This window comes from Saccoglossus kowalevskii, chromosome 9, assembly GCF_978046115.1.
Source record: "Saccoglossus kowalevskii chromosome 9, keSacKowa6.1, whole genome shotgun sequence".
Taxonomy (NCBI): Eukaryota; Metazoa; Hemichordata; class Enteropneusta; family Harrimaniidae; genus Saccoglossus; species Saccoglossus kowalevskii.
The window spans coordinates 9,747,434-9,891,612 of record NC_140649.1 but is presented as its reverse complement, the minus strand read 5'-3'; the positions used below and the strand labels follow the sequence as shown (position 1 = coordinate 9,891,612).

The 144,179-nt window shown below is 35.4% G+C and overlaps 5 protein-coding genes across 6 annotated transcripts in view; 2 read left to right on the top strand and 3 right to left on the bottom strand.

Annotated features, from left to right (window-relative positions):
- Positions 1–1,859, bottom strand: part of LOC102808819 (F-box only protein 4-like) — a 7,213-nt gene extending 5,354 nt beyond the window's left edge. Inside the window, exons 1-2 of the mRNA XM_006812203.3 lie at positions 1,450–1,859; positions 483–694 (exon numbers count right to left, since the gene is read on the bottom strand). Of these exons, the coding sequence (XP_006812266.3) occupies positions 483–694; positions 1,450–1,695 (458 nt within the window). The 5' untranslated portion in view covers positions 1,696–1,859. The remainder of the gene's footprint in view (positions 1–482; positions 695–1,449) is intronic.
- A 26-nt stretch (positions 1,860–1,885) lies between these two features.
- On the top strand, positions 1,886–4,703 carry LOC100378054 (large ribosomal subunit protein eL37A-like). Of its 2 annotated transcripts, none has more exons than XM_002731307.4 (4): positions 1,886–1,996; positions 2,454–2,586; positions 2,971–3,055; positions 4,533–4,703. In XM_002731307.4, the coding sequence occupies exons 1-4, from the start codon at positions 1,994–1,996 to the stop codon at positions 4,618–4,620; spliced, it is 309 nt and encodes a 102-aa protein (XP_002731353.1). In that variant the 5' UTR covers positions 1,886–1,993; the 3' UTR covers positions 4,621–4,703. The 2 variants fall into 2 exon arrangements, with proteins under 2 accessions (XP_002731353.1, XP_077868802.1); XM_078012676.2 differs by having other exon boundaries at positions 1,957–2,047.
- Positions 4,704–7,339: 2,636 nt separating this feature from the next.
- LOC100378504 (armadillo repeat-containing protein 7-like) lies at positions 7,340–14,178 on the bottom strand. Its single transcript, XM_002731310.3, has 7 exons — positions 13,913–14,178; positions 13,029–13,127; positions 12,053–12,121; positions 11,895–11,961; positions 10,883–10,953; positions 8,929–9,020; positions 7,340–8,501 (listed from the first exon to the last, which is right to left on the bottom strand). Exons 1-7 carry the CDS (start codon positions 14,112–14,114, stop codon positions 8,412–8,414), a joined length of 690 nt encoding a protein of 229 aa, XP_002731356.2. The 5' UTR covers positions 14,115–14,178; the 3' UTR covers positions 7,340–8,411.
- Positions 14,179–14,414: 236 nt separating this feature from the next.
- Positions 14,415–56,931, top strand: Prkaa2 (5'-AMP-activated protein kinase catalytic subunit alpha-2). Its single transcript, NM_001168029.1, is given in 16 exon segments — positions 14,415–14,507; positions 19,503–19,644; positions 20,646–20,739; positions 36,123–36,267; positions 38,080–38,167; positions 45,336–45,405; positions 45,646–45,694; positions 46,637–46,745; positions 47,387–47,489; positions 49,016–49,130; positions 49,632–49,720; positions 50,260–50,317; positions 51,714–51,880; positions 52,201–52,266; positions 52,808–52,934; positions 53,738–56,931. Coding segments are annotated over 16 exon segments (1,638 nt in total). The 5' UTR covers positions 14,415–14,419; the 3' UTR covers positions 53,866–56,931.
- Positions 56,932–70,393: 13,462 nt separating this feature from the next.
- LOC102808936 (neuronal acetylcholine receptor subunit alpha-10-like) lies at positions 70,394–121,696 on the bottom strand. The gene is made up of 7 exons (XM_085503910.1): positions 121,646–121,696; positions 120,820–121,011; positions 101,573–101,617; positions 85,748–85,857; positions 85,332–85,534; positions 71,813–72,139; positions 70,394–71,010 (listed from the first exon to the last, which is right to left on the bottom strand). Exons 1-7 carry the CDS (start codon positions 121,694–121,696, stop codon positions 70,394–70,396), a joined length of 1,545 nt encoding a protein of 514 aa, XP_085360036.1.
- Between the last annotated feature and the right edge of the window lie 22,483 nt (positions 121,697–144,179).

The window sequence follows — 144,179 nt, the reverse complement described above, 5'->3', positions numbered from 1 at the left end:
AGTATCCAACAATAGTATTGAAAACATATTGCATCTTTAATGAGTAGCACTACACACATGCGGTACAAAACGATCGTTGAAAAAAACAGTACAATATAAATTGATACGAGTATAGTGCCTTCCAATTACAACCAAGTGTCTGATATTGTAAAACCTCAGTTAATTTGAATAGCACACCACCATGGCCAGGTTCATAGCAGTGTGAACTACACACATACAAAACAACCGTTTAGAAAGACAGTACAAAATGTTCAATAATAAATGAGACTCATTGGTATAAGTTCATAGACAAAAAATTACATTAATTAATGGTACTAAGGTTACATAAGGAAATTGGTTGAAGTATGAGAAAATGTTGCCTTTTTGGGTAAACAATTGCATTTTGACATGCGACTGCTATTTAGAATTTCGGGAGAAATATGATTTGATATATTGCAGTGAAGTTGAAAAATAAAGACATATTTTTACATGTATATACGTACATTTGTTTAAATGTAAGGTCAGAGTTGACTTCTGTATAAGTGATTGGATTTGAGCGGTTTCCTATTATACTCCATTTCACCATATCTCGTTCAAGAAATGATTTCCATAGCAACTCGTCTTCTGATAATGCATGCCAATATTTGCACGTCGTTGATAATCGGACTAAATCATGCGAACTCAAGAGAGAAAATATGTATAGTTGTATATAGACCTGCAGAAATAATAATAATAGGTAGAAATATTAATGTTGAGTACAGATGTTGAATCAGTATGTGGTGATGTGAGAAATATGTAGACCAGTCTACTTATTATGAGAATGCTTGTGGAATGGAGGCTTAGATTCAACTGTGAGCCTTTCTTGCATAAGGAAGTTATTGTAGTAATTCCTTGAAAAATTACTGGAAATGAGGAAAAGTCTAAACATAGATTATAATACAGTATTAAAGGGTGGTAGTCATGACGCCACGCATGCGCGAGATATATGGGTCTCATATAAACAAAGATAGTGACTTTGACTGTAGCACAGATCCACAAGTACAATATGAGACGTTACCACGCTTTAATTAGGTATTTTTTAGGTGATTGGAATGTATGGAAAGAGTCACCGGTGGTAATTAGTGCAAGTCGCGCCCAGGTCAAACCTCGTACTTCCATTAGAACAGCGCATTAGACTGGGGGAAAATCAATGTTATCAACATAATTGTCGCACATGCGCAACGCGACGACCACCGCCCTTTAAACTAAATATCATCGTCTACATTTGGACATTTTGTTACGTCAAAGACGTTACAGAAATGAATAAAACAAAACAATTAAACTGTTGAAATGTTACATTTTCAGTAGTTTCGTTGTAAATTGAATCTGCCGTTTGACCCCTGGAAAAGCATCCCGAACATGGTATCAGAGTAAACTTTTGAAAAAATGTTGCACCCCTGTGCCAATATACAATCGTGAATCCTCACTCACCGGAATATGTTGAAATCCGGCTGTGCCATCACCATCGTCAGCGATTTGGAGGGCTTCACAGTCAATGCACCTCTCAATATCTTCAAATTCACTTGATGCATTTTTCGACGTTGTCATCGAGTTGTACAAGTACTGAATGTAGTTCCAGGAAGAACTTACAGCCGAAGCGAAATCAAAAGAACCGCCTGACTGATCTCTCTTTTCCAGAGCAGTCTTGATATTATCGATGTTTAGCTCGCCAACCATTTTAGTTTGCACCAATTATGTGTTATGACTTCTTTACTCGACCATCAACTGATTCGAAATAACAAGAAAAGCCCCTGCCGAACCATGTTATCGTGTCTTCCTCCAGCGTGGAGGTTCCAACGTGGACTTTCTATAATTAGAAACATGTTGTCATAACACACACTTCCGCATTGCTGTGACTCTCGCAAAGTAACGCGAGACTTTCGTTTTGACTTTCATGAAATATCGCGAGACTTTTGTATGACCTCTTTGAATCGAGAACACGAACTGACCTCTTGATTTTCAAAGCTGGGACAAGATGGTAGGTTGGAAATAAAATTAAAATAAATCCACGACATCCGCGAAAACAATGGTGATAACACAAAATATTTCTGTGCTCGTACTTAGTTTAGTTAACCATTTATAATATCCCGACACTATTTTTACCGTTTAACGATATTTTGAGCGTTTTGGAACCCTTTCAATAAAAAGGGTTGCGTTATTTTGTTGGCAACATGTCTGCCTCCATGTCCGACGATCCGTAAGCTAGCGTTGACATGTGTAATATTGAAGTGGGATTTTGAGCTGATGGCTAATCATTAAAAACGCGTATTAAATTGTTGCGAATCGTACAAAATAATAGACACGCACACGCGTATAACATGCCACTTTTTGATTCAATATTTCTTATTTATATTGTTTTAGATGCTTGTAAAATCGCCATGTTACACTCGCTGTGCCATGATTTTAAGCTAATGTATTTTTTTTCTTGATGATAGACGAAGGGAACGTCCAGCTTTGGTAAGCGCCACAACAAGACGCACACAGAGTGTCGTCGTTGTGGGCGAAAGTATCACATCCAAAAGAAAACATGTTCATCCTGTGGATATCCCAGCAAAAGAATTAGGCATTGTAAGTATATTATCATCTCAATTTGTGCGTTCAATTTCCTGGTGAAAAAACAAGGTGCAATTCAGTTTTAACGTTATGCACGATGACAAAAAAAAAAAAACTTGGGCGTGAAGACCATGCATTTTAATACCTTGAAGTCAACTTTCATTGCAAATTTTACCATGAAAACCAAGATATTCTCATTTTTGTCCAGTCTTAAGACGTATTTATATAATTTCTATTTGTAAATATGTAACCAGCTGATGATAGGACTAGATAGCATTAACCAAATATGTGAGGAAGGGGCATTTATGGATAGCTTTGACATAGAGCAGCTGGTTGGAATGATAATAAATACAGCAAGTCAAGGCGTATTTTCAGTTGACATTTTTATATTGCTTACAGATAACTGGAGCATCAAAGCCAAAAGGAGGAAGACTACAGGAACTGGACGTATGCGTCACTTGAAAGTAGTCCATAGACGATTCAGGTGGGTGATTCTGAATGTGATGTTTTTTTTCATGCATTTGTAGTTTGTAGGTGTACTTAAAGGGCACCTTCCAGTTAAGATTAATTTCACAACAAATTTACTTTCTGGATTAAAATAACAATGGATAACAAAAGATAGATTAACACTGTAAACAACATAAACAATAGTGTCCCATGATTCTTTGGTGCAATCCATGGGATTGAGCAGTTCCCCTTTAACTAGGTATATTGACTAAGCATAGTCTGGTTACCTTGGGTTCTTCGGCCTTCTCCATACTAGTCCGGAAATGTTCGTCTTGATTTAGCGCGTAGAGTTTGTTATCCAGATGTTGATTGGTTTATAAATGTATGGCAGTGCTAGTCTGTATATGGTAATTTCAACTATGGATGACAGATCTGCACATGGCTATATCAACTGATAGTCGGCAGATACACGAAAGTGTGACCATCTTCTATCTCACGTTGGAATTTACATGGGTAAGGAGCATTTCAAGGCAACATTTCCAAACTAGTATGGAGAGAACTGAAAAACCAATAAAATAATAAGGTAACAAGGCAAAAATTGTTTTATTATAATCAGATAGATCTCCAATAGAAGGCCACATAAACTAATTCTCTTCATAGAGTTTTCAAACTCTAATGATAATGTGGATTGCCTTACTTTTTGTTCAGTACAGGTCAGAGTAAACTACTTAAAAATGTACTTGCTACACAAATCTTATTCCTTGTGTAATTATTGTCAGGGGTGTTTTGCAAACTGAAATATCAAAATTGCCACTTACTGAATTAGAAATCAAGTGTGGTGAAAACTTGAATCTGTATACACCCATCTAGGGACCAGTGAATGTATAGTAATCACCTGTTCCATGATCATGATCAGGTGAAATCATTCATTTTGCAATAAATTATATTCCAAAAGTCACCAGCCTAATTTTCTATAAATGGTTGTATTTTAGTGAATAGTTGCCATTTTGAGAGTATTACACTTTTACCATAAGTTCCCATGGCAGAGATATTACGCCATATTTTAAATTGACATAGGCTGAAATCATTATTGGTACTTTATGTTCTAAATTATTCTGGCATTCAGCCCATTAGATAAGTGAAAAAAAATAGCATTTTTTTGCTTTTGAAATTGTTATATAACTGATTCAGAATTTTTGATCCAGTGAAATGTTTTTGAAGAAAAACTGTCTGAAAGCATTCAGTAATGGGCCTTTTGGAAATATTTTTATAGAAATTCATCTTAAAGCAATTTTTCATAAAAAAGTAAATAGTAGTCATCAGAATTTTCAATAATGAAACAGTCTTACAACTACATTTTTTCGCAATTTGTTCGCTAACAAAATTCTAATATGACCTTGTTTTCATAGGAACCAATGGTAAGACTAAAAATAAATTGCAGTTTAGCCAACTATCTTAATTTCCAACCTTGCCCAGCCTTAACATTTCACATTTTTTTCCCTTTATTTTTTCAGAAATGGATTCCGTGAAGGCACAACTCCAAAACCTCGTCAACGAGGTGCAGCAGCTCCAGCAGCTTCTACAGCCGTTGCAAAGACATAAATCAAAATATTTGACATTGTAAATTCCAACTGTTATTGTCTTTGTGCTGATTTGAGATATAAATAAAACAGGGGTTGCACATACATGTGTACATGGTGTTTTATTTGTTCTGTTATAAATGAAATATGTTGCTGTGAGGGATTAGAACCATGAGCTTTCATTTCAGTATACTAAATTGCACCAACCAGTCAACACCATTTGCAATAGAGCTGCAAACCTTTAAACTGTTTTATTGTTGGTATACTTGCTCTTAAATGCATTTCCAATAAGAAGCACAAATCTACATGAAATATAGTTTATTTTGAGCAATTGTTTGTTGGTATACCTGAGCCAGCAAGATAGTGTTTCATGTCAGAATTCAGAAAAATCTTCAACTGAAATATCGATTAGAAGTGGATTTTTAGACGAATCGATGTTAACATGCAGCCACTTTGTCAAAATTATCATACACAGATTAGAATTTCCAACTATCTAATTTCTTGGAACAAATATAATAGACTTGATATGTACCAAATACTGTATCAGCGCGAGTGTACTTGTTTCAATACCAGTTCCCTTCCAACGTACAGATTTACATTTATCCCAGGGAATGATTTTCTTAGATGACATACCAACATAATACGATACTGACACTTTATGAATAACCTGTAGTTAAACTTTTTAGCTCCGCTGTCATAGTGGAGATGTTCGTATAGGTGATTGTCACTGAATTGCATTTTTGACTTCTTGAAAATTACCAGTTCAATTGCTTTGATACTTTAAGAATGTTCGTGCAGTCAATTAAACGTCACATTATGCATGTTTGTGCGCATAACAATTACTGCGTTACGGCAACAGTTGTTTGCGATGTTCATACCCATTTACGACTTTTTGTTGGTAACTAACAATGGCGTCCAGGAATGACAGTAGTTTGTAGTTATTTTTAAACTCTATTAGGCTTGAAAAGATTAATAAGTGTATTGTATGAGTTTAAAAACAAGTGGGATCTAAATATCAACTTAAATAAAACTAAAATTGTAGTATACAGAAATGGGGGATATCAGTAAATATGAAAAGTGGTACTTCAAGGACAAGCAAATTAGTACTGTTGGTTCATACCTGGGATTGGTAATGTCATGTAAATGCTCTTAATATTACCACAGAAAATGTAGCTACAAAAGGAAAAAAGAAATTGATTGCCATCAAAAGATACCTAAGCAATATTTTAAAACAGACTTGTATTTTAAGATTGTTGACACCTTAATTCAACATGTACTTACATATGGGTCTGAAATCTGGGGATATGGTCAATATCAACATTTAGAAAGTGTACGTACATCTTATTGTGGGCAATACCTCGGTGTAGGTAAAAATGCTCCAACTTGTACAGTATTAGGGGATTGTGGGAGGCTACCCTCATTTTGTTACCATGTTAAGCGGTGTATGGTTTGTTAAAAATCACTAGCATAGATGTGAACATATTACCCCGAAAAGTTTACCGAATGCTACTTTCACTGGACGACAAAGGTCATGGGCCACAGAAATTAAAGAATTGCTATTTAAATACGGATTTGGTTTAATCAAGGGGTGGGGGATTCTGGTATGTTCTTGTACAAATTTTGTGAACTGGTCAAAGATACTGGAATTACAGATTGGTATATAGACGTTTGTTCTGGAGAAAAAAAACGCAGTATTATAGGCAATACAAAACAAAATTTGAGATTGAAAACTATGTGTCATTGCAACAATCAAAATTGCGCAGAGCAATAGCAAAATTAGGATGTGCGTGCCATCCCTTAAAAATAAAGAGGCAGACATAATATCCCTAGGGAGGGCCGTATTTGTCATTTGTGCCTGCAAGAAATTGACAGGGATTGAAATAGAATTTTTTCCCCTGCATGCACAGTGTGCATGTTAAATTTGAAATTTACCTGCACCAACTTGTTGTGAAATGCACCACTTTTAAAGTTTAAATAAAATTGACGGGTTCTCGATTGATGCGATCACGAAAGAATTTGCTTTTTTTTAGTTGTCTTACAATGTTGGTTGAACTTAATTTAGGCTTAGTGAATATAATGAGAAATTGTTGTGTTAATTTCTACATGCACAGTGTGCACATTAAATTTTGAGTTTACTTACACTAGCTAATAATCTATGTGCATAGTGCACCAGAGTATTTCGATCCCTGATTGATGATGAATATCATTTTTTACTAAAACGCACTGCATGGGACACAATCAGGTATCCCCAAAATTTGAATACTTTATTACAATTATTAAGCTCTTCTAACAGCCAAATCAGTATAACTCGAGTGTTTTTTATGTATGTATGTAAAGTTTGTATGTACCAGTATATAAATATTAAGATCCCCATCATATTATATAGTGGTTGTATTATCTATATTTTCATACACATTTTGTAATATAAATTTATTTCTTGTCAATAATTAATTTGTATGATTGTAATGGGCCGGAGGCCATTATACAATTAATAAAATTATTATTATTACAAGCAGTGCCTGTGAAAGTGGCAATGTCAGCTGGAGAAACTGTAGTAGAGCGCCCTCAAGTGGTGGGTGCGAGAGAGCAAAGCATCTTAGTCGAGATTGTATCTAGATGTCCCCATACATAGTTCAAAAACAAGCACAGTGACCTTGGCAACATTTTTATTATTTTTAGTAACTACTTGATATAACCTATGTTATATTAAATTCCTGTTAAAATGACATTAGTTGAATATATTTTTTTTAACCCAAATGAATATTTTATTATCCGGAAACTGAAGGTCTATACATAGATAAATGTGTCAATAAAACAAGTAGCAGTGATTTTTTTAAATAAAATTTGTCGGTGTTCATTCTTAAATATTTTTTAAAATTTAAAATGAGACATTATATATCTATAAGCATATTTTGAGTAAAAAATGTGTAAATCAGTTTTTATTTCTGGCCATTGTTGAATATTTAGTATGGTGATCCCCATTTTTTTTCCATTTTTTAATTACTGTAATAAAAAGGAATATAAAAAATGATATTTCATAAAAATAACATTACTTTGATTTTTTCATAACCAGCATCCTTGGGTGGACCTCAGATTTCCTTCATTTTTGGAAAAATATTTTTATCATCTTTGGTAAAAAATCTCATTTTCTAATTTTTCTTGGACATATTTTATCAATACTTAGTTACATTAAACAAAACAAAAAATCTGTTGCCTGTAACTCGAAGTTCGATTAACTATTATAGTTACGTTCCACAAAAACAAAAATGTATGTTGCTCGTAACTTGAAGTTCTGTTAACTGTTAGTTAAAAATAGAGCTTAGGCATGGTTTCTAAAATACGAGCATGGGCATTTTTGTAACTATGTTTTCATAACTAACAATTCAGTATCTTGAGAGTAACCAGTAGAATGGCACTCTGGAATTGTAGCTAGAAGGAAGTGGAATCAAATGGGGAAATTACCATATATCTACATGTAAATTCATATAGGCATTTGCCCAAGGTCACTGTGCCAAAAGAATCTGTCCATAAACCATACTAAACTCCATGGTGAACATACAGATTGAGCTCCTCAAATCTGTTGCCATGTGAACCAACAAAAATGATTCATGATATTATATGGAACAATATACCGGTAGTATGGAACAATTGTGACCAATTGGCTGCATTTCACAGTTTTTTGGCATACATGTAATTAGGCAACATGGCTGCTTTTAACTCAATCAATACTTATAACTTGGTCATAAGCAGCTAGCTCAAAGCAGCAGATGCTTGATGAAACATGTTTGAATTTCACGGTTTTTGTCTCGAGTGTCACCTAGTTGCTGGCTGTGATGGTAGAGGGATTCCTAGTGCACTGGATTCTTCATCTGCCAATTGTATCTGATCTGAAGTGCAATAATCCTACAAAAAAAAAAAAAAAAACAGTATTAAAGTGTACATTGTAATATTTAACACATTTCCTGCTGAAGATCCCCAATATAGATGGTATATGTAAAGGAGTATTGTAAAACCATTTAATTTCAATATTTTGATGTTTTTGATTAGATTTAATCGCTTTCATATTAAATAACCTGTGACCTATCAGAAATATAAACCTGTGCCTTCTGACTATCAGTAATATGAACCTGTGACCTCTTACCTATCAGGAATACGAACGGCTGACCTATCAGGAATATGAACCTGTGATCTACAACATTGGAATATTGTCACTGTCAGCTGAACACCAGACTGCTCAATGTCAGTTTGTCTATGTTGAGTAAACACTGTCACCAGATTTGTTTGAAGAGGAGAGAGTATTTATGTTTGTGACGTCTTATGATGCACCTACCTGTAAAAATATAACTGCCAAGTTACTTATTCTTGAATTGCCAGACTGCGATAATCTCTGCATACATTGAATTACTGGAACAGTTAGAATATCTTTTGAATAAAAACAAAACAAACCAAATCAAGTGTGCTGGGAGTAATGGTGGCATATTGAAAACTAATTCAAAATTTAAGATTAGCCTTTTAAACAAGAAGCTTGGCGACTAATATTGGTCTGCTTTGAAATGCACAACATGAAAATAATTTTATCCACAGTAAATTTATACTAAATTTGATTGGACATCTGTGGTTTTCAGTCTAATTTATTCTAGAGCATATGTACCACAAGTTAAATTTAGAAACTGGTTAACAATCAATAGGCATGGTTTTCAAGATTGAATTAATCACATCAAAAATCTAATTATTATGCAAATTTGGTAATTATTATCAACTTATTTCAACCCAAAACTAAGTAGGTTGTCACATTGTCTCAGAGCATTTATATACCAAGCTTCATTGAAATAAGATGTCCTTGAGATCTCAGTAGAGAAGCTGAAAATTACCTAATTATTATAATAAGTAGGTAATTAATATACAGTGATTTTAACTCAAAATAGGTCTGTGCATTGTCGTGTCCTCGAAAATTGATTTATCAATTAATTATTTAGCAAGTTATGTAATTAATATGCACAGAATTGTACCCAAAACTAATCAGGTCTGCTTATTTTCTTCAAATATCTGTGAAAAAGACGCACAGGGTTACTGCAAGGACATTGTGTGCTTTGCATATGGGAGTCAAAATGAAAAGATGTTTCATTAATAAGAAAGCTAGTAGGGAACAAACCAAGACTTTTAGCGGTGAGCTGACAGATGTCTTTAATCTTTTCAATTTACTATACAATTGCTTTAGATGATGATGAATTGTTGATGTGCTCAATTTGTGCAAATATCAGGAAATAAACATTAAACAAACACAAGAAATTTCTGAGTTTTGATAATTTTGTATCTAATAGTTTAAATTCCATAAAGATTTTGATGCATATTCTAGTATATCATTACGGTAAATATTTTACATATTGTAATAGTCACTGAAGCTTTAGGAATGATCTCCAAGTGCAACTTAATGTATTAATGTAAACGTTTCTCAGCTGAAGGAGTGTGTTGGTGTTATTGTTAAAGTGATTAAGTACTGCAAGCTACACATATGATTTATAGTCTATTTTATATCTCTTTTTATGACCTGTGTTTATATCTGTATGTAGATTAGTACACCATGGGTGTTACAGTGAAACACCACAGCTATGAGTCGTGATAGGTAAAAGAGACGTGCATTGAACATCTGTCGAATAAATTAAACAATTTGATTTTAAAATTGAAGTTTTTTGTTTTTTATAATTCAGTGTTGATCTTACAGAGGAATATAGTGTTGAGATATCTTTACATCAAAATTAACCAACATCAAATGCGTATAGCACATTATGTATTGAGCTTGGAAATTCACAAACAAATACTTCTGAGTTTGTATGAAGCTATGACTATTGTTTATCCTGTTCAATTTCACGCAAACAACTATGTAGTTCAAACCAAGGGTAGTCCATAGATAACGCAACTTTCATTACCATGCATGATGACATGTAATATAAACAATTCAAATATTCATATTTCCGTTCATTGCCAATCAAGTTGACTTGGGCATTCAAATGGTCAAACCACAGGTGTATAAAACAAAAGATGGTAACCAGATTTCAGTATTGTCACAATGATGTTTCTCATCCGGTCAAGTGCTAATCTTAAAGTTGATGAGAAGGCATGTTTTATAAATAGACATGCAAGGTTTATTCAAGTGTAAATCCAAACTCTTAGTGATTTGTCCTTTTGAGGTAAACAACATGACAAAAACAACTTAAGTTTATCCACAATCCCTCTATCGTAAATGAACTGTTGTTTATCAGATAATTATATTTTAGTCACCATACCTGCTTTTGTTGATGGAGTGATTAACCACATTAGGGTGGTGACAGCGGATATGATAATCTCTGCACTTGAACTGACAGGAAAAAGTGAAACACCATTAGATTCTCCTGTAGCATATCTGTGACAATGTCATCATAGTACATCACATAATAATTTGTTTATTGAAGGATGGATAGTGAAGGTGTTTTTATTCAACTGATGATAAAAGTTTTTAAATTTGATACAAATGTGACACTTGCATAGATACCCTAGGCAAATTGACAAATGGTCAAAACACACCTAGGCACATTGATAAATGGTCAAAACACACCTAGGCACATGGACAAATGGTCAAAACACACCTAGGCACATTGACAAATGGTCAAAACACACCTAGGCACATGGACAAATGGTCAAAACACACCTAGGCACATGGACAAATGGTCAAAACACACCTAGGCACATTGACAAATGGTCAAAACACACCTAGGCACATGGACAAATGGTCAAAACACACCTAGGCACATTGACAAATGGTCAAAACACACCTAGGCACATTGACAAATGGTCAAAACACACCTAGGCACATTGACAAATGGTCAAAACACACCTAGGCACATTGACAAATGGTCAAAACACACCAAGGCACATTGACAAATGGTCAAAACACACCTAGGCACATTGACAATTGGTCAAAACACACCTAGGCACATGGACAAATGGTCAAAACACACCTAGGCACATTGACAAATGGTCAAAACACACCTAGGCACATGGACAAATGGTCAAAACACACCTAGGCACATTGATAAATGGTCAAAACACACCTAGGTACATGGACAAATGGTCAAAACACACCTAGGCACATGGACAAATGGTCAAAACACACCTAGGCACATGGACAAATAATCAAAACACACCTAGGCACATTGAAAAATGGTCAAAACACACCTAGGCACATCGACAAATGGTCAAAACACATCTAGACAAATATCTAATCTAATTATTGTTAGGACGTTATTAAATATTAGTTACCGTGACAATGAGTCAATAATAAGCTTCACACCATTGTTAGCGATAATATATTCTTTATTCTGTTTATCTGTACAAAAAATAAAAATAAAACGTGAATAAATAATACAAATTTCTGTAGAAAAGACTGGGTACAACTCATCAATTGTGGGTCAACTTACCTAAAACTAAATTACACAAGCCGCCTATAGAAAACTCCACAAATGATTCTTTTGGTTCTTCAAGCATATCTGTAATTAATCAAAACATGAGGAAATTCATTTAGGTTTCATCTGTGTCACACGCAACGTAATATTACCGTGATTGGTATAGTACAGGTGTGATGGTTCAAATACCAAAATGGCAACAGTAACAGAAAGACTTCCCTGGCGGCGATGATAAAATACGAACACGGAGCCAACAGATGAGGTTTCAACTGGTACTGGTATTATTATACTCTGCAAACATCAAGTACAATAACACGGTAAAACTCCACTACTCCAATAACTGGATACTTAAACTCCAATACAATTCAACGAGATCTCCGATCTGATCTCAGTGCTGAACAACTCCCCTATATATACCCACATCAGCATACATAATGAGTCTGAAATTTACTATAAATTTCTAGAATGTTCCATTACCTTCTATTGCCTCCTACAGTGTTCTATTACCTATTCAACCAGTTTCTAAAAAAAATCTAGAATATTTCACCCAGACACAGTACGGTTCTAGAACATTCTCAGTGACACGGAAGTGGTAAATAAGTCGTATGCAACAATCTGTCTATCTGAACATGCTTCAGTGGTTTCCCAGAAAAAGCATTATTTGCATAACACTAGAATATGTTAATCACTATTGTATTTATTGTTCACATACTTGAGCTCTTTTGTCTCTATAAATCCGAAATTATTGAGTATGTGATGCATGCATGAATAGCTCAAGGTATTTCAAAATTTGATGTCCAGATATTTTTCTCTAAGCTTTTTGTATACCACGTATTTGTTATTGTTAGATATGGGACAATGCGAAAACCCATAAAAGTAGCTCAATTCAGGACACCATGTTACGTAGCATGCAGCATACTGTTCCATTGCAGACTTTCCAGGAGCTCAGCTCATAATACATGTAATATAGCAAAATCTGTTAAAAACTTACCGAGAAATAAATCGATAACATTGAGTTGCCGTATGTAATCATAATTAATCGGATCATATGCAAAGTTTGCCAAGTTGGCAAGGACTTGTTCTTTATCATCTAAAGAAAAGAATGGAATGGAATAGGCATGATCACTTGGGTAAAGTTTCATAGTTTGGGGGAACTGGACTCGATAAGTGGTCTGGGGGACTGGACTCAAGAAGTGGTCTGGGGGAACTGAACTCAATAAGTGGTCTGGGAGAACTGGACTCGATTAGTGGTCTGGGGTAACTGGACTACCTGTAGATAAGCGGTCGGAGGGAACTGGACTCGATTAGTGGTCCGGGGTAACTGGACTCAATAAGCGGTCTACCGAAACTGGACTACCGGTAGATATGCAGTCTGGGGTGAACTGGACTAGATAAGTGGTCTGGGGGAGCTGGACTCGATCAGTGATGTCGGGGAACTGGGCTTGATTAGCCGTCAGGGAACAGGACTCAATTACCGGTAGTTGTTACACTATTTTTTACCTTCCTTCCATAACTTATTATTATATAACGGGTATTCCAATTTACGTGCGATTGTTGTATTTATGGGCAATAAATTTAAGACTAAAGTTTTGAGGAACCAATCCTGTTTCTCTAGTTAAGATCACTGTGGCAAAAAAGAGAGATGGTCGGATAAGAAGGATTAAAAGGCGGCAGTCGTCGTGCCGCGTCCTGTTCGATATGGGACTCATAGCGACGTATACAACGCGTGTAAAATACATTGTTTATTTACATGAAATTCGAACACGCGCTGCGCGACGACCACCGCGCTTTAACCATGGAGGTATTATAGTACTTAAACACAATCCTATCCTACTTCTATATGCTTTTAAAACACAAAAACAACATAATTGTCACCTTCATTTTTCGACTTCTGAAATTCGATGACGAGTTGTTGTAAAAACTGAAACCGACCTACACCGTGTGACCCTGTCCTTTTCTCTAAATGTTCCCGTGAAGCATACATCACACAGAACGACGGCGGATTGCGCCAACGTGCAACATGCGATAAAATACGTGTGTTGTGTACGTTATGTCTTACTTCCGTTACGAGTGACATAGATACGTAATTTCAAGTTTTGGATTCTAGCGCCATCTGGTGATCGGAATCCGTCATTTTCGTGGATTGTCGACAACTTCAACTACCTAAGTAGTAACATTTGTAGTTTGGATTTATCCACAGATGCGCGTTGGTCGCTCGTATTTCAGTGCCGTATACAGGTAATGCAGAGAATAGAAAGTGCTCCCGTGGGTGAGACCACGGTTGAGGACCACCCCAAAAAATTTTCCGAAGGTCTCCGAAGATTTCCGAATGTGAATCTGCGGGAGGAATCCCTCGATGCGAATTTCCAGTTCCCCAGCAAAATGGCGACCACGGAAGTACCTCGAGTAAAGATAGGACATTACATTCTCGGGGAGACGCTTGGAGTTGGCACATTTGGAAAAGTGAAAAGTAAGTCCACTTATTGTTTATTATTCTGTGAATACTCGGAATTTTACAACGTAATTCTCTCAGATATTAATGATATTGGTCTTAGAAATGTCACTTGTATGTATGTCGCAGTACTCCGAGGTCAATCACCCAGTGACCCCTATGTTGTTTTGTGACAATCTGTCTACCTACACAGTCCAAAGTAACAATTTAGATCACTTATCACATTACACCCTTCATATAGCGATACATGAGAAATGACAAAAGTACACGCACCAATCACGATTGCCTTGGGTTACGGGCTATTTCGTCACCTGACCTTTAAACTTCATTACAGGAACGCGTGATTGATCCCTGAACCAATCACTTCGGCAAACGATGATGACTTGCACAAGATTGTTAAAAAAATAATTATGAACTAATATCTCAGATAATAAACCTGATTGCATCTTTGTTTATATTATACAACCAGCTCAGTGCATATTAACATTGGTAACTAGTGATGATGTCTCTGACCATAGAGGTGCACGTTTAGAGCATCTAGTTTATTTGTACCCCTGGCCACCGTCCCTCATCACCGGTGTTGAGGGACGGTGCCCTGGCTGACATCTCGACCCAAAATTGTCTCCACCTAAGTCACCTTGACCCAAATTGGACAACCTGACCCAAATATTCTGGACACCTCAACCTCCTCCTCGTTCAACGTAAATGCCCAAGATGAAGATTGTTTTTTGTCCTAAAAATATTTAATGGAAGTTTATTGTTAGATTAATTTAGATACAATCAGAAATTCAAAATTATGCAACTGAGAGCTTTGTTGATCCATACATAAGCTTGTACTGACACAGGTTCAAACAGTTATCCAATCAAAATACATGAATTCATGCATCGGATCACGTATGGCATCCATATATTAGCAATGAACTTTCAACCTTTCAATTAACAAAATGGTGTCAATGTCATTCAAGCTGAGAGTGAAACTTTATTATCAATAAACAATAGACAGATTTGTTGTTTATACTTCAAGAACAATAGTATCCCAAGATTCCATAGTGCAATCCCGGGAATTGAATAGCTGTGCTTAATATTTTTAAGTTAATTTTTTTCTTTGTAGCTTAAATTACGCTGTAATATACACTATTTATCACATGCTCATGGTGCAATCATGTCTGTCTTAATATTTAGCTGAAATTTTGCTACTACCGTACTCGACCGCGTTAGCGCCCAGGGGCTCAACTCAGAAAATCACAATTTTTTAGGGGTGGGTCCTTACCCGAGCACCCCCCTCGTAAAAGAAATCTAATCAAAATTTTGATTCATCAAGTGACAGATTACGTCTTTGAGGGAAAATCAAACTACGAAATTAGTTGCGTCGTCATTGATTTTCACAATGAAGAAACAGAAATGATCACAAAAAATATGCACATTTTATTATAATATTAATTATGTACCACCAGAATTTATGAAATTAAAAACATTTGAGTCTGTTGGAACACAGTCAAAGTCAAATTGTTGCATTTTGAAGGGGTGGGCGTTTTATCGAATGTGATCCCAAATATAAAAATTGCACAACTCTGGGGGGTAGGCGCTTGCCTGGGCATGGGCGCTAACGCGGTCGAGTACGGTAATATGGTATGAAAACGAAAAATAAACATTGTACGACAGTAGCTTTTTTGTTATAGCCAGACTGGGTGACTACAATTATTACAACTCATATAATAAGATGCTGACTAAAACAAAACAAAAATATCGCTTTGAAGGGTACTATTTCTGCCTTTTACCAAAAACCATTCAGCAGCCATTTAAATACAAACACATGTTCACCAACATGCTTAGTTGCCAAGCCTTATTAGTATTCATTAGCATATACTGTAAAACATGTTGAAAAGCGGCATGCAATTTTAGCGAATTGTGGTAAAATGACATAATAGCAAAATGTTGATTTAGCCAATCTCTCTTGTCATTGCTGATTTCTTTGTTTGGCGGCCATTTTGAACTGATAATTAAGTCATTAGCGACATCTTGAATTAGCGAATCAGTTCTCTCGCTAAATTTGCGAAAAAGACATGCTCGCGAAAAAGACACGTTTTACAGTAAGTTGTAATTGTAGTTTAGTAAAAATTAAAATTTTTCACTCTTACAAATTTGACACTTGTAGTTGGTCATGTTATAAATAAGGTTATCAACTGATATCACTTATTTAGAGCTAGAGTTATTAATTTACTTGGTGTCATGGGTTGTATTTTTCACTCGCCTTCGGTTCATGGATAATACTAGTAGTACATTCTCTTTCAGTTCATGGAAAGTAAATGCTTTATTGAAACATATACTTAACCTGAGGAACTTACTTACTAACCCATGACGTCTCTCTTATCAATCAGCTCTATGAACAAGTGATCCATGTATTAGGTGACAACCTGTAGTATTCCCTGGAATGTGCATTAGTTCTGTGTGATTTTTTACTTACTCAACTCCCTTCAGATACCATTAGACACAGTCATAGCAAGGCACTTTTTCAAAATCAGGACAATTCACCAGATTGGAACATGAATGTACATGTAGGTCTTGATCAGGAGACAATTACTTGATACAAAGACATTTTTTAATAACCAAATAAAGCATAATTTATGATGACTGCACATTCACAACAGCCCAATAGTAAACTGTACATTAATTTTTTATATTTGAAAAAATCCTTTTTTTTTTTTTTGCATACAGGGAAACAGTCTGATTGGGAGAAATTTTCTCCTGATATTTTAACCTAATTTGTTCACAACTATTATTTGGAGGTTTATGAAAAGCACTATACTGGATACTAATTTGGAGAATGTCTTCTTATTTAGAGATTATCTCTATTTGTGGGTAACCACATAACATTTAACATTTAGGACCTATGTTTTTTAAAGGTGAAGCCTAAGATGAAGTTTTTTACTGTCAACTCAAGTACTACATTTGCCCTATTAGAAGCGCTACATCTCTAACTAGGACTAGTAGGTAGAACATATCAACCAAAACTACATTTGATTTATACATGCATACTGTATCATAAAATTATGTCTCATTTTGACCATAGCCTCTGTAATGACCCATGTAATGTACATGATGAATGCGTTTCAATGTGAAGAGATGAAACGTGTTGATGCACATTTGTTTTCTTGTTTGTTCACAACAATGTGCATTGTTTACCACTGGCAGTAGACCTGTACCCATTGTCCTTTAAAAAGTCTTTGAATTTTACAGATCAGGAATAGACTTTAAGGATTTACAGTACAATTGAATACAAATACAAAACAGAGTACAGACAACCCAGACAATAGAGATGATTCTGCAACCAGATGACTAGACATGTACTGTAGAATACTTTATTTTCGCTTGGAATTTATTTTCGCTATTTTCGCTGAAGGGATGATTCCGTGAAAATAAAATCCAGCGAATATATTTTTTTTTCCTATATTTCACATTAAACTCATCAAAAATCAGTGAAAATAAATTCCATACAAAATGCCCAAAAAGTCTTTTCAGCAAAAATTAATTCCAGCGAAAATAAAGTATTCCACAGTATTTGGCCTTTGAGCACCATAATTTTTCGTGTCAAAATATGATGCTATTTTGCATGTTTTTAAGTATTTTTCTATATTTTTTTGGAAATTTTTTTAACCAAATGGATATAATTTCCAAATGGCTTCAAGTCTTGATTACAATTTTTGGAAAAAATTTATGTAGATTTAAAATTTGTGGATGGTGACAAAAAATTACTTTGGTGCTCAATAGGTGAGTGCCGCATTAGTCACCAAATGTGTGTGAGCATTTTAGTCATGACATGCCCTCTTGGTCATAATCGAAAAAAAAAAAATTCAGAAAGCTCTTTGTAGTGTGTTGAGAAATGGAGGCCTGGATCACTATGTAAATACTCCTTATCAGTAGACTAAACCTATATTCTGTTCATATGTTGAAGTTGTTTATTTTTAGTCCCCGTTCGGACGCAGTTATGTTTTGACCTCTGTGCGTGTGTCCGGACCTGTATCTTAGAAATGTCTGGACCAATCAAAATCAAACTTCACACATACATCATACATGATATTATACATATGCACGTCAATTTGTTTCACAATCTGATTCAAGATGGCCGAATGGCGGCCATTTTTGTGCTAAAAAATCCTAAAAATCAAGCATTTCTCGGCCGTTTACAGATGGATTTTGTTCAAACTTGGTATATACATTAGACATTATGGGACCTTGATGCAAATAATTTTGTTTTTCAGATAAGATTAAAAATGGCCGACTGGTGGCCATTTTGTTTTAATGAATGTGGTTCTCGTGCCATATCTCTGACTTGCTTTTACTAATTATGTTCGAATTTTAAATACATCATGTCATAGATAGACAGATATATTGGTTTGACGATCCTATTCAAAATGGCCAAATGGTGGCCATTTTTGTGCTAAAAAATCATCAAATATCAAGCATTTATGGATGGATTTCGTTCAAACTTGGTACATATATTAATCATTACAGGTTCCTGGTGCACATCATTTATTTTTCAGATTGGATTCAAAATGGCTGTCTGGTGGCCATTTTGTTTTAATGAATGGGCTTCTAGACCCATATCTCCGACTTGTTTTGACTGATTATATTCAAATTTTAAATATTCATTATACATCATATCATATATAAACATGTATTCAAAATGGCTGATTTTGAATGCTGTTCCAGAGCAATATCTCTCAATATGAACACATACTTTTTTGACGATCAGATACAAATGTCAATAATTTTAATGTTAAAAAATCATATTCCTGACATGGTTATATTCTAGCTATATTACTATAAACAAAACTATATATCTTAAATTTTATAACTAACGAGGACTGTGCCATGCATGGCTTGTTATTTAGATAACTGAACCTTTGTAGACGTTAAATCATATGATGCTTTGCTATGCAGACAATATAATTCTCTTGTGCCTCATATCCCAATTCCATCAATTAGTTTATTTACTGCTTTTTTTTTTGACAGTTGGTGAGCACCAGATTACTGGACATAAAGTGGCTGTCAAGATACTGAACCGACAGAAAATTAAAAGTTTAGATGTTGTTGGAAAAATTAGGAGAGAAATTCAAAACCTGAAGTTATTCAGGCACCCTCACATAATCAAATTGTAAGTACTGCCTGGTTGAATCAATGAGATTATTACCCCTGTATTACAGGAATTGTATATCTAGATTTACGTGTGTTTTTAAAAGGAGCACCTGTTTGTCAGTCTGTGTTTATGTGTGTGTCTGTGTGTCTGTGTCTGTGTGTCTGTGTCTGTGGTAGTGTGTTTGGGTAATTAGCCATTTTAATCCATATCACATGTACCATATGCACATCATTTTATTTGCCAGTTGCGATGTCGTCAGTTTGTCTATTTATTTAAAAAAAAATCTTTTAATAAGGCACTGAACATATAATTATATTTTGAAATCACTGGATTGTTGGTAAAAAATTAACATTATATTTTTTTGATGGTTCAATTATTATAATTATATTTTGACATTATTGAATTGTTGATAAAAAAATAATAATTATATTTTTTTGAATGGTTGATTTATTAGACTGTGTTTTAGTCATGATTGTGAAATGTGTGTCAATAGAAGTAATTTTAAAACATGAAAACAGAACAATAGAAAGACTATGAGTTTATAGTTTCTTTCCTTGTCGATAACAAATATGGTGCTTTTATAAGTGATTTTCCGTTCAACTACGATATCTCACGTATTGCGCGAAAGACATGCTGGTCATATGTATGCCACAAAAATCGAAAGATTTGATTTTGAAATCGAAATTGTTTCAGAGCTCAAAGGCGAAAAGCTGATCTTTGAAAGAAATATTGCGTTTAGATACCCTCACTTCATCGAAATTGACCATCATCAAATGTATACAGCACATTATTAAGCGTGTAAATATTCCCCAAAATACGTTCGCATTTGTCGAATCCCACGCAATGTTTGACACCTCTACGATGCTATGACCTGTGTTTGTCCTGTTTTTACGTTCGATTTCACGCATAACGCAGAATCTCACAGTGAACAGAAAATGGTCTATTGAATAAAGGGAAATGATGACATATAACTGAAATTAGATGGTTCAACTAATAGCGTATGACTATTGTTTTTCCAGATACCAAGTTATCAGTACACCTACTGATATATTTATGGTGATGGAGTATGTGTCTGGAGGGGAACTCTTTGACTATATTGTGAAACATGGAAAGGTAAGAATAATTGATGATGCCGATAAAATGAAGGTATACAGATGAAGATTTCATGAGAACCGAAGAAGAGTCTAATGAATAAGCCATTTTTTGAACCTGAGATCCTGTGTTATGCTTGAAATCGGACATAATAACAGGACAAACAAAAGTCATAGTAGCATCAAAAGTATTTTTTGTGTATTTACATGTGTAATAATGTGCTATACACTTTTGATGATGTTCAATTTCTATGAAGTAATGGTATCTCAATTCTATGTTCTTATCTGAATGATAGGTATTTTGACATTGAACTATAAAAAAACAACAAAGAAATTCAAGTTCAAAATCCAATCATTTGATTTTTTGTGGCAGATACAGGTAGCACATACTGAAAATCATTTATAGCAAAATACTCACAAAATCACCCGACAAACATTCATAACTGTCAAATGTTCAACAATTTTTTTCACAAATAAAACCAGCCTATAAGTAGCCAATAAGAAATAATGTTCATTTGGTCAAAAATTATCGACAAATTATCAAAAAAATGGACAATACGTGAAACACAAATTTGGTGGGATATGGCATTCTCATACAACTTGAGTCTGAAGTGTTGTATGCTTCTGATTTGTCTCGGTACTCAATTCATTTCACGGTTGTCTAGGCGACAGTCTCTATATTATCGATTACAACATCGTAGTACTAGTAAAGTAGCTCTGATTTTCTTACGTAACACTTAAGATTAAGCCACACTGAATAATTTCTTTGTTTGATGTTAGTGCAAGGATTGAAATTCATGAAAGCCATGAAAGTAAACGCCTCAATGCTGTACCTGACTGCCTTGGTGCCCTTAAATTTTCACTCTACAATTTCATGTTTTATCTCAAAAATGGGTGTCTCACAAAGTGTACAAATTTATACTTATAATTTGTTTCCACCCTATTTCTATGTAACTTTAATAGTAAGATGATTGGTTTGTTGCCATACCTGCACCTGATCGCTTTTTATGAAGTCACATAGGACATTATTAACTCACTACACCTTATATTTGTTGCGTTAGAAACCGTATTGTATGTCACAGATCTTGAATTCAATTTGCAAGTATCTCCCAGCATAGTCTGCTAAATTTGAATATTTTAAACTATTATGAATAAGTTTGTTTTATAAAACTGCCTCTTTTCTTGGCTCAGCTACTAAAATTGATGTTAAACATGGAATTTATTTAGTCATGTCTTCACTTGATGTCTCAGCTGTTGCTTAGTGAAGCATGCAGCATTGTGGCTCTTAGTATGTTGAGTAACTATTCTGTGTATTTACTGGCAACAGAACTGCTATATAATAGACAACTTCAAACAAGTATCTTGATTCATAGTCAACACAGGCAACAGGTTTTGTAGTTTATTTTCCATTTATGTTGATTGGTTGATTACGGTAGCTTACTTTTGTTTCCTTAAAACTGTCCATTCAAGTATATTACAACAAAAATATAAAATTTGTGCAGTTATTCACACCGATATAATTTTCCATTCAGTTTATGTACAATGCCCCATGGGGGAAACCCCCCCCCCCCCAAATGGTTGTGTAATAGATAGCCAAATTTATATTTTGCACTACTGAGGATGTTACTGTACATATATGCAATGCATTATGGGAGAGACATTTCCAATGTATCTAACGGAAATCTATTATCATAATGGAAACTGTCAAAATTATGTTTTTATTTTTAAACAATAATGGGATCAATATCTATATGACGTTTTCATCTCTTGTCATTGATTGACCAAGGAATAATAAAACATTTATTTTTATTACTGCAGGCTATCAACGTAAATGTCTTAAAAATTGAAAACATACATGTAAAGTAGATAAAATCAATACAATATAGTAATAATGTTATATGGATATGTCAGCTAATCTCCCTTTCCGTAATTTGAAAACATAAAAGATGAACTTAGATTTATCAACATTGTACTATCGTGACTAGCTAAAAGAATTTATACAAATTAAGGACGAGGCAATATATTAATTCTAAGCTCAGTAATAATTGTTCTCGATTGCGTTGAGATTACATAGAGTACACTTAATCTCAACATAAAAAGTCAATATTGATCATTCTCCATGGCATTTTAAACCCTTGTATCTCAAAATATCCGTGACCCCAATTTTTGTTATAATTTTCTGTACAATAATGGCATGAATCCATGATAAAAAAAGTATGACGAATAATCTTCAATTCAGCCTGAACCTTCTTAACCTGTTCAGTGCAAAAGTCAACTTTCATATCTTTTTACAAATTGAGACCTGCATAATTTTTTTCATATTTTTTCGAAAAGACCTGTAGCCAGAAATTATCAACAAAATTACCCAAAAATACCTAAAAATAAAAAAAAAAATAAAAATAAAAATGTTGGTATCCAAAGAGTTAAAATTCAAAAAACTCAAGTATTGGCGTTGATTTTCCTTAGTATCAAGCTGTCTGAGACAATTATGTATTTTAAAACCGTAGATGAATTAATGAATTTAAAATAAAGAGTGAAATTTTCAGGAACTTTACTATGTATCATATTCTACTGTAATTACTAAGCATGTCATTGGCCGCCGTGCAATATCACTTGTGACTGGCTTAATATATTTTTAGTCCCCGTTCGGACGAAGTCAGGAAAACGGGGACTTATAATTCAGTCTCCGTGTGTCCGTCCGTCCGTCCGTTCGTCCGTCCGTCCGTCCGTCCGGAGTCATATCTCAGAATCCCTTGGACCGATTCCGTTTATTCTTTGCATGTGCCCAGTACTTTATGTGGGACATATGCACATGTAGTGGTTTAGCGATTCGATTCAAAATGGCCGACTGGCAGCCATCTTGTTTTTTGAAAATGTTGTATTTTGGACATGCTTTGTCAGTTTTCATTCAAATTTAGTACATAGATTATACATGTTAGGATACATGTCCCTGACCGTCCGTGAGTTCCTGAGTCTGTCCGTCCGACCGTCCGTCTGTCCGTGCGTGCGTCAGTCTATCCAACGTCATATTTCAGAATCCTGTGGACCGATTCCGTTCATTCTTTGCATGTACCTAGTACCTTATGTGGGACATATTCACATGCAGTGGTTTAGCGATTCGATTCAAAATGGCCGACTGGCAGCCATCTTGTTTTTTGAAAATGTTGTATTTTGGACATGCTTTGTCAGTTGTCATTCAAACTTGGTACATAGATTATACATGTTAGGATACATGTCCGTGATGATTTATTTTGCAATTGGATCAAAGATGGTTGACTGGCAGGTATCTTGGACGTGCTCTGTCAGTTTTCATTCAAATTTGGCACATACATGTACTTTATACATGTTAGGATGCATGTCCATGACAATTTGTTTCAAAATCTGGTCAAGGATGGCCGATTGACAGCCATCTGACTTTTTGGCCTTACTACTATATTTCCACAATTTATGTACCATTTTCATTCGTATTTGGCACATACATCATACATATCAGTGTGCTTCATAATCAGATCCAAGATGGCTGAATAACGGCTGTTTTTATTTTGGCCATATTACTATGACAAGAAACACGTGTTTTGGTGTAAATAAACAATCTGTTGTATACGCCACTTGGAACTCAAGTTTCAAGGACACACTCGCGACAACCCCTCCGCTTTAATATGACGAGCACAAAGAGAACTTAACGTGGACTGTGTCATTTTCAATGACTTGTTTAAAATAAACACTCAAGTAATTTTTACTATGAAGATGGGGTATGGTAAGCCGCTTCCGATAATCAGGACTTGAGACCGTGATTGTGAAGTGCTAACATTACCGGTAGTGGCTGTCATGGGATTAAATTTAAACCTGTGGTTTTGTCTGCTGTTGTATTTCTCCACTATTATTCTGACATGCTCTATTATTACCGGTAGTGCTTGCACAAATTTGAGTAGCCAAAGGGTGAAAATAAGTCAAATTGTAAAGATCCTTTATGTGTACTGTAAAACCATTTATTTTCACTGACTTTAAATTTCATTATTTTGATGTTAATTTCACAAATTTGTCAAGGAAACAATGAGTTTTATTGTTATTTTACATGTTCATGTAGATATAATTTAGCAGATTTTACTTATCAGCGAAATTAAAACCCAGTGAAAAATTAGTGCGTCAACAGTACCTAGTGATGCAGTCTAATAAAATCATAGATTTTGATGATTGATTATTTTGGATAATCTAAGGAGTCTTAATGGGAAATATGAATTAATATTTCTTAAATGGTGAAAATGATTATTTACTCGCTGACAATAGATATGAATAATGGTAGTAAAACTGTTCTGTTGTCGTGACTATCGTATAAATTGTGTTTTATGTCTGTTAAAACTACTGAAAAACAGATATTTACTAAGTTTCCTTGTGCTCAGCTTGATGTTGCCGACTTGCCGTGCATGGTATGGTTCAATTTGTGGTTAGATAGGCTTGTCATGCAATCATATATCATAGCAGCTCCTGACTGACTGTAATACATTTCATGCTGGGATGCAGACCTTCGATATTCTTCCCGATTTGCCGTGATTGGTTTCCAAAATTACCATATTTGTTCTATTAGTAACACATATGCTCATATAAATGACTAGGTATGTTTACAGTTGCAATAAGTAGAGTAATATTTTAATGATGCAACAAATAGAAAAATGTTGTTATATGTGCATTTCTAGTGGAGATGTGCTTCTAATAGAGCACATACATGTATGTGAAAACCTGTTTTGATTTGTCGTGCAGATTTTGTAGTCCCATATTACCAGTACTATTTTTTAAGACAAAATACTTTTCGTCAAATACAGTGTTTAAATTGTGTCATAAAATTTATCATGAATGTGCCTAGAACACCTCCCACTGACACTGAATCCTTCCGACTTGGTGGCATACTTCTTGAGTTACCATGCATCTATAAGTTGCTGTGCATCCAGACACAGCTTGCTTCACCATGGCCATTTACAATAATGTTGTTAATGCATGGTATGTGAAGGCTATGGCAGGAGTTGTCATGGATTGTTCTACATATAACTATTGTGTTGAAGTATTATCCATCTTTCAGATGTGGGTCATAATTCTGATGTTACCGGTATTTGCAACCTGAGATTGTAAGTCTCATGTTGTGAGCAGCCATGAACTAATTGCCTAACACATCACTTTCTGAGGTTGATATATATATATATATATCGTTATAGCTATGGGTGAAAGATTTTAGCAGGCAGTGTGTTAATACAGGGGTCAAAATTGAAGCCGGTCATCCCATCCCAGACTTGTAAATTTTAGTTGGGACCACGGGTTAATGTAGAAATTGCCTGTTCATGGAAAGAAATGAATAAATATATAGAGTTTTAACTAACTGTCCAAATGGGGGAAGTTCCACGTTTTTTATCTCCAAAAAAATTTCAGATTCTTAACAAACATGATCTTCAATTTTTAATTTCAACCCCTGCCTAATGTTTTGTGAATTGGATCTTGTCTTGTTTTGTTATTGAAATTTCGTAGGATGCAAACATTTTGCGTGATCTTGTATATTAGTGATTTGGAGAATATCTATTGTTTTAATTGTATTTATTATCTGTCTGTGGCGGGGTAGGGGTGGATTCAGCTAAACTAGAAAAGTGAAAAATATGATCATTACAAATTCTTGATATTTTGCTAAGAAAAAGGTTCAGTTGAACAAATTACAAAAAATGTTGATTTCCATGGATACAATTAATTTGTTATCTTCCCAAAGACCTATTTGGCGGCCATCTTGAATTGAAAACTAGCTCATCATTTGCTGAAAGCCTCCACTGATGAACAGAATGAATGGGTAAAAGAATAGCGTCAATAAACGATGTCGTAGTCAAAATACATGCAATCTGTTTCATAATTCATAAACGTGTTCGGGTACGTGCAAGTTTTTTTCTTAAGACATCCAAGTAGCGAGTCACAGTGAGTAATTTAGCAAAATTTAGAAAAATTCCTCTATCAGAATTGTGTTATGATGAAATGAATCAGGGTTTAGGAACTACTATGTAAAGTGCATTGTGGGAAATACATTTGTAAATATGCCAGCATCTGCCATTGACATCTGTGCCTTAGAAAACTGATTTTTTTTTTTAATATGTACGTGTCTGAGCTCAAGTTTGTTAATCAAAAAAGTCCTAGTGTCTGGGCCTGATAAAATGCAGGAGACTGACTGACGGTTGCTATTATTTGTTATGAATTGCATAAGCTTTAGTAGATATGTTAACTGTATCAAATTATGAAATGAATGGACTCGTTTGACCACATTCGAATACGTTGGAAACATTGATATTTCAGTCAAGATGATTATAGCCTGCATATGTTTATATGACTGCAGAATTCGCTATTAAACAAAATTATTAAAAAGAAATGTTTACAGTATTTCTATATTTGTGGTTTAACCTCTTGATCAATAATGTCTACTTTGTTCTGTTACTTTTGACAAATCAAACTCCCGTAATTATTCTAGATTTTCAAAAGAAAATTTGATCACCACTTGTGAAAAAGAATTGGTGTCACTTAGGTCCAAAATTATTAAAAAAAAATGTAGAAATTGATGCATCAACTTTTATTTGGTGGAAAAAATTATGGCAGGCAAAGGATTCTTGATGAAATACATCATGTGAGAACACTGTTTATCTTTACTTGAAATACATTATTGTGTTTAATTTAAACAGTGACCAATTACTTGATCTTAACGTTTCAACCACAGACAGCTTGGTCTTAAATTAACTTACAAATGTGTACATATTGAATCGTTTTCTAGATCAACCAATCAATTTGTCTTATTAACCATGCTAATGAATTTATTATATAAACCAAAAATCACATTTGAATACTGTATCATTAAAATATTACATATTCTGACTGCAGAAAAATATGTGTAATTTACATAAGTGTATGTACTACATTGTTCTAATAGTGCAAATACGATATTGTTTTTTTTTTTTTTTTTTTTTTTTTTTTTGCAATTTGTCTCATTGGTAATTCATTTTTATATATATCTTTAGAAATCTGCATATGTACGTTTAACGATGCAATTTTCTTGTTCACTGAATTTTATCTTGTGATCAGATAACCGTTACAAGTTAGTGATGGTTTTATGTCTTATGGTGATTCATTTTTATATGCCGGTATACATGTATATAATAAAGTATTATGGCAGAGTAATTATCAAAACAATTAATTTATGTCACCTTATTGTCAGTGTTACGTTATACTGCAGCAATATGTTGCATAGCTGGCATAGATGACTTAGATAGAGGTCATTCCATCAGTTGCATTGTCTTCTGATACTAGTACCATGACAGTTCAATCAAACGTGTTCCTTCTTCAAGTTGTTTTTCAAACATTTTTAATTCAAGAGTATTTAAAGTTTGTCAGATATATAATGTAAAAATCAATAATAATGGGATTATGAAATATTATTCTGTGAATGGAATTACATATATGTATGTAATTATGCTAACATGAGATAAAAAAAAGTGTTTCTGATAACTGTACTTACCTATATTTTTGGTAAAACCCGATTTTCATTTCATACAAATTAGCTATATTTATATTAAATTGGTTATTCAAATTTAATAGTCATGTACTACCTACAAAAATGTTTTTGTTATGTAATTCTTTTGATGTAGTGAATGACCAGAACATACCTCTAAAGAAATTCACTATAATAAATGACATACTGCAATTCATAGTCATTCTTTCTTAAACTTAAAGTTTGTAATAAATGCGTAATTGTGATAGAAATAATATTTAAAAAGGTAGGTAAGTGAATGAAAGAATTAATTTTTCTTATTAAAATAAAATAAGTGGTTCTTTTTCATAATTGAATAAAGGGAGTATACGTGCGTTTATAAAAGCACATGTACACAAAGTTTTTTTTTCACTGCCCTAAGGGGTGTCCTTATGAAGGGGGCCCAGAATATTATACAGGCTGAATTGATATTAAAACATGTACATTGAGAAAACTGTATATAGCATATGGGTGAACTTGAATGTCTGAAATAGTATGAGCATTGTGTTTCTTGATTCAAACAGTGTTATTGTTATCAGCACTATTGTTAAATGACAACAATCGTAAGCATCAGCACTATTGTTAAATGACGACGATCATAAGCATTGTTTACGCTACATGTACATCAGTGCCAATGAGTATCATTGTTAGCTGCAACATGACTGTCGTCATTTACGAATTCGAACCCAATATTGTGTATATATACACTATGCATTTTGGTAGTCAATGTTTATCAAAACAACTTTGTAATAAAATGGTACATCTCTGCATATACAGGTTATGTAATTAGTATGTTTGGACCTACATATATATGTACTGACGAGTTTTGAGTTATGGTGCCTTAAGTTAGTTTCTAAGGTAATGGAGGAACTTAAAACTAGTCTATTAAAATTCACTATTAATTACTAATGCTGCTATTAGTTTTTACACAGTTACATGTATTTCTTTAGTAACCATAGTTTTTGGTACAAATCTGTGAATATTAATTAAATGTAATGAACTATTTAATTGTTTTGTTTAGGATATATTATTTATGAAATATGATGCACTAATGTTATAAGACATTCAAATATGCAATTAATCATTGGTAAAATTCTTTGCATATAAATAGGCTTATTAAAGCATCAAGTAACTGAGTGTTGGGCTGTTATTTTAATATCATTAACTTGAAATTAGTATATGGTGGTAAATCACATAGATACATTCAACGTACATTTCTTTTTTAGCTCTCCATATATCTGATTGAATTGGGACTTGACATCACGGTTCAAACAGGTTCATGTTTTACACCCGTGGTTTTACACACCATGCCGTTCTATCAAAAGAGCATGAGTACCGGTACTAAAAACTTTTGTATATCAAGAACAGATTCTATTTTTGACTCCCATGTGCGAAGCACAAAATGGGAGTCTTTGCAGTTAGTGTGTCTGTATGTGTGTGTGTATGTGTGTATGTGTGTATGTGTGTATGTGTGTCCGACTGTTCCACTGCTATCTCAAGAACCATACATCGGTTTTTGATGAAACTTGGTGCATAGATGCTCTGGGCCAATGCGCAGATTTGATTAGGTTTTGGTAAAAATCCATGCTCGTTAATTACCTAATTTGCATGATAATTAGCTAATTTTTAGCTGTTCTATGACTGTTCCACTGATATCTAAAGAACCACTCATTGGATTTTGATGAAACTTGGTACATAGATGCTCTGAACATATGCGCAGATTTGATTAATTTTTGGTAAAAATCCGTGCATATTAATTACCTAATTTGCATGATAATTAGCTATTTTTTAGTGGTTCCATGACTGTTCCACTGATATCTAAACAACCACTCATTGGATTTTGATGAAACTTGGTACATAGATGCTCTGAACTGATGCTAGGTTTTGATTAGTTTTTGGTAATAATCCGTGGATACTAATTACCTAATTTGCATAATGATTAGTCAATTTTCGGTTTTTCCACTGATATCTCAAGTACTAATCATCACATTTCAATGAAACTTGGTACATAGATGTCATACGACACTGCACAGACCTGATAGTTTTTATGGTAATATCAGTACATATTAATTACCTAATTTGCATAATTAATTAATTTTCAGCATTTGATATAAGTAGTTAGCATTACATTTCAATGAAACTTGGTACTTACATACTCAAGGACTATGCAGAGATTGATTGTTTTCGATAAATATTTGTGCATATTAATCACCTAATTTGCATAATTAGTTAATTTTCAGCTTTTCCACAGGTATCTCAAGTACTAATCATCGCATTTCAATGAAACTTGGTACATAGATCCTTTAGGACTATGCAGAGACCTGATTAGTTTTAGGGTAAATAATTGTGCATATTAATTACCTAATTTGCATAATTAATTTTCAGCTTTTCTACTGATATCTAAAGTACTAATCATCACATTTCAATGAATCTAGAATTATGCAGACCCAATTAGTTTCCGGTAAATATTTGTGCATATTAATCACCTAATTTGCATAATTAACCAACTTTCACACTGATATCTCAGGTACTATACATCACATATCAATGAATGTACATGGATGCTGTAGGACAATAGACAGACCTGAATAATTGTGGGTTAAAATCTGTACATATTAATTACCTAATTTGCATAATTAACCAATTTTAAGCTTTCACACTGATATCTAAAGTACCGTAAAAACTCCAAAATTTCGACCGGTTTTAAATAATTGGTGTTCGATATGTGACGTGTTTTTATAGTCAAAATTAAGGTGCATTTTCGGACGGTCGAATTTTTCAGAATAGAAATCAGCAAATGAAAAAATGGGGATGATAGACAGTGTGCTTCATTAGTTTTTAAAAAATGCAATGTCCGTCAATTGACGTAAACTTCCTCATGTTTCACGGTAAAAGCAAAGGTCGTGGCCGAGTTGTAACTCAAAATCTAAACAAAGTCATCAATCAGTGAGTATTATGACAAGCAAAACAAAACATCAAGACGCGGAGAAGAGGTCAGCACAAAACTAATAGGTCAAAAGACAAAGCTGTCTCGCACTACCTAGAAAAACTTGCGAATGTTCGAAGTACAGGTACCCATTGGACAAAAGATGCATGGAAGTTTAGCAAACTATCTCCCCGACCCAGTGCAATGTATCCGGTTAGAATCAAAGCTCACGTGTCCCTTATTTGAGGGACCAAATTCTGCCGTAAATTCGCCCTTGGATTAAAAAATAAAATGGGATTTAAGAAAATAAAATGGGACTTTTAAGGTGTATTTTGGCGTCATTTTTCGGACATTTCAATCAATCCTGCCGGCTAAAATAGAGTCTAAGTTTTACCGTAGTCATTGACGTTTGTCTATTCAAGAGTACACGTGTATGATTTTTATCGTGACTAGCGTGAGCGGGTAAGCTTCCTTTCGAGAATGAGCTGTTATCACTGTGAACAATGTTAAATTATTCTTCAGATGACCAGTTTATTTTTTAAAAACAACTAATTTTTTTATTTAAAAAAAATCATGCCGTTTTCGCATCAAAATCCAAGCCAAAATATCGTACTACAACACCAATCTCTTCCGCATTGCGTTCAATAACATTAACATATTTAAATAAGCTATGGTAATTTGAACACGTTGGCATCATCCAGCTTTTTGATTGGTTAATTAGCGATTTGACCTATTTGACCTAAGAGAACATGGCGGATATCCTCCAGCATCAAACGTTTATACGAGACCGGAATCATTCGCTTACGATGAAACTAAGTTGACTTTTATTTGTATTTCATAACCATTCAACAAATTTATTTTGTGTACATTATTATAATCACTACTGAGTACAGTAATAATCAACAATTCAGAAACGCAGCATGCCGAGATTTTTGTGTTCGTTTTTATTTCAAACTTCGTTTATTTAGAATATATTTTCGTTACCAATAAAATAAAAATCTCTCAGTCAATCAGAAACCCGGATTCATGCCTTCGAGGAAGGTCCCGTTTGAACGCTCACATCGTGTTTTTTTTTCGTTTGGGGGAAAACTAAAACTGGTCGCAATTTTCGAATAAGAATGAGTCGGCAATTTTTAGTGGAGTCGAAAATTTGTAGGTAAATAAAACACAGAAACCGGCAAATAAATAGGCGTTCGAATTTTTAGAGGGGTCGAAATTTTGGAGTTTTCACGGTACTAATTATTCCATTTCAATGAAACTTAGTATAAAGATGCTCTAGGACAATGTACAAACCTAATTAGTTTGGGGTAAAAATCTGTTCATATTAATTCCCTAATAAGCATAATAATTCATAATTTTTTGGTTCTAATCACATTTCAATTAAACTTGGAGACATAGATTTTCTGTTACATTGCGCAAGACCTCATTAGTTTTACACTCAAATCTGGTCATATTAATTTTCTGATTTGCATAATTAGTTTTCAGCAAAGTAATTTCGAATTATATTTAATGTGTCTCCAATACTCTCAGCACATGGGAGTTCTTTCTAAGCTTTCTTTGATTTTTTTTAGTATTGACAAATTTGTAATAGTGCATACGTTTTGAACCGATCTAAATATTTTCTGTGTTACACAATTTCACTGTGCCTTGAGGAGGCGCACCTATTACAACCACTACTATTGTGTGCACTGGGTGTGTCGAGTGCACCATTGTGGCGTGTTTTTTTTTTTTTTAAATGTGATTTTTTTTAGGTGCATTGTACTGTATGTGTCTTCAAAATATATTTTATATTCTCACCATTATCACATTCCCATGGTACATACATGTATCATTCCCAGTTAGTGAGTTTTATTGTGAAATATTACTAACTTATGTTTCAAGCACGTGTACAGCTTGAAAAAACAAAACAAAAAAAACTGATGATGTAGCAACATAAAGATGCTTATGAATATGCAAATAGTTGTGTCAATAAATATTGTCGAATATAAATATTAGACTCCCACAAATGTCATCAGCTTCTGTGTGCTCGAACACTACATGGAGAAAACCAAATCGTTAGACAGTACCAATTTTATCGCTGCAATATGAGAACTTCAGATGGTGCAATGAAAGTTTATTGAAATAACAGCTATAACATGTTCCTGTAGTTTCGTGATACGTTTTTGTATTTACCTGGTATGTGCTGTGTAATGCCATTGAATTCTTAATCATACACATCAATTCAGATTACAGCATGTACTAAACGATGCAGTGTTCATCCCTCAGGGTCTTTGCATCATGGTTGTTTGTGAAATTATTGATATGCTAATTAGTCAACCTTCAAAATTAGCCGTCATACTGGGTCGAATGCATACATACTGGTTTGCTGTGAATCTAATAGAACAAATAGCTGGAAAGTAGCACAACTGTTGCAATTCCGAATGAAAGCTTATAACTGCTGTGTTACACATACTTGTGTACTTACATTCCATATCACAAGTATCATGCATATTTCTTAAGAACACTGGTTAATATTCATCTAAGCGTGTTGCTGTTGTTGTGCATGTTTGTTTGCTTACTTCAATATGATCACCAGCACACGCATGTATCTACATGTAACGCTGGATATGATCATTACATATCACCTCGCGTACAGACTGTAATTTAGTTGTGAAAGGTGTTTCCCCTTATCATGTATGTCCTGGTACTGGTAACTTAACTATTACTGTACAGTGACAATGGTTTGAAGCGCTCTACAATTGGATACGTATTGACAAAGTGAACATGACACAAAGACATTTTGTGGCTACTTGTTTAATTGATTATACGTAAATATGCGTAGGTAATGCCGCTAGCCATCTCTCAACCGTCTCCCCATTTGTCAGTTTCCTTGGCAACTGCAGTGTGTTTCCATGGTAATAAAGTGTTCTACAGCCTCTTGCTTTACTAAGTTCATCTCCTGCGGAGTTTTTGTGAACACAAGATGTTTTCAGGACTGTGCCCTGTGCTGATTTACATAACCTTCACTTCTTGACTGCTTGAGGTCTGCATTTTCAGCCTGAAACAGTTTATTTAAATGAGTTGATGTAATTTCTTCCTCTTTCTAATTCTCTCTCTCCCCTGCTTGAAACCACATCCAATCCTCCTCTGAGATTATGATGACATTGTTGACTCACCTTGACGCGATCTACAGACGTTCATGCATAATAATTTGATTATTCGTTTGTTAGCCGCAATTCACCATATTTTGAATCTTTGCGTTTTATCTCTCAATTCTACTGAATAAATACAAATAAAACTGATGGTAATATGAGAATACTGCCAAGTTCGTTCAAAAGTATTTTGACAATCGTATCGACCAACAATTCAATGCTATCCCATACCGCTCTGCCTCAGTGCATACTTTCCCGTAAATTCTTGTGATAATCTGATTGCTATTCATCTTGTTTCGTGCTTGTAGTTATATTTTAATGACAGATTATAGCCGAAAATGACAATAAAAAATGTTGTGCTGTGCAATCATTTATGTTTAGTGACAGATTCTATTTCCGTCACCTGCTATGGTGCTTTTGCATCTGATGTAAACAAACGGAAGTAGTCCATGAGTGTGTCGTCGTCGTCCGTGTCCGTGTCAATGTTTTATATTTTCGACTTCTTCTTGAAAACTACAAGCCTGAATGCTCTGATACTTGGTGTGTATGTACCTAGGGTAGACCCCTCTTAGATTTGTTCATTTCATGATGATATCTTCAATTCTCTAATTTTGGTGAATATTTTTGTCATTTTTGGTAAAAAGTGATATTTTTGACTTTTATATCGTTAAAAACTGCAAGTCCAATTGCTTTGATATTACATATATAGATACTACATGTGGACCTTTCTCGGATTAGTTAATTTTGTGATGATATCCTCAATTCTCTAATTTTGGTGAATATTTTTGTCATTTTTGGTAAAAAGTGATATTTTTGACTTATCGTTAAAAACTGCAAGTCCAATTGCTTTGATATTACACATATAGATGCTACATGTGGACCTTTCTCAGATTAGTTAATTTTGTGATGATATCCTCAATTCTCTAATTTTGGTGAATATTTTTGTAATTTTTGGTAAAAAGTGATATTTTTGACTTCTTGTTGAAAACAGCAAGTCCGATTGCTATACATACTATACATATTGTTCATTTTCTAATGATATCTTCAGTTCTTTAATTGAAATGTGTTTACAGTGAACCGAAAATGTTCACATACTGTTGACTACTGTATAAAAAATAGGTGATTTTCCGTTCAACTGCGAGATCTTGCGAGATGCATGAAAGACGCGCGTCGAACGTCTGCTGCAAAAATCGAACAATTTGATTTTGAACTTGAATTTCTTTATTTCGTAGCTCACATCGACCGGCCAATCTTCGACAAAGGAATATTGCTTTCGAATACCCTCACTTAATCGAAATTGCCTATCATCAAATGTGTACAGCAAATTATTAAGCATGGAAATGCCCCCAAAATATTTTCGCGTTTGTCGAATCCCACGTGATGTTTGACGCCACTACGGCGCTATGACCTTTGTTTGTCCTGTTTTTACGTTTGATTTCACGCATAGCACGTGATTCTCGCAGTGAACGGAAAATGGTCTATTGTCACTGCTATCTGCGCTTTCCACCTCAAACCAGTTTTATAGTACAGTATGAGATGTAAAACAGTGACTGTCATTCATGGTTATTATGCAAAAATCAAAAATCCACTAAAACTAAACTCAGTGAAAATTTCTTCTTTCACAATACCATAGTAACAAACGACTGTTTTCGGTCAGTGCTCACACTGACAAATGTGCATCACGTTTATTTGTCAAAAAATAGACATGCAAGTTATAAAAAAAACCTATGATGAATATTGCTGAGAAGTTGTATTAATATCATTTTTAATTCTGTTCTGTTTTTTTTTTCTTTTATTTGTACCGTTAGTTAAAAGAACACGAAGCACGCAGATTCTTCCAGCAAATTATATCTGGTGTAGACTATTGCCATAGGCATATGATTGTACACAGAGATTTAAAACCAGAAAATCTATTGTTAGATTTTAACATGCATGTCAAGATAGCTGATTTTGGTAAGTTTGGTGTACCCTGGTATGATTGTACTTTATGCTGTAGTAAAATACTTCATTTCAAACATTTTGGCTGAAGTTTATTTTTCGCTGATTTTTGATGAGTTATATGTAAAATGTAGTAGTCCAGAGTTTTAAATCCGGTTTGGTCCCCGAAGACGAGGGTGGCCGGATTCACCTTAAACTAGTGGCAATCGCTCTTACCCCCTCCCTCCACTTTGCACGATTTAAAGCATCCCTCATCCTCATCCCAACCTTCCCACTCTCCTCCTCCACTTGCATCTTCCACGTCTTCTTTGGCCTTCCCCTTTTCCTTGGACCACTCACTTCTAAATCAAGGGCCCTTCTTAATACATGCCCATCCTCCCTCCTCAGCACATGCCCATACCAACGTACCCCATTTGCCTTCGCCAACCGATCTACCGCTTCCTTCAAACCCAACATCTGCATCAAGTCCTCAGTTAACTTTCTGTCCATCAACTTCACCCCACACATCACTCTCACCATCGCTCTCTCCGTCCTCCTTAAAATACCCAGCTCATTTTCACTCAAACACCATGTCTTGCTCCCATACAGCAATGCTGATCTCACACAACTCTTATAAACTATTCCTTTCATCTCCAAGGGAAATCTCTTCCCATATACATGTGTAGTAGCTCTCCACATTCCCTAAACTTCACCCAAGCAAACCTTGCTCTAGCTGTAAAATATAGGAAAAAAAGTATTTTTGGTAGATTTTATTTCCACTGATTTATTCCTTGAGCAAAAATGGTGAATACTTGCTCCCTGTCCCAAGGTTTTCGCAATTAAAATCCGATAGCAAGATTTTTTTGGGGCCTTACCAATATAGCTTTTTAGCTCCACTGTCGACCTTGTCAAGCAGAGCTTATCATATGAGTGATTGTCCGTCATCCATTGTCGCCTGCATAAAAAGTGATATTTTCGACTTCTTGTTAAGAACCGCAGGTCCGATTGCTTTGATACTATTCAGATAGGTACCTCAAGTAAACCTCTCTCAGATTTGTTCATTTCGTGATGATGTATTCAAAATTATCTAATTTAAATGATTATTTTTGTCATTTTTGGTTAAAAGTGATATTTTCGAATTCTTGTTGAAAACAGAAAGTCCAATTGCTTTGATACTATGCATATAGGTACCTCAGGTAAACCTCTCTCAGATTTGTTCATTTCGTGATGATATCTTCAATTATCTAATTTTAATGATGATTTTTGTCATTTTTGGTAAAAAGTGATATTTTTGAATTCTTGTTGAAAACAGAAAGTCCAATTGCTTTGATACTATACATAGTGTTCGTTTTCTAATGATATCCTTCAGTTCTTTAATTGAAATGTGTTTTGCTAACAGCAGAACTATCTCAGCCAACAGGCGGCTTGTTTCAGAATGGTAAATTCTATTCTATTGTATTACACGTACGCTGGAATAACAGCATAAAACTAACAAAAGTTTTGCAAAATTCAAATTGTCTTGTAATTTTGGAAAAGAGAAATAGACTATACATGAAAAACTGTAGATTCATTTATTTCCTTTTCAGAGTACTGTACATGTACCACCTGTTCGTATGTTTGTATTTTTTTTGTAGCATATTCCACACACCCGTCAACATAAGAATAGCACAGTGGAAGCACTTGAAAAACTCAAATTATCTGCTGTTATCTGATTCCAATAAATTATTGATAAACTGTCAGTCAAGTTCGGTGGGATAAATACGCCATGAATAATTGAGCGGGCTTGATAGTTGACACACTACATGTGTATGTCAACTTTTATATATTTTGCTTTGTTTCTGTTTTTAGGTTTGTCTAATATGATGACTGATGGTGAATTCCTTCGGACCAGCTGTGGCTCTCCCAATTATGCTGCTCCGGAAGTTATCTCTGGAAAGTAAGTATTGATATTAAATTTGTTTCTACAACAAATTTTTGTATTTTTCATTTTTTTTGAAAAGCAGACTATAAACAGGACTATTTTGTGAATTTGTGATGAAAAGAGGGAACTGGTGGTGAAATGCATTGTCATTACCTCTGTGTGTTATCAATTGCATTGGTAATAATGTTTTCATATCACAGATGTCTTGTCTTGTCTTGTGTGAAATCTATATTGTTACTGTTGTGGAAATTGTGTTGACGTCATTTTATCTAAGGAGTTTGAATATCGTCATATCATGAATGAATATTACATGGCTGTTCTATACACCTATACTCAGAGCAAGTAATAAACAAGTGTAGCATTTTGGTCAGACCCATTACCTGTCAGCCCCAGCTGTTTCCGTGATGGTTAAAAAGTCTTTGATGTGATGCCTACGTGATGTACACCACACCGGTATAATACATTGTTTGTTTCATGGAAGTTGAATGACTGTCTCGCTCTGGGGGAAGGGGTAAAGTAGTAAAATAGTCAGTAAAATTCATTTTAATTATATCAGACTGCGATTTCAATGCCAGCTGGTTTTCATGAAATTTCAACTCACAAAGTCTCCGTTCAGAGGTATACATATGCACATCAATTTATTTCATGATCTGATTTAAAGATTAAAGATTTATGGATGGATGGATTTTGTTCATAGATATACAGATATATTGGTTTGACTATCTGATTCAAAATGGCCAAATGGTGGCCATTTTTGTTCTAAAAAATCATCAAAAATCAAGCATTTCTGGCATTCCAGAATTGGAGCCTGGTCGTTTATAGATGGATTTTGTTCAAACATGGTACATACATAAGACATTATGGGTCCCTGATTCACCTATTTTAATTTTTTCAAATCGAATTCAAAATGCCTGACTGGCGGCCATTTTGTTTTAATGACTGCAGTTCTAGAGCCATATCTCGGACATTATTTCACTGATTATGTTCAAATTTTATATATTCATTATACATCATGTATGTATTTAAAATTGTCGACCAGTGGCCCTTTTGTTTTAATTAATGTTCCAGAGCAATATCTCTCAATTCGGGCAAGTACTCGTTTGACGATCAGATACAATATGACTGAATGTCAATCATTTTAATGTTAAGAAATCATCATAATTATGCATCAGCTTCTGGATCCATATCTCTGACATATTTATGATCGAACTATATTACTATGAACAAAATTATGTATCTTGAGTTTGATAACTAACGGGACTATGCCGTGCATGACTTGTTCTGGTATTAAATTAAAGTGCCTGTGCAATGCCCACCCACACGCTTCCCATTTCAGATCTGTGCCCCACTAAAATGGGCAATTATTGATTTTTTGGCTGAAAATGATTACTCGTATCCAAGTAAGTTTGAGATATTTCCCGTGTAGCCACGCCCACCTATCCTGAAACGATTGACTGTTCCCGGATTTCCGACTCTCGCCAAAAGTGCGCAACCAAATGCAAAAATATGAGAGGAAGCCGTACTTTTATATCACTGTGTCATTCAACGTACAACTGTACTTTTAAACGATATACATTTTTTAATCGGCGTTTCTTTTGTCTATTTTATTTTATTTTTGAGAGAGCAAATTTTTCGAAGTTGTTTTCACAACAAACATTTATGATGGTTAAACGTTGTGTTGTGGGCGGTTGCAGTAATGCGTATAGTCATAGTGTAATCCGAAGGTGCGAAATCGGTGGACGAAAGCCGTGAAAATAACGAGAAAAGGTTGGGGTGGACTTCCTCCTAACAGCGTCATATGCAGTGTCCACTTCACCTCAGATTCTTTTTTTTTTGAAAAACTGTCCTTGTTCATGACAAAACAACTAGGTTTTAATGAGAAACGCTGACAATACAAAACATTTTCGAAAAAATAGATTCCGGACCAGCCCATGATCACTGAGACGGATTTCAGAAGGGAGAGATACAAATGTACGTCGAGTATGTGTTTCAAATGATTTAATTTTTTTACGATCTCGATTATCACTTTATAGAGACCACCCGTGTTATGTAAAAGGTAGCAGTAATTTTGATAATGACACGAAAACGAAGCGTCGGACAATCAGGAAATTACGCAGCCCTCAGGCTGTTTTCATTTTCACAAGCTAAAAGTGTCTGAATTGTTCGGTTATTGGTGTTGAATGTCAAATTCACATGTTTGTTGCCTTTACTTGCAGCTTGATCAGCGTAATAATTTCCGGAATAAGAATCCGGGCTTGAGCTGTCAATGTATTTTTTTAATATGATGTCATAATCATGAAAATCACGCTAAATCCACTCTGAATTTGTCTGTATGTGAGTCGCTCTCAATTATTTTTGTTATCCAATTAAACGCCGCCATTCACGCACTTGTCCCCCTCATGACCCGACGCGTTCACCCATTACAACGCGGCAGTCATTTATTTAGTAACTGTGTTTTGTCGTTTTTTTAAAATTATTTCTTTATTTTATAAATCAATAGTGTCTATTAACCTGCTAAATAACAAGACGATTCAGCCGTCAAATTTGATTTTGTCCAATGCCGGAGTCCAGCGACAGTGTACAAACCTGCTCCGGTGACGGGTGACGACCACGGTGACTAGCTACACCAGACCGGACATATTTCGCATCTGACTCAACCCCATGCAACAAACTTGATACTATGTGTTCATTATGGTCCATTCTTCCTCTACGAACAAGTACATAAGTGGCAATTTAGTCAAAGACGAGAAAACAGCACAAGAAATTTGCCTTATTTACACGTATCGGCAATGCAAGCTGCCCAGCGACTTCCCCTTCTGACGTCACAAGGGGAATTTCTGTATGCAAATGAGAAGCTAATGAGGAGCCTCATTTTAAAATACACAAAAATAAAGTTTCCGTAGACTGAGTTTAAAACACATTTTTTCACTTAAAAAATAATTATTTATGCTTACAAACATAAAAATTATATAATATTTATGTATCAATGGATAATTTTAGGCGTGAAAATAGCAGCCATTTCACAGGCACTTTAAATCAAACAGTTTGGAAAACAACTATGCCATCTATCCAACGTTTTTAAAATGGATATAATTACGTTTGTGTGTGCCTACGCTAATTGTGGTGTCAAACCTCTAATTTATGTGTTGCCTGGCAACCATTGTCGTAAGATATCTCGCTCGCAGATATTCCCCTAATTGGTGACATAGTTAGACAGCAGTAATCATGGTAATCTCAAAAGCATACACTCACTAGTAATATACATAATTGTTAGTCATGTGCACATTGCTTGATTCGAGAATGTAACTCTCTTGAAATTTTTACGGAAGAAATGATGCAAGTTTATTTTGCGAAAGGTGGCTAATGTTGGAATACAAATGATATCGTTTTGCCAAAGGTAAAAATGATGTACAACTTTAGCCAAGAGTCACTGAAAGTAAAAGACTGATAGATTGATCTGTTAATGGTAGGAATCTTTGAGATATGATCGCAATCTTAATGTACACACACTGGAAAGTATAGAACTACTGTTGATAAGTGATCCATCAATGATGCATATTTAAGTCCTGTACTAGACATTCTTAGTGATAAACAGTTTGTGTGTATTTTGTGTGTGTCCTATGACATAAAGTGTCAGTGACTTAAGAACAAATTTGTCCTCACGAAAGCATAAAATCTTGAAATCTACCCCTGGTAGCAATGAATATTAAATGGTTTTTCTATTAATTAACAACCTCATTTTTGGACAAAAAAATGATACAATTTTATTCATTAAACTATTATGTTATTTGTACTTAATTATAGGTGCATTCACTGCAAAATTACCGGGTCTAAAATTTTCACATATCTTAAGCACTTTTAAACGATTTTATTTGATAAAATTTTAAAATAGCCATAATATAATTTGATATAACAAATTACCATTTTTATATCTATACAGTATATTATGATATACCAGTGAGAGCCTAGCTACTTTCATCTGCTTCCATGCCGAACTATGCTCTATGATCAGTAAACTCTGTTGTTGTTTGGAGGTGGATTATTGAAACATTGCCTCCAGATATAGAATACGTGACTTAAAACATGTCCCAGTTGACTGAGAGGTGAAACCATACTACATTATTGTCTATGATTTTGGAGTTCCTCCATTCCGTTAATTGATCATTGCCTGGGTATTTTCAATCAGTCAGTCAGTAGATAAGCCCTAAGGCAGAACATTTCATCCTGTTGCATTGTTATTCTACAATGTAAGTGATAAAGCTGATGTAATATACATGTACATAGAATGATTCATTTAATGTATTTTGAAAGTTGCACGGTCAGTTGATATTCAACTGAGCATTGTGAATATGATGTAGCCATAAGGTATAGTACATGTAGGCACACTATGAAATTGGTAATATATGTATATAATGTACATGTCGTATTCAAACAACATTTCAGGGAACAAGGCAATTTTAGCCAGGTTAAGTGGATTTTACACTCAATGATATAAATGTGTTGGTACTTTTGTCTGGATACCTACGTCTATATTGGAACCCTGTCAGAATCCTGCCCCACTGTAGTGATGTAGATTGAATCCAGTGCCCAGTCATAACATCCGATTGTACATTCATCATGACAAGCTTACAACTATTTTCATTTCACGAGAGTCAATAGAACTTACAATATGGTGAATCAAATTTTAACCGGCTATTCTCTATGAGTAACTGATAATCAGAATAATTATCCATGGCAATGCACTGCAATGACATCTTGTGTTGGAGTCCTGGTGATACACATACAAAGGGCCTTACAAATTGCAATCATTTTAACATGCAAATTACTGTTAAATTGACAATTTGAATTTTATATATTATTCAACAGTTTTTTCTCAAAATATAAGTGTACAGTAAATAAAAAAAGTATCCCCCGATACGGACCCCCCAAAATATAAGTGTACAGTGAATACAAAAAAGTATCCCCCGATACGCACCCCCCAAAATATAAGTGGACAGTGAATACAAAAAAGTATTTCCCGATACGCACCCCCCAAATTAAGTGCACAGTGAATAAAAAAAAGTATCTCTCGATACGCATTTTTCACCTCCCAAAAAATATAAGTGGACAGTGAATAAAAAAAAAAATATCCCCCAGTACACCTCTCCCAAAAAATATGAGTGAACATTGAATACAAAAAATGTATCCCTGGTATACATAATTCATGAATGCTAAAATAGTTAACTGTAAAGTAATATTGCAAGAGTTATATTCCTCTGTTAATTACTGATGATATTACTGGAATTTTGATATTATGAACCATACTGTGACTCTGTGTGCAAGATTAAAATAGCATTTATATTATCATCTATAATTGTTACACACGGTGTAATTATTCAAAATGTCAATAGCAAAATGTTATTTATGAATAAATGAAATATGTAATATTAAATCCAGTTGAATCAATAAATGACTGTCTGTCAACTACAAATTACAGTGTAGGATGTTGACACTTCTAGCTTGGCTCTCCTGAACATTAGTGATTAGAGTACCTATGCATTTACATGCACCTCTAAGTGGTCTGAATTGGAAGAGTGGTAATGAGCTCTCATGGGTCTTGATTTCTGTTAGTGTATCAAGTTTGTAAAATACATTACATGTATGAAACACTCCTGTGACGTCAATGGGTGTAAGTGAAACCGTTGACGTCGTTGATAATGTTTTAAATTTGTGGTTCTTCAATAAAAGATTACCTGATTTACTTCATCTTAAATGACTAACAACTTCACAACCAGACAAAGCATGTCATTTTGACATCACAGACACACTTTGTCATGCAATGAATTGTTGTTGGATGTTATTTTGACATCACAGACACACTTTGTCATGCAATGAATTGTTGTTGGATGTCATTTTGACATTATAAACACACTTTGTCATGTGATGATGCGAGTATTTGCATCAGCAAAATCTTAACACATCAACCATTAATGTTGCTATTTGTATTTTAATAACGCAATTAAAGTATGCCCTCTATGGCAATAAATTGAGTTGCATATATTTGCTCTTAGAAGCACTTATAAACGCAAATTGCATTAGTTGTACACTGAATTATTAGAATAGTAAATAAAAACTTAAAAAATAATTATTCAGTCATTCCCACGCAATAATAAGAGAAAAAGAAACTTGTTTTTTTTTTGTTTTTTTTTTATCTTCAGTTAATAAATAATTTTGAATTCATAACTGAATCTCAAATTAGATCAAAATTCCTTGGCAACAGTTTGCACATGGCAACAAGTGTTTTATCATTGACTTCACGTATTGATTAATTTTGCACTTTAGCTAATGATCCTATAATTGTGTCTGGTTTTTGTACAAATTTATATTAATATTAAGTTATAATATAAAAATACTAAATCTTGGTTTCCACTATGTATAAAATAGTTCTAGCTGTGGCTGATAATACTGTACAATGTTTTTCTCAGCAGTGTGTCCTCTATCGATAATATTGGCAATCGTTGTCCTAAGTAACACTTCTAAATAACTAGACCTTTTAAGCAATGGATTTTTATCTTAGCATAGAACAGGGCTGATTTTTATTGGGATCCCAAGTTAAAATAGAATCCTCCAAAATCATGTTGAACCAGTTAATTAACTGCCTAGGACAGGAAAACAAAACAAAAACAAAACTGTTTTAGGTGACTTGAGGCACAGACGCTTATTTTGTTTAGAAATTGTGAATCCCGTTTTATCAAATTACAGATGGAAGTAAATGAGCTCTACTGTGGATTTAAAATAGCATCCTAATTATACGGTACATATTCATGACACTCATGAATATTATACTTCAGAAAAACTGTTAAATTATTATATAGAGAATATTTCTAGCAGCAAAAATTAAGATATTTTATTGTCACCGTGCTACTATCATTCTATGTAGGGCAAGGGGAAAACATCTGTCATCGATATTTTTTGGAAAATTAACATATTCATTTTAAAAATATGACAGTCAGTCACTGACCAATGCAAAATCTAGGTGAGTATTTCTAGACTTGTGGTGATGACCCCATGAAACAATAGGGAGGTAACCATGTTGGGTCAAATGTCATGCACATTGTTTGTTTTTGATGTCTACTGTATGATGACTTGTGTTTTTATTTTGATTGCTGTATGTCATGGATGAATGTTTTTCCATTTTTTCTAGACTATATGCAGGACCTGAAGTGGATGTATGGAGTTGTGGTGTCATTTTATATGCATTACTTTGTGGAACTGTAAGTAAAATGTTCCTTAAGCTTTTGGCCTAATGAGATACTTTTGGTCAATGCAGGCCCTTCAAAATTCAAGTTCGTGATTCCATACGAAATGTGTTTAAAACACAAAATGACATGCGGTCTAGGAAAATGTTGATTGCAAAAGCATGGCTTGACGTAGCAATAGTCATTCCATGTCTGAAACAGTTTGCAGGAAGTGAATACATTAGTTTATTTTGCATGTTTTTCTGCCTTCTGTAGCTGCCGTTTGATGATGAGCATGTACCAACCCTGTTTAGAAAAATCAAAGGTATGAACAATTTCAAAAAATATGTGTGTGAATATCTGTTTTTATGTCACTGTATAACTCCACATTTGCTTTATTAGTAGTGTGTAATCTTATGTATTAAAACGCTCTAGGTATGTGTATGGTAAAAATGGGTTATCCTGTGCACAATAAATACATTTTTGGTTTATGTTCATGATCTAACAACGCAATTACGATGGTTGTAAATTATCATTGACAATATTGTCACAGTTTAAAAATGCAATGAACTTCCAATTTTCTTGTTCTTCATTTTGATTGAGCAGTACAATATTGGCAGTGTTAAAGTATTGTCTGTATTGCTTGCAGTGAGTCGTGCTAGTATTAGTGTGTGTTATTGTTATTAGTGCTCCAGATGAGCCTTGTTCACACATGCTGACAAACATAGGGCTACATTGTAGATCACTTAAATATAAATAAATAAATATATGTGGACTAAACCTGTGTTCTGTTCATATATTGCAGTGGGATATATAACTTAGCTTTCAAGTCATATTCATCCACTATTGGGTAGCCGCAAGAGGCATTGTTTTAACCTGAGCACTTTGTTCACACGTCTCATTTCAGGGTTAAACATTAAACTATATGGGATCGATCTTGACGGGTACAATTATATTTTACAAATCTGATTCCTTACGAGTGGCCATTTCGCATTTTAAAAAAGGGGTCTCTGACATGCCTCTTTAAATGTTACTTTCTAGAAAAAAATATTGTAAATTATGCTGAACCTAAATATCATTGCCCTCACAGACTAAACTTGCCTGGATTGACATCGGGCTAATCGCTTGTTCACACATGTTTTTCAACAGTAGGTTAAAATCTCTCAAGGTTGAAGCAAAGAACTGTAGTGTCTTTGGTTGACGCCAGCGTTTTGCTACATGTGTGTACACTGTGTAAGTAACCAGATGCTGTTTCTTTATTTCTTAGCTGGAGTGTTTACAATTCCTGACCACATTGCCAAATCATCAGTGGTCACATTACTCACTCACATGCTACAAGTGGATCCATTAAAAAGAGCAACAGTAAAAGATATCAGGTAACCATATGTCCACATTGTAATCACTCCTTGGCCCTGGAAAGAGCAAAATCACAAATCGTTTCGTCCTTTTTTGGTGGTGGTGGTGATGGCTGGAATTAATTTTCGCTGAGTAGATCTTTTGGATGTTTTTTTTTTATGGAATTTATTTTCACTGATTTTTGACGAGATGAATGTAAAATACCGGAAAAAACTGAATCGTTCCTTCAGCGAGAATAGCAAAAATTAATTCTGAGCGAAACTAGAGTATTTTACAGTAGAATGCATATTTAAAACATCCCTAGTAAATCATTATCAGTCTGCTGAGACAATAATAGATGTCTTGATTGTATACCCTAATACTGATTGCTTGAAAAAGTTTGATTATGTTGTATAGTTATGGTGCTGTTACTTTTCCATCTAAGCAGTAAATTACTGTAGTGGTGATGGGCCATGCTTAGAAATTGTGCATTAGATGATCTTTAAACAGACCTGGTATTTGTAAACATTCATCAATTGTATGAGCAGGTCTTTATTGCTTCCTAAAACCAAGGGTGTTATGAAAATGGCTGACTGGCAGCCATAATGCTGGAATGTAACCTTCTTTATCTGGGTTGACCAATCATCTGTTAGCAATCCTAATGCAAGTATGTATGTTTCAGGGAGCATGCGTGGTTCAGTAAGGACTTGTCAGCTTACTTGTTTCCTCTAGACGACTATGATGATTCATTTATTGATGGTGATGCAATCAAAGAAGTTTGTGAAGTAAGTCAATACATCAACTTCCAACCAACCCTGCTGCTACTTCTCACCATATCATTCCCTTTCTAACAAACCCCCTTTCCTGTCACCATGTCTTCCTTCTTCCAACCAACTTCCCTCTTCGTCTCAGCATGTCTGCGATTTTTTCTCTCAATCATCTCAGTACTAGTACCCTTCCCTCTTTCTCTCACTGCATGTTCAACTACCAGATCTTTTTCTACCAAGCTACAGTGCAGTCCGTTCTTATCTCAATGTTTAGCTGCAATGTAGATTCAAGCTTGCTAAAAGCTATCTTCATTCGCTATCAAAACTGACATATATCCAAATTGAGTAACATGCCTTATATCTCTAACATGGGCAAATACCACAAAACATAAATCATTAATGACAATGATACACTTTAAAATTTATAACTTCCTATGAAAGGATAATGCCAGGTGAAGTTAACTTATGGCCGGGTTATACTACATGTATATCTATTAGTTTTCTATTCACCAATAATCACTGTTCTCCTAGAATCTTACACATTTTTCTCACCACATATTAACCTACCGAGATGTCTTCTCTCTGTGCCTCTGTTTTCATTCAACAATCTTTTTTTTTCCCTAGCAACTCTAATGTCTCATACATGTATGTACCAGTACATCCATACCCACATCAACCTCTCTTTACTGTCTTGATAAACCAGTTCCTGGCCTGAACAGTGTACTTATGATAACATTGCTAATAATTTGGTCAGTTACCATAGATACTTTACCATAGATGATGGCCTGTGTTACTGGTTTGCCTAATTAATGCTTAAATCGATGATCAACCTGTCTGTCAGCTATGTTATCATAGCAACTCAATTGTAATTATACAGTTCACTTGTGAACTGATAATGTTCCTATTATATAAGTTCTTACCTTCTCCAAAGACTATTCCTAAGTCCCTTCATATCAGCTATACATCCAGTCCCAATCCAGTCCCAATCCAGTCCCAATCTAATCCAGTCCCAATCCAGTCCAGTCCCAATCCAGTCCAGTCCCAATCCAGTCCCAATCCAATCCAGTCCAATCCAATCCAATCCAATCCAGTCCAATCCAATCGAATCCAGTTCCAATCCAGTCTGAATTCACTCTAATCCAATCCAATCCAATCCAGTCAAATTCAATCCAATTTTACATATATCATCTCTCCTAATTTGATTACAATCTGATGTACATAGAAGTTCCAATTTCTTTTTAAATCCAGTCACTGATGTACATTGTCTCATGATGGGATTAGTCAACCAATTAAACTGTTTACTAGAAAAGTGCACTCTGAAAAGAACCTAATGCAATTTGCATTGTCATATGTAGTTAGAGGCAGTGTACATTGACGAATATAAAATTAAAAGCAAACACAGGTTCTACCTATTTAAACTTGATTGCCTCTCTATTACTCTCTCTCTATTACTGTCGCTAATTATAACCGCTATTGATATTCATTAACTCATCATGGCCAACTCAGTCGAAACATACAACAATGACTGTATGTCCATATTTCAGAAATTTAACACAAGAGAATCTGAAGTACAAAGTGCAATATTGGCCGGAGACCCACATGATCAACTCAGGATTGCATATCATCTTATCATAGATAATAGGAGGATTATGGATGAAGGTGAGTTCAATGACCTCCCAAGATGAGTCATATTGTCATGTGCAGTCACTGTCCTCAACCGTACATATTTGCTCTGGACTATTTTTTTTAATATTAGCAAATGCACTTACGTAAATGGCTGGGGTGTGTTTACAAACAAATTTGGGTTAATGTGCTCTTCTAGTAGAAGAAATACTGTACTGTACTGTACACATATACTGTACTATGTACAAATACACTACTCTCAAATACTGTATTGTAAACAGATGTGGCACTGTAAATACACAAAACACTCAAATTATAAAACTATGAGCACTTCTAGTTGAGAAAATTAAGTAGTATGCAAATTAGGGCTCTAATTGTGTTGTATATTCTGCATATATTTGTCATTCTTTAATTGTTATTTTTGACGAGGCCAGAGATATTCTGTTTGTCTATAATGAATAGTGTTTCATACAAAAGGGTGAGAGTATTTGAAAGTTGTTAATTTGTACATTCATGTTCATTCTGATTCTTTCACAGCTGTTAGAGGTCAAATCAAAGACTTTTATCTGGCGTCAAGTCCACCAAGTGAACAACCTGTTTTCTTCACTACAGAGAAGGTCAATAAGGTAAAGTACATTTAGAATCCACAAGATTATATCACGCCAAATCCAGCAAAATCAATATTTGTACCATCCGAGAATGCCTGTACTGATCATTTTCAATTGCATTCATTTTTCAATTAGATTCAATATGCCTGCCTACAAGCCATTTTATCCAAAAAAGTTGCTAAGCCTGATCTAAGTTAATACTTTTTCTCCAAACATGGTACATACATTAAACTATATGGGATCAATCTTGGAGGATACAATTATTTTTTACAAATCTGATGCAAAATGGCTTACAAGTGGCCATTTATTTTTATTAAAATGCTGTCTCAAACATGCCTCTTTAAATGATACTTTCTAAGAAAAAATTATTCTTGAAGCAGTTCTGTACATGAATAATGTGTGTAAATTTCCATTACTCACACTAGGAGTCATGTGACTTATTCCCCCAGATGTTGCTGTTTTGCAGACAACATTGTTACAAATTAACAATTACCATCCCCATGTGAAGATATTTTATCATATCAATCTCGTCTAAATTCTGAATATTTCCATTTCAGAGTCCTCCAGCTAATACACCTTTGAAACCCCACCCTGAAAGAATGGATAGAATGCAGCGTAAGTCAAAAGTTTTAAATAAATACAAGTCTTTGAGTATTTTCGGGGGTAGAGCTATGTCTCAGAACTTTCTACGTTGCTAAGATGTATAGCACTGTACTATGTACTTCTATGGGCTCTGCTTGAGATGCTAAAACAGCTAAAGTCACACAAATTCAACAATGAAGTAATCCTGGGCAACCAAGTTTATATGTGTTGTACATATACACTTGTTACACTGTTCAGAACCTGTTTTCGCCTCCTGTTTTTTCTCCATGATGTTTGCCAGGCAGTGAAAATGCCCGGATGTCCACCCCTGAGAATAGGTCGTCAGTATTTGTTTACATTTTACGTGCATGACTGGTTGGCAGGACCGGTCATTAGCACCCTATGATAAAACAAAGGCATTAAATATATGTTATTAAATATACATGTTTTGTACGATTTGCTGTTAATAAAACAACATATTGGAAATGTTGTCATAACAGATTAGAAGCTGGTGCTCATCAGTAAGCGACATTTATCATTATACATTCCTATGTTTGTTGCCAAATGATGTTACAGTGTAAGGGCAATAATAGACCGGTTTCAGGTTGCTTGTAGCTATGTTACTTAGTATGCACCTGTTTCACCAGTAGTGAACTTTTAAAGGTTATGTGGACGCACAAAATACAGATTCATTATGTACTGTTCAAAACTGAAACTGGTATTATTGTAAAATATCTTTCTAAAATTGCTCACTCTTGCTGACATGAAATGAATCAACATCAATCACCACCGCCCCACCCCATCTTGCAGGCATGGTTACTATGCAACAAGAAAACTTGTAACTTCGCTATACTCATGTCAATGAAAAAAAAATGATGCAAATTGTTACAAATAATCACTGTTGTGGAATTCTTGACTTGTTGGTATGAAGGGAATGGTGTTGCACAGTGTGAACAATATTTCTGCCGCAGTGATGTACGTGTATGTATGCAATGTAGGGAATGATTGTTAAAGTGAGGGGTTAATGTATCAATTTTTACTTCTTCTTTCCCCTGTGAATGAAAGTTTGCCTGTGCAAAATAAATGAAACCAACAGTACAATTTTTCAACACAGTAAATTGAAATCACATTCCAACATCCTCTAACCAACCAAGAAATTAAGTTTGCTGTATGCAAGTTTTGATTACTGTAGAATACTGTATTTTCGCTTGGTATTCATTTTCGCTAAAGGGATGATTCAGTGAAAATTAAATCCAGTGAATATACTTTTTTTCGTATGTTTTACACTCATCTCGCCGAAAATCAGTGAAAATACAAAACACCCAAAATGTCTTTTCAGCTAGAATTAATTCCAGCTAAAATAAAGTATTTTACTGTATCAACTGCCCCTTAGATCTCCTAATTTTCATGTGCTAATTGGTTTCAACAGCAACCAACATAAAGCAGGGATCGGCCAGTCCTCGGTTAGATGCCAGGATGCACAATAGATTTACCACTCCAGTCAAGAGATCTAAATGGCATCTAGGAATCCGGTCTCAAAGTAAACCACATGACATTATGGGGGAAGTGTACAGAGCAATGAAGTCATTAGGCTACGTAAGTAATGTCATGACATCATAGTACTTACTGTGCAGGTGCAAATTCAATGCTGAGAATTTTAAAATTATTTTTTTCAATAAATGTACCGGTAAGCAGTTGTCATTGAATTTCAAACACCTTTCAACATGGCAGAAATTGAGGTATAATATTGGAAATGAAATAAATTTCTACTGTATTGAACTTGATTCATGTAGAATGAAATATTAACACATTTGATTTGCCTCGTCTGCTGCCGTTTGTGTGTTGTCAACGCAATGCAGTAAGAGTAATCGTCATATGTAGCATGTTTCTCAATATCGTGTGTGATTATTTTCTAGGAATGGAAAGTTATCAATCCCTTTCATTTACGAGTCAGAAGGCTAAATTCTGTAACTGGAAAAATGGTATGTACACTTTTATGTCGGTATACTGTAAAATGACTAATTTTCACTGGGTTTACATTTCACTGATATACCATTTCAGGCATATTCAGTGGGTTTTAAATTCACGGTTTCGTCATTTAGATAATGTGTTCTATGCTAAATTTTACATATTCACTGGGTTTTAATTTGGCGCATTATCGAGTCAGCGGAATAAGCTAAATTAAAACCCAGTGAATAATTACCCCTTTTACAGTATTCTATTCTATTCACGTTGTAGTGAAATCTTGTATATTTCCAAAGTAGTGCTTGTACGTTGTCTACTACATGGATGAATGGTTTTGTTTGTATGTATTGTGAAACCCATTGTTTATATCAAATGAGCCTGTTGTCACTCTGTAAACAAATAATTTGCATAGGTGATGACTTCACTTTGAAAAAAGTATGTTAGTCATGTGTGTGGAAGAGAGCCTACTGCTAAAATAAAGTCATGTGACCGTGTATTAGCCAATCAGTACCTGTAATGCAGATGATGTGTTGTAATTGTCTTTATTGTTTGTTGTAGGTAAAGATGAGTCTTCAGTTATATCAAGTAGATCATAAAAGTTATCTTCTAGATTTTAAAAGTCTTAGTAATCCACAAGATTCAGGATCTATGACACCAACAACCTCATCGTCAGAACCGAGTCTAGGTAGGTGTCGTAATGTTGCACTTTTGAATCGTAACAACAACAAGATATTTTTCAGCAAAACTAATTAAAAGCACATTCTCATGTACTTGAGACTAGACCATTTCTAGGGCCATATTCTGCTGATTATTTAAGCAACTTGATAGGAAATGCACTTCATTAATGTTTGATTAAAATCAGTGAGAATAATTTACATTATAAGTTTAAACTTTTTAACTTGTATCTCAAGAATCACAATAGTTTCAATTGAACTTAGTACATACTTAATTTTTGGTTGGCAGTTTATAAAGCACAGACACTGATATGCCAGCTGACTGGCCTGTTGCACTTTAAGTTCCGCCCTATAAATGAAAAGCGGTCAATTTACACCTACATAAACCATTTTCTCACATAAAATAACATTAGGGGTTGAGTTGAAATTGTGCATGTCAATAACCAAATTTGCATAAATTGGACAATTTTCTGATATTTCAATAACCAGTCATCAGATTTTAATTAAATTGAACTTGGTTCATAGGTGCTCTACAAGATAAACCACAGTCTGCAAACCACAGATTGGCAATCAAAGTGGTTCCTTTTATTTTTATATTTCTAGAGTTTACTGTTAGTATTATATACTTCAGTGCTGTGAATCAGTTTGCTTTCACATTGTGAATCAGAGCAGAATTATTATATCCGCCAACAGGCTTTTTGTTTATGTAGATTAGACTTGTTTGATTATTCCCTACTTTATTTCATTTTATATGCCTTCAATACTCTTTGCACATGAGTTTTTGCTAATTTTTCTCTGATTTTTATTTTATCAGCGGATGATTCGTTGATGGATGTTGATATCCCCCCATCGCCAGGTGGACTGACATCAGTATCAGGAGTTCACCATACATTGGAATTTTTTGAAATGTGTGCCAGTCTTATTACCACACTTGCTAGATAGAACTGTATTTTAATTTATTTATTATACTGTTTACAAAATAGATTATTTTAGCCGCTGTTCAATTTGTTTTGAAACAAAGTCATGGTGCACTTGTTTGTTTCATAATACATACAATGTGCTTTTCTCACAAAAAAAATCTTCATAAAAATTTTACTTGAAAATTGACATAATTTTACATTTGGAATTGCAAATACACTATAGCTGTTTTTCATTTGTTTATTCACTAATTATGTTCCATTGATATGCTCATATTAATTAGCTAATTTACATACCACTTTCAGTACGTTTTTATCATTTCTTTAGCTTGTTATTTTAGCTAACGTCGCTACCTAGTATGTTCACAAATTCAAAATGTAGGTGATTTGTCCCAAGGCTGTTTTGAATTGGCCAATGGAAATTCTAGAATTTTCGATGTTGTAATCTGTAACCTAGTTAATGTGATTAAAGTACAAACAATTCAGAATTTGCAACAAATTGATTACTAATGTAATTAGGCTATGCAAACTCAGGATGACAAATTGATTAGGTGAAATCTCCCCAATAGATGAACGTCTGTTCACAGCAAGGTCTTGCGTAATACGTGGACTAGACATCTGCCGAGAAAAAAAGCAAGTAAGTTTATTTTGAACTTGGAATATTGAAATTTCCTTACTTCATTATCAAATGAGTATAGCACATTAATAATCATGGGAAAACCAATCATATACTTTTGCAATAGTCAAATCCCATGGGATAGTCACTACAACGCTATGACCTTTGTTTGTCCTGTTTTTGTGTTTGATTTCACACATAACGCAAGATCTTGCAGTGAGCGGGAAAAGTTGTCTATCACGATAGCTGTAGTATGAATTAGTTAAATCGTGGTCACTTGATAGTTACGGCACATAAAGCACTCATAGTCGTAGTTTATATGCTACGACAGTCACATGACCATTATTTAACTGTGGATACGGTACATTGTATACCCTGAAAATAAATTGACAATTTAGCAAATTGATACATTAAGGTAAACTCACCTACGGTAGATCTAAAGTAAAATATTTACATTAACCATGTGTATATTAATTTGCCAATTAGTGTTCAATTGATAATAATGCATTCTGTACACAGTTTAGATCCAAGACTGACATGTGGTACTTATATTAATACTTAAAACTGCTGAAAAAATGGGAAAAAAAAAATATTTCCATTTAATTTTTTGTACAGTATTATGATTCTTATGTGTATTGTTCATAGTGTTTATAGAGTTGTATATTAGCGGCCTATTATGGGATAGGTATAAGATAATAGCCATATTGCATTGTGGGATAGCTATCCGATAATTGGGATTGCATTGTGGGATATCTCATCAGATAGTGTTTAGTAAATTGCATTCTGGGATAGCTGTATTATAAATAGACATGAGCGGAGCAACCGTTCATTGTACATATTGTAGTCGCGTGCACCAACATTTGCATATTGCAGATCAATTGTTTTAATTTGTTTGGATGACTCGCAATGTAAGTTTTAAGTTACGAAAAAAATTGTACTAATGCCACTAAGACGTGAAATACATGATTAAATGTGATACATGTTATACTGCTAAATAGAATTGTGTAACGCAGCTGTAATATTGGTTTTTACATTGTTTTAAAACATAGAGTAGATCTAGATATAAAAAGAAAACTGATGAACTATTACTAGCGATAGTTTGGTATGTTGTTATATTATGGTGGTTACTCGTTATTTGATTGCTTGTGATCAAGTTATGCCGTATTTACTATTATTATACATCTGTCACCGTAACGCCATAGGTTACAGCGTGCCATTATTTTGTGGTATTTTACGGGGTATTTTCATCCTATCATATTAGGAAATGCAAATTCCAAATATTGAATTATTACGCGCGTAAGCATCCTCTAATAATAAAAACAAACATGGCTGCCACCAGAATTTAACCGGACTCCATACAAAGAAGTTCGCTGATTATGTTCTAAACTTTTTAGATTTCGGCATTCCCATGATATATCCTTGGTAGGAAAAAATGTATAATAATAAGGTTATTACGAAGTTACCTCAAAGTATGCACTCAGACAGTACGCTGTCGCAGTGATCTCGCTGCGTGTCGGTCGATACTGCCGCTTTACTGTCTTCGTGCATATTTTGAGGTATCTTCGTAATAACCTCATACTATTTCTTTCAATTACACTGTACTTGTGATGGTGATACTACAAGTTTAACTCATTTATATAATCAGTTGAATATTTGCATTAAATATTCCATTATGGATAATAAATATGAATCAGTTTATCTCTATGTAAGTGTCATCTTATCTTTAAGTTTTATAATATGCATTTATACTATGAGTTGTCCTGAACTGTTTCATATGTAGTTTCCACGATGAACTGAAACAGAACTTGGTCTCTAGTTTCAAACTGTGTATTTGGACAATTAACCGTAATAGTTTTGATTTGCTAACCTGTGTATGATTTTCTTTAATGCTGTTAACATGCCGTGATGCACAGAATGCTTATTGTACGTTTATGTACATGCTTCTTGGAAATCTGACTTGTATTTGCAGAATGTGGTACACGCAAAATTATGAAATCATAGTGTGGTACACACTAAAGCATGACATCATAGTGTGGTACACACTGAAGCATGACATCATAGTGTGGAGCACTTAAAAATCATGATGTCATATTGTGGTACACACAAAAGCATGACATCACACATATAGTTGACATTAAACCTTTGCACACAAAGGCATAGCGTAATGGTGGTACTTACCAAATGTTGCTGTAATCTATAAGGTTTGAGTATTTGTGGCAGGATTGCCCAATCAACATGAGGTCATGACTTTGTGTGTACTATTTAGTGAGGTCATGTCTTTGTGTGTACTATTTAGTGAGATCATGTTCACGTGTGTACTATTTAATGAGGTCATAGCTGGAGTTTATGCATACTTGCCATTGAAGTATAAAGCTGATTTATGTGATTTTACCTTCACTGATTTTGCATTTATTTAATAATTTCTAACGTATTGTTTCAGTATTTTAGCAAATAAAAACTATTTTTTATTGTTAATACTCCAGTGTTTGTGTATGGTTAAACTATCGTGATATGCAGCAGGAACACTGTCTATTTGCAGCTGTGTTTATACCACTGATGCAGTGTCTGTAAAATACCACTGAAATAAGTGGTAGATCAATGCTTCATTATTTTATGGGAGAAATCAGGTACTATTATTTTGTGTTCCATTGTCTGTTTGACCATCTGGATGTCCGAAGCCATTTCTCAGACATGCTTTGATAGACTTTAAAACTTAACACAGAGACCATGTATGATGACTTACATAGGTACATGTTTTCATTATCATTTGATCAATTATGGCTGACTGGTGCCCATTTTGGTCATCAAGGTTGCAAAATTCTGATACCTAAACCAGGCCGTTCCTCTAAAGAACAGGTTGATTTCATTCAAACTTTGTGTCTTGATCACACATATTGGGTTACAGGTGCACGTCATGTTTTTTTTTTGAGTATCGAACAAAAATGTTCAACTGGTCTATTTCTTATGATTAGGGTCAGATTGCAACCCATATTGTAAGTATCGGTAAAATAACTGAATCTATGATATTTATTGGTACATGAATGACTGTGGTTATACTAGTGTTCATGGGTGTATTGAGCCTCGTTTTCGTCTAATTATTATGAGATGTATGGGGGTCATGCCAACGTTTTCTGTTCAGTTTGGGGGTGCTCATTCAGTGAATTTACGATAGTGTTTAACCTGAGCTCTCATATTCATCAAGTTACTATGAAATATCTCTCATAAAAGTGGAGAGGCTACATACTCTGAAAATGCATGTATTGAAGGCGTTCAGAGCTGCTTAAATGCTCGTTTTTGCCAAATTATTGTAAAACATAACAATTTGCTGAATAGAACATTTATTTTACTAAGTCTAAGCATATTTTACTTAATATATGCAACACGGTAAGTATTGTTACCAATATTTGATGCAAACTCTAAGTACAGCTTAATAACAAATGATAATCATGGTTTTAGTGAAAAGCCTACAAATACACACCTTAGTTATTTACGACCATAAGGGTTCTCCCAAATCTGTTTAATCGATATCAAAGCCATTCAAACCGCCTTTGTATGTTATTATCAACGTGTTGTGTTGTTTTACATTGCATCGTAGTAAGGTCACTATGTTCCCAGATCAATTCTCATCCTACTTTACAACACACTTATTCTCCCACACTTAATGTACTGTATTGAAATCTAGGGAAACACATACCCAACACTTCTTGAACCAGTTCTGCTCTTACAAAAAAAAGTTGTGCGCCTTATCACCTTCTCGCACTTTAAAGAACATTCTGCTCCTCTTTTTATTCAATTACGCATACTTGATATTCACAAACTTTGTAAATTACAAACCTGCCTATTTATCTTCGACCTTAAACACAACAGATATGCACATAGCCTCAATAAGTATGTTAATGATTACCCACATTGCTATCCACAAGTTCAGTGTCTAGCGGTAACTTGTCAATTCCTGTTGCTCAACTTACAGTTTCACAACATAATTTTAAATTTGCTGCAGTAAAACACTGGAATTCACTTCCAGACTCCCTCAAAAACATCAACAACAGAAACAAATTTAAATATGAAATGAAACAGTATTTGCTTTGTTAAATTCCTCGATTACCTCCCATTTCTCTGCATTTTTTTTCTTTTCTTCTGCATATACATTCGTTGTACCAGTAGCTCGTTTATATTATTATTACACATTTTTATATCTAAACCATATAGATTACCTTTTACTTTTCGTTATGTAAATAGTAATTTTCCTTTACTAGTAAATTGTAAATTTCTACTTGACAGTCTGGGGCATGGACTGGACTAGTCCATAAGGACTATTTCCATGGTCCACACCATAATTACTACTATTGTATTTTGTTTAAAAGTTCTGTAATAATGGTCATTCTGGTGAAATAAATAAATAAAAATAAAAATATATGGACTCATAGCGACGTATACAACGCGTGTAAAATACATTGTTTATTTACATGAAATTTGAACACGCGCTGCGCGACGACCACCGCGCTTTATAACCTTGTTTTTGTCAAATCATCTTTAAAAATAACCAGTAAGGAATGAGGTATCTTGAAAGTTCCAGGGCGTAGTGGCGAATCTAAGGTAAATTGTAGCAAAGACGAAAGCAAATAATGAAACACTTAAATGAATTTCAAACTACATTATATGTACTGTATTATATGTAATTTTACACAGTATTGCTGTAATTGCCTAAAATGTCAAAATAAATGAAAGAGAGAATTCAAGACAAGAGAGGGAGGGAGAGAGAGAGGGAGGGAGGGAGGGAGAGGGAGGGAGGGAGAGAGAGAGAGAGTGTGTGTGAGAGAGTGTGAGAGAGAGAGAGTGTGTGTGAGAGAGTGAGAGAGAGAGAGTGAGAGAGAGTGTGAGTGAGTGAGAGAGAGAGAGTGAGAGAGAGTGAGTTTGAAAATGTAGATTCTCAGGAGGCAACAGTACTGTTAACTTCTCTCTCCACTAGACACCAACTATTTCCAACTTTGGCAATTCAACATCTGTTCATTGTCATATGCTATGTCAACTCTGATTAGCTGTATGCTTTACATGCATTCCAATAACTATAACTATTAGAGTTGATTTGCAGAAAAAGCAGCGCCTGCAACATGATAGTTATTCCTAGGTTGTTTTTTTACTTTTCAAATAATACAATAGTCACATAATGAATATAATAACGCAGTTCATATTTGTCTCAGTAAATCATTAATTTTTGACAGACACCTGTACAAAATACTTGGGCGAAAGCCAGCTAAGATTTTCTGTTATCTTGCATGTTTTACGAAATTATTTACGTCTAAATGCAGCGTTTTTTCTGAGATGGGGCATTTGTTTTTATACTAAATTTTCTAAATTACTTTGAATAAAGCTGGAAATTATGTCCCTTAAAATAAATAAACAAATTGGGCACCAATGTTTTTGTAAGATATTTACATTTGGTAGACTGCTTTCCCACTGCTGTTTCAATTCTAAAACTTGTTTTAATTCAAAATTAATTATGACAATGCATATTCATATTGAAACAAACTATGATAAAGGAAATAATATTATACAACAAAGGGCAAGGTAACCAGAGTTCAACTATGTTGTTGCAATGCAACCACTTCCTCTCACCCACCCATAACTGTATCTGATGACAAATCCCTGGTAAGTACGTGGTCTGTTACAGCATTAGAGGTATCTCATAACCATTCTTCAAAACCAGACTTTCCTACTGTGGCATAGTCTCTTAGAAACTGGTATTCCCAAATCTAGAAATTTGAAAATTTATTTATTTATTATAAAGCTTACAAACCTGTTTTCCAGAGAACAAGCACCGGAAAATCGTTTATTGTTGTCGTTTTGGGCATTGCCTGGAAGAGACCTAAATAACCAACATTTGCAATTCTCTGGGAAATTCTGGCTCTCCCGAATCCAGCTATTTCTTGTGAAGAGATGTCAATTGAAATGTACAAACTGTGATCAGTGCTGTAGTAGACATTGCAGACAAATACATCAATCGACATCATTACTAGTATTAGATGAGTGATCCGCAGTTCACGATTTGTTGTAATTGTAACTGGAAATATTCTGATTGGTATTTTGAAATCATCCATCAGTATACATCAATATTGAGATTTTAACGTCACTTTTTTGTTTTTAAAATGTATAAATAACCTTTCAGTGACCCGTGTAAGTATCGGAAGTATCATGAGAAATTTTATTCCGACCAATATACCCTTGAAGTCGAAGGCCTCTCTAAAGATTAAAGTTAGTCATGCAAATATCAAAATTCACAATGCAATGAAATATATGGAAATTATATTTTGATTTGGTGATTTGATACCACGCCTTTCTGTCAAGTGCGAGCTAGCCTCAGTGCTCCAGCATTTTTGCCAGACCATCTCAATCCGCGCTCTTTTGAATATATATACATACATATATACATTTTGTTTGCGAGTCTGGTGGCGTAATTTTCATCTAGAACACGACACTTCCAGACGTTAAAGTTCAAGTACGTAGTCCATTGCAAAATCTAGCACCACATCTCTGTTTTTTTATTTCATATTTGTGTTCGTCATCCACGGTGTCTCTCTAACAAATCATACTTCTGTTCATTTGTGGTAGATGGAATTTAAATCCACAATGGCCATCATGGCTGATTTAGTGCTAATCAAATATGAGTGGACGAGGAGAGGGGAAAATGAACACACAGGTTGGTATTCTCTCAATGGTGTAAGGATGATGTTCTGTTAAGATCCACGTGTTCACAGGTGCCATAAGACAGGGCTTTTTGACGCAACAGTCACCCGGTGAACACATCCTCATCATGATGTATGTTTATTTCACAGCTATATGGTTGACTATGGTTTACTCTGAGATAATGCCACGTAGAATAAGTTTCCTGTGACACATGCATGGCGAAAGGGTTTATTTTTAGTGTGATTATTTAGGCAGAGTGTTTGCTATTTGGGGGGGGGGCTGATTTTAAGAAATAGTTTGAAATACGAAAAATCGAAATGGTGTGTGATACTTTCCTAGATTGGGTAAAGTGCGCCCTCACTCACATGTTACGGTGTCTTTCATCTCATGGTCTTTTATTCATTGTGTCAACACAGGTGGCGATATCGGTTGGTTTGCGGCGATCTGCGTGTCAATGTCTTTTATTGGAATGTTGTTCATCACCATGGAGGGCGCAAAGTTGCAAGCCAACTAGGTGTGTCCTAAACGTCTCAAAATATGTATATCCATGTTTACGACAGTGATTTCAATCCGTCATTGTTATAACTTGACATTTAGTATATTTCATTGCGTAGACTATTTTTCACAAAATATGTCCCAGAACTCTGTTTCTCTAACGCGCGCCCTCTAGCGGTGAAGTGTAAGGTACGTCTGTGGCTGTCCATCTACAAAACCAAAATAAAATTAGCTGCTGACGTAGAAAGTAAGTAAATAAAACCGAATAAAAAGCATGGTAAATACTATGTCAAATCAAAGTAATCATGTACTGCGTGCGTGACTTGAACCGACGCTCACGTACACCACCCAATCTCAGGCTCCTAGCTTCACGTCACAGCACGTCTTCCCCTAGTCTTCCTCACAAAAATGCTACTGGTCATATAATGAAATAATCGATTACGCTTAAGTGTTTTAATAATAACAAGTAGGGGTAGTTTTCAAACTATGATACATGAAAGTATAATATCCAAACCAGGCTTATGTGCACTGTCCAACGCAACGTCATTGACATAAACTTAGCATAATCGTCCTCATTTTATATATGTTGAAAACAAGTATTAATTCCCAATATACACTATTTTAACTATATTCATTAACTCTCACTGCAGTTTATAAACATAGGAAAATATGGCCACGTATTTGACCATTACTTCATATAGGTTGAGTGTGGATGAAGTCTCACTGTTAGATCATATCCTATGTAGCATGTACCCCAACAAAGACAGCACGATTGCTCCACGATTGGGATTCGAGAATGAAGACATGAAGACGGCTCTGTGAATAATAGCGGGTTTGTGCACCACGATTGGCTTGTGGATCGTGCGGGTGCGGGCTGGAGCCCACGTAGGGGGGGGGCTACAGATCTATGTGGGCAAGTTGATCCACGTGATCTGTAGAACTATGCGGAAATGTACGATCCATATGGACTTGTTGCTCTATGTTCGCCTTTTAAACCACGTGAACCTCATGCTATTAGATCCAAGAAGGGCCAGTTGAACCGATGCGAAACTATTAGATTCGTGCGGGAGTGCTGAATTCATTCATTCAAGCATGCGGTTCCATGTCAGACTGTTGGATCATTTCGTGAGTGAGTGGACTGTTTGAAGGACATTTAGAACTTTCGCACAAATTAAATCAAATAAAAACAAATCCATATTTGCCAGCATGCGGAATGATTAATAACTCCACATAGGCTATCTCCGTGATCTAAGGGACGAAGTCAAAAGATCGATGTCGGATAAAATACTTAATTCCTTTAGTTTTTTTTCCAAACCCCCCTACCCCCCACTGAAACTTAATTGATAAATATTGGTCATGGCGTCAGACTGCATTCACCATTAAATACAAATTGATAATCGGACAGTAGTATTGCATAGCAGTTGGTTGTCGGGAGGGTGTACAAAGATTTTACAAATGCACCTCATTTGACGCACAGATTTACACTCGAACCAAACCATTTTTCTTTTTTTTTTCTTTTTTTTCTTTTTTCGGTTATTTCTGTCCATGATTGGATAGAAAAAAAACGAAGTACAAATACTCCAAGATTTTTTTGACTTCATTAAAAAATAAAATCGTTTTTGTAGGATGAAAACTTTTTGAGGTCAAAACCCCCCACCCCCAAACTAAAGGAAATAAGTTTTTTATTCGACATCGATCTGTTGACGTCGTCCCTAATCTAACAATAAATCTATACAATTAGAGTCATTTCTTAATCGACCTATTTCTAAAACTCAGATTTCACAAATAATTCAAGTCAAGTATTCTGTCAGTTACTAGAAACAATTCATCCCGTGCAACACACACATTTGAGATATTAGTTGTTTTTACCATGACAACCGAAATTACCGCTATTACAGTGCTACATAAGCATTATATTTATGGAAATATAGTGTAGTAACCGCGCCAATAAAAAACAAAAAAAAAATCACTCATAAGTGCCCACGAACCTGCATCTATACCTTAAACGTGGAAATATTTTATATATTTTTTCCATTTATCAGTAGGCTTTTATCTAAAGATCAAATACGTATTATTAATTTAAACAACGATAGGCTGTTCCATTGTTTGAAATATTAAAATGGTGATGTCATGTTTCGTCGTTGCATACTGATCATTGGCTTAGGGGATTATATGGTAGCACATGGTATATGTGACAGTCCGTCTCAACCTGGAGAGCGTGTTATGGAGAAAGATGTAATTTCTCTTTATAATGAATATGTTGACAATTGTCTACATGTCTGTGAAGTGTGTGTGGAATGTTGCTTAGTCTAAAATGAAACGACGCACAAGAATTCTATTTTTGGTGACAATCTCTTCGATAATGATAACACTGCTAACTATTTTAAAACATCGTAATGGTGATAGTGCGTCGACGGGACCTGTGTCGTTGCGATACTACAAGCCGACCCGAATGGATGTTGATGGTAGACAGCCAGACCATCAAGGAATTGGGACAACGGACGTATCGGTGGCACAACACGGCTATATGCCAGATGAGTTCCATGAAATCATGGTCAATGAAACAGCACGTTTGGGCCGTCTAAACCGACTGTTCGAGGAAATCGTAGGATTAAAGGGAAAGTCGAACTTGAAGCGAGTGAATGAAATGTCGCTGTCTTCCTCAGATTTTATAGAAGGTGTAACGGAAACGAAACATCAGATTTGGAATTTTACTGGTAATATACATCTAGATTCGAGATCGTGGTTTTTAGGGGAATTGGAACCCCGCGAGTACCCCGTAGTTCCAAATATCGTACATTTTACATGGGTCAACTGCAATAATTTAACATTCGAATTTTACAATTTGATTGCCCTCCTCGGAGTGTACCGGATTATGAAGCCCGATAGAATGCTTTTTCACACGGACTGCAACCCAGCGCCACCGGGAGAATGGTGGAAAGAGGCGTCACTGATACCGATCATAGAGATCATCCATCACCAAACACCAACACATATATTCGGTAAACCAATCATCTACCCTAACCACGCGTCTGACGTGCTACGGCTACAGATGTTATTAAAATACGGTGGCGCCTACTTTGATCTGGATATATTTCTATTCAAGCCACCTGAAATGATGCGTTACTATGACTACGTTGTAAATCGAGCAGGGCGAGGTCGGCTTAGCAACGGTATCATCTTCTCGTCAAAGAAATCCGCTTTCTTGCAACTGTACTACGAGTCCTATAAAGATTTCGACACCACGTGTTTCTCGTGTTCGACTATCGAAAACCACCACAGACTAGCGTTCGAACACAGAGAACTCGTTCACATCGAGTTATTTACATTCAACAAAAAGACGGATGGAGTTCAGTATTTCCAGGATTGTCATCTAAGCCAAATGAACTGGTCAATTGACCGTTATGCTTTGCATTATGTCCACAAGAGCCGATATTTGGACATATTGGGCGAATCGCTGCAACCGACTAGGACGAACATTAAAACCGCTGCAAGCACAGGGTGGTCCATCGCTCGCTATTTATATTATGGTTCAAAAACTATATTGACAGAGGGCGAAGACGCGACACCATGGTACAACCAATCACAGGGAATTATGACATAACATGGAACACATGTTGCGGTGCTTATTCCAAAGCTCGATATGGTTTCCGCAATGCAATACGCAACTTGTTACACACGTCATCACCAGTGGCAACCAATCATAATCAGCTGTGTAGTAATTAAATAAACGCTGCTCGAACCGATACGATATACACGTTCTGAGAGTAGCGGAAATAAGAGCGCCGCCAGTGTTCGGAGTGTCCTGTTTGTATTGCCGTGAACGCCATATCTACGAGTACCCACAATAATTTGTTCCCTGCATGCAACACCTTGCTGCATTTTTTGCCCCCACACGTCGTGAATGAATAAACTTAGTACCAATCAGACTGACCAATCTAAGAGTCTCTTTACATCTCTCACGTCTGGTACATGTACATAGATTCATTTCAATCCATTACACTTCAGTTAAAAACTAACTTATATTTTTCAACCCGCGACAATCGTATGATACACTGCTTAAAGGAGGCACGTGACTAATTAACTTCGAATTATTATACCATTAAGATCGGTGCCGAAAAGCTCGTTATCTTCACAAATAATGAATTTATGATGCATTATTGTGTGGGTGGAATATCGAGATATCGAGATGAATTGTCAAACTCACAAACTTAAAATGTATTCTAAAACTGATTTCAATTCAACCAAATCTTTTTAGTAGACAAGATAGATGCATTTTTTTTTTCAACTGTGACATGGAAAACAATAAAATACAAATAAGAAAGAACAAATAAGTAGAAATCAGATACACTCACCTGTCATTACGTTTCCTACAGTTAGACAGCTTGCAGCCCAAAACAGTAAAAAATCTAAAAAAACAACAACTTCAAAACAATCTTCCCAGTAAAATTAATGGAAACTCCAACGATATAACCATAAACGTTGCTTGGAAACAGGAGAGGGAAACAGCTGATTTAAACATAGGGCTCTATGTAAAAGATCTGTGTTTCCCCACGAACGCCCTCTACAGTTCAATTTTCTATCCTACAATCCTTTGCAAAATCCAATATGGAGTTAACACATTTCTTCCCTGTAGGTCTCATGCCACTAATCAATTTAAATGCCTTGCAAGAACCAATGAAATTTTTTAAATATTTTTTTCTCAGGTGCTCCCTGTTTGAGGGCGTAATCACCTGGGTCAAAGGTGAGACCAACATGTGGTCTTTTGTTTACTACTAAGCGGCTGTGTACCTGTGGGTTTATTCTGTGTATAATTGGATGTTCTAATCTTGGTGTTTTTCCAGTGATTTCTCTAGGTGCAATCCAAATAACGTAGGTGTGTCTTGTATACCTGAGATTTGCAAGAGTTTGAGCTGGCCAACAAGTTAGTTTTTTTCATATGGTTGATTACTGGCATGTTGATTTCCCATTTTTGAGCCATGCTTTCAACTTTGTTCATCATTTTCATATAGCAATCTCGTCATATGTTAACATTGTCGTCTATGGAAATTCAATTAGTGGTATGAGCCCTGTACTGCAATTTCCATAATATGTGGGTCATTTCCGGTTTATATACAATTAGAATATGTAGATGAAGCTGAAACCGCTCGACCAATCAGATGCCACGTTATTGGGCACGAGGGTTCACAGCCGCCCAACGATATCAGATGATAATATGTTAGCGCTTCATACGTACCTTTTCGCAATGCCCGCGCTGTGTGGCGACTGCGAAATATTAAAATACATTTGAAAATCGGCGTGGCCTTGACATGTTAATATTATCGTTATAAGCAGAAATAAATACAATATATGAATATATAAGCAGCAAGTCATTGTTTTATTCACGATGTAATGTCGGCGTGTTTCCATGCTACAACACAGGTACATTATACATGGTTTTACAAAACGGGACATTGCTAGATCAAATATAAAAAAAAATCACTTCCATAATGACAATGTACTTTCACATATAATAAAGTTGTACAAAATAAAAAAAAGTATTGAATTGTGTAATCAAAGCGTATTTTTTTATTTTTTATTTTTGATCGTTTTGTTCGTATATGGTACAAACATTTGAAACATATTCATGTTCGAATTTTCCGATAAACTGGAGAACAATTCCAAAGTGCCAAAATGTATTCACAATTCTCGGTCTTTAGAAGTCATCATCTTTAGAAGTCCAGTGACATCTCGCTAGATCGAGGTGTATTGTTCCCGACTTCAATATCGCGAAATGGGAATGAATTTTTGGTAATCAATAAAATCAAATTTTTATGAGGTTACTCAAATTCAAAGACGCGAGATCTAAATGTTTTTCCGGGTAAACGAGATTAATCTTGCGAGAATCACTTTTTTTAAAAAAACAAAGCGGTTTTAATTGTATTTACTAGTTTTAGCATTTTTAATCACAGACTGAGTAAATAAAGAAATACAACACGATATTATATTACTGGAAAATCCTATGATAAGAAATAGCATTTGTCAAATTTGAAATTCAAGAATTCCGAGTCCGACAATTATCAGTAATCACAATACTACAATAAATGTATAAATAATGGATCTATACAACGGGATTCCAATATTGCATTGTTAATTTCCTTTTTTTTAAAGTTTATATCACAAATAAACATAGATAACTTGATATATTAGTTTTGCATATAAATATTACAATTATATGATGGCTCAGACATGGCGTAGTGCCAAAGAGTTGATATATTGCTATATAGAGCTACCAAAACTATCTTTGGTTTTAAGCAGATATTCCAAAAATAAATTTTCCATTTCGAAAGATTGCTTGACTATTGCCAGAAATGACTCCTAACGATTATATCAAAACAAATTAAATAGATATAAATACGGATGAGATGAGATATTGAGTTCAAATTTGCGAATCTCTGTTTGTTTGTTTTTCTAAATATACAAAATTGAATCTGAACCTGAAAAAAAAAAAAAACACTGAACATATGATACCAAAACCAGGGTATGCAAACATCTGAAGATACCAAAATCCAACATCGATCTCGAATCTGAGAATACCAAATCCCGAGAATTCCTGAAAGACGATGTGCACTGTACACATGTGAGACCTCTAATACTAATAAAACGGTCGTATATTGCGAATTTCACTCAGCAATCGAGATGATACCTTACCGGAGATTGCGTAAGCGCGAGTAAACCAAAACCAAACATATGCAACCTAAGCATGCCTGCACCCGAAAATACCCGAGTATGCCCGATCCTGAGTAAACCCAGATTCTACCATGTCCAAATCAGAGCATTAATATAATAGAATATACCACAAGTAGTTGGACACCAGATCACGCCTATACCCACACGGACCTAAACTTCAAACCCAAACTAGACCACGCTCAAGCCCGCGTATATCCACTGCCGTGCATGCCCACACCCGAACATTTCCACTGCCGAGCTGACCCGAACATGCCTACAACCCGTATACCCGTACCCGTGAACATACCTACAACTGAGCAACCCCAGACATACCCCACAAGAACCATTACTGCATGCAAAGAAATCCCATATAAGTCGTCCACCGTATGTTTCAAATGAAACGAAATTTGATTTACCGCTAGTTCATTTATGAAATTTTTGACGCGTTTATAACAATTGCCGACAACATAACATGCAATATACGATTCCCGTAGGTCGCGCCCTCTTGTGACAGTGTGCTTCTGTGACGTCGAAATGACATAGATGGGTGAAAAAAAAAATCATTCAAAATAGGCCACTGTGTGGTAGTTCGTCATTTAGAAATGATCACAGATTAATCACCGACGCCCTCAGCGGCCTTCAGTGTCACCTACTTACGTCATAGAAGCGATTCGCCTATTGAGGGCGCGAATTAATGCGAAGGTATACTGTAAGAACATATACTAATCTACGAAGCACATTATCACGAAAAAAAACAAAAACAGTAGGGTCTATATAAAAGCGAGAATAGGGTGGGTAGAATATCCAAAAACAGACATATTCACAATTTACATTATTTCGAAAAAAAATGTTTTTCTTTTTTTCAATATTCATGGTTGTTAAAATTAGTTGTGACCCAGGATAACATGTTGTCCAATTTATTGTCCTGGGTAACAAGTATATTCCAGTCATAACCCGGGGTAATATATATGTCCAGGTTATGACCACGGTAACAAGTGTGTCCAATTTGTGGTCCTTGGTAACAAATGTGCTCCTGTTAGCCGGGGTAACATATCTGTCCAGGTTGTAATTGTTGTCCAGATTAGGACCCTTAGTAATAACTATGTCCAGGCTATGATCCAAGGGCGTAACAAATGTACTCTTATCATAAACCTAATCTTAGAAAGTCTGTTCAGCTCTGAACGCAGACTTTAATAATGAGTCATCTTCATGTTTTTGGTGTGATTCTCGACTGACGTGTCCCTCGCAGTCGAACCTTACAATATGATGTATTTTCAAGACCGCTTATGCTATCCCATAACCTCATGAAAATGTCGATTCATTTAGTAATAGTGTACGTGATGGTTGCATTGCATTCCTAATGGTCTACAGTGTTCTCTGTTGCTTTACCCGAAATGCGAAATAATTGAAATGTTCAAAAGAAATATAAAATGCCCATGATATAATGAAACAACAAATACATAGATCTACCGGTGTTGTAGCTGCAGTTAATATGGCTTGTTTTGACAGCAGTCCGCACTCTCAGTAAGTACGTCAATGCACCTTTTTCCATATATCGCGCCCTCTAGCGTCGAAATGTACAGAATTCTGACACCGCAGTTTTTGATTTTCGGGTTGCCCGTCAATAAAACAATTTGTGACGAAAACATCACTATATTATGAAAACCCGAAAAATGACAAAATGCAATTCGCGTTACGTCATGTTATTAACGTCACATAAGCATCTGACCACTAGAGGGCGCGACTGACAGGAAAGTTGTCCAATCCCGGTCTTGTCATACTAGATTAATATATGCTCCCATATCCTATACAATTAATTGCTAGGTTATATTCGCCACTGTGCCAAAAGTTTAAAGTAAGCTATATAGATGTGAACTTGAAGCAGGTCTTGCGACTACAGTACTGGTTGGCGTGAGCCTATACATGATACACAGGACGGGAATGACAGTACACTCAATCACGTGGATGTAATTCACAGTGTTACGTACATGTACCACGTGATTGATCGACACTCGTCACAGATACGTGATAACAACAGTATATCACCAATTCAAAATGATATCTGTGCCGCAATGACCATCATTGTTACCAATGTCCCAAAGACATATAGAATTAAAAACAACCTGTCGACAACCTCCGCCAGTTCTTTCCATTCATTGTGCATTTTATATTTTTTGTCTCGCTGCTCCATCTTATCGGCCAGTCCTTTCACTTGCTGTAAAATCTGGCTCAGTACCTTCAGCTGATCCCGCCCGGTTTGTAAATTTTGCCTCACTGACGACACACTGTGACTGCTCAAAGGGGTGATACAGCCATGGGACAGGGAACAGGAAGCGCTTTTTAAAGTGTCACTAGGCCCGTTCATAGACACTACAATCCCATTGTCTTCCACATCTTGGTTACTAAGCAACGAGTTACAGGTCTCCGTGTAGTGCAGTTTGCTAAGATGGCCGCGGTGGTACGCCACGGACGCCTTCCGTAGATGTCGTTTGTGAATTTGTTTGTCACGGCAGAAAAACAATAATCTCGCGAGGTAACCTAGTATGTAGCGTTGAACCCATCGTGGGAGTGGTCGACAGTTTGGTCCTTGGTGATGGACATGTAAAGTTAATATCGACATAGTTACAGAGAAGGAGACCATTATCATTGTGGCGGCAGTGTACTGGCCTGAAATGAAATATACATGTAGTTAGGTAGAGCATTTGCAAGTTTCGGTGTCACGTGATGTGTTTGTCATCAAATACGTCATCAAATTCCCCATTTTGTTCGCTCTAGCTCGTTGCTAGGCGACGTGTATTAATCCTTAAAATAGTCATACAAATACATGTATATATATTTCGGTGAATCCACACACAGATCGCAGTGTGAAATACGATTTGGAAATTGCATGACCCCGGGTAACTACTAAAAATTCTAGGCCACTATTATCCTAGTCAGACTATTTTGACTTAACTATTATTTCTTATATTCATTATTCGAATTATATTTATTCATTAGTTTATGGTTGCGGCATATACACCGTGAGAGTGAAACGCTATGGTACAACGTATTTGGACAATAACCACCACGTGACCATAGTTATCTCATGTGTGCCACGTGCATGGAGAGTTCTGACAATAACTCGCGGGCCTTTAAAACACACAGCTGACGTAACTATTAAAATTGCTAACGCTACTCGTGATACACGCAAAGTTAATACACCTTGAAGAACGCCTTTTTTATAACTCTTGCGCCACCAGCGGTGACACTTATTTTATGGTAAAGTCTCGAATCCGTTAGGTGAGATGGCGTCGATTAGAGGATGCTCGACACCTGGAAATAATATATGGATCAAAAATAAATAATATCTGAAATCAATAATTTCTGAGAATAAAAAACATGTCGCGCCTGTACCAATGATCAAAGTTAAAAACGTACATATTTGATAACCACCGCTTCCGCAGGCAAGAGATATCATAATTTGGCTTACCAATTACGGGTACATCACTAGTCGGAGGCATGGATTCAGCCACTAGAAGTAAAAACACCGTCAAGGACAGCAGCACAGTTATTCCAAAGCTGACCTTCTCTCCCGAGTCAGCCGGCAGGAAGAAACTAATCATCGTGAAAACGGCGATTAATACACACGGCATTACTAGGTTGAATACATAGAAGAACGGACGACGACTCATATGTATTATGAAGGTAGCGTCTGTGTACGGAATTCCCGGTGAATCGGGGTAATACTCGACGTTGTTCTGTATTTCCATCTCTGTGATGTCCCATTGCCCGTCGCTGCGGAACACTGAGCTGTTACCTGGAGAGAATTAAGCAAATGTTGAGAGAATAAATAAATAAATTAAACGGTCGTTAGTATATTCTACATAATTGAATGTATAGTTATATGTGTCGTCGGTTTCTGAAAGAAGAAATTTCGTTCACGACTGTGGCTGGTTACCGGTCATGCCATTGCGTACCAGAGACCGGTAACTAAATAATGGTTCAGTCGTACTGATTGGTCTAGCATGTTCCCATGGTTTGTTGGTGGATATGCTCTAACCACAGACGATGGTCGTTCTTCAAATAAAACAGGGACTCCGTTTTACTCCCAAACGGCTAGAAATATTAGAACTACTTCAATTATCAAGTCTAAGCAGACAGACTATCCGACCGTGATGATATTGCAATGTTACACACAGGTTTATTTAGAACGAAATTTGTAATGTATTCAAATTACACAACTCAGTTGCGTGAATCCAGGGCCGCAATTCCGGCCAAGTAAAATAACTACATGAGTACTAGCTACTTGCTGTTTGCGAAAAAAATAACCCGCCGGGAACCAGTGAGTCTTCAGTAGTCGTCATTTAGAAGAAAAATCCTACAAAGGCAATAATACACACTTATTGGCCTCGCCTGAGGGGAGGGTAGTTTTTATATATTGGCCTCGCCATGGCCGACAACTGTTTTATTATCTCGATAGAGAACAACCAGACAGTAAATCTGAGTTAAATCCTGCGGAGAAACGCAATCGAAAGTGTCATCCATCTTGTTATCGTCTGCAACAATCTAATTGCCCCAGAAGTTATGACTTCAGTATAAATACACGTCAGAGGCAGGACATACGCTGGGGAAGTCACTATCAATAAATATCAAACGATTATGTGACCGCTTTTAATCAATAACATCGACTGTCTCATACTTGAGGGATGATGATACTTTTTTTTTTACTGTCGTGCTGGTCCATAACGATATCAACGCCGTGTGAGAATCATTACTATAAAACACGCCATTATAGCGAATCCGGATCACTGAATGAATTACTAGAATCTGAATTTAACTGAAGTGTCAACAACCAGAATATCTTCTTACTGTCACTAACATACGTCACAGTCGCTAGATGGCGCGATTTATTGCTTTTAGAACGTGTAGCCGGTTTTAGCTCATTGAAGTGAAACTAACCTCCTCTCACCGGTAGTTACTATGAAGAAAAAATGTTATCGTTTTCCATCGTTGACGGGATTAGAAACACAATAGTGACATTTACAGCATAACCCATGACGTAATTACGTATTTTCTAGAACATGACGGAATGCATGCTCACGTTAAAACAACGCGAGATATTGTAAACTATTCATAAATGAGAAATGATATTTCCATAATAGTTAACAGCGGCTGCAAGTAAATACACAATACGGTGTAACTATGCCAGTGGGCGTCACTAGAAATCCGAGTCCCGTCTATCTGACGCCACAATGGAATATAATAAAAAAAAAACATCTTATGCACGTGGCTTTGCAAATCTGCATAACTATTTCAGTTACGCATGAAAACCACAAAGAAACGAACGACCATCCACTAAATCCAGACAAAATGTCATTTAACAGTGTACTAAACAAACACGCAGTCGACCAACCCTGTACGATAACTGTTAACATGTAAAAATGACCTGTGTGTAGCCCTTTATTTCAATTATAATACTCCGAATTTTATATATACGTTTAGTGGCACGCTTCAGAAGAAAGAAATCAACAGTGCGGCTAGCGTGTCAGGGACGCATGTATTTAATACGAGTAATCTGAAAACGCAACAACGACGTGATAATATAGGCAACAGGAAATTTTGCAGCTGAAAATTACCTGCGTTTTCAATCATGAACAAATGCGTTCGTGCTTTGCCCCAATCATCGCTCAGTTGGCGTCTGATAGTTGGGGACAGCAAGTATTACTGATCGACCAATTAGAACGCGTCATTGCAGTGCGCGGTATATGATAATAGTGAATAAGATTATAACTAATTAAATACCATACATATAGAATGGCAATCAGCATGCAGTACATGCGATAGGGGGGACAGTAACCCAGAAGTTTTGTTAATAATTCTGCTTAAATGATGCCCAGTCGGTAAATTAGGATGCAGCGCCCTCATTGTAGTTGACAATTTCACCAGTCGAACCCCAGCCACTGCATTACAGATTAAGGCCCCCTAAGTTCTGGGCGCTTCTCCATCCAAACGCTCTCAACGATAAACAGTAATTTTCCCGGCAGGCTTAACTCGTACCTAACATACCTTAGTGCATAAACATACCACGCATTAATTGCATTTTCTTGTAAGACAAGTACTCGTCACTGGCGCACTCTTAATTCTTGCATCTATATTCTAATTATCACGAACCACCCATAAGATTTGCGCAGAGTAGAATTGACTTAGCTGCCAACTTAGTCAGCTGTGCGTTCACTTACTTCATGCACTGTTTAAAAGATAAATAAATATTGAAAACGAGTCGGCGTAAATAATCAACTTTGGTTAATAGCTCGTCTATCTGGTCTCAATACACAGAGGCATAATGCCAATTCATCTCAATGGTGTGCCGCTTGTAACCGATTGTCCGTGTAGTATTCTGACGTCATCCGTGAAATTGAAAGAATATAATTCAATAAATCCTCGCTAAATCTAGCTAGATTGCAGCTACCCATTGTGCAATGAAGGTCACCCGTACAATCATAATTATGAGTGAGAATATATACTTCCTGAACTGACTAGCTGTCGGTATATACACGGTGTACATCCCTTTGACGTCCGTGTTACAATATCAATCGACTTCAGTCGTTAGAGTGTTGTCATTGTTGGCAGAGGGAGGGGGCTACCTAATCACGCGACTCGACATTTTAGTCGTATTAAAAAAAAACGCGTACTATAAATACTATTACGAAGGTTTTCGGTCATTTTAGCTTTCTACGTTATCTAGAATTTATTTGTGCGCTTAGTAAGATTCGATGTTTGTTTGTGTAATATGTTGTAGAAAAATATCTTTACTCCACATCATTGACGCTGCAGGTCGGCGTCTTCTACACCGATGGTCAGCGATTTCTGTGACGACACAATGACTCCACATAACACGCTTAGCGAAAGGTTTCATAAAATCAATGACAAAGACAACATAAAGAAATAACTCGTTTCCGTAGTATAATAACAACGAGACTTTCTCTGACTGAAAGCGCATTTCTGTATTTATTCAACAATTTCGTTTTTATCGCAGTTTCAAGTTGAAATCAATACTGACCCGAGTTGACTGTCAATGCTAAACGTACAAGAGCATACTCAAGGGGAAGAGGTGGGCGGAGTGATGCCAATGCCTTGCGTAGTGAAGGTGGGGGTGAAACTCGCTGGTCATAAAATACCATTATATAGGTTATAACATCACAGTGTTTCGATGAATTGATTAATGCAGCCTTCTTTGTAGCGGCAACTTTCCTGGTGGTATTAATTACGTCGTAAATAAAGGGATTTTGTAAGATTAACATGACTTATTGCACTAGATTATCTTTTCGCCAAGTTAGGAAACCTTGATCTACTAAATTAGGAGTATGTTTTACATAGATATGATCCACGCACACAGACCATGTTACTAATATTATCATTGCTGATACGGTATACAGGTTAGTAAGATTCTTGAAAAAATTGATAATATATATTTATTCACTCATCAACATTCCCGATGTTATTGCTATTATAACTGCACCACGCGATACCTATTTGAAGAAAACAGACAGACTGACACGTGTCTCTGTAATGATTCACAATGCAGCGGCGGAATTAGGTGCACCTGCGAGCGCCCCCTAAAAGCGTCTTTACTTATATACAAATATCCCACAATGCAATGCAGCAATGACATCTTTGTAATGGTCCAATCGACAATCATCATGCATCCATCCTTGCACGTAGCTGTGTCACGAGCCTGAGGCAGAAGATACTAGCAGAGACGAGAACTACACCAAGCATAACTAAATTATGCACCCAAATAAACTATGGTTACAAGTGTGGCATCGTATGTGTAACATTGACCGGTGTACATTCTTGTTTCTATTTATATATGCAATGTAAATAATAAAAATTGTTCCTGTGTTACACGAATCGTGTAATTTTAAATTGGCAAAGAACCCGCACACGAGGTGGTAAAACATTAAATATTATTGGGTGTTGAGTTAGTATTAATACACAATCTCGTGAAAATGTTTCACAAGGAATATAATCTCAAATGTCATTGTGTCACCAGGAATGTTATCTCAAATGTCAATGTGTCACCAGGAATGATATCTCAGATGTCAATGTGTCACCAGGAATGTTATCTCAAATGTCAATGTGTCACCAGGAATGATATCTCAGATGTCAATGTGTCACCACGAATGATATCTCAGATGTCAATGTGTCACCAGGAATGATATCTCAGATGTCAAAGTGTCACCAGGAATGGTATCTCAGATGTCACTGTGTCACAAGGAATGTAATCTCAAATGTTAATGTGTCACCAGGAATGTTATCTCAAATGTCAATGTGTCACCAGGAATGATATCTCAGATGTCAATGTGTCACCAGGAATGATATCTCAGATGTCAATGTGTCACCAGGAATGATATCTCAGATGTCAATGTGTCACCAGGAATGATATCTCAGATGTCAATGTGTCACCAGGAATGGTATCTCAGATGTCAATGTGTCACAAGGAATGTAATCTCAAATGTCAATGTGTCACAAGGAATATAATCTCAAATGTCATTGTGTCATCAGGAATGGTATCTCAGATGTCAATGTGTCACCATGAATGTTATCTCAAATGTCAATGTGTCACCAGGAATGGTATCTCAGATGTCAATGTGTCACAAGGAATATAATCTCAAATGTCATTGTGTCACCAGGAATGGTATCTCAGATGTCAATGTGTCACAATGAATGTAATCTCAAATGTCAATGTGTCACCAGGAATGGTAACTCAGATGTCAATGTGTCACAAGGAATGTAATCTCAAATGTCAATGTGTCACAAGGAATATAATTTCAAATGTCATTGTGTCACCAGGAATGGTATCTCAGATGTCAATGTGTCACCAGGAATGTTATCTCAAATGTCAATGTGTCACCAGGAATGGTATCTCAGATGTCAATGTGTCACAAGGAATGTAATCTCAAATGTCAATGTATCACAAGGAATGTTATCTCAAATGTCAATGTGTCACAAGGAATGTTATCTTAAATGTCAATGTATCACCAGGAATGTTATCTCAAATGTCAATGTGTCACCAGGAATATAATCATAAATGTCATTGTGTCACCAGGAATGGTATCTCAGATGTCAATGTGTCACAAGGAATGTAATCTCAAATGTCAATGTGTCACAAGGAGGGTTATCTCAGATGTCAATGTGTCACAAGGAATGTTATCATAAATGTCAATGTGTCACCAGGAATGTTATCTCAAATGTCAATGTGTCACCAGGAATGTTATCTAAAATGTCAATGTGTCACAAGGAATGTTATCTTAAATGTCAATGTGTCACCAGGAATGTTATCTCAAATGTCAATGTGTCACCAGGAATGTTATCTCAAATGTCAATGTGTCACAAGGAATGTTATCTCAAATGTCAATGTGTCACAAGAAATGTTATCTCGAATGTCATTGTGTCACCAGGAATGTTATCTCAAATGTCAATGTGTCACCAGGAATGATATCTCAAATGTCAATGTGTCACAAGGAATGTTATCTCAAATGTCAATGTGTCACCAGGAATGATATCTCAAATGTCAATGTGTCACAAGGAATGTTATCTCAAATGTCAATGTGTCACCAGGAATGATATCTCAGATGTCAATGTGAAACCAGGAATGATATCTCAGATGTCAATGTGTCACCAGGAATGATATCTCAGATGTCAATGTGTCACCAGGAATGATATCTCAGATGTCAATGTGTCACCAGGAATGATATCTCAGATGTCAATGTGTCAACAGGAATGGTATCTCAGATGTCAATGTGTCACAAGGAATGTAATCTCAGATGTCAATGTGTCACCAGGAATGTTATCTCAAATGTCAATGTGTCACAAGGAATGCTATCTTAAATGTCAATGTATCACCAGGAATGTTATCTCAAATGTCAATGTGTCACCAGGAATATAATCTCAAATGTCATTGTGTCACCAGGAATGGTATCTCAGATGTCAATGTGTCACAAGGAATGTAATCTCAAATGTCAATGTGTCACAAGGAGGGTTATCTCAGATGTCAATGTGTCACAAGGAATGTTATCATAAATGTCAATGTGTCACCAGGAATGTTATCTCAAATGTCAATGTGTCACCAGGAATGTTATCTCAAATGTCAATGTGTCACAAGGAATGTTATCTTAAATGTCAATGTGTCACCAGGAATGTTATCTCAAATGTCAATTTGTCACCAGGAATGTTATCTCAAATGTCAATGTGTCACAAGGAATGTTATCTCAAATGTCAATGTGTCACAAGAAATATTATCTCAAATGTCAATGTGTCAGCAGGAATGTTATCTCAAATGTCAATGTGTCACCAGGAATGATATCTCAAATGTCAATGTGTCACCAGGAATGATATCTCAAATGTCAATGTGTCACCAGGAATGATATCTCAGATGTCAATGTGTCACCAGGAATGATATCTCAGATGTCAATGTGTCACCAGGAATGGTATCTCAGATGTCAATGTGTCACAAGGAATGTAATCTCAAATGTCAATGTGTCACCAGGAATGGTATCTCAGATGTCAATGTGTCACAAGGAATGTAATCTCAAATGTCAATGTGTCACAAGAAATATAATCTCAAATGTCATTGTGCCACCAGGAATGGTATCTCAGATGTCAATGTGTCACCAGGAATGTTATCTCAAATGTCAATGTGTCACCAGGAATGATATCTCAGATGTCAATGTGACACAAGGAATATAATCTCAAATGTCATTGTGTCACCAGGAATGGTATCTCAGATGTCAATGTGTCACAAGGAATGTAATCTCAAATGTCACTGTGTCACAAGGAATGTTATCTCAAATGTCAATGTGTCACCAGGAATGTTATCTCCGATGTCAATGTGTCACAAGGAATGTTATCCCAAATGTCATGTGTCACCAGGAATTTTATCTCAAATGTCAATGTGTCACAAGGAATGTTATATCAAATGTCAATGTGTCACCAGGAATGTTATCTCAAATGTCAATGTGTCACAAGGAATGTTATCTCCGATGTCAATGTGTCACCAGGAATGATATCTCAAATGTCAATGTGTCACAAGGAGGGTTATCTCAAATGTCAATGTGTCACATGGAATGTTATCTTAAATGTCAATGTATCACCAAGAATGTTATCTCAAATGTCAATGTGTCACCAGGAATATAATCTCGAATGTCATTGTGTCACCAGGAATGGTATCTCAGATGTCAATGTATCACAAGAAATGTAATCTCAAATGTCAATGTGTCACAAGGAGGGTTATCTCAGATGTCAATGTGTCACAAGGAATGTTATCATAAATGTCAATGTGTCACCAGAAATTATGTCTCAGATGTCAATGTGCCACTAGGAATGTTATCTTAAATGTCAATGTGTCACTAGGAATGATATCTCAGATGTCAATGTGTCACAAGGAATGTTATCTCAAATGTTAATGTGTCACAAGGAATGGTATCTCAAATGTCAACGTGTCACCAGAAATGTTATCTCAAATGTCAATGTGTCACCAGGAATGTTATCGCAAATGTCAATGTGTCACAGGGAACGATCAAGGACACGAACGTGTAACGAACGTAAGTATGAACACACACATGCTATGACAAGACCACACACACAACTTTTCAACATACGCGAGCCGCGGTGCCAAGCTTATTTCCGAGAACCAGCTCGAACTGTGCGATCCAGGAAGCGTCTGATAGATTGATTTGAATATTCACGGATCAAGGGACATTCGATGACGAAAGTAGTTACAACAAAGTGTAGCATAACACATTATCCAAGACCTGTCAGTTATTTGTCACCGTATTAGTGGATTCCATAGTTATGCAAGACAAGTGGCGTGATGACTAGACATCTCGCACGGAACACTTTTTTCTAAAAAAGGGTTTTAAATCAATTCTGGGTACAAATTATTATGTATCGTCATACGTGAGTTGGATTTCCTAAAAAATATTGCAATGTTGCAAAGGGAATTAGTATAAAAAAACATTTTTTCTGATCAGTTTATTATGGCTTCCTCTATAAAAGTGATTGTACTAAACTTTTTGTTTTGTAAATTGAATTTGTTCACCCGGTATAATCTCACGTTTTCTGTTTACAATATTAGACGTGCTTATCACAGTCATGACACGAGGGCGCTAATTAAAATGACGAGTCCGTTATTCACGTCAAGTACATTTCACACTGATCCGATGTACATTTCTTCTTTCAGATTTCTGTAGAGCTCAGTTTTAGTTTCTCCATAATCATCACAATCGGTGACCATGATTACTCCAGGGTACTTATTGACGTACGCCCCCTTAAGTTCACAATCTCTCGACAACTTTCACACTCGCTGGAATCTATGGAATGATTGAATGTCCACAAAACCCACACATATATTCCGTCTGATACGGATCACATACAGTCGTACAGATAGGGGGTATCCAAGTGGAGATCACCGATAAAACAATTAATCGCGATATCCTACCGTCACGATGTATCAGTGGGTTTGCATAAATTGAAGTGATCGTCTTTTGACGTCAACTTGCTCTGCGACAGAATTCCCCCGATACAGCCATTTCTTTTATAACGAGAACTTTCTGTACCAACAGAAATTACACAAATCGGTGAAATGATCGTTCAGCATGACTTTCCCACAGAGAATGACGTAAACACAACAGGGAGACTGGATATTGGTTCAAGTCAAACTGAACAAAGTTGTCCTGCGTGCGTCTCCATCTACTCAGACCTATACGTGTTACTGTTTCTTGGCGCCAGCATGGTTACAAATGATTTAATTGGAAGAGAATGTGATAAAAAGGACAGGTACGAGATGTCCTTGTATGACGTAAATTGTTCCAGTCCTTGCAAAAATGAGAACGTAAAGTGAGAGTTGTTCTACTAGTTCCCACAGTAGATTAATGAGAACCTTCAAACAATGTCATGCTATTGGAAACAAATAACGACAAAGAAAGAAAAGGGCTTGCTGGTATGAAAATGAAATCATTATAGATGAATTTTGCTTGAGGAATTGAAATAACGTAGAAGGGATAACGGAAATTAAATTTTACCACGGGGAGCTGTGTCAAAGCAAAATCCGTTCTCGTGAAGCCCTCCTTAATAATTGACGACGATATATTGGCACTCGTCACTCACCGGCGATCTGCTAAATTAGTCTTAGATGATATGACATGTGTAGTGTCCATCCTTGTGAGCGAGGCTTTGGTCTGTCTCCGGTAGTATCCCGTCATTTAATCACGGCCCAAATGAGAGCTTAAAGTACGGCGTATGACAGCTGTACCTACTGTACTAGGGAGGTCGAACCTTGCATTGAGTAAGCAGCGTATCAAGCATTTTTTAAATAAGATGCCCCAGTCGTCGGAAAAGACTTTGTCGATATGAGTCCCATGCGACGTACACGACGCGGGTAAAAATACGTTGTTTGATTCCAAGCATACAACATACGGACACGCGCTGCGCGGCAACCGTGGCGCTGCGCGGCAACCGTGGCGATGCGCGGCAACCGTGGCGCGTCTCTAAATGCTAAAGAAATCTCTATTAAACTACTAACTATGATGATAACACCTGAATGATATATCTCACGTAATGTATTTCATGTATAGCAACAGTGTTAATTTCACTGCCATGAGTTCACGCTCCTAACGACGACCTCTATCCGAACCCGTAGTGTTACATAGAACAACATTTTTCGCTTGGATAATGCCAAAGTCGTAATTGAATACGTTCACGTACTTCATTGCACAAAACACGTGGTCGTAACCTGTGATTGATAGTGTTGCAACAAATTCACCTATGTTAACGTATTCGTGACTGGTCATATGTTTTAGCAAGAATAATTCATTATCATGTGACTGTCCTGTGAGAATTTAGATGACTTGTATGTTCATAAATTCCTATCAATAAACCGTTATATGTTACGACCTCAAGCGACGAAGAAATTCTGTGACGTAAATGGATGTAAGCAACTATATTTACAGTGTTATAATTGCTTTGATTTGTGGCCATCGTCTACAATGCACAATAATATTTTTGATAGACCTGCTATATTCCACATTACAACGACTACACAACCATAGAGAGGTGTATATTTTAACGACAGTGCTTACACCTACCTACGTCATTTTGGCGCCACAGACGTGCGCGTCCATAGAGAGCGCGACTTATTCTGAATGCAATGTGTGATACCTGTATCGTTTTGGAATAAATCAGCACTCGCTCCGTGCAAACAAACATACACGCTGATTCTGCCGCGGGCAATCTCGGCTGCCCCAGGGCAGAGATTGCGAAGAAAAGTACATCTTTCTAATAAGTTCAATTATTGGAGGAAAGTAGCAGCGTCCCGTGAGAGTCACGGGAAGAATGAACGACCCGATTACCTGACCTATTATGTAACCGATAAAGCTATAACTCACTACCAAATGATAAGTGGTAGACAATTTTGAACGGGAACCCGCCACTGCTGTTAAGTGATTCAAAGAGTGAGGGTTGAAAGCCAGACCTAATACATTCCAGGTCATTTATTTTACAAATCTCCAAGGATACCTTTACTTTTAGTATTGTTGCTGACAACATATAAACTTGTTAGACTACTACGGGTAATCGCCGAGCGTAGCAGAGGTATGAAAAGAGTCATTTCTTTATGTTTATAAGCAATGACATCAGTATATGGACAAACTTCCAAAACTGAAGTTGGATAAACAAGGATTGAAATTTCCATCTATAAACAAATCACGTACGACAATATTTCATGTTGGCGGAGATTAAACATAGCGGACGATCTTTGGAACTGAGACATTCAAATTCAAAATTTGATTTACGCTGAAAGGTTTCCTGAAAGGTGTACGTGAAATCGATCCGAAACGTATCCGATTTTTGGACTAAAGTGGTTTTACCATGCAGACATTGAACACACATTACGGTCAAATTCAAAGTGGATTTCACTTTAAATTCGATAATGAGTCTCCTTTGTGTTTACTACAGAAATGTTATCTGTGATTCATTGAGCGTGATTCGCACTGTTTCGCTGAAGCTGACTATCCATGACGAGGCGATGGCCGAATTAATGAACATTGGCTGGCGAAAATGATCGAACACCGACCGACACCTACGTACATTTATTTAACGACGAGGCCTTTGCGGCAGTGGATAATGGTCTGTCCGTAGTCATTACACGTTACTGTAGTAGTGTGGTTGAAGACAACTGACAAATCTATCGCCATCTATGTTTTGACAACTAAGAATATGTATTTACTCGAATGTATTAACCCGATTTCTTCAATGTAGCGAAGCCGGTTTCTTTCATGTCTTAAAGTTGTACTGTCAGCAAAACTATTTTTGACGCCTTCGACATGTAAAGTAATATGATTACTGTAACAAATGCAACAGCAACTGTATTGGCAAGACATTTGCATCAGAAGTTACCTGTCATTTGCCGAACATCACCGAGTAGTTCATTGGATTGGACTGTTTGAATTTTCAGTTGCTTAGGGTGTCATCATGTCACCGAATCACACTCGGATTTCTCTGTTCAACTATTGGGGAATGAAAACACTATAGCATTTTCTATTAATCTGAGATGCACATCTAACTTTTAGGTTGATTTCTGTAGCCATTATGACCATCCCTTTTGATTGAAAAGAACATCAATTTTACTTCAAATATTGAACATTACGTTCTAGGTTGATTTATTCTCCTTCTTATATGTCTTTGCGCCTTGCTACTTGCAGCTTTCAATTTAAAGCCATTCATTTCCCCACCTGCAAATGTAGGACGAAATGTAAAACCGAACTATTTATTAATATAGAGACGTCAGTACGATCAACTTGATCGGAATCAACGTTGTGCAAGTTAATATTACTGTAATAAAATTGTGCACATGACAAACTGAATCTGGAAAAAAAACAACAACGACGTTTTGCTCACGTATATAATTGGGGAAACATTAAGCACTGATTTCACTCGTAAGGATTTCCGTTTGTCTTGTTTCTTGTGAATATTTCAATACCATTTTCAGCTTGAGCGGATTCAATTTTCCGCGACTAAACCATAAAACACAAATCTTCAGAATCTGTTCAGTTTATAAAGTTAGTCATTTACTGTATAATCTAATGCATTGACAACTTTGAAAGAACTGCACTTTTCTAACGTAAATTATGCCTATTTTAATCTAATTAACCAAACATTTTATTCAGTTTTAGGGCGTAAAAGTGTTATTAAACTGAATTAAGTAACCGGATAACTTGAACTTGTTACCTTACAGGGACTTGAAGTTCGAACATATTCGAATATGCAAATTACTCGTAAGTAAACCTGCTCTGTGCTGTTCGGAGTTGGAGGTTATTTGTCTTTAACGCGCTCACGAAGTAGGATTCGAACAAGAATGCATAGCAGAGTTTAAAGGCCGTCGCACTGTGACGTCATATGTTTACATTTTTGCCAACCAGCATGCAACAATTCTAAACTAGAACATTCTTAAAAGGACAATGATCGTCGCGCACTGCGTGTTCAAATTACGTGTAAACATGGGCAACTTTATATTGTAGTACATTGCATGGTTACTGACCAATGACAATTCATTTGTATTCTATTGAATCGCATGTTCCTTACCAATACCAGTTAATTTATATTGTGTTAAATTACATGTTACTTACCAATACCAGTTACTTTGAATTCTAGTGGGTTACATGGTTACTTACTAATACCAATTAATTTATATCATATTATACGTTACATACCAATTCTAGTGGCTTACATGGTTATTTACAAGACCAGTTAATTTATGTTCGAGTGATGTACATGGTTAATTACCAACGAAAGTTACGTTACATTTAATTACAGTTACTATATGCGCTAGTGACTAGCTACCGAATTATATTTATTATATATATATATATATATATATATATATATATATATATATATATATATATATATATATATATGAATATCTATATATATATGAATATCTGGTTACTTACCAATGCCAGTTACTTCCACTTCCGTTCCATCATGTTGCCATGGACCAAACTTCAGTGGACATTCCTGTTTGTCAAACGGAAATCTTCTAACGTCTATTTTACAATAAGTTTTGAATATCACGGGTGCCGCCCAATTAATAAATCCGTCGCTGTTTATCACACATATTTGATTTACTTTGTAGTCTTCATATCTATCATCGGCACTGAAAACAAGTATAATCAGTCATCATACAATTGTATACAGAAATACACTAGTCCCTGAAGAAGTGAAAGTGTGTCAAACAAAAGTGGAATTTTAAAATGTACACATGTTGAGATTTTCAAAATACAACTTATATAATTATATATATAGATATTTACATATCATCGATTATCAGTATAGATTTTATATGAGATTCGGAAACTTATTCGCATACTTATCATAAAGGGTCACATCTGGCATCCATAAACGGTTAGATGGAATCTTGAAGTGGTCGATATCGCCGTATTTGTCTGCATCCCATTGCAAGTACTCGTCAACCCATTCCTGTGAAGACAGGTGAAACGTCTAGAGACCTGAGCCATTGCTCGAAACGTCTAGCTATTTTTAATAGTTATTTAGGACTACGATTACCTAATATTATCTTCAATATATCATAGTTCGAAGTTGGCGCGCACGGTCACTGTATCTTGTGTAATAAACAACTGAGTCAAATACGCTTATGCATGAATGCAACTTTTTTGGTTTATTTTTCGATCTTTCAAACCACATATTTATCTGCAATTTTGTTGGAATAGATGGAATACGATTTTAATGATTACCGCTCGATTGTCCACAAACAAGACAGTAGATTGTTTAACGTTCTCAAACAAAAATACCACGTGATGATGAAATTCGCAAGCTGTCCATTGATTTAGGTACACGCCTTTGTTATTTGTCAGTTAAATTAGCCATTAGCTGTTCATACCTCTCCTCAAACTTAATAACTTTCCACCAGCAATTGGAAAGTTTTCCGGAGATTAGTTGCCTAATATTTCTCCTCTCGTTTGAATCTCCGTTAAATTCCAGTTTCTTTGATGACATTTATATGACCAATGAAACGCCGGTACTCGATAAAATCCAAAAATATTTAAAAACTGCCCTAACATGCTCGTAAATGACCTCTGTCCACAAAAAAGTGTTACCTGCTCCCAAGAAATTGCCCTTGGAACAGGCGACACCTGTTGATTTTCTTAAATAGTTCGAGAAATTAAAGAATGCCTGACGACCTGACAAAATATGACATTCAATTGAAAACGTGTTATCTTGCATGTTGAAACGTGCAAACGTTATGACCACGGCCCCGTACGATTATGTATGTTTCACATTAGATTTTGTAGTGGTGACGTAAACCACTAGTAAACTATAGAACCATGGGAATTTCGCAATTACAGCATCAGTAGTAACTTAGGCGAGTAAACTCGCCATTACAGTATCAGTGGTAACTCAGGCGAGTAAACTCGCCATTACAGTATCAGTAGTAACTTAGGCGAGTAAACTCGCTATTACACCATCAGTGGTAAATTACGTGGTAATTGCAATGAGATACTGGTACTGTTAATGTATTACACAAATACTTAATATTATACACTAATACTGCTCACGTCACGTACGCCAATACTTCTGACATGTACACCGACACTGTTTACGTCACGTACATCGATACTATTAGCACATGGACGTGGTACACTAATTCTGCCAAAGTCCCACACACCAGTACTTTTAACATGTATACTGACATTGCTAACGTGATGCGTCATTACTTCTAACATACTAGTAGTACACCGATACTTCTAATAATGTCGTACACTAAAACTGCTAACGTCACGTACACCAATACTTCTGACATGTACAACGACATTGTTTACGTCACGTACGTCGATACTTGTAACATGTTACACTGACACTGCTAACGTAATACACAAATGCTTCTAATATGTTATACTAATATTTCCAACGTGTTATACCAATACATCTGATATTATCATGTACACGTGTCGGGCGTACAAGTCACCATCTCGTCAAATTACAAGCAGCATTTATCTTAGCGCATTTGTTACTTTATTAGATTTCCAAAGGTCATCTGACTATAATTCAGACATTTACGATACAAGATTTTATCGTTCTTTATTGTTGTCACGGTGAAATCCTGCCAAGACTTCAATGACAGCAGACTGGTCATAACAAGAAATTCAGGTAGCGCAGTTAGGGACAAATTGTAATAAAGATCATGATTGGACGAACCGTAAAAAAAATCGTATTGGACACTTGCCACGTTTACATCGCAGTATCAAATGCATGTCGTTATTCGAATCCGTTGAGTCGCTAGTGGGGGCAACTACATAACGCTTAGCAAAAACCAAAGTTTAATATAATTTTATATCAACGTTAAAACAAAACAAGACTAGACAGGCAAATATTTATGATCTGGTAGGATGTCAGGAAGTATCTGGTTGAGTCGAGCCATCTGGTGTATTGTCGAAATCGTCTGTTTTAATATGAGTTTTGAAGAATTAATGTCCAATGTCCAATTAATGACAACGTACATTCATAAATCAACTCAGGAAATTGATACATGAAGGCATGTAAGGACTCATACCACTTCCCAACTCCGGAAAAAAATATTATTTGCCACTCTGGAAAATACTACAATTTATCGTACGATGCAAAGTGGGCCTTTACATAGAAACCCGCACGTCACGTGACATTATGATTTGTTATATACACAACCTCTGAAACATCACGGTGACAATAGAATATAGACATGTCTATAATAAAACGTGTTCATTCACGAAACGTACACGTCGAAGTTGTCCGTGAATGCCGCCAATTTCCAGACTGTGATAACATAACTACTTAAAGCGGGAGGATCTTCACCTGCGCACGCGCGGGAATTGAGTCCCAGGCGACGATAACATTACACGCTAAACACGCTTGTTTGTAAACAATGACACGCTACGGCCATCTGACGCATGCGCAGATGACGACTCCCTGCTTTAAATGGTCTTTGGCGCAAATGACGCCGAGGTCTCGCTGAGCCACGAGACTTGTTTTTGTCCCTCCAGCAGTCTTTCACTCCCCATCTCTCTTTATCGCGTCCACTGCTTCTCTAATCTATGTAACCATGGTAATTAGTACAGTTAAAGCGATGACAGGAGAGAATGAAACACTATTTGAAGGGCAAACACAAAGCCTCGCAACTTGTTTTCAACGAGATCTCGGCGGCCATTTTCGCCCAAGGTCTGGCCAGTCACTGATAACTCAGCATCTATTAAATCGCAACTGAATTCATATATCAATTGTTTGTTTTTCCTTCTACTCTGTATTATATAACTCTTGGTCCCCGTGCGTACAATATACAAGCAATAATACATTACTGTGGCGTGATGTTTCAGTTCAGCTCAGATCAGATGTTTCAACGTACATAATATATACTACACAAACACTTGACCCTAAGTGGCACGGGAGCTCTACACATAGGTATATTTTTTTATGAGAATCGTTTTAAAGCGTTATACAAATTATCCCCAGGGCTGGACAAGATAACTTCCTGCCTGATTATTCTCAAGATCGATGCACCAATTAAATGCACTAAATGGCAATGCCCAGAGCCTTTATTTCCCGTAAGATGGCGTTCATGACGTAAATACCAATCTCCCTTTTTTTACAGCTCTCTAGTTTTTTATGGTTTCGGCGCATCGCGTCTATTTCGGAATTACAATACATATATTGAGAAGAAACAAGATTTGATTTAATAAGTATAAAATTACTCTAGTTATTTATAACTTTCGTCATATCGATATTATAAGTGAGATATAAATCTCGCTATCGAATTGACGGCAGTAGTTTGCAGTGACGCACCATAAATAGCTCCGCGATGGCTGTTCTAGTCTTTTCTGTACATCACCCTCGCTTCCCGCTACTGCATACAAATTTATTTTGCAGGTATTTATTAGGTAATACCATTGAAATGAACCGATAATATGGTTACCACGGCGATATACGTCGTAACCATAATAAGCTACAAACAGAAATGAGACGCTTTTTTTAGATTTATTGGGGGATTTTTTCGGGAGGGATAATTATGCTACTCATTTGGTTGTGTTAATGCGCGCCAATTGGGGGGGGGGTGCAATAACTATTTAAGTACCTTTCTTTACGCGGAGCGTCAATGTGATTCACTGTTTGCTAATCAAAAACGTCCACTTAGGGGGTTGGTATAATACTGGAAACGGCAGACAATCAACATACTACAGTAATAGGGAAACGCGGACCACCTGTACATTTTTTTATATCGACCACAAAGCTGTTAAAGCGACATTATGACGGCTGTTCTTAGTGTTGTTACGCCCCAAAGTTATTGCAAATGAAATTAGATCATAAATTTGACGGGAGAACAAAATGATCAGTCATGCTAAAAAACCCGGGCTGAAACTCGTTTAAATGTGGACGTGTGCGTTCAATTTATTATAAATGCAACACAACTGGCACAAATCAACGCTACTAAAACTGAGAGTATGACATGTACGGCTCAAATTATACCAACGAACTGGCGCCAAACTGAATTTAGTATTTCCGCTATCTAACGTTTGTTTGTTTGCGTGGATGCAACTTATCATGCACATGAATGCAGCCAATTACATCACTTCCCGCTGTGTCACACAATTGTCGTGCAGGGGACAGCAATGTAATTTACTGCATACATGTAAACGACTCCAAATGTCTGAGTTCCGGGATATTTACAATCAAACATTTCACTGCCATGTCCTGATTAGATGAATATCTGGAGCACTATTTTACTGATAACGCGACTACCTCTGAAAGAGGCTGAAACAAAATGGCGGATTTTATAGCGTGCTCGGACATTAATACAACGTGACACTAAGACTCGCAGATTGTATATATTGAGGATGTTATTTTGATTGATGTTGTCACCGACCTGATTTCACACCGGGAAAAGGTAAATTGTCATGCCAACGTAACTGAATTGAACATTTTAAGAAAAACCTTAATTGGAATGCTGGAAAGAATAAATAGTTGCATTCGTTGGAATTGCTCTGTTTTTAACGATCCTCCTGTGCTCCGTGCATTATGCATGATACTTGCATTTTCATAAGGATACTCTTTCTAACACTCTGTCATCATTCATACGTCATTTACATATACACGTTTATTTGATACGAACTTCAAGTTCAGTTGTTTTAGATTTGTTATATCCTTATTTATAGGTGACATTGAACTGATCAACAGTGTATACCTAAATATAACTAGTAGAGTTGGGGGGGGGGTCTTGTCTTTTTTTTTATGAGCCATTTAGATAAATGTTAATTTATATTAGATGCTTTAAGCTTCGGCGAGTAGTTATGAAAATGTTCAGTAACGTCTTGTCCAATTTCGACACACCCTAAGGAGTTTGTTTACGTCTAATTTATTATATTGAAGAGATTTCCAGAAATGACACTTTGAAGGAGTTTGAAAAGATTGAAGACCTTGGTGCCGCATTGAATCGAGTGCCTGGGAGCAAGCAAAGTCATATTTACGAGTGTGCATTCGAATTACAACGCACAAAACGTATGATGGTTTTCTTCGCGAATAATGTGCGTACCCAATACTTTTATTAGAAGGCTCGTACTACGAACAGACAAAGGCATGTACGCTTTTGGATGGCGGCTCAATACGTACTTGAATGTGAAACAATGGACTTTATAGTTGACAGGAAACCTTGAAAAGAGACAATATTTTTTAACTGTTATTTATTTTAGGGACATTGCTGATCTTAGTATTATGTAATATAACAAGTCAATTAACATATAAACATAATTTTTGAATAATTTAATAAATTGAATATGTTTACTGCAAAAAAATGTCATTTTTATTTTATTTTAACTCACACCTTGCTACCCTACCGAGTACACTGGCTTACCAAATCTGTAGCTTATATTTGATAGAACGTTAAAAGACGGACAAAACTGTATGTCTCATGTCGTGTACAGGTCACTACAAAGCGCGCATGCGTCAGTTGAGAACGAGTAATCGGCAGATGTACGCCGGGCTTAAATCATATCATATTATTTTTTTATCAAGATAGATTTTCATACAAATTATTTAAACATGCTAAACAAATCCCTGAACTGTGCTGTGGTAGAATGGCTTACTCTCCGTTATAGAGACACACAGAAAAGTTTGTGATTATTCGATGTTTAATGCGATTGTATGATTCCAAAATATGTGTCAAACCCTGAAATATCGCAAGTCACGTGGTCGCCGCTGAATCAATTGAACTGTGTTTGATATGTTGAGAATGGGAACGATTCACAATAAAAAATGCAATTATTTTGTTTACGACTGGTTATTGCTTTACGTTCACGTATTTCACGATAAAAGTGTTAAATAAGCCCAACAGCGCTGTCCGCATGTCAATCGTAGTTATATACATGCCCAATGAAATAGCTGGTTGAATGGACATCTAGGGGTAGGGGGCATCTTCCTAGGTAAATAAATTGGGATGTACCCTAGCACCTCCAGACCCTATCTCTTTTAGCGCAGCCGAAATACAAAACATTGTACTGATTCAGAGAATTTTAGACAAAATGTATATGTTTCAGGGCAATGGGTTATGAATTATATGAACGGTTTTTACAGTGTTAGAAGATTGTTCAATGATATATTCATATTTTCAGTAATGAATTCTGAAATTGTGTGACGCATTCCAAAAAAGCGGAAATATTTATACAGATTCTAAATGGATGTACTCGCGGGATGTGCATACAAAGTGGTAAACTACTATTCCAAATGTGATACGACAGTTTGTAATGTTTATGTTTGTATATCTCCACAAACTGCGATGTTCCCAATTTGTTGGGCCAAGTTTAGTCGATCGAGTCCTAATATTCTCGGCCACAAGTGAGATCACAAGGCAATAACAAATTCTGGGAATAGAAGAATGTGTATTTGTGAAATGTACATAAAGTTATTATTTCTCGAATGGGCGGATCAGTATCCTAGAATACATCATAACACGCCATTGTTCAAATTTAGACATTGCGTTGCGTCATTGGAGAGGCGCATTTGCTGAATTGCGAGTTCGAATCCCTTGTGTTCTGTTTATACATGTCCGTGTATGTGCATGTAATTTCAATTCTACACATCAGACCTCTACGTGTCAAGAATGCATCAACTTGTCTGAATTGCTCGCTCGCTGTATCTCATCACAGAGCACACGTTATTGCAAGTTGTTCACGCATTACGCCACAAAACACAGGCATGAATTTGGGGTCTGAGCAAACTAAACGCGTACACTCAGATTATCATCTAACACATATCGAATCACGGATTCCCTTAGTTTCCCAGTGGCTCGCAGAGAATTCACTCTTCAATCATTGAACATTGATGCTATGGGGAATTATTTAATGTTTAATAAAATAAAGTGTAGATATACGTTGCGGGCAGAGTTCGCATACAATCCACAACACGGGTCGTTCTCGATTAACGACTATTTTACCGTATAAGATACTTAATTTCTGGAAAACCCATTTTATGTGATTATATGGAATAACAGCAAATTCAATTACTCGAAATGACCCTATAAAACCACGTATTCAACTCCATCTGTCCCTCGTTGAAATTACACCGCGGAGACATCAAGAAATTTAATGTGCAGAGCAATTTGTGGAAATAGTTTGCTCATTTAAAAACAGAAAAAAAATAAAACGATAATACAACAAAGAATAATTTCCCCAGAATTACTACAACTACAAACACGGCAGTGCAATCGAGACACTGTAATTATGTTTTGAATATTGGCAATTTTTTTTATATAAAAGCGATTATTTTACCATTCTCTGTTTCAATGCACCAACATAATGTGTTTGACAATAACTGTCTATATTTTTCCAAAAAAAGAGAGAAAGGAAATCCATTTGTGAAATATCTACAATTGGCAGCCTTATTAATTAACACTCATTTGCTACCACCTGTCGATAATTGTGTTGGCAGATAATACATACTAATACCCACACGTCATAACGTATTACATCTATAGCCCGAGGTCGCACGACGGAAGCGTTAAGCGAAGACACGAAACGGACATTCCAATCACTGACAGGCGAGGCAAACAAGCCATTATGATGTAACATACTACTCAAAATGACGTGCATATACATGGAAATTATAGAGAGGTTTTGAAGAAAGTCGCTATACGATATTAAAGCAAATGTAAAGAAAACGCGTCAACTTTAATTTCCTAGGCATAAGGTGCCTGTAGTTCACCACAGCACTGATGTAGATTCCCCCATTCCCGGCAAGAGGGGACAAGAAGGACCACTATATCATTTGCGGAACTCGCTATAGTCAGTTATGACTAAGGTTTACATTGGTAGGATGAATACTTCAAGCATTAAGTTTAGAATCAGGAAACGTGATTAGTGTATTATTTGACAATTTTTATAATAGGAAACTCTGTTATTATTCAATTCAGCGTTCTGTATGAGTTTAACACGACGATAGAATAACAAATCGGGGATGATCCCCATTTAAATTCACGATACATCCATCAGTGAGATTGTGGGTTAATCAAGAAAATCAGCGGGCGCGTGTGTCATTCGAAGAACAGGGTCAATTGGTAGGCGTGATTCGCAGATACGCACATTTCAGTTTCCAGCGACCTGTTTCGTTTCATTGTATCACATTGCTATTCACAGTGTTTAGTAACATTAAGCCACTAATAATACACATGTGCCCAGTTTAAAGCAAACACAAATGAAGTGTGCCTTGTAGTAACAGGCAATTTGCGGGTTTACGTATCATGTAACATTTTTGTCCGAATAAAACGACTTAATTATCCGCCATTTTGTCGTGCTTGTATTTGATTGGTCGTTAAAAAACAACTAATATTATTCCCCGAAATATCTATTTCATGTAACAGAAAGTGTTTACAGGTAAATGTTTTATTCAGTGAAGTAATGTTAGCTCCTGGAAATGTTTCGAATGTGGGTGAATTTGAACCGTTGACAGTGCGCGCATTTCACAAACCTCGAACGAACCTGCAGCGTAACCGAACAAGAAATCACGCGCACTTGAATTTCGAAAATTGTCTGTTATTGAGTATTAGTATTACACAATCGATACAACAAATTATATAAGGTGAAGGACAAAAAATGTCAGACGATATTTGACACACGTTTTGACTGACGCCCCGCCAGGACCTCGCCAATACTGGTACTGTCTATGTAATATCTCGGTCGTAATTTGTCTGCTGACAACTGCCATGCAGACACAATTAAGACGTGAATAAAAAAAGGATCACGTCCTTTAATTGAATACGTCTTTTGGGACTTTTTACTGATAATTCAATTTTCATTCCAGTGCATAGCCTATTAGTCTCATCTGACTCGCATTCACGAACCCATATTAGCAATGTACACCTATATCCCGAATATATTATCGTTGTCTGTTTCATATACAATAAGATCAGCTCTAATTATCTTTATATATATATTTACAAGAGCAGTTGGATAAATTATGTGTTTACTGTGACAAATGGAAGCTTAACATTAATGTATAAAATTATAGGGTTTAAAAACGGAGGAAGATTTAATTCAGATGAACATATTGATTGGGTAATGTTGATTGGGTAATTATTTGGGTATAACACTTTCATCATCGGTTTTATGGAAACACGCTCCACATGCTCTGGCAAGTCGCGCGGGTAAAATAGTGCATGGTGTAAAAAGGATATTAAGCTAATTTATGAATATTAAAATTAATATTGCTCTGGAGATTTTTGACTGCAAAATCTTACCAATAACGAATTATGGCTGTGAAATTTAGAAATTAGAGAAAATATTGAAAAGGTCCATGACTGGATGAACTTGGAAGATTTCCGCTGAGAAACCTTAGGTTGTCTCGTATTGGTAGGTACTGGTTAAACATCCTGGATCATCGTGACAAGACGTCGTATATCAAATGTTGTTATAATTACCAATTTGAAATGGCCTAAACGGTCTACAAGTGTTGGGCATATATACTATAAAGGAGCTGTTGTAGGTTCGGTATGGCCTTGGATATGCAAGTAATCGGCAATGTAAATATGTCTGTGCCAACTTTTAAAACAAAAATAATTTTTTATTTCATTTTTAATTTCTCATAACCCGTTTGTTCTTCTGTCTTCATCAAACTATATATTCTATGGTATCGAATTAAGAGACAATATTATTTCCAATGTTGACTAAGATGCCATGGCCATTCTTTTGTTTTTGTGAACTATTTCTTGTATATAAGGCCAACGGTTTACAATACTGTAATAAAATATGAATATATAAATATATCCAATACAATGAATACGAATCTGATTAGAATAATATATTTATTGGGTATGAGTTGAATGTTGTTTGTTTAGTTAATATTTATTTTGAGGATTGTTTTTTTCTTTTTCTCGTCTCGAAAACTTAATTCTTGTTATCTCAATTGATTGGCGAATCACACACTAGCTCAGAAACGCGGGTTACCTAAACTATGTGCATGATGATGAAATAAACAATTTGACTGGACACTGGATTTGTGACATAATTACACATAACACATAAATGTAGCTGTTAACATACATATACAAATAAATTTATAAAAGACATTCAAACTATTATTTTAATCAGATTGCACGCAACTTTGGAGTATCAGTTTGTGTACGATGTCATGGCGATTGGATGGTAAATCACATTTATGAGTGATAACTGTACATCAGATATTACGATGCTGAATGAAAGTCGGGCGGTACGTGGTGTTATTGGAGTAATTCTAACCATTATCAATTACAACAACCGGAAACTGAGACAATAATTGATGTTTAAATTACGTAGCTCTTGAGAAATAACCATTACATATGCGTCAAACCGTTGTTCCAAAGTATGATAAATAGTATCGTACACGGATATCGCTTTCTAAGATGAGAAGAGAAGTTGTATCGTTTAAAATTCAAATATGACATCAGATATTAGACACTCGAGACGATAATGTTTCTCTAGAAAGCATTGCGTCGTTGCCAACTGTATTTCGTTTCGTGCCTTGGTGATTGTCAACGAATATATGTATGTATATATAAGTGTATTAAAAAAAACAGCGTAGTACATCCCGTACATTAAAGCTCTAGCTGATGTCACCACGGCACTTCAACCAATCAAATTGGACGAAATCTTGTTTGTGGATTGAATGTACATCCACTTTATTAACGATTGTTGGCATTACGTTAATTCTGTTACATCCGTCGATAACGTGTTCAAGAGAAACACGACAAGAAAATGTTAAACCAAGTCGATCAAGTAGTGTTGGGGCCTTTGTCTTAAGACCCACAATAGAAGCGAACATAACGCAGAAACAATGACTATTTTGTCTAATTACAACCAAGGACGAATTAGCTTGTGTGTTTCATGTATGCTGAGAATCTGGAGGGTCGTGTTATACACGAGTTGTCAATATTGTCTATGTAATCTGTTATTTGCTGCCTTATCTCGTCTCCGAGACAACGCTTTATGATTCACGTGCTACAAGTCGCCAACCTTAGTTAACATATACACAACAAACAAGGCAGAACTCTTACCGCGCGTGCGTGCGCGTGCGTTACAAGCGTCCAGACAGTGGACAAACATAAACAAAATGATCACGCTATTATGTTCCCGGCTGTGGTATCTCTGTGTACTAACGCCGGGTGTACTAACAGTGTTACAGTAGAGTTATTAGAATGGTAATAGTATGAGGTTATTATGAGGACAGCTCAAATTATGCACGAAGGCAGAACAGTGGTGTATGGACCGACGCGTAGCGGTTGTCGATGTGACCGCGCTTTGTCTGATACAAATTATTAGAAGTTCGTTTTCAAAAGCGTGCGCTATCTTGGAAATTACGTTACAAGCGTATTTACAATGTGCATTTTCGAATATGGTATGATGCAAATACCCACTGCAACACCGTACCATTACGGCACATTGTAACCCATGCCATGGCGATACAGTGACAAATGTATAATAATGTTAGACATATTATAGACGATTTTTATGTGTTGCAGACCGACCGTACCGACCATATGCAGACATGTGAATAATATGAGGTTATTACGAGGATACCGAAAAGTATACACACAGACAGTACAGCGGAAGTATCGACCGACGCGCCGCAGAGGTCGATGCGACCGTGTACTGTCTGAGTGCATGCTTTTTGGTGTTCTCGTAATAACCTTACTATTATACATCTTTTCCTCCCAATGCCGAAATACAAAAAGTTGAGCGAACTACTTAGTATGGGGTCCGGTCAAACTCTGGGTGCTGCCATGTTTGTTTTTATTATTAGAGGACGCTTACGCGCGCAATCGTTCCTTATTTGGAATTCGCATTTCCTAATATGGTAGGATGAAAATACCCAGTGCAATATCGCAAAATTACGGCACGCTGTAACTTAGGGCGTTACGGTGACAGATGTATAATAATTGTTAGTATTCCTCATTATTAATGCAAATGACGTGTAATATTCACGTTATATGATAAACGTTTTACAATAAAAGGTCAAGTCAGGTATTATATAGTAAATTTAATTATCTCGGCATACAAAATCACCCACAATACCATATATACTCTGTGATGAAAGACGATCATACAGATGCACTTGCGTATCGTTTTACTGGTGGGTACTACTAATTTAAAAATCATTCGCATTGTTAAATATTTTGTTGAACATTCGAATTAGTAAAGTTATAAGTAAATCTATACCTTTGCTATTATTTCACTTTAGTTGTTTGACGTCATTGTTCAATAAAATAATTGAGCAATTACTGGTATATCGTTACAATTCTCATATAGTTCATGATCTTGAATTAATCTAAATCTGGTGCAGAACTATACCAAGAGTTTGGATATCAATCAAATTCGACGTAGTGCAAGGTGAATATTGTGATTAACGATGTGACGTCATTACATACGAAGTCCTTCTTAATCCAGCGTCGAGGTCATTAGTACATATGATATTATGAGAAAGAGGGTGCGCAGGGCAATAGCCTCAACTTACAATTAATATTTTTTATTACAATTGCTTTATCAATACCCGCGACTACGTACATTCCATTTTTCAGTGTGTTTCAATATCGCCTCGTTTCCGTTGTCCCATTGCTTTTTCACTCGGCAGGTACTGTGGTTGATAAATGCGGTAGGCGACACTAAGATCAAACACATTAACCTGTCTCACACGATGGTAGTCCCTATAAATAAGACACGGCTGACCAAACCTACAGCGGCGTGCATTATTATTATTCGTGGTACTTTATTACAGATCACGATACGAATTATTTCATAAACCCACGTCTATCAAGATGTCATAGTAATGAATGGTATGCAGTTGGTAACATATAGTGTCTCAGGTGCTATTTGAACGCTTGTGTTCGAGTTACATGACCCCTAGACGTGAATTTGTTTCTAATTATATCTTAAACTAGCCAGGTGCCATGTACTGTTGATATTACACAAGCATTTGTTCTGTAAGTTACAAGTACCAAATTCAACTACAGATTTGAAGCATGTCATCGTTTTTTATTGAGCAAACGTGACTACAATCTCAACGTTTTCTGGTGGGAGTCCATGTCCCGAGGTGTTTTGTCCAAGTAGATAGTTCAATCCGACATCTGTGTTCATCCTCGTTCATAGCTGGTTGTGTTGTTTTTACTAAAAGTAACCCTTTACATATTTATCTACCGCACCACTATTTGATAGGTAAATGTTAGATTTGAAATATCGTAGAATTTTGAAAAAAACGTACTGCACTTATGAGTATGTGAGATGTGCGCCGTGAACGAAAATCAAACGAGGCTACAATTTGCAGAGGTAATCAAACAGAGAATATCACGAGGGCCTCATACTGCACTCACAACTAGTAGACAGTTTTGTCTTAATCTGGATATCAATTCAGCCAATCAGATCTGCATCTGGGAACATGTGACGTCATAACATAATATATGACTACGACAGGTAGTTTTCAAGTTTGCAACCGGAAGTAGTGGATCACCTTAGGGAAAATTTGACGATTATACGTGAAACACCTTTCTGAAAATAACTATTGATGAGTTTATTTCCTAGTGCTCATTTCCTGACCCTGATTTGTACATATGATTTAGTTTCACAGAAAACGACAAACACTTTCATAAATTATATATATATTATTATATAATATTCATATATTATTGTAATGTTATATATATGTTATAATAAATACATGACATCATAAATCCAAACGAGCGTCTATACTTTGATAGGCGTGAGAATTTTATCATCAACACGAAAGAAAAGTTTAATAGTTGTAGTGTACAAACTATATTAAATCATAATTTTTAATGCCTCCACGTTTCCGTGTTTGAAGCCGCCACACATAGCGCCACGGGCAGGCATTACATTTCTCAATAACATCGAAATATATAATGCGGCGAAACTTATATCTAACGCAATTCCACAGAGTCTTCGTTTTTTTTTAAATTTTTCAAAATGTAATTAATAAATTAATTCCCTCAGTCTATCCATAAGATGCATGCATGGTATTTAGGTCGTATTCGGCTAAAAACGCAATATGCTATTCAGGCCCAAGAGTCAACTGCGGAAAATCCGACCAGTGATGTATTAGTTTATATCGCTGTGGGTCGAATTGCACCGTCAATTAATATTCCGCTCAAGGTCAACGTTATCTGGGAGACGTTTATGTATCGATTTTTAATCTAGTTTGGGTAAAATTGATATACAGTTTGGAATATTTTGACGTGCTTCGTGAACTTATCATTTCGAAAGGTTGGCGATACGATTCCCCATGCAGATGACGTAGATGCTGTCAGATAAAATATCGCTGATTTACTGTTGAGTCGCCTTGACTCGTCCATGCACCGCGATGCTAGACGTGTAAATCCAGACACCGTCGCGTAATGTTGTCACTGTTCTAATGAATTATAAATTGCGTAACCATTGCGTGCTTATAATGTCTGGCTTCTAAGTCCCATTATCGGCGGTGTGACTGCATTTGTGAGATTTTTTCATTTTATTAATTTATTACGCAGATCAAACTCACTTTACAGATCTGGAATTAGGGTATCTCACAATAATCCCACGCTAATCCGCTACTCCATTGCGACAATAATACTGCATATCTTTCAACGTACAATAATGACAGATAAGGTGACATTTAGACGTCCCCACCCCCGTCAAACTGAGCACCATTCTCCCAACTATGTATGTTGCCTTGCAAATAGGCAGCACCACAGAATGAAACACACTATTCACGTGATACTGGACATTTTAAGTGATGGCGGACCATGGGAAGGAATCAATCATTCATGAATATGTCTACAAAGTGATTAGGAAAAAGTTGCTTAATGAAAATTATCACTGAACACATTTTTGAAAAAACAAATATCCAAACTGATGAAACATCTCGCAAAACAACACCCATAATTGTATCTATTCACGATCCCAGTTACGATGAAAACTGGCAAACTTTGTGACATATCTGGGTTTCCGTTCACTTGCGCGCCATGTTGAATTACATCCGGTACAAAAGGACAAACACCAATCAGGATTTCACGGTATTTCAAGTAAAATATTACGAGGGCTATATCATCAATTATAAAGCTATGCGGACGAGGATGAACAAAGCGTCGGATTGGATGACCTACTTCGACAAGCAATATCACGTGATGTAGAAATAAGCAAACAGTTTCATATTAACTTCTGACCTATCGGCATAGTTTATGCCCAAATGTACGTAGTTTCCAAGGTGAACGACGAGCGAGCACGTTGTCACAAAACTTACGTGTCTATTAGAATACCAGGCATGTGTGAACTCGATATTTTGACATCCGAATCAACATGCCTGATTGACAATCGATTTATTCAGTGATATTTGAGATTTTTTGGAAGATGTAACTATGATTATTTGTTAGCTGTTGAGGCTTGTTCTAGCATATTACTACTCGTAGCTTTAGCTTATCATATACTATCGCAACCTCAGACCATTCTCTTGTTGTTTATTTATAAATTTAAATTTAATTTTGCTGGTTGGTTTTGGTGTGATTGATAACATATTTGTGAACATGATGCGAATGGGATTGTTGTCACGTTTGTAAATTTATAACAAAATAATTTATTCTTAACGACGTAGCAAAGAAAATAATGATGTATGTCTGTTGTTGCTAAGCAACAGTCTTACTTACCAAGGTCAACCACGTGTTAACTCTCAGGGTTTGCTGTTTTTCGTCCTACAGGAAAAACAAAACAAGTATTAAGTAAAAGACGTAAACATGCAGGAAATTTCAAAATTTTAAAGTATGCATCTCATAAACACCGAACATGCATCACGAATTCAGAAACACGTGCAAATGAGTGAGATAACAGTAAATATAATTGACCTTAGACGAAAATGGCCGACGAGATCTCGTTGACAAGTCGCGCGACCTTTTCGTCCTCAACGAGATTTCGGCAGCTATTTGCGTGTAAGGCCTAGTAACATAAAACGACTCGAATTCCGAACAGTTCGATACGCGTTACTTATCATCACTGCACAAAGCTGATTTGCATACCACTCATTTGCATGTTCGAACTACAAATCACTGGCGGGTAACACAGTTGTGTTCAAGTCACCAGGTAACTTTAATCAGTATAATAACCCATTCTTGCGCGCTAAAATCTGAATGAAATGTTCGGTAATTAGTTTAAAATATGCATATTTGTGTTAGAAAAGTGTAGTATTCCCAAAGTCACAGCATTAGATTATATAATAAATGACTAACGTTATAATCTGACAATGTGCGTTCTACTATGGCTGTTAGGTGCGGCAAATTCGAACTTGTTCAAGCCAGAAATACTATTAATATTATTCCCAAGAAAACTGGACAAACGGGGATTGTAGGACATTTATTTTAATTTCAAGTTTTATACGTAAACATAACGTTGTTGCTTCCCAGTTTTAGTGTATCACGTGCGCCATTTCACTACAATAACATTACCTTGCAAAACGTAGTCCGCCATAAAATGGTTCGTATTTACATTTTTACAGAAGTCAGACATTAATAAATAGTTTGGTTGTCACATGCATTTTCCCCACTTTTTGTAGTTTGGTTTCAGGAGAAAAAACTGCGAGATAAAAGCCGTGCGTAGTGAGGTGATTGACGACAAAATTTAAGGCTGCCTGTGGCAGAGATACGATTGTGTAAAGCGCAAAGACCTATGGGAAGGAGATTGACAGTGACTTCCACTCAACCATATTTGTTATACAGATGGAATGGATGAAGTGAGAATGTATATTGTAGAACACGTTATTTTCGCTTGGTGAAAATGAAATCCAACGAATATACCTTATTTCCTATAGTTTACAATCAACTCATAAAAAATCAGTGAAAATAAATTCTATACAAAGCACCCAAAAAATGTATTCAGCAAAAAATAATTCCAGCTAAAATAAAGTATTTTACAGTACATGTTCTATAATAACTATTAATATCTTGTAGAATTCTTAGTAGATTTCCGTTTCGTCATGTGTGTGTGTACGAGTCGTTTTCCCCACGGAAATAGCAATTTTATGCTTGAAAATGCATTGTTTATTTTCAAAAACATTTAAGATACCTTCTCAGGAAGAACCCTTACCAGATTCCGTGAACACCTAAAATGGAGTGAAGAACACTCCAATGTACAATAAAAGAACCTCCCTCCATAATATAGTACAAAGTAGCTACAAAATCTATACCTGTATATATATATATGTACAATTAACCTTGTATACTAGTCATAACTAGTTATAATAGTGTTATGTTATTGTAAAATATACATACACGATACGTACCTAAGAATGGTTTACAGCATTGTACAAAGACCGATTTATTTACAAGATCCGATTTATCTGATGAGATTAATCGGTTCAGATAAATCCAATTGTTTAAACCGCAGCATCTGATGTTTGATGTTTTTAAAAATCAGACTTACTCGTTTTAGGCTCGAGACTCGACATGATGTACCAAGAAAAAACACACTGGTGTATAGGAGACCAGAGTGTATTGAAGAAATTCTCCGTCGAGTAAAATTATTACCGATTACTATACCTATTTTAAACAAAAATACAACCCATATCTAAATTCCCAAAAACTTGGCCAATTTCTTCCGCACGTCCTTCTCTTTAATAATTAAACATCGTGTGAATAGTTTTAACTAAAAGCCGAGGTTTAACGATGTATACACAACTGTGAACCTGCGTTGACTGGTGGGCACGGGCCCGTATATATACCGTCAGCAAAAATGCGATGTGAACTTGGAAACAACGTTAAACATTTCAAAAGATGTATTCTCATGTTACATCGCGGTTATGAAATTTGTATATCAAAAACTTACATCAATGTATACGCAAGCTAATCAAACGTGTGCAAATATGATTGCACATGATCTGTACAGTGATGATCATGTTAACTAAATCGAGCATGGTGCGATGCGAAGAAATCGAAAGTGACGAGATCTGATGATGTCAAAAATGGCGCTGTCTTTCAGTATCGTAAGTTTGCAGTATCGAAGTTGGCAGCGGAGATCTGACGACATCGTAGATGACGAGAACTGCCATAATCAAGTACATGGACTTAAAATAGACCATTAAGATGATATTAAAAACGGCAACATCTGACTTTTTCGAAAATGGAATTCACTAACGAGATCTGACATATCGGAAATGGCGAGGTCTTGAGATATCGCAAGTGGCGTGATCTAACTATATTTACTATAGCAAATTATAAGAATACCGGGAATCGCAAAATCTGACGTTATTGAAATTTCCAAGAACTGAAAAGATGCAAGTCAGAGATTCCTTTTCGTAGCAATATATATTCGCCTATGCATGAAAGCATTCCAACTTAATCTGAATCAGATGAAAAAAAAGCTGTTCAATCTATAATATTGCGACTGAAAGCGACAAATGTCTAATACAGGTTGGATACGGTCACCAGAAAACAACTGTACGGATTTAAGAATGTCGTTATCAGGAAACCAGCTTACAAACTCATACACCCTGATAGTTACTGACATCCCTAATTTATTAACGATAATATTTTCTTAATCTTACCAAACTTAAAGGTCGCGGCTCAAACACTAATCACTGGTGGTATTTTTTGAGATAAGTATTTTTTTCCGGGCCCATTAATCAAAAATGATATAAAGTTGAATTAGCAATTAGCCAAGATTACTAAAAATGCAATTTTTATTCAGTAAACATTCATAACATACAGGTCATTAAAAAATATTAATAAATAATAACAGGGTCAAATCCTTGCTTTATAAAATATTGAGTCGAATGGTTTAGCAGCATGCATGTTCAATCAAGGGTATGATTTTGGAAATCCAACGCAATTTGACGAGAGCAAATGAAGACGAAGTTTGTTGCGATAAATGTGACGGCGTTTACTAATGCACAATATCTCAACTGCGATGCACGGCACAATATTAGAACTGAGAGTTAGCCGACTAGGCTGGTTGCAGGAAAAAATGATACCATCGTGGTAGTGTTAAATTACAGATAATTGCTTATATCGTGACCACACAAATATCACGATCATTTTCATCGAGCACCGCCTGACTAGCTATTAAATGTACCGACTAGGACTGAGCACTGTTCTCTACATATTATTTTGCCGTTTAGTGCCCGTACTTAATCGGTCATTGAACAATTTCAACTTTAGCACAGATCGTGATGTTTTTCTGAAATTGTATCTGTCACGAATTTTTGATTTCATTAATTCATTTCAGTGGATGTGGACACGTGTGTATATAAAAACTATTTTACTGTTTATTGCACATTTTAAAATACCGTTCATTAATCAACATATCAAAAATAGGCCGAACCTATCTCGACTGACAACCCACTTTACGGAAAATCAAGTGAGATAGTGGTTATTAGATTTCTTCGTCACGACATTACGGTGACTTGTAAATCACAACGCTCGGAAGACACTAACGATCTGTGTTTTTTTTCTAACAAATGATCCGTCTTTATATGAGGTTTTAAAGTATTTAAAAAAAAAATAGGCATTTAGTAATATGCCAAATTGAGCATACTGTGAATGGTCTCGTTAGGCTAGACTTCGGTGATGTCAAATCTAACTGTCCGTCTGATGACAGTCATTATGCATGCGACACGTTATGTCTCAACAAAAAATAATACTAACAGAATCACCTAACCTATCGGGCATACACTTCACTATATATATATATTAAAGCATAATTACAATTATAATTAAAAAGTTGAAGAGCACTGATCAAATTTGCGACAACGGTAGTAATATTATTAATAACCGATACAACTTGGCACGGATTCTTATAAACCAATAACCTACGGGATTACATATTGTATAGACTGTCGCCACAATAAACACGCCGTGGCTACGACCGTTGATCAATTAGTTATACGTGGCGTGGTTTCCGACGATTATTATGACCATAATCCAGAAATCAGCAGTACAAGTCGACTTAATGTAACTATAGACATGAATCTTTGTGTGAAGATAGGACTGACTTATTGAACTCATCATTAGCATAATGCGAAAAATAGCAATAAATAAATAAATGAATATTCACATATATCACAATAGCTACAATTCATGCTGGCATTGCGTGTGGCACACTTCCACACATGTGTCAAGTAACACCTCTCTTGTATTTTACACGAACGAAATTACAGTAATTTAATATAACAATTACAGTGCTCTATTGAATTTAGTCTAGCCTTGAGATCAAATTTCACGTTGGATGGTTCCCCTGGGCTGGCCACAATAAATACAATTTAATAACCACGTTAGACAAACGTCATTTCTGTGTGATTATGACGAATACTACAGTCTGTGTCGTGCATATTCAATCGGAAAAGCACTGAAGGACTTTAACCCTATTTGTTCATTATTATATAATCGTTTATCAACAAATGGTTGTTCTAACATACCTATTATGAGTAAAGGTAACACGATAATCGAGATATCATACTCAATAGGTAAAGACGCGACAAGCGAGATTTCACATCTAATTATAAAGGTAACGCGACAAGCGAGATTTCATACCTAAAAGGTAATGCGACAAGCGCGATTTCACTTCTAATTGTAAAGGTAACGCGACAAGCGAGATTTCATACCTAAAAGGTAATGCGACAAGCGCGATTTCACTTCTAATTGTAAAGGTAACACGACAAGCGAGATTTCATACCTAAAAGGTAATGCGCAAGCGAGATTTCACATCTAATTGTAAAGGTAACGCGACAAGCAAGATTTCATACCTAAAAGGTAATGCGACAAGCGAGATTTCACATCTAATTGTAAAGGTAACGCGACAAGCGAGATTTCATACCTAAAAGGCAACGCGACAAGCGCGATTTCACTTCTAATTGTAAAGGTAACGCGACAAGCGAGATTTCACACCTAATTGCAAAAGTAACGCGACAAGCGAGATCTTCCTAATCACTCATGATTGTTTTAACTCACCGCTGCCAGAAACGCAACATGTATCTATGATAACGTATACATATTTTTTGAAAGCATAATTGTTGGAGAACATAGATTAAGACATTTTGTGCCATTGCTTGATTAATTATGTGTTGGATTAATTAGGGACTTTTCTGTCATGACAGAAATAACAAATGAACAAACTCACTAAGACCGAGTAAGATTGATAGTTGTCTGTCATAGACTTTGTATCTATGACAACAGATGAGTGGGTTGATGTTTTAACCGGGAAATTTAGTCTCGCTTTTATTGCTAACACACTGGCGGTGGTAACTTTCGCTAAACGTCAGCGATGCGTGTTGCGAAATAATGATGTAAAATAATTCCATTCCTGACGTCAACTGACATTTAAAAATAACAATACTAAAATATGTAAATTAAGCCACCTTATGTCAATTACCTGGTAAACACATTTTTGTGCGTTCCATTTCGATTTGATGTTTGAACTGTTGACAGTCAACGAACGTGCACCAATCTAACGCATCTTAACCTTTCGACTTTATCTTATTAATTATGCAAACACGACTCATTTGCAAATGTCACATATATCGTGTTCATCGTTGTGTCTGGTGAGAGCGGCGATTAGCTGTGTGCAATTTTATAGACTTTCCTTATCAACTGTTGTTTCTAAAGATAGCGCTGCTTGTCATGTGACAGTTTCATTTTACGACATTTCTCTGATTCGATATTATCGGAAAAAAACATTTCTAAATTAGATATTCCATAAAATTCCCATGATTTTTCTAATTTTAATAAAATTTAAAATTACGGCGTTTACAATATTTTTGCCAACTAAAACAGTAAACAGTATTGATTAAATGAAACAAATTCAAATTTATAAATTGACAGAAATTCTACGTGATAGTAATACCATGGAGGTAAAAGACTGTTTTTCACCTCCTTGGTATTACTATCATTTCTGTGTATGTTTAAGTGCAAAACGAAAACGCGACTACGTCCGTATACCGTCTCTGTAATCCCCAGTGTATTTATGCGTGACATGATTGTGCTTTTATGAATCGCATCATCACAGTGTGCTTATCCATATCGTGACGATACTTGTCAAAACAAACTAAGGGAAATTGAAAGCCCGAGACGGCAGATAGCTTGTTATTTCTATGCAGTGTATGTTAATCGCTGCGCACTGTGCTTAGAATTGAATGATTTGCTCACTACGTCTTTATGATTATCACCGTTGATTGATTACTGATATCGTCTCCGTGATTACACAAGCATACAATGAGTGCCAGTTGTCTGAGGTTTGACCGGATTGCCTTTGCCGTAACATCCACTATACTGCGCGATGGTTACTTTGAATATGCCGTCAGTGCAAATGTACATTTCACGAAATCTGACATTTGTATAGACGTTTTATCTATTGCCCCCCCCCCCTCACGTAATTCCCATACTCCATAGTAAACACTTAAAACACAGGGTTATCATTACATATAGAGATCTTGTATTCAAATTTGAAAATACCCCCAAAAAATGTTTCTAAGAGGTAAACAGGCAACTCTGTGATGTTTATCGGCATATCAAAACAGTTACTAGTTTATCATTAACACCTCATCCACCAATATAAAACTCATATATAAGATAATAACTCTGAGTAGTTGTCAGCATATTTATAATAATATCGGTTTAATCGTAGGAACAATCGATTCAATCAATAATCGTGACCCCCCCCAAAAAAAGAATGTTTTGACGGTAAACATAGCAGTAATCGCGCCCAGATTTACCTAAACGTGCAGATAATTTAAAGCGCATGCGCCCTGGTGCCCCCACTTCCATCCAACCAATACAGTAACTGTTAGATTTACAATAAACAGTTGTTTTTACAGTAGTGAGAATTAAATAAATTCGCGCTTCGAAACAAGTTCAATTGTACTAGCCTGAATCCGTTTCCATGGTAACCATTACTGAAATATAATTGTTATTCCGCCAGGTTATATACAAACATATGTAAAACTCCATGTTAAAATATGCGTCTGCCTTCGAATTGTGTCACTAAAATGTCAATTTTAAACTGTTAGAAACAACTTGATAATCGGCGGTGTGGTGGTTAGACTGGGCAATCCTTTCCTTCATTTGGTTATGAGCTCGTGTTTTTTGTTTTGTTAAAAAGGTGTTACTGTGATTTTAGTTTTGTTTCTGTATATCAAATGTATGGAAAATTCATTACAAATGTTTTTTTTTCTCTTTTAATCTCCCGTATTGTTTTTCTAAAACGTTCTCGGTGCAGATTTATGTATAAAAATAAAGCATCGCCCACCAACGTTTTCAATGACCACCCACTCATTATGGTAGAATATGAAGACCACATAGCTACCCGAATATTCATCTCAATTAATGGAATAGTATGTGGCGTATGTGAATAATATTCCAACAATTCCACCGCGACGTGTGCTTACGGTATATACTTATATTATTTTTGAAGCACATATAGCAAATATACAAACTACTAGTATATTTGTTTTTATAACCATACGAAAACGATTTACAGCACGTATAAATACCAACCAATACACGACATAAAGAAAAATCGCTGAAATATATATATAACTCGGAAATTTGTAGTCAATTGACGTAATGACTAACTGAGAAAGAATTGTCAATGGTGAAATATATTACACACAAAGAACAACAATTTCAGTCATACCCATCCATCTCAGTCTACATGGTTGCCATAGAGATATATCTGGTTAGAACTGGTTTGACCATATGAATGTATTGATAAACCGGGGCGTACGTTAAGTTGACGTTAGGCAACAAGGCATGTTGACACGTCAGCAAAGGTCTAATACGTAGCTGCTAATATTTAATTAAAACATCTTGGTACATTTGTTCCAATCTGCTCAGAGAAAGGCTTACACATTTGACACGTAATATCAGTGGCCGTATAAATAAATACGTGTACCTATGCTTGAAAAAACCCCCACAACTTTCGCGTTATTTATGTTTCCGTATACATGATGACTTCACACAAACGGCGGTAATTGCAATTAGCAAAAGTCACTGGCCCCACAAATGGACAAACAATTTCATTCGTAACAGGTGGAAATAATTACGGTAGAACATGGATTTGATGATGCATGAACAGTTGAGCAACCAACACAACTTCGTAACCAAAGACTAAAAATTTATCTACAAATGTAATCAGGAACTTTAAACGTGGAAAAAAGAAGCTTTACGCTCCGAAATATGTTCGGAAATATTTTTTTTTTTACTTTATCAAAATGTTAGTTAACCAAGACGGAATTGAGCGACTCCAACGATGACCCGATTCACCACAATTGATAGAATGCAGTAAATCACCCCCTGTGTTCATCTGGCATTTTCGTAAAGAGCATAAAATTGAAGCCGTAAAACCGATCTCCATATTTATATACTGCACCCTTATTTGAATAGACGTGCCTATCAAAAAACAAAAAAGTCCAGAAAGCTGTGTGCTCGAATATTCATTTATTCTTCTACCATCGTCTATTACTCTTCACGAATTAAAATTTAATGGCACGACAATTTGTATTCAACGACTTAAAAGAATCTGTCCATATTAAGCCAAATACTCTGGGTCATGTCTCACGAGACACCGAGCAATTAACACTACCTGTCATATTGCATACATTTCCTCGGTATTAGCGCTCTTTGTGAGGTTGCAGTGGGCATTGAAAAGACTGCACCTACTCGTCAGAAATGCTAATAAAAACACGGCATGTGCCTAATGACTTGTAAATGGCAACAATTGTTTAACCCTTTCAGTAGAATTAATATTATCTATCGATCACTATTTACTGGGATTTAACAAAAAAAAGGATAACCATATTGTTAACACATAATCTGATCAATCACACTTCGCTCGGGGTTGAAGCTTATACGTCATTTGACACCGTATTTATCACTTCCATCCCGTATTGTAGACTGATATCTTTACGTGTACAGTCAGGCAAGCTGCACGATGCACTGTGTGCTAAAGAGCTGAGAACAGCGTGTTTGTCGACTTCATATTTAAATGCTCGCTAGTAACTAACTAGTTCATACATATCTCGAAAATCAACACTTAATCGACACTAGCGTAGAGTTAATTGGAGTGGGCGTTTAACCTTGAATAGAATAACATTGGTAATCCGGGTTCTTTATGCCAGTAACACTTCCTGATTGTGTAAACACCTAGTGTAATATTTTACAGAGCATCCGTGTTTATTATAAACTGAAATCATCATATGATATATAATGTGAAGGTGTATTCTGCTGCATATAGCATGTTGATATACATATTCGGCAAAGATTTGTGCATGCGCATGCGCGTTGAATACAACTACTAAACATTAATTTTAGATAAATCATCCTTGATTTCTACGAAAAAATAGAAGACACATGTGAAAAACAGAAAAACAAATCAGATGAACTGTAAATTGGTAATACAGATAGAAAATTGTTGAAATGTGAGCACAAAGACAGTGATTACGGTTGGACATCACGCACATATACATGTTGAAATACAAGCTTATCACATGATTCTATGTTGTAATATAGGTGTAGCACATTGATTTATGTTGCACGAAGAATGTATCACATAGATCTATGTTGGAAGCCAATTCATCACATCAATCTATGTTGTACAAGAAACGTTGTACACGGATTTATGTTGTAAGCCGAGTGTAGCACATATATCTATGTTACGCGTCAAATGTTGCACATAAATCTATGTTACAAGCCAAGTGTAGCACATGTATTCGTGTGTAATCGAATACAGCACATGTATGTTGTAAACTAGGGTAGCGCATGGATCTATGTTGTAAAACGAATGTTACTTATGGATCTGCTATAAATTCTGGAATGGATATATGTATTATGTGTAACACAGATATATTTTGTAAGACGTTTAACACTGAAGTGGAACTGGACCATTAATCAACTTCCGGTATTGGTAAATTGGAAAATTTGTTTTTGTTTCTCTGAAAATCCTCTATGTGTCTTGGGATGTGTGAAAAGTGTTTAGTCCAATGAATGATTTACATTTTACTGGTATTTGTAATATGTCAAAAAAGTACTTTAGTTCTTACTTTTGAACTGGTGTGCAAAATTTCACTGATATTAATGCACTAACATTGCGATGAACATTTAATGAATATTTCGCGTTATCAATATTATCAAGCGTTAACACTGTCGCATATGAAAATGTGTGCCATATTTGTATTGTGGGATGTACGCACCAAATGAGATAACATTTAACAACTTTCAATTAAAATACGCCGTAAACGTTATGGTATAACGTTACGCGGGAAAGGAATGTTCATTGTATTATTTATTTGTGCAATATACATCACCACTCATAGACTGTACATTTCACGCATCGTCTGCTTTGTTTTGACTGAACTCGTCATAAATATATTACAATATATATCTTGATATTCTAATCGGAATTGACAGTTGTAACAAGTCTAATTAATAAAATAAGTCAATTGTAATATTTCGTGTGTTCTGTTTGTCTGTTAATTTAATTATCAATAAAACTTGTACTGTGAGATTACGTATACTTGTGTGGCTATTGTGTGTATACATAGGCAATGAGCTCGATGGATACATAGAGGTATGTGACCTGCTGACGTCGCTGTTATGTCGCCATGTTAGTATGTTTCCATATTAGCATGTTTCCATGTTAGTATGTTCCCATATTAGCATGTTTCCATGTTGGTATGTTTCCATGTTAGTATGTTTCCATATTAACATGTTTCCATGTTAGTATGTTCCCATATTAGCATGTTTCCATGTTAGTATGTTTCCATATTAGCATGTTTCCATGTTAGTATGTTCCCATATTAGCATGTTTCCATGTTAGTATGTTCCCATATTAGCATGTTTCCATGTTGCTATGTTTCCATATTAGCATGTGTCCATGTTGCTATGTTTCCATGTTAGTATGTTTCCATATTAACATGTTTCCATGTTAGTATGTTTCCATATTAGCATGTTTCCATATTAGTATGTTTCCATGTTAGTATGTTTCCATATTAGTATGTTTCCATATTAGTATGTTTCCATATTAGTATGTTTCCATGTTGGTATGTTTCCTGTAGTATGTTTCCATATTAGTATGTTGCAACTATTGTATATGTCAATGTTTGTATGCTATATTAGTTATATTAGTATGTTACTATGTCGTTATGTCCTGTTAGTATTTAGTGTTATATTAGTATTTAGCAATGCTTGTATTTCTATGTTATAATACTATGTTGTAGAATGTGTGTATATTATTATGTCGCTATATTAGTACATTGATACGTATGAATGTTTCTATGTTTGTATGTTTTGTTAAAACTTTGTAAGAATAGTTAGACTACTTTTCCAAGCATTTCTACAACACATAATATGTCTTGTGCTTACGTCTAGATACATATAGTGTTCTTTTGAAAATGATTTGTTTTGAGATGCAGAATAAGACAACACATCACACAGAAGACATGGGTTTAACACGAATCTCCATGAATAGAATAAATCATAGTTTTAAAACACGTCAAACGAATTACGTATTCTAATAAATTATGCATAAGATCGTTTGATTCTCACAAAAACTAACTAGACAATAAGTACGACAGTAACTGACGTATTTATAACGGTTGAGGTGTTGGGATGACCTTGTAAAAGATTCACAGAGAGACAGTATACTTCCCCGTGATTCACAACAAATCACTCAGCCCGGTAAGAAACACAGTTGGGGGTTACGTAAGTTCTATTTTTAGAAAATCGATCGAATTTTGATCAGTACAATCACACCGATACACATCAATTTAATTTGATAATCGAGCAAACCCGCACACATAGTTATTTTACATAAATACAAAATAATCCATTAAAACATCTTATCATGCGCTCATTAATTATTGAATACATATAACGTGACGTTGAATGAATAATTTGAATAAATTAATTTGCATTGCTTATCCAACCGAATCAGCCATAGCTCTGATGGCATTAGCTTTTCCATCTACTTATATAATAAACGCAGTTTCATATGTAGAGGCGATTAGTTATTAGAGAAACATTTCCGGTGATGGAAGAACAGGGTTAGGAAAAACAGTGGTATAGCAAATCGTGATATGCCAGAAAAAAAAAAAAAACATACGCCCGAAAATGTGTCACATAGTCAGAAGTGGTACTACCTCACACAATGCGTCGATATTAATTATGTCCAAATCATTCACGGCAAGTATTAAATTCGCTTTGGGAAACATAGAGACATACTGCCATGACAACTAGAGAGGATTAGTACAGGTTTTATTGAGGAATAGAATTTAAAGATGTAGGACATGTCACTTGCGATAAAAATACAAATGTTATATCCAGAAAACGGAATTATGACCAGTTAATAAGAACATAGACCAACACTGAATATGTGTTTTTACAACGTGATTCCAGGGAGATGTAATTGATTATACAAGAAAAAAAACAAACAAAAAACAGAGTAGTTCAAAACTAAGTGATGTAATCCACTGTCACAGAGATTTCAGAGTGACGTTGCTAAGTAACTAAAGGTCGTCTGTCACCTAGCATAATATCAATCACTTTTGAAATATCTATATATCAATTTCAGTATCTTTGTCATGGGTGCGCGAGCGTTTCCATCGTAACAGCAGTTACTAAATATACGCTTTTTCACTGGAACAAACAGGTAGCATATGTCCCAAGTCGGATATATAGTCCATGGGCCAAGTGCATTTTTTGGAAGATGTTGGTACCAACTGTTTTTCAGGAATGTGTACTGGCCTGGTCAAAAATCAGTAGTTTGATCAAGAATTGGGTGGGTCAAAGTTCCCTGTCATGTTTGAACTGTAATGTTTAGTGGTAATGTCTATAATTTACATTTATGCCTATAATTAAACGACACATTACAATAGACTACAAGATAGTTGGCTTCTTCCGTTAAAGTCCAGAGCCAAATATATTTTGACTTATTTTGCTCTTATAAAATATATCAACTTAAATCCAAAATACATTAAAATTAAGATTGAATGACGTAGATGGTAATTTATGAATTTATATCACAGAAAGTGGTTTTAAATCTTCTCTTACAAATAAGAAGTACTATAATACATATCAATATGATTTGAGATTTACGAATTTACCAAAATATCACGCCTATAAATACCATATCATTAATATTGCCAACAACTTGTGAAAGCCAGTAGACTTTTAAAATTGAAATCTAATAATAATAACAAAACTGTTATAGTAGTTGTAGGACCCATAATTTAAAGCTTAGTTAGTTTTTAGTGTTGTACTATTATATGTTAGTACAATGAGTTTTGCCACGAATGACGTCAACTTGTTTTGGCGTAGCGGTAAGACATTTTCAAGTTGTCGATGTGGTAAACAGCATCACGATAAACTCACACTATAAATGTCCTCTTATTTGTTGGAGGGTATTAATTATTTTAATCATTTTAATATTTATTCTAGTAGAATGATTGAGCCCTGAAATTGAAATGTACAAGTCGCTTTAACTAATAAAAACACAATTTATATTGTCAAGTGATCTTTGACCCCTTCAAATACTAGATAAGCTTCTGATTTGACATGTCCAGCAAACGTTTTTCAAAAATACACACACACAGAGTTTTCCAAAGATATCTTAAATAATTAGTACATTTTGTCACTGCCAATACGACTCAAGGACTAATATTAATGTAGGGAGAAGCTGCACAGTTTGGAGACGATGTATCGTTTTGAAATTTACCGTTATCGACGTGGACCAACCAAACTTCGAACTTATATATGCATATCCATACTGCATTTGAATGTAGCAAGCACACAATCGGTTCGAAGCAAACACACGTATAACCTGGCCATAGTATTATTGGTGACCTTTAATCTTTTATGCACCAAAGTCAATCATCGTCACGAAATAACTTATTTCAATCATCGTCACAAAGTCTTCAAGATCATCACAAAAACCACCTGCATAATCTAATTAACTTAAACAGATTTGCTAAGAGAAATACGAAAAATGTTTCACCAACGTCTTCGCGGGAATAATCATAGAGGTCAAGTAATTGCAGAGTTGTGGTCGTTACGCGCACTTATGTGTGTGTATGTACATTTCACGGCGTACATATATACTAGAGACAGAGTTTTGACCTCGACAAGAAGTAAGACACGTGTAATCAAAAACTAAATTTGTTTTCATCAAAATCAGTGTAATGTTTCTACATGCTGGACGACATATCGAACATCAAGCGCACGCATACATGAACTACTTTTATCTCGAACTGACAGGATATAACAAATTAATTAATTTTGTGAGTTTATAAGGCCATTTACGAATTTAAATCAATGTTCAGGGTACATTTAAATCAGTTGGAATTACTTCCAAGAGTTTTTTTTCTGTGTTTTGATTGATGAACATTGACACGTTTTTATCCACGACCTCTCATATATATATACTCTTATTCCTAATCGACAAGTGCGTCACACGGCGGGAATCACCTGCGCATGCGCATGTGGCGGGTGACCATAGCGTGTCGTTGTTCACAATTTAGCGTCTATTTGTCGCGTGTGCAGGTGACGATCCTTCTGCTTTAATACAACAACCAATGTATCTTTCTAAAACCAATACACCTTGAAAATAACAATGGATTTATGAATACTAATTAAATAGCCACAGTCGTCGTTCGTTTCAATTAAGCGCAAACAAAACGTGTATTTTTAAACGCGCTGTAGACGTCGATTGAGACGCCTATCAAACACGACGCGCCGTGATAACTATGCCGTTTTAAATAAAACCAACACTCGTCAGTTACTCTAAAAACATGTCAAAAGAAAGACCATCTAAGCCAATGGAACAAACACACGAGACAACCTTAATTTCAAGTGTCTGAAGACGTTCGAAATTGCAATTTATTCTCGCTCATGTCACCAGCTATGATGGTAACGGCATTTAATCTTCAGTAAGACTCTAATAAGTTAAGCCATACACAGCGAAGCGCAAGTATATAACACCGTGCATACATTGTCGTCGAAACATTCGGTCTCATTAAAACCCTGGGAAAGTGTTCTACGCTTGATCTGACCAGTCGATGTAAGTAAGCAAATTGATTACATCTGTGATAAGCGTGAACATACGCCTAATGTCACAAGTAAGGCATACTCCGGAGAGTCGTAAAGTCATCTAATTGTATACATTTACAAGGTTTTTACATCTTACCTGTAGTTACGGTGGTGAAAATTACTCACCGGTATTGCGACAAATTAAATCACAACTCATCCTTATCATCGTAATGGTGGATTACTTCCCGGTAAATGTGGTACATGTATTACATATAGCCAATAGAGACGATATTAATTTAGCCGAATTCGAAGCGTAACAAAAATGAAATATCTCAAAATTTCGACTTAGTATCTCGAAATTCCGACTTAGTATCTCGAAATTCCGACTTAGTATCTCGAAATTTCGACATGACTTCTTGAAATTTCGACATGACTTCTCGAAATTTCGACATGACTTCTCGAAATTTCGGCATAGCATCTTGAAATTTTGACTTAGTATCTCGAAATTTTGATACTTCGACACGAAATCTCGAAATCTTGACTTAGTATCTCGAAATTTCGACATGACTTCTTGCATGACTTCTCGAAATTTCGACATGACTTCTCAAAATTTCGACATGACTTCTCGAAATTTCGACGTGACTTCTTGAAATTTCGGCATATCATCTTGAAATTTCGACTTAGTATCTCGAAATTTTGATATTTCGACACGAAATCTCGAAATCTTGTCTTACTATCTCGAAATTTCGACATGACTTCTTGAAATTTCTGCATAGCATTTCGGTATTTCGACATGCCATCTCGAAATATCGACTTAGCATCTCGAAATATTTACAAGTCGAAATTAGCCCTAAGGGGCTTCCATACATTTGCTATCGTCACCCCGTCCAATGTTTACTTTGCCTGTGTTACCATGGTATTTGCAACAATCGCTGAGATGGCGATTGAAAATGGAACACTTTTTTTGGAGGAAATAGTAGGTTGCGCGGTCTTCCCGCTCCTAACGAGATGTCGACGACAATTTGGAATAAGGTCTGGATACAAAATAAACAAACTTGATACAAATTGAAACAACATTAATGTTAAACGTTAAAGATACAATTTGAACGAAAACACCATACTGTAGTTCACATTAAATGCATAAAATGACAAATCAAATCATTACTACGCATGCGCATTGATTGTCTTTGTACATACCAAAACAACCAGTGTACGTGCGTGTTAAAGAATTTCATTGTTTCGTCCAACAAATACCCAGATGTTCAGATCACGACAAATCATTGTCTAATGTATTTATCAACACGCAGTATCAAAACACAATATTGAAAATGACATTTTCTCATTCATATTGCATCTTTAAAGTAGATATTAAAAGTATTATGTTTGGGGTGAGAAACAGTAACAAAGATAGGATCGCTGCAAATGTAGCCCAGATCATCAGTAAAAAAACGCATAGTGAAAAACCTTTATTCATACAATTTTACTGTTATTATACATTAGAGAACTATAATTACAATGTATAGAAAAAAATGCATTATTTAACATGCGGCATCGAATATAATAGAATTAATGTTTCGTGAAAATCCGTATTTGCATTCGTTCAAAATTCGCTTAATTGAGAGTAAACTACGTCACTGACAGTGAACGTGTGCCACTTACGACCATTTACATTTATTTACATTACACGTAGCAACAATGTATCGTGTAACGGAAATATACTCTCGTCACTGAACGCAAAGAATTACACAGGCACGTTCTCCCGTAGCATTTCAGACTATTTCTGGTTCGGTAAAAACTATAATAATAAAGTTATCGTTAGAATACCGTGGAGTATGCACTCAGCCAGTGTGGGACGCACTAAGCACTGGTCAATGCGGTGGCAATACCCGCCTTCGTGCAGACTTTGTGATATCGAGCTTTTTTCTGTGACGCCATGAATGCCCACCGGGGGAGGAGGGGGGACTTTTGACGATGCATCAATATGCTCTTAAATATATAGACAACGATCGTGCAAAGGGGCTATTCCCACGTTAACCCTATATTATTGCTGAAAAAATACTTTTATAAAATTACATTTTATTTAACCACAATCTAGTCGATTAATACTTGGCCATTTGTGTTGTTAAGATTCAATATAGACGAAAACAATTATTTTGTAAAATATTTACAAAATAATAATCACATTTAGTAGTGTGATACAGGATCAATGTTTTCAGTTCACGTTAAACATTAACCAAATGTATTCATCGAAGTACAACAATATTAAATATTTAATGTCCTCGCTCAAATGTATGCTTTAATAAACGAGATATTTGGCATGGGCGTTTGAATTCAATTATCGGGATTACGACCAAGTGATAACAAAAAATGGACTTTTCGTTCTACGTTGCTGCTGATCTAGTTAGAGCAACACCAGCTAATACTACAGACGCGTATTACATTTACAGAACAGTCCCACTGGCAAAGCGCAATTGGAAAAAGTGTCTTGAGAGGTTTTTTATACAAACGTATCAGTAATGACACCCCAAGGAGACGCCAAAGGCCAACTGCAAGACTATATCTGATTCCACGCATTAAGAGTAACATGAACTTGCCTACCCAGCTAACAATATCTTAACATCTAGATTATATGGGCGTAGTTACATCCAAGCGAACTGCAATTAGTGTTACCACCCACCGGTTAGGCGGGTAGGCATGCGCCAATGACATTGAACTTGTTTGACGTGACTTGATCACTATAGAGGGGTGCTCAAAGTCAAGATATTTACTGATGAGAATATGTAGGTAAATGTGATAATGTTATACACGCATGATCAGACGAACTGGTGACTGATATGGCGACTCAATGTCTGTGTATGTTATGTAGTTCAAGTTCATGAACATTCAGAGTAAGCTACTTCCCTGTAGCAGTAAATGAAGTCAATTAATTGAGAATCACTAATTGGACTGATTCATTATGTCGTGTAGGTGTACGTATATTGAGGTCAGGGTTCACCACGTGAAACTACCGGTTTCATTATCATACTGAAATAAAACTCATTAAACTCATTTAATTGTCATTCATTGATCCAAAGTCTGGGTCATTATCCTCATCTTTCATTGCTTTCTTGTCCTCAGCTTCAAATGCATCTACTTTTTGTGACAGGGTGGTGGCATTCCCTTGATTATGGTGACTGTAACTGTGATTATGTTGTGATTATGTTGTGATCGTGCCAAGATTGTGCTATGATTGTGATTGACATGTTAGTATCTTGTAATTATGTTGTGATTGTGTTGTGATTGTGTTGTAATTGTGATTATGTTGTGATTGTGCTGTGATCGTAGTTGTGATTGTTATTGAGTTGTGATCAGTGGACCTGAATGTAATTCCATAAAATAATTATAATATTTTTTTAGGCAAGCAGAGTGGCAGTGTTTAACCATTGCACTATTTGTAGTTTCTGTGTCACGTGGTATTTTTGTTTAAATATATCATAATAATCCACCATTGCGTCATCTTTGTGTATAGTTGTTTGATATAACACAACAAAGATAATCTCCTAAATATCCATTTGACATAAAACCAAGTGTTTACCGGTAAACGTTCCACATATAGTATCGCTACTACTGGAAATCAGTAGTCGCTTTGTACACAATTGGGTAGGTATGAACCATTGACGTTACTGAAGTCATTGATTGACACTTGAACTTGAAAACCTTGTAAATCGTCTAATGTCGTGCTAGTTCCCGTGACGGTTTACAAAAGTCTATCACTACTAGTGTTGTTCATAATAAACTTGAAACGCACGACAAACCACACTGACAAGTCATTCGATGATGTTTCAAATGAATGGAATGTAAATAGAACATTAAACTAAAAAAAAATATGAATTATAAATTAAACATTTAACACTTACCATTTCTAATATCTTTGCAAGAAATAAACGAATCGTCACCGTCGTTATCGTAGTCTTCTCTCTCACGGGTCGAATTTCCGAGGAATAATTCATAAAAAGGTCCCTGACAAGGCGATACTGGTCACTTGTCGGTGAAACCCCTGAGTAAAAATGACATGAAAAAAAGCGTGTATTTAAAAAAAGGAAATTGAACTATTTATAAGGGTAAAGTATTCCATTAATTCATCTGGCGCTCATTGAGATACAACTTTTGTTGATTTTCGGATACTTATAATTTCATTTGTGTGAAGTCATTAGCAATAAACTTTCGAATACTAGTTCAACAAATGAACGACGAATCTGAATAAAGAAGATCCCGGTTGTCTTAAATTTTTAATTTTGTTTATATAATTACTTTAGTTATTTTTTAAATTAATTGTTGACGTTACAAATATTTTGCAATAAGAATTGTTTTGTTTGTTAAAGCCACGTGCAGCAAATTTAGTGTAAAAACAAATATTAAAATTAATAATACTAATTAAAATAATAATAAAAGAATTTTAAAATAAAAATTAAAAAACCAGAATCTTATTTTAATCGGATTCAAGTTGATGAACGACGGGACTATCGATGCCACCGTAAATTGGCAAGACGGAATTATCCATGTATTCACTAATGAAGGTTTAGGTTTTAGAAACAATTTCAGTTCAGCAAAATAATTTCTAGCATTACCAAAACCGGAAGTATATACTAGCAATGCATTGGTAAATAGGTTTTCCTTTAGTATCTTCTGGACAACAGATTAAAAAGAAGAGCTTAATATTATGACTTTTGTGGAAATGCAGACCCGGTCGTTGGCACAAGCACCAATAGGCGATACTACATATGGCGTAGACATACTAGCTAATCATGTAAGTGACCTTGTTCCCTGGATATGTCCGATCACATCATGTAGATTGCGTGACCCGAACATGAAATGCACACGCATTACTGGCCGTCTTGTCCTGTCCTATGCAACAACAACCATAACCCAAAAGATGATATATTACAAGGCAATTACGCCCAACAATTTGTAAAATTTAATCACGATTCACTTTTTAGTAAAATATATAATCGTAGGCATATACTACCCGACTACGCAATTGAATTGCAGAATTTGTTTTTCTGAATGACAATGAGTGCCACACGTGGTGTAAATTGCATTTTGTGTCTGGTAGTTGCCAATATAGTGGTGTATTGAGTCGTCGATGCGTCTATATTGCCAGCACAATAAATAACGATACGTGACAAATAATGAACAGTTACAAATTAGGATGGTTTTCAACAGCAGTAGACATCTTGTTATCCGTTGATCATAAGTTATGATGTATTATTATATTGCCACTAATGGAATGTGGAAATTATTAAATCCACAAAGCAAGACACATTGTCCACTTGGTTTCATATCGCAAATTATTAATTCCTTATTGCTGACATATCCATGTAGCTTTCCCACTCAAGTGATTGCAAACTAATTGCTTCATGTTTAGTTATATTTTATACACAAAGTGTATACATGTATATTAGCATAGGGCTACTTTACTTTACATAGGGCATTACTTTATTTATTTATTTATTTATTTATTTATTTATTTATTTATTTATTTATTTATTTATTTATTTATTTATTTATTTATTTATTTATTTATTTATTTATTTATTTATTTATTTATTTATTTATTTATTTATTTATTTATTTATTTATTTATTTATTTATTTATTTATTTATTTATTTATTTATTTATTTATTTATTTATTTATTTATTTATTATAACTTTGCAATATTGTAAATACTTCAATAATGTAAGTACTAAATACTATAAAGTATAAGTACTGCGGTAGTACAATTTATTATTTATTTGTAAAATTAGAGGTCTGCTTTTTCAGTTTCCTTAAATGCTGTGAACATGATGTTTCATTGAAAAATGGCCATTCTACTCACGTTACTCAGTAACATTGTACCAATAATAAAAGGCAAAATTATCAGAAAGTATATGGGCCATTTTAAATAAAGCCTGGAAATGTGAACCTTACGTGGTGGACTTGCTACGTCAGACAGCACCGGCAATCACTGGCGCGGAATAATGACTTGCTTGCAAAACCACTTCATCCGTTACTTACCACCACGCAATGTATATTACGCGCGTGCGTACGCGATTTGTTGCTACACGCTGTCTTGTCATAATCAGAAACATAATGTAATGGTATTGAGGGCATACAACTCTTATATTATTTGTTTTATATCTCTTCCGGTTTTGTTTGGGTACAACTGAGACTCGTTAAGTAACATTAAGTAATTCGTGACTCATAAAAAAATGATGCACAAATCCTCTCGCATAAGACCGAATATAGATTCCCATGACATGGACACGATACAGGTTGTGTAGATTGCTTTGTTCTAGCATCTACTCGGAAGGTGTTGCTTGGTTGCATTTCCGAACGAGACGTAGCCACGTTGTTGGTTCTCAGCTGATGCGAATATTGACATCTGCCGGATGAGTGTTAGTGGAGCATTATATACCATTAGTCTCAAAGCAGATGATTTGGCGCCAAGTATTAGAAATCACGGAGCGGCGATGCGGTGAAATAAACTAGTGTATTACACATTAAAAGCACCAAATAATATTATTATTCATTTTTGTGTGAATATATCTGAAACGAATTTTAAATGGTTATTCTGACATGGCACTTGACATTTGACAGACCGATGTCCTTACCATTGTATATGTACGGCACGTGAATATCGGGGAATCACATGTACATTACTGATAATAGTAGCGTTCACGAACAGCTCCTTAGCACGGGCTATGAGGTCAATACCTTAGCACAGCTATGAGGTCAATACCTTAGCCCGTGCTAAGAAATGCTAAGTACGGATTAAATCTAGTCCGTTTTTAATACCCGGTCTAGATCCTTAGCGCGGACTAACGCAATGTACGTGAACGCTCGGGCTAAGCACCCAAACAAACGCCATTGTATTCAATGTTCATTTTGGAAATTTACTAATATATTCATAACTATTCGTTTCGATATGCCATTTCTGACATGACAATCAATGCAAACACACATTGAGAGATTGTTCTTTAGAACAAATATACCGACGATGAGACTCTGCTACTTCCTGTTAGCCTGCAATCTACACTTTCTTAATTTGCTTTGGTATTGTTTTATAATCGTAGAAATAACATATAATCCTAGTTACTCTACTGAGTAATCATAGTTAAAATGACTTAACATTTATGTATACATTTTGTATTATTTACAAATTTGGTCGTTTCCTCAACTGTTTGGGTTTAACCAATAATATATTCAACCATATGAGATTAGCTAAAATCTTAGCCCGTACTTCGTGTAGCGAGAACACTGCTAATAGCTACCAACTCTGTACTATTTCACAGTAAGTCTACATTGTACGTGTTTCCAGTTTCTCGACTCCAAATTCACTCTTCGCCGCGTTACCGTGGTTTTACCCCCACTACCCACAAGTTTCCTTTTGCTCCCATGTTTGAATATTTTAATTATTCTAATATAAACAGAACACATTCCAAGTATATTGAGTCCGTATAAAATGAAAAAAAAAAGGTTTTCATAACTCACGCGTAGAACAACATGTGATCAAATTACGAAGACATGAACTGCATATATACACTCGTGTAAACATGGCGTGGACTCACTGTCGTTGAACTGTATGAACCAGATGCCAACATAGAATGAACAAACAACTGAAAATGATGGATGTACAAGACATTGAACTAAGATATAATGTCATATCTATATCACAGGCATATGGGAATTTAATATCCTTGAAAGTCTTAAACAAGTAAATTCACTCCAAATGCGTACTTAACTTTCCTCGTTCTGAGTATTTTATGGAAATCGTGTTTTGCATCGAGATATTGCGAACGTGCGTCTACGTATACTGTGAGCTTGTCTCCAGGGACGAGGGATACTGTGGCGAGAAGCACAGACGCAAGAATAGGATTACAACCATCGGAAAAGCAAGCAAAAAGCATTTTGTACATTGCTAACATTTCACCACTTCGGCTTACAGGAAGATTCTTTCGAATGTAATCAACAAAAACGATTTGCGAACGAAAGCATATATCTTGAGGCTGTCTATATATTCTAGTATTTATATATATGTAACACTTTTCTCAATGAAAAAAAAAAACCACACTATAATACTTAACAATTCAAGACGATGTTTTTATCTCTTCTGACGGAGACATTTCCCGATTTTTTTTTTGAAAATTCACCCTCTCCCTTGAGATGTTGGAGATACTTGCTCATACACATAATGGAACACCAGACGCTAATTCAATTGTTATGTAGTGTTCATGCCCTTGATGAGAAATTGATCGAGGCAAGAAAAATAACACAACATTATTGTTTTCAAAGTATCGTGTAGCCCAATTTTCGGACATTTAATATCCGACACACAAACAGTGCCTTCCCTGATCTAAATGTATAAACTGCATGTAAATGGGGGGAAAAGTACATTTACAGTCGATTCCTAATTTAATTTCTGATCTCTTCCTGCTGAGACTCCGAGACAGGAAGCTAGAGCAATTTGAAATAGATTGTTGAATTTCTTTTACGTCCGCATCCTTCCGTTTTCTGTAAAATTAACACCTTAAATATGTCACAGCGAGTAGAGAACACATTCACACAAACCCACTTGTAATTCAGGTAACTCAGTTGTACCCATCACTAAATATTAGCAATGATGAATTTCGATTACGTTAATGAAACATGTCTTCGCCAGGACGTAGCAGTGTATGTTTTCTACTACACCGGTTTTTTATTACCACCTGCACTACAACTTCATGATTTATCCCCTGATCTGATTAAACAAGGTCGATTATGCCCCAACACTATGTCCTAGATTAATCAACGTCAAGTACGTTCTCTATACCGGTCAGCCGACATTACTGACTATGCATTGAGAACACGATAGGCAGTAGGTATTTTGCATAGCGCTGTGTATTTCCACCCGTTGACATGGCCTTTTCAAAATTACAGACGATAAGGAAAATCTTACAACGCATCAACGGAAGACAAATTGACGCACACGAGTTATTTTCAATTGGAAGTTTTTTATTGGAGTTATCGCTTCGTAGTAAATGCGGTTATGTCATGGTGTATTTATTAGGAATGGGAATTCGATGAAGTTATCTAATTGTTATTCATTCAGAACACTTAGCCTAACCTATATCAGTTCTGCGCCAATACACGTGTCTACATGTCTCATTTACACCATATGATTCACGGTAAACACAGGGTTTATATTTCTCATGGACAATATATACTTACATTATATATAGCACGTATTGAAGTGTGAACGAAACAATAATGTTCTGATCGAAAATATTGAACGCCGGTTCGAAGCAAAATTTGTATTCACCTGTTTCGAACAAAGCTATTGAATACTGGTTGGTGAAATATTATGTATTTGCCTGCCCAAGACAAAAAAACTTGATTACTGGTCGGTACGAGAATATTTATTTACACCTTTTGAACCCTTGTTTTTTTCGCGCGAACAACTAATCGCACATGCAGTGTGCAGTCGCTTGAATAGGTCCATCCTAATGAATTTGCTTTTCAATTAACTGTGCCGTGAAAGAATAATTGGCCGACTTCAAATGACAGTAAAAACAATGGACGAACCAATCTCTTCAAGAAATAATCATCATACACTCATACGTCATCCTAATTCGACAAGAAAGAAGAAAAAGTGACAATTGAGGATTGTTGAAACCGCAAACTTCATAATTGAAGAACGCAAGGAAAGGAAATCTACTTTGTATAGTCTGTACATGTTAATGCATAATTAACGCTAAATCACGTGATCCGTGGTTATGTACGCTAGATTGATCAAGAACTGAAACGAACCACTCTGAGTCAAATTGACTGTCAGCTAATTCGCAGCACGTCTCTAATATTTCCATATTCTATGCTCTCACGAGTCTGCACTGTTTTCTTCCGTTTTCATGACACCAACTAATCGTAGTGTCACGTGACATGCTTGTGGGCACTATGTGATGTTTTGTTTCTCGCCCGCTTCAATATATCATCGTGACATTGAACTTTTTTTTAATAATCCGATATTAATAGAAGTGTATGAAGCCAAGACCGCGACGCTGTCCTTAAACTGAACAAATTATTGGAAACCATAACTCTTTTAATTTCTTGTTAAATTACAAGTTTGATTGATGGTTGTTCATTATGGAATTGTCCTGGAATGTAAATCTTAACGACTTGGCATTTACGTGCTGTAGTAGATTCAATATCTAGGCACCACATTCGGGAATTCTCTGACATAATTAAAAAACACATTGCAATTTATGACGCTAGCCGAGGTGATGGGTACGTCTTGACGTTGCCTGGTATATGTTAGACGGTATCTTTGTGCGAGGATCACGGCGGTTTCGTAACACAATTCAAGTGCAAGGTCTGTCTGCACATATGTTGATCTAACCGTGTTGACAATTTAGGTAGGAGTTCTGATTGAAATCCGATATTGACATTGGAATGGACGTCTCATTATACTGTAATTGGCGTAATTGGTCTGATAAGGTGGGAGATATCTTGCTCGTCGCGTGCCTTCTCACTGTATTATACTGAACGTTTAGTGCCGTCTTTCTTGACAATTGAGATTGCAACCAAAGCAGGCATTGGATTTTGCGGGTACTAGTCGCGTCTCATTAATCAATGGGAACAACTCGTCTCGCGGAAGGCGTAAGCAGCGAGACCAAACACACGGTGTTTTCACGTCGGTGAAATGCTTCATTCTAACTTGTCATAATCCATTTATACGTTCCAAATACCCCGACGTCTAAGTATATCAACGTTTAGTATATTGTTATAAAAGATGCAATGTGGGCTTCTGCTGTTCGCATTGAACGTCCCCAAATAGCAATGATGTGGCGAACACCGTATAATACGTATTTATTTGGCAGTGCGGGATAAGTTTAGCAAAAATGAAAAAAAAAATGATATCACACCTGACCATATCAATGGATCATTTTATAATACTAATTCAGTTTCACTATTGCACTTCAATGTTGATTCTTCTGAAACATCGCGCATCGACGCTCATGACAACAACTAAATCACCAAGTGGACAAAATAGACGACCGTTTCACTTTGTGTAATGATTACTACGCTTAACAATTTGTTTCACGTATAGATTCAGACGATTTACTTACCTTGCAATACAATCAGTACAATCATGGAATGGTACCATGTTAACCGACAGCTTTTGAGAAACCACATTCCAGGAAACTTCTGAATTGGCGAGGATATGGCAGAGTAGTCGCCGCACGGAACAAACACGTTAAGGTTATACGAGTCGCGACTGTTGTTCACTAAACCGAAACGAATGTTGAAAAGAACAATAATAACTCTTCTATTAACGGGTAGATATCGACAGGCATCTGGACTAGTAGGTATATTTCCATAGCCAGAAAATTAGAGTCCACTTGTTATCCGTATGGCACTTCATACGTAGCTTCGGTGTAAATGGATATAAAGTACTCTCTGTATAACGCACAATGAAATGGCGCCGTCTATAGTTTGCTCGTTCTCACTGTTCCCGCGATGATGGAGATGGCCCCTCAGCTCAACGGAAAATATTTGGTTCCGGTGTTCCACTACTATTAGAATTAGCGTTATACGAAAGACGGGCTGATGACAGCAAGCGCAGTTAGTGACAATTTGCCATCGAAATGCGTTTTGTTCTCTGACATTCGAAAATGTTCGCCACTCAAGGATAATTGGTTTATTTTGGATCAAATTAATTACCAGCAAGACAGCGCATCACGCACGCATCCATAATGCATATGCATATACGGAATGCATTCATAAATATGTGCATATTTTAATAATATTAACCAAAAATGGCATGCACACAGAATCATAGTTGTAAATATTTAATTTGATAATTACTGTATATAAGATGCGACTAAACCAGCGATATTGGGTAATAGTTCAAGTCTGTTTATTTAATCTACCTGATTAAGGTAGAAACAACTAAATTGACTAAAATTGCGAGAAAATATTTTTGCGTACGTCGTATGAGTCACACACACAGGTGCCTGTTATCGATTTCATTTGCTCTCTGCGGGTAACAGTCATCGTTCATTTCCGGTTGTCGCATTAACTTTATACCCGTATGTAGAGGTCAGCGACCGTGAAGGTTACTGATCTTCGTTCATATGTTGATGACAATTGACAATGAATTTTAACTTTAACCGTTTTATGTTAAATTGCATCTAATTATACGCCAGCCCTGGAGCAGGTGTCAGGCAATTACGCATTTCTTGTTGTAATTACATCATCAAACATATTCGAACAAATAGCCTGGCAATTACTTTGTTTAGAAACACTCAAGACAATCACAAATTTATTGTATTTTATATGATTATATTTGAGTTTTGCGAAATGGAAATGTTAAACATTTTAAACTGACCTTCAACAATTGTTAGCAAATTATGATTTGTATACGCAATTATTTATTTACAAGTATTGTATATTTTAAATACTGTTTTCTGTGCATCATAACTAAGACCTTTCCCATATTTCAATAATCATTTATGCAATTATAACTACCTCATCCACCTATTGTCGCGTTTTTGACATACGGTATGGTGTTCTGGTAAGCCCGGTGAAACTCCCCAAATGCATGAAATGTTAAGAGCGCCAGTTTAGCGTCCCAGGAGACAGTGTTTCCTGTATCGAAATTTATCATGCATATAAAGAACGCTGAGCAATGAAATAATGGATCACACATAATAAAATCCGACTGATATACAACGCGTTTCATCTCAACAACTGGATAAATATGATTTAACATACCTAGTTAGGCAGCAGGGGATATATTTATATTTTACGAGTACAGAGTAATAGATGACATTCACGCCACATCATCTCCATGATGTTTTGCTAGTTATTAAACTCAGTGGTTTTGCCTTTTTCGTTCGGATATTAAGATCAAAGCCGTCATAGTGTCGGTTAAATTATTTAATTCCATTTTCAGTTCACATTTGAAGTACACATCTAAATGATATAGCTACACACGTGACTGAGCACTATTCCATGCCTATGTTGTTCTAGTTTAACGATACTTCACTCTATTTACTGAACATAACAATTGACCTTTAAATAGCACAGTTGAATTAAATTAAATGGAATTACGAAACCGTGAAAATATATAGGATACTGGGTGTGAATATTTTAGTATGTGAATATAGACTCTATCAATTGCTTGTAAAATATCGCAAAATGTCGTTAAATTATGCGCATAATAATTAAACTTGTATAATACAAAATCCACAACACAATATATTGTAATGTAGTCTGGAAATCATTTCTTTTGGAAAGAGTATTACCTCGTTATGAAATTTAGCCGATATGTCACTAGTTTTAGTATTTTACAACCCAAGATAATAATGATGTTATTTTAAAAATATTGAAAATCATTAAAAACAGCTTAGCAGATGCAAAACCCTCAAGCAAGGTGTCAAATTAAAAAATACGTAAATAGTTATACAGTTTTTCAAATTTATCGTATTTGCATACGTCTAATTTGCATATTGTTGTTAAATATGAAATAAGTTTAATTTAGCGAACATTACATTAGTTCTTATTGTGTGCTACGCTTTTTTTTTATCTTAAATGGAACAATTGAGATTTAAAAAAAAAAATTGTATTCTTTATATTTACTAATTAGACAAGTTAATGATATTTATCGAGTAGATAGCATCCTAGAGATAACATCCTTTTTTAGATATTATGAGAAATTTATGAAACAAAAATTTAAAGCAAAAGACAAAGGCTGAATTCATGCAAGTACATTGTAGCTACAAATTTAGTTTTTTCTAACTTTCGTTAATTATTATTTTTGTATTCGCAAATATACAAGTAGATATTTTCCACAGTAGACGTGCATACAATACTCACAGTTTACCTATGTTTATTTTAATTCACAAATTCGCATTTAAAATAAATGGAAATTGTATTATAATCAATATATAATCAGGATGATGTAAGATGATCCACTGTTCACATATGCAGAGCTGTAAAATACATCAACAAGGCTTGATTTTCTCAAATGCTTCCCTATATATACTCAGCGTGAAACGTCTGATGGATTTTACGGCAAAAAAAGGGATATTAAAAGTATTAACTGGCCAACATATTTAGTTGAAGTATATAATATGTTATAATCCGAAAATAAATTTATAAAGGTTTGACATTGTCCCTGTATTTTCAAATATATATAGAATGTCGTATTGCTTGTTCGTCGTTTATTAAGTGCAAAGTATGTACAGAGGTTGATGCAGGCGATGTCATTATTTTGTTATAACTTCACATGGTGCCCAACCCCACTGTGTTGTGTCAACCGCGAGTTTTGGATATAAAAAATATATTCGCGTCCTTTTTAATATAGAAAGCTTTATATGAAGGCGTAGCAACCTGGGTCCAGTTATGGAGCTTTAGTGATGAATACATTTCGTTATATGTGTGTTTGCATGACTGGGTCTTAGTTTCACAATGTTACTGGTAGCTACAGACATCTTCATGTCAAATTAATTAACCAACCGAGTATGGTGAATAAATGGTTGCCATGCCAACACACTCAAATCAGTGCATGAAAAATGTATAATTACATATGTTGTACTAATTAAAATTATCATATTCTTCGTAAGTGTTATTCTTGCTTATTGATAAAAAAATTAACAACAAAACAGTATAAATTGAGTGTTTTAAAAACTAAAGATATATTTGTATGACAGAAACAAAATTATGACGCGTCACCGTATATGCACGAATACAGAGATTAAATAGAATATTTTGAATAAGAAAAAACACACAGCTATTATACTTTGCATGTGAAGTAAACTATTTGTAAATATAGTTTAATGAGGGATTTTGGATAATTGCCAATAACCATGTGTGTGTTCAAATGGTAGCTGTCTGCCAATCACATATCGGCTGTCTTCCGATATATATTGGAGAGGGAGTGTGTATTATACAAACAAACGCGATAGCCTTGAACAAAGGGAGTGTTTACACCCTGACACGTATTCGAGTCATTTACATCAACGTAGACGATTGTGTGCGCGCATATGTTCTCACAATGGAGGTCGTTCAGTTCACACATAAGGTAATCATTAACGTGATCGTCAATGAAACGCCAAGAGATGATCATAGATGAATCTCGGCTGTATATGACTAGCAATACAAGTAATAGTACATTGGGATATATAACTTCTACGTGCATGTGCATAGCAGTCACTTGATTAAATTCATGTTAAATGTTCGTGGATTGATTACTTCAACACTGAAAGCACGTACAATCTTACTTCTAATGATGAATCGCAAAAGTAGGACGCTTAACCCCTAAATGGATATTCACCTTATACTGTTATCAGAAGCACTAATTGATGTGGACAGATTTTAAACCAATTGCTACAAAATAGACTGTCATGGGTAATCAGTATCTGTGCATGAATCGGGTTATTTCTAAATTTTAAATCGAGTCACAGGCATGCTATATTTAGAATAAAAATTTATATAAAAGGACCGTAATAAGTTTGCCCGTTTTACTATTATAATTAAATGTTATCTAGACCTATAATAAAGCCTGCAGAGGAATTCACAAAAGTAAACGCGAGATCACGACTCAACACTACATGGGAGTAACGAATTTTTTTCCATAATATGGTTCAACGTATGAATTAGTTTTTATTCATTGTTGTTTATTTCGTCTGAACCTGAGACGACTAATAAAGTATATAAAATATCCTATAGTGACATATTCTACCGATTGTTTTTTTAATAACTAGAAATAATGTAATTCTAGTGGATTGTTTAAGTTTCTATTACGAATACGTTGTTACATTTATTCATAACATAGTTATATTTAAATCGTGTCCATTTTTAAATGAGTCATTCTTATTATGCAGGTAATGCCACATATACTGACGATGCAACACCGTAGACAATGTAATTGTTATCTTGTTGTCACTCAATCTAGATTGTGTTAAGTAATTTGTAATGACACGATAAAACTGTTAACTAATTACTACTAACTGTTATAAAATCAAGCTGTGTGTGGATGTAGTGTTTTTTTTTACTCCCAGCGCTGTCAATCTTCAATCTCTTCATCAATCTACAATCTCTGCCATCCTATATGGGTTTGATGAAGGTGCTTACACCATCTACACCGAAACGTCGCATGACTAAATTTCATATCCAGCTCGGGCGTTGTAATTAGTACGCGCTATATCCAAAATTATTGTACTAAATGTTATACAAATCATTGCAGCAAATATGCAATTTATTCAAATAGAGTAACATTAACAGGGAATAATCTCGATATGTGTATATTACTTTGAACGTTTTTCCGTGTACTGCATTTAATACAATATATATTCTGACAATCATATTATACTCCGTTCAGCTTATTGGAGTTAAATCATACTCCCTTATATACAGGCCCGTGCTTTGGTGAAATCCGATTAATTAAATTAGAGTTTTTATATTCGTATATTGTAAGACTCTGTTTTCATCACATCTAAGCATTGGAATCGTAATTTGTGTGTGCATAGTTGAATGCATTGTTTTGTATATTACTTGCTTGCTATGTTAATTCCTATATATCGATGATTGCCTTCATGATATTTCATCTAGAGGTTTGTAAGCGTATTTCAATGTATCATTTCAAAGAATCATTGATAATATTTCATTTTACTGAGTTTTGAGAAAATTCAAACAATTCGTTTACGTAACACACATACAAAATTCAAATTCTATAAATATTTAAAAACTTTCCGGCTCGTATTTCAGTTGTGTTCATCAATCACAATGTGTACATCTGATCTGACGGGCGTATAGTTTCCCCCCTCAATACAATAGTAATGATATGACGTAGCACGTGGTGTTTTGACCGCTTACTTCAAGCGTGATTCATTTTGTTAGTTTCAATTAAAATACATGTTGTTGGCGAACATGTTACACACACGTAAAGGCAAAGACAATACACAGACAGTAACACAGTATCGATGAGTGCAGTACAGATAGGTTGTATAATTTACTCGCATGGAAATCAATGGTGAAACGGTAGAAAATCTTCAGTTTTCAGACTATCCTAGTATTTCTACAATCAGATAATAATTCGTTTGTTTTCTAGACCTGATATCAAACACAATTTAAGATTGAAATAACATACGAATTACTATATAATTTAGTGTGACGTTAATTATGTGTTTAGATTAAACTGCTAAATGACATCATTTGCTTTATGTGATAACTAAACCAAGCGAATAATTTCTTAAATTAAACATTAAGCTTTCGTCTTTTAGGTCATGGACAAAGGCAATTCACATTTGACATTTTTAACTAAAATAAGTTACAGGAGATGTTGTCCTGGAATCGTAACAATAGTTTGAATGTAACAGTTTGTAATCTGATACCAATACTGTTGACAAACAGTGAGGTGTACTGCAATACTGATGATTTTTTGTTCACATTATCAATTTACTGTATTTTTTGTTTTCATTCTAGTTAATTAATTTATGTCTAGTATTTGATGTTAAAGCCTAGTCATCAGTGAGGCGATAGTCATATAAACAAACCATGGCTGGCGAAGATGCAGCAAAACAAATGTACAGATTTTTATGTTTGGAATGAGAAATACTCATTGTAATAACAGGATCTGTAAAATTTTGTGGAATCATATTTTTGAGTAAAAAAAACATACAATGCACAATGGTTTGTGCACGTTCATTTATTGGTTTGCACATGGGTTGGTGGGGGAAATATAATGTACAGAATGAATGGTAGTGGAGTTTTGCCACTTCTATTGTAAAGTAGGAACCGTTGACAACAAATCTAATCATAATATGCAAACTGGCACGTTCATGCCGTGGCGATGAGGTGACCTGTAAATTTAAAACACAATTTAATGGCGAAAATCTCAATTCTCATCAATTTAAATTGTTGCGACTAAAAATTATCCATGATAAATAAATAAATAAATAAATAAATAAATAAATAAATAAATAAATAAATAAATAAATAAATAAATAAATAAATAAAAAAATAAATAAAAAAATAAATAAATAAATAAATAAATAAATAAATAAATAAAATTGAATTGTATACAACATTGAGAATCTAATCATAGTCAGGGTATTTATGCTACTCAACATGTCTTTTTATTGAGAAAATTGCCTTTAAATTGAAACGGCCAATTATTCAACGCCACACGTTTTTATTTACTTTTTTGTTAATTATTTCTCCCCGTGAGCAAGCTGTATAAAATGCTACACATGATTGGCTGTTGCTTAAGCGGAATTTGAAAACTAAATAATTATATTCATAAAACAATAACAAGTAATAAGCCAATAAAAAGCCCAAACTAGAATCTTATTTTAATCAGTTTGGAAGCAACCCATTTTAGAAGAGATGTGGACGCGGAACAACCATGTTACAAACAACAGCAACAATTTTGAGAATAACATTTTATTTGTAAAGTTATTAATAGACTCACACGAAACGTTCATTAAGTATTGCCCTGGACACAGATGTTGTTTCAGATGCGAACCTGTAGCCATTGATATTTCTGGAATGATTTATCATTTGTAACTCAAAAAATAGATTGATGGGTGGTTTTTAATGAAATTCTAGAGAGGGTTTGCGCCTCCAGACAAGTGTACCAATCGGTAAGACATTGATTTGTCATGAAAACAAGAATGCTTTAAATAAATAGTTATTGTCAGATAACGAATGTTCCTGATTCATTTATTTAGGGCGATTCGTACTTCAAACATAAACCAAGCGATTCCATTGTTAATCCAGTAGATATCGACACATTTTTTACACAGACACTATCACAAAATACGATATTTGTCTGTTTTGTTGAATGAATAAACTATTCAAGACTCAATTCATTCTTTTCAAAACGAAATCAGAATCTGTGTAAATTTGATAAATGTCTTTTTTTGTCATAAGATACAATAGGACAGGGCTATTAGTAAGCTTAGTTAATTTGCATCCACGGTAGACAATTGCGCTCTTGTGAGGCCTTCAATTTTATGAATGAAATAATGGAATCACATGAGAATAGTTTTAAAAAAAATCTTTCGTCACACATTTTTTTTCCCGAACAACCGCAAATGGCCTCAAACCTTCATTGCACGCAATGTATAAGAGTAATTAGCGAATATTATGGTATTTTGCTTCTGTTATGTAATTCGATTATTTGGACACGTGGTAGAATACGAACATAATGCTAATTTCAGTTTATATCGAATATTCAGAATTCGCATATAAGCACGAAATGACAGATGTTCCATGACTTTTCTGCCAGATTAGCATCAGATAGAAGTAATAGAATTCTTGGCAATTTCAAAACAAAATTTGCTGAATTGCGCATCATCACTACAAACCCCTCGCTTTGACGTCACCTCAAAGTAAATGGGAACGGCGGTATTTATTAGAACACAGACTTTTCACCCAGGGAAAGATAATTTGTTTTCTCAGGATGTCCGGATTGTTCTTATCACGAGTTCTGTATTTTGTTCTGTATTGCGCTAATGTAACATTAACTTATTACGTGCCACGCCGCACCACAAGATTGCAAGCATTAGTTGTGCCTTAAAAGTCAGCATTATCTTATCACAGGATAATCTACTGTCGTTGCCTCTTAAAATAACTAATGAGCGCGTTGTTCGTGATGACGGAATCATAATTTATCATCAATTACCGATCGATAAATCACGTGGAATACTAATGTGCAATGAAAGTGGATTGGAAAACAAATGTTTTAACTGTGTTGTAGTTTTAGACAGAAAACTAAATATGAGGTTCACTGTCTGGCAGGGTTGGAACTATGTAGGCTTAGACAATGCAATGTGCAGTCTGTAGCAGGGCTAGTACTCAATCACCAGAGTATCACTGTTTATTCCTAGTTCCCATGCTGAGTCAATGGTAAGATGGTACTTTGTAGTTTTAGCAAGCATAGCCGTGTCCATGTTAGACGGAATGGCTACGTTAGTTTCTGTTTTGGGTTACATTATAGCGTACCTGGTTGGCATAATGATACGTCGGGTACCTGCAGAGTTATATTGAAAGTCAATAACGTAGGCAGCAGATGAACCTCATGGCGTTTGGAAATATATGTTTAATCACCAACGAGTCCTGTTTTATTCGTATACTAAAACATTCAACTGTGATATTATCCCGCCCCCTCTTCCCAGGAAATACCCTGTATGCAAAAAAGGTACAGGGGCGTGAACTATAATTACAAGGACAAATTTAGGCATTGAACTCAAAATTCATGCAGATTCTGCTGCCATGACGTCCAAATACATCGAAAAATAAATAGGACGCATAATATTCATCGAGTGTGACAACCACTGTGATATACACGCAATGTACTGTATCATGTGAATTGATTTTGTGGTTTATCGAGTCAGTAAATGCAGATGTATCATGCGGAATCTGCACAGTCTGAGAGGAGCGTTCTCATTCTCATCATAGTAAGTCTATTCAGTAGAACATAAATAGGAATGCGTACTGCAGGAAAACCATCTAGGCAAATAAACATGGCGGACATTGCAAGACAGGTGCCTGATGAATATTATTAACATAACTCAACATAATGAACCTTTATGATTGTTGAAATTAACAATATTTTGATAAATTTATTAGTTTAATTAATTAATTTCTACACCCTCATAGTCAGGAATGTTGTTTTATTGAGGTGAGTAGTAATAAATATATTTTCAATAATATTTGTTTGTGTTATCTGTGTTGAAATCAAAGTTGGGGTTACCATCGCGACCCTTCTCAACTTTGTAGCTATCACATCTGGCAGTTGCGGGTATTGTAGTAAATTGGAGAGAATGATAGTGTTCAATCTCGGCAAGGGCTAGTATTATGTCACTTTTCTGGAAGAGTTTTTTTAGGCTTCTACTTTGAGGAGGATTTGAAAAAAAAAATAGCGAATATGAAAAAAATGGTGTCACTGATTGAATCACTGAATATCAATAAAATTTAATGTTTGTTTTTGCATTAGTTTGTAGTTTCTTATATCTACAAATTCTGCACTGTGAGATTAGATAAGAAAGTTGCATATGTTTTTATAGATGCGCATTCAAATATTGTTTGCAAAATAAAAGAGAAATATGACATTCAATTCAGTGAATATTTTCCTACTATATCTTATGGAATGATCTTCTCTAAAATATATTGCACATATGCCCAGCGTCATGCTATGTAGGGCAATATTCCAATATGGCGCGAAATAATTTTTATCAGGGAGACAAGACTGTGGTTGGGATGGCAGTTTGTGAGATCTGACATAATGGAAATGTTTAAACACTGATATGGTTGGTAATATGTAAGATCTGACATAATGTAAATGTTTAGACACTGTTGTGGTTGGTAATATGTGAGATCTGACATAATGGAAATGTTTAGACACTGTTGTGGTTGGTAATATGTGAGATCTAACATAATGGAAATGTTTAGACACTGATATGGTTGGTATTATGTGAGATCTGACATGATGGAAATGTTTAGACACTGATATGGTTGGTAATATGTGAGATCTGACATAATGGAAATGTTTATAAACTGATATGGTTTGTAATATGTAAGATCTGACATAATGGAAATGTTTAGACACTGTTGTGGTTGGTAATATGTGAGATCTGACATAATGCCAATGTTTAGACACTGATGTGGTTGGTAATATGTGAGATCTGACATAATGGAAATGTTTATACACTGATATGGTTTGTAATATGCAAGATCTGACATAATGGAAATGTTTAGACACTGTTGTGGTTGGTAATATGTGAGATCTGACATAATGGAAATGTTTAGACACTGATGTGGTTGGTAATATATGAGATCTGAAATAATGGAAATGTTTAGACACTGATATGGTTGGTAATATGTGAGATTTGACATAATGGAAATGTTTAGACACTGATATGGTTGGTAATATGGGAGATCTGACATAATGGAAATGTTTAGACACTGATGTGGTTGGTAATATATGAGATCTGACATAATGGAAGTGTTTAGACACTGATGTGGTTGGTGATATGTGAGATCAGACATATTGGAAATGTTTAGACACTGTTTTGGTTGGTAATATATGAGATCTGACATAATGGAAGTGTTTATACACTGATGTGGTTGGTGACATGTGAGATCTGACATAATGGAAATGTTTAGACACTGATATGGTTGGTAATATATGAGATCTGACATAATGGAAATGTTTAGACACTGATATGATTGGTAATATGTGAGATCTGACATAATGGAAATGTTTAGACACTGATGCGGTTGATGCTATGTGAGATCTGACATAATGGAAATGTTTAGACACTGATATGGTAGGCAATATGTGATATCTGACATAATGGAAATGCTTATACACTGATATGGTTTGTAATATGTGAGATCTGACATAATGGAAATGTTTAGATACTGATGTGGTTGGTAATATATGAGATCTGACATAATGGAAATGTTTAGACACTGATATGGTTGGTGCTATGTGAAATCTGACATAATGGAAAAGTTTAGACACTGATGTGGTTGGTAATATGTGAGATCTGACATATTGGAAATGTTTAGACACTTATATGGTTGGCGATATGTGAGATCTGACATAATGGAAATGTTTAGACACTGATGTGGTTGGTAATATATGAGATCTGACATAATGGAAATGTTTAGACACTGATATGGTTGGTAATATGTGAGATCTGACATAATGGAAATGTTTAGACACTGATATGGTTGGTAATATGTGAGATCTGACATAATGGAAATGTTTAGACACTGATGTGGTTGGTAATATATGAGATCTGACATAATGGATTTAAATGTTTAGACACTGATATGGTTGGTAATATGTGCGATCTGACATAATGGAAAAGTTTAGACACTGATATGGTTGGTAATATATGAGATCGGACATAATGGAAATGTTTAGACATTGATGTGGTTGGTAATATGTGAGATCTGACATAATGGAAATGTTTAGACACTGATATGGTTGGTAATATGTGAGATCTGACATAATGGAAATGTTAAGACACTGATATGGTTGGTAATATGTGAGATCTGACATAATGGAAATATTTAGACACAGATATGATTGGTAATATGTGAGATCTGACATAATGGAAATATTTAGACACTGATATGATTGGTAATATGTGAGATCTGACATAATGGAAATGTTAAGACACTGATATGGTTGGTAATATATGAGATCTTACATAATGGAAATGTTTAGACATTGATATGGTTTGTAATATGTGAGATCTGACATAATGGAAATGTTTAGACACTGATATGGTTGGTAATATGTGAGATCTGACATAATGGAAATGTTTAGACACTGATATGGTTGGTAATATGTGAGATCTCACATAATGGAAATGTTTAGACACTGATGTGGTTGGTAATATATGAGATCTGACATAATGGAAATGTTTAGACACTGATATGGTTGGTAATATGTGCGATCTGACATAATGGAAAAGTTTAGACACTGATATGGTTGGTAGTATATGAGATCTGACATAATGGAAATGTTTAGACACTGATATGGTTGGTAATATGTGAGATCTGACATAATGGAAAAGTTTAGACACTGATATGGTTGGTAATATGTGAGATCTGACATAATGGAAATGTTTAGACACAGATATGGTTGGTAATATGTGAGGTCTGACATAATGGAAATGTTTAGACACTGATATGGTTGTAATATGTGAGATCTGATATAATGGAAATGTTTAGACACTGATATGGTTGGTAATATATGAGATCAGACATAATGGAAATGTTTAGACACTGATATGGTTGGTAATATGTGAGATCTGACATAATGGAAATATTTAGACACTGATATGATTGGTAATATGTGAGATCTGACATAATGGAAATGTTTAGACACTGATGTGGTTGGTAATATGTGAGATCTGACATAATGGAAATATTTAGACACTGATATGGTTGGTAATATGTGCGATCTGACATAATGGAAATGTTTAGACACTGATGTGGTTGGCGATATGTGAGATCTGACAGAATGGAAATGTATAGACATTGATATGGTTGGTAATATGCGAGATCTGACATAATGGAAATGTTTAGACACTGATGTGGTTGGTAATATATGAGATCTGACATAATGGAAATGTTTAGACACTGATGTGGTTGGTAATATATGAGATCTCACATAATGGAAATGTTTAGACACTGATATGGTTGGTAATATATGAGATCTGACATAATGGAAATGTTTAGACACTGATGTGGTTGGTAATATATGAGATCTGACATAATGGAAATGTTTAGACACTGATGTGGTTGGTAATATATGAGATCTGACATAATGGAAATGTTTAGACACTGATGTGGTTGGTAATATATGAGATCTCACATAATGGAAGTGTTTAGACACTGATATGGTTGGTAATATATGAGATCTGACATAATGGAAATGTTTAGACTCTGATGTGGTTGGTAATATATGAGATCTGACATAATGGAAATGTTTAGACACTGATGCGGTTGGTAATATATGAAATATGACATAATGTAAATGTTTAGACACTGATATGGTTGGTCATATATGAGATCTGACATGATGGAAATGTTTAGACACTGATATGGTTGGTAATATGTGAGATCTGACATGATGGAAATGTTTAGACACTGATATGGTTGGTAATATGTGAGATCTGACATAATGGAAATGTTTAGACATTGATATGGTTGGTAATATGTGAGGTCTGACATAATGGAAATGTTTAGACACTGATATGGTTGGTAATATATGAGATCTGACATAATGGAAATGTTTAGACACTGATATGGTTGTTAATATATGAAATCAGACATAATGGAAATGTTTAGACACTGATGGTTGGTAATATGTGAGATCTGACATAATGGAAATGTTTAGACACTGATATGGTTGGTAATATGTGAGATTTGACATAATGAGAATGTATAGACACTGATATGGTTGGTAATATGTGAGATCTGACATAATGGAAATGTTTAGACACTGATGTGGTTGGTAATATATGAGATCTGACATAATGGAAATGTTTAGACACTGATATGGTTGGTAATATGTGCGATTTGACATAATGGAAAAGTTTAGACACTGATATGGTTGGTAATATATGAGATCGGACATAATGGAAATGTTTAGACATTGATGTGGTTGGTAATATGTGAGATCTGACATAATGGAAATGTTTAGACACTGATATGGTTGGTAATATGTGAGATCTGACATAATGGAAATGTTTAGACACTGATGTGGTTGGTAATATATGAGATCTGACATAATGGATTTAAATGTTTAGACACTGATATGGTTGGTAATATGTGCGATCTGACATAATGGAAAAGTTTAGACACTGATATGGTTGGTAATATATGAGATCGGACATAATGGAAATGTTTAGACATTGATGTGGTTGGTAATATGTGAGATCTGACATAATGGAAATGTTTAGACACTGATATGGTTGGTAATATGTGAGATCTGACATAATGGAAATGTTAAGACACTGATATGGTTGGTAATATGTGAGATCTGACATAATGGAAATATTTAGACACAGATATGATTGGTAATATGTGAGATCTGACATAATGGAAATATTTAGACACTGATATGATTGGTAATATGTGAGATCTGACATAATGGAAATGTTAAGACACAGATATGGTTGGTAATATATGAGATCTTACATAATGGAAATGTTTAGACATTGATATGGTTTGTAATATGTGAGATCTGACATAATGGAAATGTTTAGACACTGATATGGTTGGTAATATGTGAGATCTGACATAATGGAAATGTTTAGACACTGATATGGTTGGTAATATGTGAGATCTCACATAATGGAAATGTTTAGACACTGATGTGGTTGGTAATATATGAGATCTGACATAATGGAAATGTTTAGACACTGATATGGTTGGTAATATGTGCGATCTGACATAATGGAAAAGTTTAGACACTGATATGGTTGGTAGTATATGAGATCTGACATAATGGAAATGTTTAGACACTGATATGGTTGGTAATATGTGAGATCTGACATAATGGAAAAGTTTAGACACTGATATGGTTGGTAATATGTGAGATCTGACATAATGGAAATGTTTAGACACAGATATGGTTGGTAATATGTGAGGTCTGACATAATGGAAATGTTTAGACACTGATATGGTTGTAATATGTGAGATCTGATATAATGGAAATGTTTAGACACTGATATGGTTGGTAATATATGAGATCAGACATAATGGAAATGTTTAGACACTGATATGGTTGGTAATATGTGAGATCTGACATAATGGAAATATTTAGACACTGATATGATTGGTAATATGTGAGATCTGACATAATGGAAATGTTTAGACACTGATGTGGTTGGTAATATGTGAGATCTGACATAATGGAAATATTTAGACACTGATATGGTTGGTAATATGTGCGATCTGACATAATGGAAATGTTTAGACACTGATGTGGTTGGCGATATGTGAGATCTGACAGAATGGAAATGTATAGACATTGATATGGTTGGTAATATGCGAGATCTGACATAATGGAAATGTTTAGACACTGATGTGGTTGGTAATATATGAGATCTGACATAATGGAAATGTTTAGACACTGATGTGGTTGGTAATATATGAGATCTCACATAATGGAAATGTTTAGACACTGATATGGTTGGTAATATATGAGATCTGACATAATGGAAATGTTTAGACACTGATGTGGTTGGTAATATATGAGATCTGACATAATGGAAATGTTTAGACACTGATGTGGTTGGTAATATATGAGATCTGACATAATGGAAATGTTTAGACACTGATGTGGTTGGTAATATATGAGATCTCACATAATGGAAGTGTTTAGACACTGATATGGTTGGTAATATATGAGATCTGACATAATGGAAATGTTTAGACTCTGATGTGGTTGGTAATATATGAGATCTGACATAATGGAAATGTTTAGACACTGATGCGGTTGGTAATATATGAAATATGACATAATGTAAATGTTTAGACACTGATATGGTTGGTCATATATGAGATCTGACATGATGGAAATGTTTAGACACTGATATGGTTGGTAATATGTGAGATCTGACATGATGGAAATGTTTAGACACTGATATGGTTGGTAATATGTGAGATCTGACATAATGGAAATGTTTAGACATTGATATGGTTGGTAATATGTGAGGTCTGAC

Coding starts and splice junctions, on each gene's coding strand:
- LOC100378054 (XM_002731307.4), top strand. Junction 2,587..2,970: donor CAGCAAAAGAATTAGGCATT/GTAAGTATATTA, acceptor TATTGCTTACAG/ATAACTGGAGCATCAAAGCC. Junction 3,056..4,532: donor GTAGTCCATAGACGATTCAG/GTGGGTGATTCT, acceptor TTATTTTTTCAG/AAATGGATTCCGTGAAGGCA.
- LOC100378504 (XM_002731310.3), bottom strand. CDS start 14,114: ATGTCACTCGTAACGGAAGTAAGACATAACGTACACAACACACGTATT. Junction 12,122..13,028: donor TGTTATCGATTTATTTCTCG/GTAAGTTTTTAA, acceptor GATTAATTACAG/ATATGCTTGAAGAACCAAAA. Junction 10,954..11,894: donor ATTATTGACTCATTGTCACG/GTAACTAATATT, acceptor TTTTCCTGTCAG/TTCAAGTGCAGAGATTATCA.
- LOC102808936 (XM_085503910.1), bottom strand. CDS start 121,696: ATGTCTACGCCATATGTAGTATCGCCTATTGGTGCTTGTGCCAACGAC. Junction 121,012..121,645: donor GTGCTTGTGCCAACGACCGG/GTCTGCATTTCC, acceptor CCTTATAAATAG/TTCAATTTCCTTTTTTTAAA. Junction 101,618..120,819: donor TTGCAAAGATATTAGAAATG/GTAAGTGTTAAA, acceptor TTTTTCCTGTAG/GACGAAAAACAGCAAACCCT.